The 144,179-nt window shown below is 35.0% G+C and overlaps 1 long non-coding RNA gene across 1 annotated transcript; it reads left to right on the top strand.

The window, feature by feature from the left end:
- The first annotated feature begins 36,774 nt into the window (after nt 1-36,774).
- Nucleotides 36,775-120,991, top strand: LOC130458417 (uncharacterized). The gene is made up of 3 exons (XR_008917737.1): nt 36,775-37,462; nt 57,665-57,788; nt 119,186-120,991. It is a non-coding gene; the product is annotated as an uncharacterized LOC130458417 (long non-coding RNA).
- The last annotated feature ends 23,188 nt before the right edge of the window (nt 120,992-144,179 follow it).

Here is a 144,179-nt window from a genome sequence, read left to right as displayed (position 1 = left end):
AGGAGAAAGAAAATGAGATTGACTTGAACTTGGTACTAGTCAAATGAAAAATAATGAGTGGTTCACAAGTCTTTCTAAATAAGATAGAAACTCCATATTATGTCATTCAACATTCTACATAAACTGACTTAAATTGTCTTCCCAATGTTAATTTATTACCCTTCTATACTTGTCTTGAATTCTGTTCAGACAAAACTTCTTGTGACTAGCCACATCTCCCTCATGTTAGTAGGATGGTTTAGAAGAAAGCTTTGGATTCATCCAATTTGATGTTTACTATATGTGACCTTGGGCAGTCATTTAACCTTATTGGACCTCAGTTTCCTCACCTACAAAATAGGCTTGACTATATTTTTCCTGAGGTCCTTTCTAGATCTAATCCTTGATCCTATGTTTTCCTTTCTCTCTGCCACTGGTAATATTTTCTCTTCCTGGAATGTACTTTTATCTCAGTTTATCAGTTGCCTTCAAGATTAAAATTTAAATATCTATTCTTCCAGAAGCCTCTTTTAATAACTCCCACCTCTATATTCCTATATAACTACATATGATGGTCATGACTCTTATTATAATATATCAAAAGCTACCTTGTTATTCAGTAATCTGTTCACATACACCACCTCGATTCAGTCTGTAAACCAAAAAGTTTTTGAAGACAGGAATTATGGCTTATGACCCTATGAATTCCTGAAAAATAACTAGCAGTGTGTCTAATACACTTAAAAAGTCTCTATCATTTGAATTGAAGTAGATAGATGATTCAGTGTATAGAGATTTGGGCTTGGAGTCAGAAGCACCTGAGTTCATATTTGGCCTCAGACACTTGCTATGTGCCCATGGACAAGCCTTTTAGCCTCTGTTTTCCTAAGAGGCAGCCGGGTGGTCAGTAGATAAGAGGAAGACCTGAGTTCAAATCTGGATTTAGAAACTTGCTAGCTATGTGACCCTGGGCAAATCACTTAGCCTGTGGTTGTCGTAAGCCAGTGGAGAAGAAAATGGCAAACCACTCCAGTGTCTTTGCCAAGAAAACTCTTTGGATAGTGCAGTCCATGATGTCATGAATGAACAGCAACAATCCTTTCAATTATTGAAACATAGAATCATAAAAATGAAACTGTAAAACAACCTCTGAACAAATTTCTCTAACAAGCAGTCATCCAGTAATGGATGGGAAACTCACTACTTGAATTTTTGTATTACATTTGTTGCTTATACAAAGGAAATGAAATTGGGAAAGATGCTTAATGTGTGGGATGTGAATATTGTGATTCAGAACTTCCAAGCTAAGCTGTATTAATGTTTTTACTATTCCTTGAATATCAGAGTTGGAAGAGAAATCTGAGATCACTTAGTCAAGTGGATACTTGAGCAGACATCCAGATATTCCCTTTACAACTTTCCTAATAATTGGACATCTACCCACTGCTTGAAGATTTTCTTATCACTAGTTCTGTCCCTGAGGCTAAGTAAAATAAGTTTAATTTCTCTTCCACGTGACAACCCTATTAATACTTAAAGCCAGCTATCATGGCTACCTCATTTCTTCCGTTGTGGAGGCCAAAAATATCTAATTTTCTTCCATTGATCCTTTTAGAGAAATTGTTTGTATCTCTTTACTCACCGTCTTACTCATTGACTACTCCCACCTTTTCTGAAAATGTTCCAATTTGGCAATGTCCTTTAGAACATAATGGGGTACAATATCCCCATTATTATCAGACTAAGGAAGAGTGTGATGATCAGCTACTTAATTCTGTTTATTATACATTTGTTAATGTAGGATTGGATCATATTGGATATTTTTATTACCATATATCATATGAATAAATGACAATATATTCTGGGGGAAAATGTACATACATTCAACTGCTTCTTTGTTAAGGAAAATGACATGTGCAGCAATGTATCAAATTCTTGAAGCATAAATAGGTTATTTGAGAATGCAATGGCAGATGCACTGTTTCATTTCAGAGTTAATCAAAATTTACACAGCACTCTTGATAGATGAAATAATTTAAATAGTAGACTACAGTATGATGACCCAGTTTGATATTTATACTTTTTTTCCACTCTTAAATCATGGAAGAAAATCTACCTAGTTTCCAGCAGGTAAATATGTCATTGAAGAGAATAAATTAGGTAGAAAGGGCCTATTGTTATCTACTCAAGTCCCCCAAGAGAATGTGGGATAGTTCTCTTTAGCAACTTTTAATTACTTTGTCCAGCCCATTTTTAAGTATTCCAAGTGATGGAATTTCAATTATTTCCAATGGAAAACTTTTCTGACTAATTTTTTCTAGTAGAATATAGTCTGAAATATATCTTTACTAGTACTCTTAAAGAATTAAAATCTTAAAAGTGGTTTCTGATAGACGTATTTATTTTTTAAAAACACATTTCATTTTTCTTAATTAAATACTTTATCATATTTTCAATAATTCTGGCCTTGATGCATTCTACAATTTTGTCAGTTACTGGAATGAGGACATAACTGACTTCTTCAAATTTATGGATGGGAGCAATCACTAATGTATTGAGTGAAAGAACTCAAATGCAAAAATTTCTGGATTGTTGAATAGGAATGTTAAGAAAAATTCTAAAAAGATAAATGTGCAGTTATTCACTATAGTTCAAATAATTTGACTACTAAAATATAAAATATAAGCCTGGGGAAAAGTGTTAATTTAAAAGTTTGTGTGAAAGTGGCTTTAGCTGATTTTATACACAATATGGTGATGAGGTATGGTGTGATGGTTAAAAATTTTCAATCAGCTTAAGGTTGCAATCATTAAAATAGTGTCCCAAAAAGGAGAAAGTAATAGTTTCATTGAACTCTGAACTGATCAGAGCATATTGGAATATTTAATTCTAGATATACAGTTTGTCTTAGGAGAGTAGGAGATAATCTGGGCTTCGTCCAGCTGAAAGTGTCTTCAGTTGTATGTAGAGACATAAAAAAAGGCCATTTGAGAACTGATACAAGGGACTGAAGTGTTTATCCAGACAATCAAACTTTTGAAGGGAAATGCTCCACAATGCTGGAAATATTGTGATATCATGTGAAAGAATAATTATGCTTGCTTCTTATGACTTTAGAAGGCAGAATGAGGAATAGGGGGTGAAAATACAAAAAAAGGAAAATTTTAGTTCAAAATAAATACATTTCTTGTACAGTAGTAATATGATCTAATGGAATTGAGGGTAGAATTTGGAGGCCACACAAAGTGAGAATTAAAGCAGAAGTGAAAATTATTATTAATTACCACTTCTTGTGGCTCCTATAGGGGGGATTCTTGATTTGGGTAGAATTTGGAGTAGATAATCACAAAGTTTTGCAATCCTGTGATTTTTTTTTCTTCTGTATATCATGAAATCATGATATCTATACCTTATAAAAATATCAACATGTCAATCAATATGTATAGATTTAACAATTACAATTCATCAGGCTCTATACTACATACTGCCCATACAAGTACAAAGAAAAAAACCCCTACATCCTAAATATAAAGTGAATAATTGTAAATTAATAGAAGGTAGGTAAATATCAAGTAATTTGAGAGAAAGGGCATTAGCACTTGGTGGTGGGGAAAGGAAAGGCTTCATGTAAAAGACAACATTTAAAGTATCCTAAATGAGATGGAGGTAAAGAGAGGGAGAATGAAATTGTTACCAAAGGGAAGGGCAAAGGGAAAAACCCCTAACTCCCAAGGCAACCCATTCCACTTTACAACAGTTCTAAATATTAGGAAGTGTTTCCTTATAAAAAAAGACCCATGTTTCCATCTAGTACTCTTACTTCTCCCTTCTAGGGTTAAGCAGAACAAGTGAAATCACTCTTCCCAGTGATGACTCTTCAAATAATTGAAGACACAGCTTTCTTCTCCTCCAGTCCAGCTTCTTCTCAATGGGGAGCACCTTAACCTTATTGCAGAGTATGCAGTCTACAAAAATCCTTTCCCTAACTTTCTCTTTGTCACATTCTTCCAGCCTCCAGCCTTTTGACACATGGTTGGCTTCTGTTAACTTTCCCCATTATTTTTCCTCTATAGTTTACTTCTGAAATGCTTCTTTTTGTTCTCCAAGGAATTCCACAATCTTCATGAGAATCTTAAGATTAGAAAAGGATTCAGTAAACTCTTGTACCTACATTTTGTGTTTAAGTAGACACTACTTGGTAGTGTCAGAAATGTCTTTATAGCAAACTTTCTTTTTCCTTCCATACTTGCTTGAAGCAAGGCTTTTGATATTTTGTGGTTCCTCTATATAACACTTGTGACTAGTTCTTTTAGCAAACTATTTGCCCCAATTTGTTTGCTGCAATGGAGGTGCTCAAGAATTGGAGGTTTCTAAGTAAGGTTTTTAAAAAATTAAAGCAGTTTACCTTACAATTTTCCTCACATAAAACATTTACTTGATCAATTGCTTTAGATTCAAAATAAACAAATTCTTGCCAAGACCAAATAATAATAAAAACTATCCCTTAGATGTAAATCTGCACAAGGTTTGGAAATGTAATTAACTAGTAAGGTTTTATTGATTTAATTTTATGATCTATCTATGCTCTCTTGATGTTTTTCTGTCTCTCCTAACTTCCTATAATGTTTTTACATTTTACAAAGGGCTTTTACATCTATGAAGGCATTTAGGTGGCAAAATGGATAAAACGCCAGACTCAGAGTCAGAAAGACCTGAGTTTAGATTTTGCTCCAAACACTTACTAGCTGTGTGACCTTGGGCAAGTCATTTAATCTATGTTTCAGTTTTCTCATCTGTAAAATGAACTGGAGAAATAAATGGCAAACTATTTTCCCAAGAAAAACACAAATGGAGTTGCAACTGAAACAACTGACAAACGACAAAAATTCACACATGTGGTCTCATTTGGTACTCATAACAGCTCTGTGAGTTTAGTAGGATTTTTAAAATTTCTATTATTTTATTGTTATTACTTTGTAATTTTTATTATTACTTTGTTATTGCGTTTGTTGTTATTATTATTACTCTGGAAATCCTTTACACATAAATACTGCTTACTTTTTTCAAGGTAATTTCATATACTTTATTTCATGCAGTCCTTAAAATAAGGTAAGCAGATTCCATTGCCTACAGTTATTTCATTGAAGATGAAATTGGAGATTTCTGAAGGACTAAATTTCTTGTCCAATGTAAAACAGCCAGCAAGTGGTAAAAACTGAGATGCAGGTGGTATGAATTCTAGCACAGGACTCTTTTTATGGTACTTCATTTCCTATTTCAACAAAATCATACCTTCCATTGTTAGTATTGTTTCATCTTCTGTCATGTTTGTTTCCCAAGCACCAGATTCTGTATATTGTGTTCCTAGAAATTTGTTTAGTTTATTTATCTCTTTCACATGTAGGATTGCTCTTTATTTTGCAATTGTTGTAGCAATATTCTGCAAAAAAAAAGTGGCTATGGGATAGGGAAATATTTTTTTTAATTAAAGGAAAGGAAAAGAAGAAAAAAGTATATTTGTAGTTAGGAACATATCTCAGAAATGTGATCAAAGAAAATCAAATTATAGAAATTTAATGCATCTTATTAAAATAGACTAAATAAAATGAAATTTATATAGCATAAAGAATTATATAATATATAGTTTATATTATATATGGATAAGCAGTTTTGAAATGAATTAATCACAATAAAATGTAGAAAAAGAAAATTAAAATTGGAAATATTGAGATGACTTAGGAGAATATATGTACAATAGTTTAGCAAGCATGCAAAATGTATTGGGCAGAAATAGCATAGTGCATGGTGGTTGGATAATAAGCTTACCTTAGAGTAAGGAAGCCTGGATTCAAGACCTATTTTCAATTCATACTGTGTAGCCCTGGGCAATTAAGTTAACCTCTCAGTTCACTTGGCAACCCCTTAAAAACACTGCAGAGCCCATGCTGATCTTTCACTGGTTAGGAGGTTTCCTCATGGAAATTTTGAAACCACAGATAGTTTCTCCTATAACAACAACAAAGAAACCAAGCAGTAATTCTATCAATTATACATTTGAGGGGATTAAAAGTACACACAAACATGTATGTATAAATATAATTAATATAATATGAAACAAATTATATGGGATATTCATAAAACAGTATATCAGCTCATTTCAAGTGATGAGAACTATTACTAAGTTTTGTTATTCCTTAAATTGCAGTTTTCTTTGATTATTTTATTTAACTTGTCTATTTCTTTATATTTAAAACTTAAAAGACTGCATCATAAGATTGGTAGGACTATAAGAAACACCAGATTTAACACACCTTCATTTACAGATGAGGAAGACTGTTGCCCAGAGAGCCAACATGGATTTCTCTTAAGTCACAATACAAGTTAGCTGCTGAGCTAGGACTTGACACTAAGCCTCCAAACTCCCAGTCCAGCATGATTTTCTATAAACCTTGCTATAACTCTCATTCTTTCATCAAGGGTAAGATCAAGAATGTGGAATAGCGTAGGCTTTGAAAAAAAATTTGTTTTAAAGGTAAGAGGAAAGAGAATTTTTAGGGAGCAAAAATAGTTGAAAATAGAGGGAAATGACCTCTCCTCTCTCTTTTTCCATAAATGAATAGATCCTAGAATCTCAGATAGAGTAGCAGAAGGCATCTTAGAGGCCATCTAGCCCACTCTCTTTCTTTTACAGATGAGGAAATTGAAGTTGGAAGGGGTTAAGTGACTTGCCCAGAATTATACTAATAAGTGTCAGAACCCACATCTTTATAACTGTAAGCCCAGTTACTCTTATCCACAAAAGAAATGATTTCTTCCAGATCCTAATTCTTTGACATCTCACACAGGAACGATCTTTGTTCTTCATCGTCTTTTTCATCCCTATCTTATTCCTAGGTCTTTTATGTTTTTGGTCTTGTATCTTTTCCACTTGAGGTCACATTATTATTTATACAGAAACACGAAGAGACTGTATGTGATCCCAAGTGAAAATTCTTCTGTAATAATTTTCTATGCCACAAAACAGAATTCATTGGAATTAGAGATGGAGCAGACATAACAGGGCATTGTCAACCATCAGTCTCTTTGTTTCTCTCCCCTTTCCCTTCCCCCCCAAATGAATGGTTATTCTCTATACCATATTCCCTATCATTTTCTATCATCTAATTCTAAATGGCTCAAACAATGGAGCATCTCCTATTTTCCTTGGGGAACCAATCTACCAAATAATAGATCTTGTCTTCAGAAAACCTTTTTATAATTCAGCTAAAATGTGCCATCCTTTAATTTTATCCAGATCTTTAGCTAGACTTTCTATCGTGACTTTAAACTTTACTTTCACTTAATTTTGTGGTTTTCTCTTGCTTTTTGAGGCTTATTTTACATGATTTCTTTCTGGATCCTAATTGTCTTTTACTTTGTCTTTTCAATCCCCCCGCCCCCCCCCCCATTAATTGAATTTGAAGAAGTAATTTGCTGGAAAACATAATCAGTTCTTCTGTAAAATTAAATATAAAGTGAATTGTTAATTGCTTGTGTATAATACATATAAAAACACTTGGCATAGATGCATATATTCAAACTGAACTGATTTTCACTAAAACCTCTAGTCCTCCAGATTGGGCAAATTGTGTATATGAGAAGAGTTCTTGACACCCTGAGAAGTAGTTTCTCATTCATAGGCATTTCTCATACCTTTAAAACAGTTTGTAGACCATATAAGCAAAAAGGGAAAGAGGAAGACATCTCAATAGGTTCTACATTAGCTCATTAAATAAAAAAAAATCTATTTTACATAATTTAACATGGCAAACTATAAAAAGGTGAAAACTGCAACCCCTAGGCATGCGTTTTAAAACATCCTCATTTAGATGCTAATTTTGATTCTAAGTGTATGACTGGCTTTAAAAAAGCCATTAACAAAGGGCCAGATTACTTAAAAGGCATTATTAGGCAAATATGTATGGGTTTTCTGATACCAAGTGTCCTTTTTATGACTGAATACAACTACACTAAGTAAAATAGAATGAAGATATTTGTTTTAAATGGAAAAAGAAAGTCATACAATAGATAAAAAAGAAAAATTGATAATAACCCTATAGAATTTGTCACACAATTGAATGCATATCTCTCTCTCTATATATATATACACCATTTTCACATATAGAGCTAAATATATATATATATATATAGAGAGAGAGAGAGAGAGACTATAGATATATATGATAACCATATATATTTGTATATGTGTGTGTGTTTAGTTTTTCATAAGATAGTGGCTACTTCTTGAATGCTTTGAAATAAGCAACCTAGTTTCAGCCAACCTCCCATAATAGTGAAGTCAGCTTCGAAATATTGCTGTTTAATAATAATTTCATACCCTGCCTTGTGTGTTAATAAAATTCACCATGACAGAAAAAGTGAAATAAGGAAAGTAACAGACATGAAGGAAAGTGTTATCTCCAGCTGAGATTGAACTCATGACCGGCAAAAATGATGCTATAATGATATTAAAATGAAAACTGTCAGACAGAAAAAGATATAAGTAAATGTATTATGCTGTATAAATTAAGTGAGTGATTGAGGATGGGCAGATGGTTTTATAAGCTTACAATGGGTGGAGGAATGCTGAGCTGGCCTTGAAAGAGGTTTTAGACAAACCTCATGCAAATTTCTCTGGAAAAGGTGCCACAGAACTGCCCACTGCTGCACAATTTCCCCTAGTAATTGACAATTAATTTCAATTGTGTAAGAGCAGCTACAATGATAATAATAACAATTGACATACACACACACACATATGTGCATATGTATCTCAATTTCAAGTTTAGAAAGCCCACTAAACATACTGTTTCATTTGAGCTTTTAACAACATTACAAAATAAAGACTATGGGTAATATTGTCTCCATTTTACAGAAGAGGAAGTGAAGGCTCAGATAAATTAAAAATTATTTGTCCATGGCCCTGCAAGAATTTTAGATTATTCTTTGAATATATTATTTTGAGGCGTTCTTGGGCTTTAGTAGATTGCCAAAGAAAGGGGACACAGGAAAAAAATGGCCCTTAGTCCATTCTGAGACATGCATAAAGGAAACATGAGCTATTGTCATGAAAGTCCAAATGTCTATTTGCCAATGAAGCTCTTGAAGTTTCCTACTATTGTAAAGCACTGTAGAGTGTAGCTAGTTAGTTGTCTGATATGGCCGAAGTTAGCTGACACTTTTGGCTTTGTCCCCAGCATAGGAAGAATTCCCAACAGCAAAGCTACACCACCCCAAGTCCCACCAACCTCACAAGTGAGTGAGAAGTATTATTACTCAATCACCAGCACAAATGGGAACTCTTTATAAAGACTACTGAAATTCTTCCCAGCTGCCAAGTTAGAGTTGAGAGAATGAGCAGCTCAGTATGAATATGAGGCGATGTATGTTCTTTATTAGGAGGATTCAAAAGACTATGGAAGTCATTCCAATGGAAGAGTATGGAAGAATAGTTACACGGCTGTAATCCCAAAGAGACAAGGCATGGAAGTCTGACAGACACGGACTACCTCATCTTTTTTTTTTTGCTGAGCCGACACAACTTGTCCATATGGAAGATACTAGAGAGCTTCCTTCCTGAAGAATCAGGATGATGTGTTAGGGAGCTACATCAAAGAGATAGATTGTGGAAAATGCAGAGACTTTGGGTAACTGGTTTTGTTTAGTGGATGATGTACTTAGCAAAAGGCTCTTGATTATCCTCAGAGACTCCTCAGAAGACTTGATAGCATCAGACATCTCTTTTTTGCCTCAGTCACTCTTGGAGAACCTCAGTGACTTTTTCAGATGAGGCACTATGTGGTAAAGGGCCTTCTCTACTCTGAGACCATATGACCCTGAGAAATAAGCTTCACTTCTTGGCCTCTTTTGGTTTTTTTTTTTTCTTACTATATGAAAGAAGTAAAATCTCTCACCGTGTGGAGAGCAAGGCACCAGAATCCAAGAATCTGAGTCCAGGGTGGGTTTTCTAGCCAGTGCAACATCCTCTTGAAGTGGTCTTGGGTGGGAGTGAGGGGAGGCGATTCAAGTGGTATCAGATTATAATTCACCTGGGAGTGGTGTTGCCTTTGGATACAAATTTGATGGGAATCATGAAGAAACTGAGCTAACATTTTAGCTTCAAAGAGAAATAGCAGGTGCCCTATAGGTATTAGGGAAAATTGTACATTTGTTCTTACTATACCTTCAAAGTAAATATTTCTTTGAAAAAGTTAATCAATTTTAAATGATTAAAGTGACCTGTGACTCCAGACTCCTAACAATGAGGAAAACAAAATTGGTGGGGGTTTATATCAGTGAGAGCAGAGAAAAGATATCTTGCCCCTCAGGGGCAAATATAGCAGCAACTTGGCTCTAGGAGAGAGAGTGGCAGCACATACTTGTTATATAATTGTATGTGACATTTGTCATAATCTTTCCAGGCTTATTGTTGTCTCTGGGAGGATAGAAAATATTTATGCCAATCCTATTAGAGTGGCACTTATGGGTACATGGCTGGAGGGGCACCACAGACCACTACCTGGACAGGGAGGCAAATACATATGTTCAAAGACTTTGTGAAAAGAGGGAGAGCATCAGGTTAATGAAGAAAGTGGTCAGTCAGTCAGTCAATAAACATTTGTTAAATCCTTCCTATGTGCCAGGCACCTGAAAGCACTGGACACACAAAGAAAGTTAAAAGACAGGTCTTGATTTCAAGGACTTCCCAGCCTAATAGGGAGACAACATGCAAACAACTATGTACAAAGTTTATACAGGATACATTTGAAATTGTGAAAGAGTAAGAAGCAGTTATACCTAAAATTAGTGTTGGAGACAGCTGTCATCATACCTTGAATGTCAGCTTAAATGTGTGCTAGGCTTGTCAACCTGTCATAAGTTTCATTTTCCAACCTCTTAGTTCCCAATGGGAATTATGAACATTATGCTCTACTCTTTCCAAATAGGCCACTAAATGATGCAATTGATAGAACACCAGGCTTGGAGTCAGGAAGATCTGAGTTCAATTTTGGCCTTAGATACTCACCAGCTGTGTGACCATGAGCAAATCACTTAACCCACTTTCCTTCCGTTTCCTCATCTATCAAAAGTTGGAGAAAGAAATGGCAAACTGCTCCAGTATCTTTACCACGAAAACTCCAAATCAAGAGTTGGGACACTATTGACATAACTGTACAACAATAACAACAATTCTTTCCACTGAGAACACTTATTATCACCATGTCATGTTGGAGACCAGTTGCTATTATTATATATAAATTGCCAGATAGGAAACTGAGGCACAAAAATTTAGTGTCTTTCATTGAGTGTTTCCAGAAATTAGTGGTGGAATAAAGATGAGGAATTAGACTTATCATGTATATCCTTGTTCTTTTATGTGGGTTTGGGTCTTTCTGTGTAAAGAAATTACTTTAATTTTAAGCCATATCGCTCTCCCATTCTTTCTGGCTCTCCAGCATGAGGTCTCTAGCTTTGTTTTAGGCTAATAATACCTGTACTACAAAGAGAGATTTCCAAAGCTCTCCTAAAAGCCATAGAGCCAGAGTCCTCCTGCAGGGCTGTGGTCCCCTTGTCTACCATTATTCATGGGCGGGCAGCTCTGAACCACCTCTACCATCTGACTCCAGCTGTGTTGGCATAACAGAGAGTCAAATTTGCTTCAACAAGCTCTAACCCTGAGTTTATCGTAAAAGCTACCATTTCTATTTCCTTTAGCTAAGTAAACAATCTCCTGCTACTGGGATGCTTAATTATAAATAACACTGTACCCTCTTTTTAATTGAAATCTCTGATTATTTAGGATATTTTTATAAGACTAGAATTAAGAAACAAAAAGCAATAGGGATGAATAGAAATGGACTATGAAGTTCCCATTAAAACAACAGCAACAATACTCATAAGCCATGTGATGGTGTGTTCTTTTGGAAATATTATTTTCTCCTTTTATACCATTTATCTTCTCTTTTCCCAAAAATATATTACACGGGGTTAAGCACTACACTCCCATTAAGACATAAAAATGATACTTAATTTAGTTTTAATAATAAAAATGAAAGAAGTGAGAGAAAGAGAATCAGCTGATAAGAATGTACAAAATATCTAAATTCAGAGTGTCTGGATTCAAGTGAGGTATTCACCTTTTTTTTTTAGTTTTTAAACATTATTTTATTTGGTCATTTTAATACATTATTCATTGGAAACAGATCATTTTCTTTTCCTCCCCCCCCCCCACACCCCTTCCCTAGCTGACGCACGATTCCTATGGGTATCTCATGTGTCCTTGCTCTGAACCCATTTCCTTGTTGTTGGTATTTGCATTAGAGTGCTCATTTAGCATCTCTCCTTGATCTCAACAACCTCTGTAGTCAAGCAGTTGCTTTTCTTTGGTGTTTTTACTCCCTCAGTTTGTCCTCTGCTTGAGGATAGTTTTTTTTTTTTTTTCTCATGGATCACTGCAGCTTGTTCAGGGACATTGTAAAGACATTACAGGAGAAGTCCATTATGTTCACTTGTACCACAGTGTGTCAGTCTCTGTGTACAATGTTCTCCTGGTTCTGCTCCTCTCACTCGGTATCACTTCCTGGAGGTTGTTCCAGTCTCCATGGAATTCCTCCACTTTATTATTCCTTTGAGCACAATAGTATTCCATCACCAACATATACCACAATTTGTTCAGCCATTCCCCAATTGAAGGGCATCCCATCATTTTCCAATTTTTGGTCACCACAAAGAGTGCAGCTATGAATATTCTTGTACAAGTCTTTTTCCTTATTATCTCTTCTGGTCAAGATGGTGGCTTAGAGGCAGCGAAAGTTCAGACCTCAGAAAACCCTTCCTTACCAATCACAAATTGAATGCTCTCAGGACACCGAAATTCAAACTGAACAACAGGACAGACCCGGGTAAGTGTCTAAGTCTGGACCTGAATCCAGCACCTCTCTTCTCTAGATCTGTCTCTCAATCCACTGAGCCACCTAGTTGCCCTTGTTGAGGACATTTGTGTTCATCCTGAGCACTAGGCTACTTCAATCATTTGCCACACCTTTTCAAAGGTCGTCAAATGGACTCATCAAGCCTCTATACTTGGAGTCTAGAAGACCCAAGTTCAAATCCAGCCTTGACATTTACTAGTTTATGTGCCTCTGGAAAAGTCATGCAATCTCTGTCTGCATCAGTTTCTATTATCAAGACACTAGTTCTTATCTCCTAGCATTGTAGTGATCAGAAAATGAGATCTTTAATCTTTCTGCAAACTTTAAGGTGCTATAAATGCTACTTTGTTGTTATTGTTGTTATTAACCACAGGATAACATTGATTTGGACCAGGCTACCTGAACTTAATGAAGATAGTAAAGGACTTTCTTAATATCTCCTCCTTTTACTTGAATTTCAATTCCTTGTTTACCATCTTTATTTCTCTTATTCCCAGGCTGAAGATTAAATTAATTTGGAAAGATTTTTCCTTCAATTTTTCTTTCCTTCCTTCCCTTCTTTCTTCACTCATTTGTTTATTTATTAATTCATTTATTTATTAAAATTATGCATTATTTAATCACTGAAAATCTGCCTTCTCTTCCTGACCCAGTCCCCAAATCCCATTAAAAATGAAGGGGAAAATGCCTTTGTTACAAACACGTAGAGTCAAGCAAAATAAAGTTCAGCATTGTCCATGTTCAAAATGATATATGTCTCTTTCTGTAGTCTGAGTCCTTCATCTTTCTATCAGGAGATAAACTATGTTTCATCATTAGTCTTCTGGAATCATTGGTTTTGAACAAATTCCTCTCTTGGTTTTGGTCCTTTCATTTTGCATCAATTCACATCACCTCAGGTTTCTCTGAAATCATTCACTAGTTCTTTTCTCATATCACTATAGTCTTCCCAGCATATATTTGTATACTATATCTTGTTTACTCATTTCCCAATTTATGCATACCCCTTCAGACTGTCTTACATTTCTACCTTGAAAAGCACTCTAGTCTGTGACAAGGAAATCACTTTAAAAGACTGATATATATTAATTTAAGGTCACCAAGGAATTCAGTTATGTAATTCCTAAATGAAAACTCAAGTCAGCAGTTAACCTTTTATGGAGTTTAATTACAAACAGGAGGAAGAAAGGTATTAGAGATAAAGAGAGAGAGGGAGAGAGAAAGGGGAGAGAAGGGAATAGGGCTTAAATACCCCCTCTGTTTAGGCTGGGCCAAAAGGCCCAAACTCTTAGATAGCTGAGGCAAAGGAAAGAGATCAGTCCCTATCACTCACGTGACCAAAATAGAGAAACAGTCTCAGGGGCCTCCACCTCCAGCTTCCTTCAGAGCAAGCTTCTCAGAGCACCTCTCCAACCAACACCTCCCTAGTCCTCAGACCCTGCTATCTTTAAGGAAACCATCCAAGTTCCCTCCCCTCAGTTCTCACATCTACCAATCACTGTCCATGTTTTCCCTGTGCCAATGGTGGCTCTAGCTTAACCCAGGACTGCCCAGAGGTCTGTGGCTTTGCACATGTCTGTTGGAGGTCATATTCTCAAATAATTAAATCTTGGTCCTTTGCTGTAGCCCTTCCTAAATCCTGTTACCCTGAGTAGGGTGGAGATTGGAATAATTAAATTTTGATCTATGCTGCAGCCCTTCCTCAATCCTGTTAGGACTGAGTAGGGTGGAGATTGTAATTTCCAAGACCTGGTTCTGTCATTCCAAGTATCTCTATTGTATCAATTCTAAAATCAATCATGACTCAAAGAACTTCCTGTTCTATGCTTAAGCATAGGTCAAAGCCTTTTCCATTGTTCAGCAAAAGGTTTCTGTCCTAAAGTAATCTTAAGAATGGAGGAGGAGGAACCTCCCTTGCCAATGGGGTTCACCTTCCAATGGTGAAATTTCCAACATTCACAAGTCTAAGAAATTTTAAAGTTTACAAGTCTTTTTCATCAGGAATGCTTAGAAGTCTTCATTTAATTAAAGGTCTATTTTCCCTCTATATAAGTATATAAATATAATAATGTTTTTTTTTTTAGTAAATAATTCTTGTCTGTAAGCCTATATCCTTTGCCTTTTTATAATGGTGGCTATTAAATCATGTAAAATCTTTATTGTGACTCCTCAGCACTCAAACTCTCTTTCTGGTTGCTTTTAGTATTTTTTTTTATATTTGACCTGGAAGCTCTAGATTCAGGATACAATATGCTGAGAAATTTTATTTTTAGGGTGTTTTTTGGTAGGTGATTAATGGATTCTTTCTTGGGTTTAATGAGTTCTGTGCAGTTCTCTTTTAATATTTTTTGATATATTATGTCTAGGCTCTTATTCTGATCTTGGAATTTGGGTAGTGTGCTGATTCTAAGAATACTTAAGAATTAAATTTTTTTCTCCCTAATCTGTTTTCCAGATTAATAGATTTTACTCTGGAACTTACATTTTTGTTCTATTTTTCATTCTTTTGACTTTGTTGTAATGTTTCTTTTCCAACATAGAATCATTAACTTCTCTTTGGTCCATTCTAATTTTAGGGGGTTTATTGCTTGGGCGTGATTTTCTATTTCTGTGACTAACTGTTAATGCTCTAGTTCTTTAATAACTCATTTCCCCTCATTTTTTTCTCTAGCATTCTTATGCCACTGACAAGAACACATAAACTTTCTTTTAAAAAAACAAACTTGTTTCATCTCTTCAAAGAATTATCTTTGTGTATATGCCTAAGCTTATTTTTTATTTAAGACTTTGCTTACAGATATTTTGGAATCATTCCCTTTTCTGGGCTTGTGTCTTGAGTTTTCTTTATCCAAAATACCCTTTTATGATGGTATTCGTTTTGTTTGCCTACACATTTTTTCAGCCTTCTTTATGACTTTGGACTTGATGTTATGTTGGGTTCTGTGACACTTCTAGATGGTAAAGATTGGATTTTTTCTTGTTACTGCTTTCTTAGGATTATTGCATGTTATATTGTTCCAGATCTCATGACCTGCTCAGGCTTGAGACCTGAAAGCTTTCAGTGCTCTCAAAATAGTCTTATTCAAGATGAATTGTGATTGCTCCTGATGTCCCCTTTCTGGGTTTGAGTTCTTCAAGTTCTATATGTGTCTGGCTGGATCTGAGCAACAGTAGACTGCTGCTGGATTCAGCCACTTCCAGCTAGCTGGAAAGTCCTTTGGTTTCAGTTGTATAAATTACAGGCTCTCTTCAGGTCTGACACTGCTCCCCTGAGTATCATTCCTCTATAAACTTCATATTGGGCTAGAAGTTGGAACTAAGATTCTGCTTTTCTCCTAGGGTCTAAGTCACATCATTGGAACATCCTTCTGAACATACTCCTCTCTTCCTATACCACCCAGGTCTTGAGATTACCAAAAGTGAGGGACATGTCCTCTTATCCATTAGTCCTTACTCTACTAATCCAAACCTGGTAGTGGACAACAAAGTTACTTGCCTATCCTTATTGTAATGCTCCAGTTTGTGTATGAGGGTGTCCTTGTATGGATTTGGGACCTCATTTGCACAGCCTATCCCTGTGTTTTTTTGTGCTTCACACTCTGTTATTCTTGGATCTAGATATTATCCCCACTATCCTTAGACCTCTTTCTCTCTTTGTTTCTGTCTCTCTCCTAACTATTGATGGAAAAAATAATGCATTGTGATTTTTTTCTTAGATTCTCTTATGAAGATTCTGTCTGGCATATTTTCTAAATCTGTTAAGAGGAGTTTTGGCTTCACTATTTCCTGCTATTACATTGTCTTGGCTCCACAAATTTGATCATGTAATGACAGAGATAGCATCCATTTGGGTGACACCTCCTTCTAAACTGCATCAATAGGTCTGCCTTTATCACTAAATATACCTACATTTTCTTATAAGATGCTTTATTTGCCTCTAGCTTTCTGCTGAAGCCCCTTGCCAGATATCATAGAGAAATGGAGCCTACCTTTCTGTGGCTGAGTTTCATAGTTATGTTAGGAGTTGAGGATGGTACTGCTGGCATCATTGGAAGCCAATGTGGTGTTATAGAAAGAACTGAAAATCTGTATCTCGCCTCCTCGGTTTAAGTTCTTGTATTCAATTAAATCCAATTGACAAGAGAAGAAGAATCTACAAGAAAAATAAAATATGTTTACTGAGCCAGACACATTGCTAGGTATTGGGAATTCAAAGAATAGAATGAAATGAAGTATGCCTTCAAGGAATTTGTATTTTATCCTTTACAAGCTCTATAAATTTGAGCAAGTCACATACGCTTTCTGGGCCTTAAGAATCTCAAATGCAAAATGAAAACCAGAATCAGGCAACCCATAAGGTCCTTTATACCTCTAAATACATGATGACAAGATGCACTTGATTTTGCTTATGCTATGAATGGATAGTGTGAAGTGTAATATTTATTGGGAAAGGAAACAGGATTTGGAAAACATGTGGGATAATGGGAGGTTTGTATGAGGGTAAGGGGGAGTTATGGGAAGAGAGGGAACACTGCTTGGTGAGGCAAGGGAGGGAGATGCCCCCTGCTGAGAGGAAACAGCAGGGGTCCAATAAGGACGGTTTGTCTTTGAATGACTGAAACTGAAGTTCAGCTCCCTCTATGACCAGAAAAGATAGTCCACTTATCTGACTGTGAATTCAAATAATATAAAGTTTAATAATCCAGTTGGAATTGGAGTTTTTCCTTAGCTACAGAGTATAGGGCCAGGCCCTAGAGGCTGGCGGAGGGTTTGTCTCACTCCCGTCTACTCTTATTGTTCTAATTCAGAATCTTAGCAATAGACAGAAAGCAAACAAGAACAATTCTAACCTTCAGAAGCGATTGGACTTGAATCTTCAGGCTGAACCAAGAAAGAGGCACACCACACCAGACTGGGCTGACAAGCTCCTTCCTCCTCCAATACCTGGCAGCAAGTCCCACCCGGCAGGAAGAAAGTGCTAGTCACAAGACCCAACTGCCACTCCCAGTTGGGCCCTTCCCCCACAAACTGTCAGTCTTGTTTCCTTTCCACAATCGTCCCCTTTTTTGTTGTGACCTTCCGAAGGTCACATATTTATATTATAGTTACCAATTTACTAAATCTACTCTAAGAAATTCTTAGCAGGAAAATTTGGGCAAGGGTAGTTTTGGGGTTTTATAATAAATTCAGTACAAAAAAAATGTTGAACAAAACTATTACAAGAAATTTGAATCTTAGTGCTAATACTACTTATTCTGTTAACTAAAACAAATACCTTATTTACAGAAATTATTTAAATATAATACAACAATATACATTGTTCCACATCATGATGTCAATCAAATAGAAATATCTATTGATCTTTCTATTTGCCTAAGACCTTATGGAACTAACTATATACATATTTACATTTTGCATAAATACAATTTCAGACATTTGTTTATAAAAACAAGGTTTCTCAATATATCAGTTTGTGATTTTGTGTTTTGTGTCTAATAGTGTTGTGTTGAATTAATACTTATCATTTTTATCTTACCAAGTTTTTTTTAACTTATCAAGTTTCTTCTGATTTCCACTTCTCATGTTGACTGATGGATCTCTTCTTTCTTCCATGTTATGTAGTGATGCATGCTATTTCCCTAATATGTGAAATTACTTTTGTTTTATTATTTCAACACACTCAGTCTTACATATAAATCTCATTTTTTATCTGTCCTCTTCTTATATAAACACATTTACAAAGTTCAAAGTCTTAGCTCTCCATTTCAGCTTTTCCTCTTTGTTTCTTGTATCTAGCATCTTTTCTTGATGCTTTTCCTCTGGGCTGGTTTAAAATCTTTTCCTCTGGGATGCTTTTCCTCTGGGTTGCTTTTCCTCTGGGCTGGAAAGTTGTCTCAAACATTATGTGTCACTATTATTTCTTTGTGTTGTACTTTTTATGTTAATCAGTTTTTGTTTTCATTTCTCAGCACTATCTGTTGTCTAATTATCTTCGATGTCTGTTACAGTGGTGTTGAACTTTTTCTGGTTTCACGTGGGAACAGTGAAACCATGAGTCTTTCCTTGCAACTTTTATAGCTGTTGGGGTAGTAAGCAATACTTCATGTGGTCCAGTCCATTTTATGTCTGTAGCCAATTTTCTATTGAAATTTTTTAAGTATACTATGTCTCCTGGTTTGTTGTTGTGCAAGTTGTAATCCAGGGGTACTCTTTGTTGTATCAAGCCCATTTCATGCAATTCTGCTATTCTTGTCTGTAAAGCTTGTATATATTTTGTTAATTGACAATCTCCACCTATCATGGCAATGTAAGCTGGTTTACAAGTCCTTCCTTGCCAAATTGTGTGTCCATATAGCATCTCAAATGGAGAGATGTGCAAATCTCCACTGGGTCGTGTTCTAAGATGGAACAGAACTAATGGCACAATGTTTGTCCATTTTTGGTGTGTTTCTGCACAAAATTTTCCTATCAATGTTTTAATGTCTTTATTTAATCTTTCCACTTGCCTTGAACTTTGGGGATGATATGGTGTGTGGTATGTTGCTTGTATTCCTAGATTTTTATAAATTTCATTTAATATTGACTGAGTAAAGTGACTTCCACGGTCTGAGTCTAATTTTGAGGGAATCCCAAATCTAGGTATGATTTCTTTTAATAGGATTTTGACCACAAATGCTGAGTTGTTCTTTTTGGAAGGAAAAACTTCTGGCCATCTAGTCAGTCTGTCTATGATGACAAGGCAATACTTAAACCCTTTGTCGTTTGGCAAATTGATAAAATCTATCTGTATGCATTCAAATGGAGTATATGCTAAGGGATGACCTCCTAAGCCTTTGGTCTTATAAACTCCTTGATTGAATTGCATACAAATTTTACATTTTTGACAAATTCTTATGGCATATGAGGATATTCCTGGTGCAGTCCAAAATCGTCTCATTGAATCGATCACAACTTGGGTTCCACATTGTCCTTGTGCATGTATTGCATTGCAAACGTGATAAAATAAATTTTTAGGCAGGATGGGCTTGCCTAGTTGCGAAAACCATATTCCTCTTATTTGTTTTGCTCCTAAGTTCTTTATCCATGATTGAATTTCCTGCTCATTATAGACATCAGTTAGATTGTCCTGTTCAACTATTGAGAAATTCAATACATGAAAAGATCCTTCTCTAGCTCCAAATTTTGCTGTAATGTCAGCTCTATGGTTTCCTAAAGACACACGATCATTAGCTCCTGTGTGTGATCTACAGTGGATTATTGCCACTTCCTTGGGAAGTTGTACAGCCTCAAGGAGGCAAATAGCTCAAGTTGTTGCATTATTAGTTTGGCATATGTGATCTCTTTACCTGCACTTGTCAAAAATCCTCTATGTTTCCAAATTTCTGCAGTGGCATGAATTACTGAAAATGCATACTGGGAATCGGTGTAAATATTGACCCGTTTATCTTTACCAATTTGCAAAGCATTTAATAAAGCAGCTAGCTCTGCCCCTTGAGCCCTCACGTGCTTTGGTAAGGACTCATACTATAATGTCTCTGTTAGTGTTACTACTGCTGCTCCAGTATACCTTTCTCTGTTAACTATCCTGCTCAAACCATCGGTATACATTTCAATGTCGGGTTGTTCCAGGGGAGTGTTTTTTAAATCATTTCTTGCCTTTTCTACTATTGATATTGTTTCTTGGCAATTATGTATGGGTTTCCCTTCTAACGGCAGATCTGGAATCAAGGATGCCGGATTCAATGGTTGGCAACGTTTTAAAGTGATGTTTTCATTGCTTAGCAACACAATTTCATATTAAGAAAGTCTTTGCTGTGTGAAAGCTTGTAAATGACATTTCTTCAATATGGATTCTAGTTGGTGTGCAGAGTAGACATTAAGTTTTGATCCTAATACCAAATCAGATGACTTTTGGATCATGGTTGCTGTGGCTGTGATTGCTCTCAAACAGGGAATCATTCTTTTCTCATTTATATCTAGCTGTGTACTATAATATGCCCCTGGCCTAAAATTGGGTCCTAAAGTTTGGACTAACACTCCAGAAGCTATGCCTCTTGCTTCATGTACAAAGAGATGGAATTCTTTGTTGTAGTCTGGAATACCTAAGGATGGAGCTGTTACGATTGCTTCTTTGAGCTGTGCCAAGGCTTGGAGATGTTCCTTCATTAGTTTCAAAGGTTCTGTGACAGTGTTTTTGGTTAAGGCCATAAGGCATTTTGTTATTTGGCTATAGCCTGGGATCCATTGTCTACAGAAACCTGTCACTCCTAAAAAGGCTCTCAGTTGTTTCTTAGTCTTTGGCACACTGAGCTTCAGTATGTCTTCTACTCTTTTCTTGGAAATTTTTCTTGTCCCCTTTTCCAAGATAAATCCTAGGTATTCCACTTTAGGCATGACCCATTGTAGTTTTGATTTGGAAACTTTGTGACCTTTCTTATATAGCTCTAGGAGGAGTTTTTTGCTGTCCTGGTAGCAAACTTTAGCAGATGGGGATGCAAGAAGAATGTCATCCACATAGTGCACAATTTTGCTTTCCTTGAATCGGATGTTCTGTAAATCTTATTGCAAGATTTGGCAAAATGTGGTTGGGCTATCACAGAATCCCACTGATAATCTTCCCCATGTCATCTGAGTCCCATTCCAAGTGAAAACAAAGATTTTTTGGCTTTCCTTTGCAATTGGAATGCTAAAATAAGCACTATACAGATCAACAACAGTATAATATCTAGAGTTACGTGGGATTTCTGAAATTATTTTAGATGGGCTTGGAATGACTGTATGGGACTTTTTCACAAAGTTATTTACTGCCCTCAAATCTTAGACCAGTCTCCACTGAACTTTTCCTTCAGAGTCACGTTTTGTTTTCTTTATAGATATTATTGGTGTATTATATTCTGAAATTGTTGGGATTAAAATTTTCTAATTGGGTTGATTCCATCGATGGCTTCTTTACTTAGTTTGTATTGTGGTATCCTTGGTGGTATCCCTTTTTTAACTTCTACTTTTACTGGTGTTGCTGACTTTAGAATCCCTTCATCTGAAGAATGTGTTGCCCAAAGTCCTTTGGGTATATCACTTGGTATTTCAAATATTGTACCTTCATTCTGAACTTTTTCATCATCCACTTGCCCCATGAACAGCAATGGATAATGTTTTAAAGAGTCTTTGGGTAGATGTAGAAAGATTTTCCCCGATTTATCACATTGAACAGTTGCTCCAATTTTACACAAAAACTATCTCCCAAGAAGGTTGATTGGGCATTCTGGGATTAACAAGAATGTGTGTTCTGTTGTTAGGGGTCCTAGTGTTACTATTTTTGATTTTAGTTTTGGTACTTTCTGTTTTTTCCCTGTAGCCCCCATTATTTGTACGTAACTTGTGATTTGGCTGTCGTAACTTATGATTTGGCTGTCTTCGGGAGATGTTTTTAAAACAGATTTAGTTGCTACTGTATCGATAAGAGCTGGTTAGATCTCATTACCCACTTTTATCATAACCCTTGGTTCTGTGTTCTCATTTTGTTGGCACACTTGGACCATAGGTGCCTCTATTTCTATTTTGTTCAAATCCCAGTTTTGTTCCTCATCTACAGACTTTTCTTGTTGCTCTGAACATTCATTTTGCAATCCATCATCAGTTTGCAATGAAATTGCATTATCATGGAGACTTAAGGATGGCATAAAGTTTGTGTTTGCTTTTTCTTGTGCATTTCCTATTGGTTGGAATTCTTCTGCATAAGGATTTAAAGTTGACTTTTCTATTATATCATTGGTATTTTCTTTTGTAATAATATCCCTGCTTTCCATGCCATTATCTCCAGGAGGTCTGCTAATTTGAATGTTTTCTGTTATTGCATTTTCCTCCTCATTGGACCCTTCTATTGTTACCTCATGTGCTTCACTTAATTCATTTACAGTTTGTGTATTACAGACTGTTGTCAGTTCTGTTTCTTCCTCTTTCTTTGTAGCTTGTTCCACTTTTCCAAAAACTTTCTCTTTAATCTCTGTTACATCATTATCTAATTGGATTTCTTCTTCTATTTGTTCTTTATTTTTATTTTGTGCTTTTGGCACCACACATTCTATCTGCATGCAGTCTCCTTCCTTTTCATTTTTCCCTTTTCCTTTTCCATTTTTCCTTTTTGATGTTACCCCACGCACCTGGATTCATAACTGACTTTGTTTTGCAGCACCTGAGACTACTTGCGAATAATGTGGTTTTGCTCCTTGTTGGATGTACCTCTCCATGGTTTCTAAATTTGGTGCTTGCAATGATTTCTTGCAATTACAATCACAACATTTTGTATTTGTTTGTGTATTATTGCTGCTATATTTTACATTGCTTTTCCAAAATCTTTGCTTGTTATTAGCTTGGAATAATTGTGCCTTTAAATAACAGTCTCAAACCATGTGACCCATTTTTCCACAGAGGAAACATCTGGGTAAATTTCTCCTTTGATTACTTTGTGTGTAATTTCTTGTGGGTTTGTATGATTGCAGAGTGGCTAGATTTTTTATTTCTTCAATTTCTTTATATTTACTTGAGCTATTTGCCTCTTTGAGCTTGGCTTTAAGGTCTTTTATTATTTCATCCTTTTCCTCTAGCGTTTCTTTATGACCTGAAAATATGTAAGTTGCAGTTTTTCTTAAATCTTCCAGACTTAGTGTTTCCCATTCTGGGCATTTAAGTTTAAGATATGATCTAATAGGTGTGTTACTGCCTTTCACGAATTGTCTCCTTATGTGTTGGAGATTTTGTTCAGTTAAATTTTCAAATCCAAGTACCTCCTCTGCTACATCAATAACTCTATCGAGGAACTTTGATGGATGTTCCCCACTTTCCTGTCTCAATTTCTCAAATTTTCCCTAAGTATCTGGTCTTTTTGAAAAACTTTTCATTGCCTCTTATAGATCTTCTCTGGCCTTTCTTAGATAATGTAGATTTTCATTATTAGATAATTCTAAGTCTGTTCCTTCCTCTGGCCATGATGTTAAATTTGGATTGTTTCTTGTTTCATCAATGAATTGTTGTTTTTCCCTTTTTGAAAATAATTCTGAGAGAAGAATTTCAGTGTCCTATAAATCTGGATCATAAAGCCTAATTGCTCTTTTAAATTCTTTTAAACATCTCATTGGTTCTAAAAACCAGGAAGCCATCCATCTTTTCAGACTTTCAAGGTCAGCTGTTGTAAATGGTTTATGTGTTTTAATATGAATTATGCCGCTATCTGGTTGTATGCTTGTTTGATCTCTTAGTGGCAATATTGGTATTCCACCTTCAGCCCCATCTGTATTTTCTTGCTGAACTACATTGTTATTTTTAGGTATGTCTTGTTGTGTGTTAATACCTTTGCCACATTGTATCTCTTCGCTCAGTTGCTTCATCATTTCCTTTAGCTGCATCATCTCCTCTTTTATAGCTAAAATCGTCACAGCCATTTCATTATCTTTTGCTTTTTTCCCAAAAATTAGATGCACACCTATTTTTATGGCATAGTATAATTTGGTTACAAAGAATAATGCTCCAGCATATGTGGGAATGAATGAAATCAAGTGATACATACTTATATTCAGCCATTGCAAAGTTTCATAGATGCTAAGCAGAAAATAAATATAATCCGGAATCGTGACAAAAAGTAGGTTGTAAAACATATACAAGAAATACACAATCCAAGCTAGATAACCCATGGCAAGTAATAGTTTCTTTGCCATCTTGTATCTTGAAAAGGTTTTTGTAACAGAAAAAATGTTTTTAAATCTGGCCCTTTAAGAGTTGCCTCCTCCTTTCAGGAGGAGTGGTTTCTTTTGGGCGTGGTATCACTAGGCAGATTAGTTGCACTCAACACTGCTCTCAAAATGGCTACTTTTCATAGTTACACAGGCTTTTGAAATGTATGCAGGCCTGACTTTTTCAAATTCTTGACAAAAATAGGTTGGAAAACCTAACTGGCTCTGCCAAAAACTGTAATATTTATTGGGAAAGGAAATAGGATTTGGAAAACAAGGAGGATAATGGGAGGTTTGTATGAGGGTAAGGGGGAGTTATGGGAAGAGAGGGAACACTGCTTGGTGAGGCAAGGGAGGGAGATGCCCCCTGCTGAGAGGAAACAGCAGGGGTCCAATAAGGACGGTTTGTCTTTGAATGACTGAAACTGAAGTTCAGCTTCCTCTATGACCAGAAAAGATAGTCCACTTATCTGACTGTGAATTCAAATAATATAAAGTTTAATAATCCAGTTGGAATTGGAGTTTTTCCTTAGCTACAGAGTATAGGGCCAGGCCCTAGAGGCTGGCGGAGGGTTTGTCTCACTCCCGTCTACTCTCGTTGTTCTAATTCAGAATCTTAGCAATAGACAGAAAGCAAACAAGAACAATTCTAACCTTCAGAAGCGATTAGACTTGAATCTTCAGGCTGAACCAAGAAAGAGGCACACCACACCAGACTGGGCTGACAAGCTCCTTCCTCCTCCAATACCTGGCAGCAAGTCCCACCCAGCAGGAAGGAAGTGCTAGTCACAAGACCCCACTGCCACTCCCAGCAGGAAGGAAGTGTTAGTCACAAGACCCCACTGCCACTCCCAGTTGGGCCCTTTCCCCACAAACTGTCAGTCTTGTTTCCTTTCCACAGAAGAAAGGATGTAAGAAGGACAAGGAAGCTATGCTTTCCTTGTGCATTGCCCTAGGGTAGCTCTGGACCTAGGAATAGATGGGAAATCAGCTTTAGCTGGTCTTATGAATGAATGACTAACAATTCAACCAAATCAGAATGATAAGAAAATCTTTCACAATTTCTGTGAAAGCAGAGCAGGTAGTATAGATGACCTATATTTCTCATCTTGTGTGAAAGGCCTACTTGCTCTATGAAGAAGGAAAGAAGAAAGGAAGGGAAGGAGGGAGGGAAAAAGAAAAAAGGAGGAAAGTTAAAAAGGAAGGGAGGGAAGAAGGAAGGCTGGAAGGAAGTATTGTTTTCTATGTGACAAACACTGTGGAAAATTATTTTTAAATAGCTCTTTTGAATTCTTATGACAACCTTGGTAAGTAGGTGTTATTATTTTTCTTTCATTGACAGTTGAAGATATTGAGGCAGACAGAGGTTAAATGACTTTCCAAGGGTCACATACCTAGGAAATATCTGAAGTCATCCAAACCCAGTGCTTTATCCATTGTGCCACTTAGTTGGTATTACTTTGACTCTGACTCTATGACAAACGAAAAAAGCTTGACCCCCAAACTAATGCTATTTCCTTCTCGATTTCACCATAAATATATACTTATCTTCTGTGCATACATGCACTAGCAAAATATAAGTCTCTTGAGGACAGAAACAGATTTTACTTTTTTTTCTACACAGACACCTGTCAAAATGAACATTCTGCATATATTTGTTTCTTAATAAATATTGGTGGTATTAGATGGTTGTATATTTATATATTCTCTCTCTCTATCTCTTTATCTTTCTATCTATCTAAACCACAGGAAAGAAAATAAAAGGGAAGTTCAAAAGGAAGCTGATAAAATGGTTGAAAGAAGAGCGGCAATTGTAGGGAGATTTGGAGGATAGTGCAACTCACTCCAAGGAGAAAATTTCAATTCAGAGCACACAGGGTAGATCGATTGCTTATAAGATTGAGCAAAAGGACAATTTCTAGTTCAGTTGAGAGGAACTGGGATTTACATTTGGATGTCAGAGAAGATATACCAGTTGGGAATTGTGAAGAATTTTAACTCTCTTACCCCAAAGGCTCAATAACAGAAAAGAAGAAAGAAAGGAATGAGAAAGAAAGAATAAAGGAAAAGCTCCTCTTTACCTGTGAGGGTAGGGACCAATGATAATTTCCCCCCTTTTAAGAAAGGGAATTAAGTGGCTAAAAGAGACATATATTTTCAGTTTGTGGAACATGATGGTATATTCCTATAAAATTAAAATTGAGTCAAGTCCAAAGGTAAAGGAAGTCTTGCCAGGTGGCTCTGGAAAAATAAAATGTTCAGGGATTAAGAAAGTAGCATTTCACAGACATTAGGGCTATATGATAATAGGGTCATAAAAATTATTTCATCCTTAAACATCTTTTACAGATGATATAAAATGAGATTTAAAGAAGGAACATGACTTTGTCTGTCACACAAGTTTTAATATATAGAAAAAAAAAATCAGTTCTAAAGCAAACTATCCCCCATCTGTCTCTTTCATCTTTGCCTGCTGAAATAGGACAAGATGAGAGAAGAATGGAAATTGGGACTCGCCAAAATAGAATTAACCAGCAGGCACTGCTTGATCAAGCCATAACATTTTGTATTTTATTTGTTTGTTTTTAATGTAGACAAAAATATCTGAGGCTACTTGTGAGGAAGGAGTTATCTATGATCTGTTTGGACATAGCTCAGGTTAATAAGGATTTTTCTTCCTGCTACAGCTCTGTATTAAATTTGTAGTGAATTCAAATAGAACATTCTTCTTTAAGAGAAATTTGATAGTTACCTCTCTGTAAACGTATATGAACAATGCCCAAGCCTTTACTTTAGAGCACTGGTGAGACCAGGAATGGTTATACCCACAAGTCACTTGGTTCTCAAACTACCGAAGAGTGAATGTAGTTTGAAAAATTACAAAGATCACAAAGAAATATTTTCTGGCTAGAGAGAATAAAATGTTTCCCACATAATGTGGAGCTTCCAATTGTGTTATTTCAGAAAGTATTAGAATCAACAAGTAATATCCTAAGGCTTTAGAATGAGAAATAGGTAGCATTGTTTGTTTCTCTTAGAGTTTAAATGTTTTAAATTTTGTTTCTCAACTACTAGAATTTGTTTAAGATATTTTCTTTTCTATTATCTCCTTTTCTGTCCAAACCTTTTACTTATTGGAGAAATGTATTAAAACATATCCAAACTTTAAAATAAGCCAAAGTTCATTTTTCTCTCTTATTCTAAGATTAGTCTCTTTAATGTAAATAAGGACCAGTTTCAGTCTTTGAAAATTTTTGCACAATCTTTCTTTTTTGAATCATGCTTCCATCCAAAAGTTCCTCTTAGAATCTTGGAGTTTGAATGATGACATTTGCCTCCGATCATATGCTAACACAAAGTAAGAAGGTATCAAATATAAAAGAGGTCTTATTTAATTCCAAGCATTCATAAAATAACCAATGAACAGATAATAATTGGTATTCTATTTTTTTGGGTGGATGAAAAGTCCATGAAAGAATTCCATTCTTTCCTAATGGACCTTACCAGCCTCTGTACAAACCTTCAATATCAACCCTAAAGTTGAAACTGCTGCTTCCTCCTTCCATCCACAGGGGGAATATTATTGAATCCCCCAGAGTACATCTATTTTATGATGCCATAAAAGCAAGGCACATATTTGGTGCTTACTTGGCATAGTAACTCCTCACTACTGCATCCTCTATTGGTTTCTCTCTTTTGCATTTATGTGGTTTTCTGAAGGCCATTCATAAGAGCACAGATTTGCCTTATAGAAAACTGAATCCAATTGTATATCTGCAACTCCTCTTTGTCCATCTCTCTCGTCCTTGTTTCTTTCCTACTGTGTGTTTGCTCCGCCTTTTTAATGGCCAAATCCAGTGGTATAACCTAGTTTTATTAACTGGATGTAAACCAAACATCACACTTTAATGTTGTATTAAAGAGTCAAAGGTAATAACTGAGGTCAAACAGTTTCACAGATTATAAAAGAATTACCCTAATTAAGGGATTAATACTGCATTAAGGAGAGAAAAGAGAATTTTTCAAGATCTTTACTAAGTCCATCCAGGAATAACAATCTATAAAACAGAGTATAGATTTATAAAGGAAGCATACACATATTGTGCATATGCATGTGTGTATGAGTGTATAAAATATGTGTGTGTACAAAAATATCCTGTGATTTTAGTGAGTGATTCAGTCTCTAAGAATTAAAATTAGGTTTGCCTCAATATGAGAGTTATAAAAGGGAGATTGTGGTTGCTGTTTATTAGCCCTTAAGTCAAAAGTGACTGTTAGCAGCTTTTATTTTACAGCAGGGTAGAAATATTGAAAATAGGAAATGTAGGAAGGAGGCTTGTCTAGTCTACTGCCCTAAGTGTTGCTCTTATGAAGTCTAGCTCAGCACCCCACCTTCCCACATCTTCAGCCAGGAGTCCACCAACACCAGCCTCTTCTTTTAGCTCTAGTCACCCACTGAGCAAGCCTCTCCAGAGCAGAAAGCTCCAGTCCAGAACAATTCCAGGAAAGGGTGACTGCCTCCAAGAATCTCACCATAGCTCATGCTGAAGAGAGTGTCCCATCAAAGCACCAACAGAGAGAGGATCTCCTAGCCAAAGAAGCAAGGAAGTCAAGAGTAAATCTTGGCCTTTGTTTTTGCCTTTTATAGTCCTTTTCCCACATCACTTCTTGTCTCTCTCCCACAATCACAGCGTCCCAATTTGCCTACCACTGACCCAGGGGCACAGTGCTTAAGGTCTTTAGAGGTGTGAGCTAGTAGTAAGTGACTTGTGAACTCTCCTACCTAGTGACCTACCAAGTGCTAAGTAGGGGCACTTCAAGTTCTTGATTTGATTAACTAAAAATAGACATAGGGAGAGTTAGTTCTATCTTCATGAATATTTATTAAGTACCTACTATGTGCCAAGTATTATACTAATGGCTGGAGAAACAAACCAGAAACAGTTTTTATTCTCTAGTTTATAGTCTATTTAGGAGATAAAACACCAGTCAAAAGAAATCTAAAAAGTGGGAAGAAAGGAAGATGATGCCTGGTGTGAGGGCATGGTGGTGTCTAGCATGAGGAATTCTGCAGCTGGGAAGTTAAGGGTTGGATGGTCTGTGAGCCTCCTTAAATGAAGGCTTTAGGAGGATTTCTTATTTTTCCAATCTTTCTCAGAGGCTGGCACTAAAGAAAAAGTGCCAGGCTGAAGAGTGTGTGAAACTGATCACCTCAATGTGGGAGGGGCCCCAAGGGATTGGAATCTGGAGGAGGAGAAGACTGGCTGGGAGAGGAGTTGGTTTTTCTGTCTTGAGAAACCAAAGAGAGAAGTTGGAAAAAGATTTTCTCCTGAGGGTTACCAATTTTTTTTCCTGCAGGCAACTGGAAATCTTTCCCCCAATATTTACCAATTGAAGGGACTTTTTAAAGAGAAAACTGAGCAGACTTTACCTCATCTCCTGTTGCCCAGGGGTGAGTCAACCTGACTTTCAGGGGACTTGGGCTGCCAAAGCGTGAGTTATCCCCAAACTCGAGGAAGGAGGAAAAAGGGTTTTATAGAAAGGGACCCTTTTTTCCCACTTTCCTTTTCCCATTCTTTACTGCCAGTTATCCCTTTGAATTATCCTGATTGAGTGGACATTAAAATAGTTATCTGTTCTCCAAGCTGTGGACAAGTGTGAGTGAACAGATCAAGGGGAGACCCTTTGATCTTGAGTAGTGGAAGGGGGACAAGAGGGGCAACAGTGAATTGGGGAGAGCAGCTTTAGCTAAGGAGGGAAGGCAGAAGAAGGAAAATCTTCAAGCCCCCTCTCCTCTCTCTGAGCTAACCCATTACATCAGCTGTCTCCCCTGAACCCCACTTTGAGAAGGAAGGTCTCGACTCTTTCTGTCTCTCAATACTGAAACGCCAAACCCCTCTAGTTACAAATAAACACTCCCCCTTTATAAAACAAATCAATGGGGCTGAAAGTGAGAAGGGTCCTGAAGAGGTATCAAAAGTGTTAAAGCTTATGTAATTTAACAAGAAGACGAGTTTATTGGTGGAGATATTTCATAGGCATGAAATGAAAATAGAATCCAAGTCCAAGGAATGCAGCTGACTGGCATAGGCGACATCTGCATGAAACAACATTCTACAACCTCTGCAACTTTTAGTCACAGAAGCATGACTTGTCTAGAGTATTGAGAGTCAGTTAAGAGTGTTCCTCAGCATCACCCAGTTATTATCTGTCAGATGAAGAGAATCCTTCCTGGTTTCAAGACCAGCTGCCTATTCATTAAGCTCCATAACCACTAGTGTATATAAAATAAATACAAAGTAGTTTAAGGGAGACATGAAATTCAGCAGAGATCAGGAAAAGCCTCTTGTGAAAGACAGCATTTTTGCCAAGTGTTAAAAGTAACTAGGAATTTGAAGAGGAAATAGTGAGCAGTACATTGCTAACAGAAGAGCCTATACAAAAGTTCAGAGACAAGAGATGAAAGGTCATGTGTGAGAAAGAGCAACAAGATCAATTTGGCTAGAACATGGAATGTATAAAGGCAGATAATTGTAATAAATTTGGAAAGGTAAATTAGGGATCCTATCTTCCCTTCTAGACAATTAATAATGTACTTGTATAGAGTTGAAATACTGTTTTGGTGTTATTTACAACACTGTGTCTGTCTATCTAGCATCTTATCTATTATCAATCTATCTGAAAAATGGTAAAAAGTTGAAAAAAGTGATGGATTCTGCTGTGCACAATGTATTAAAAATGCAATCCAAATGTTGTTTCCCAAGAATAAACTGCAGCATTCTATTCAATTATTTTTTATTGAGTTGTCTCCAATATAAAAAGGCATTGTGGCAGAAACTAGAAAACATCAGATTTTCAATGAACATAAGGAACTGTATTTCTGTTGTCACAGCTTTGTTAATGATCAAATGTAATTAACACAGAAGAGCTTACAAAAGTGCAGCAGGGCACGCAGCTGCACAACCATGTCCTCACAAGAGGGGCAGTACCGAATGACCCATAAAATGCAAAGCTTAAAGGCAATACAATGAGCAATTTGAGAGCCATGCTTTTCAGATGCAAGACCAATCTGCTGCAATCTGAGCTACTTAACTTGGCTCTCTGTGTTTCTGCTCATTCTATTCCCTGATGACTGGATCTTCCTGATATTTCAGTTGTCTGTCAACATTCCTCCTGGTCATCTCCGTTCTGGATCTGACATCACAAACTAGAAGCCATTTTCCCTTCCAATTTCACCTGATATTATCCACCATATTTCCTAAACTGCCAGAAGTTCCTCTGTCCAGAGCTCATTTTACCTTATTCAGGCTGGGTCAATAATGACCATCTACCTTTTCCTGACAGATTTCTAACTGACTGCAGTGGTTCTGGCAAAATTATATATAAAAAGCATATTTTATCGATATATACATATATATGTATATATACATAACACAATTCTAGTTTCTCTCAATATTCCTCCTTCTAAAGAGATATCCCATACAACAAACAGTATTTTTTAAGTTAAAAGAAAGAGGAAAAATCAGCACATCAAAACGAGTCTGAAAATAATGCGATTTACAACACATGTTGACCTCCTATTTGTGCAAAGGGGTGGGGAGAATCTTTTCATACCTCTTCATTTGAACAATGTTTGCTCTTTATAATTTTACAGTATTCATTTTTGCTGTGTATGTGGTTATCACAACCATTTATACTATTATGTATATTATTATCTTGCCTCTGCTTACTTAACTCAGTATCAGTTCACATAGAATTTTCCTTGCTTCTTATCATTCTTACAGCACATTAATATTTCATTGTATTCTTGTATCACAAGTTCTTTAACTATTCCTCCATCAATGGGCATCTACTTTGTTTCTGTATCATTGCTATCACAAAATTGTTGCTATAAATTTTTTGATGTATTTATGGACTTTCTTCTTATTGATAACAGTCTCCTTGGAGTAAAAACCTGGTAATGGAATCTCTGGGTCAAAGAATATGAACAGTTCAGTCACAAAAGAATGCTTTTTCAAGGAATATAACCTTTAAGTTTTCAACCAATTTTGTTGTCCCAGTAATAAAAGGCTCCAAAGTTGTCGAGGTCCCTTTTAATAAATAGCTTCTGTTTAAAACATATATAATATTTGCACATGTAGTTTGTATTATATATGTGTGTGTGTTTTTGGACATGTATACACATATACATATAGATGTAAATGTATTATATGAATTTTTAAATGGATTAAGAGGTGAAGATCTTTATGTTTCTTTCTCTGCCAGGTTTAATAAAATGTCCAGAGACTTTCACAAATTAATTTCAAATTATCTTAATGGACACATTTAATATGACAGATAAAAATGAAGTGATCCAATGAATGGATACCATTACAAAGAAAATTTAAAAATATTCTGTTGAATATAAATGGTTTAATAGCACTGCTATTCATGCTATGTGGGAAATTAATAATTTGGCTAATAACCTTAACATTTTTCATTTTCTCATATATATAACAAATTAAATAGTGTTATAGACACACCGCGGATTTATACAATATTTTAATGAATTAAATAAGACAGGCATGGTCAATTTAAACAGTCATATAGACAGCTGTTTTGTATATTTTCCTTTAGGCTAATTTTTAGAACAATAATAACAAGAATTACTGAAAAGGAAAGCACTTGCTAGAGCTCATCTTCAGACATATAAAAAAGATAGTAGTTCTGATATCCACCCAATTTGACCCATACATAAGAAAAGAGTGGGAAAGGAGGCTCCAGATGGTATCTTATCTTTACAATCACAAGTCATTCCTTTAACAGCATGAGTCCTGGAAATAATGGGCCAGATTCACATCCTATGGGAATCTTCCCATAGCTACATGATGCAGGACATGAATCTGATCCATTTTTAATAGGGCCATAGGTAGATTTATGCAAAATTCAGATGTTTCAGACCAAGTTTTCCTAGGCTTTTATTGTTCTTAGACAACCTATCAGTTAAGTCGTAAGAGCTTTAAAGTTTAGTTTGAATTTTGTGATGTTCCTGTTTAAAAACAAACAAACAAACAAACTAGTCAACTTTGGCATATTGTGTGTAAAAGAACCATAATTTAGGTTATATAGTAATGAACATACATATGTACCAATCTCTATAATTATATACATATATATCGTTTACATATAATTCATATTATATACATGCACATGTTTATGCATGTATACACACATATATATCCTATTTTGGTTTTGAACTTTGCTTTATTTTGATGTTTAGCTTTCAGCATTGCCAGGGAGGAACTCAAAACAGAAATATGTTGGCATCAACAGTTCTTCAGTTGACTAGTTTTACCCTGTGAACATTACCATCCACCTAAAGTTATCCTATTCATTATATGTTGAAATGAAATGACTAAAACCCTGATTTTTGCTATTGTTTCCTCTAAAAAAAAATCCTGAAAGCCTTCTTTGATTACTAATACAAAAATTATTATTTCTTTGTTTTGAATAATTAATTATCACGGTTAGAATTTATTTTTCATATACTGTCTTAATTCTTATATTAAATCCTGGAAATAAAAGGACCCAGTATCTAAATATTAGAGAGAATTACTGCTTCAAAGTCTTGTCTTGGACCTCAGACACCATTCAGTCTATAGACTTTTGCATTTTCTTTGTCCTTAGGAATATGTTTGTTTCATAAAGTTTGGCTAACAAGAATGTTTTACAATGATTCCTTTCCTGTGCACTTCATCACATGGGGATGAGAAAGTGTGAATAGTTTGATGAACCACCTCCTAATTAGCTATTTACCAACTAGAGATGTCTTTGAATGTTCAAGGAAGAATCTGAATAATGATCTCCTAAAATATATATAGGTAACTGATCCCAGGACCTTTGAGGTCTTTGGTCATTGAGTGGACCAATGATCTCTCCCTTTATTAGTTATGATTGGTTATAATCAATTAACTGATATTCTTTCCCCAAATCAGTTTCTCAACATAATTTTAGTTTTAAGAGACTGGCATGATAGAATAGACTAAATGTGTTTGTTCAATTTGTTGACAATCCTTTTGTGTATTAGTGCTACTATATATTTAATTTAGGTATGGCACACATACTTCAGTTTTTTTGAATGTATTTCCAGAAAACGACTCTGGAAATGACTTGATGTGACATCCCATAGATTTGGATGCAGCATTTTTAAGTGATAGAGCTTTCTCTAATTCAAAATCATCGTGATTTTGGGTCATTATTACTGTTAGTACTGAAATTTTAAAAATGGTATTTGGCAAAGGGTATAAAATGCTGTCTTTAGTAGGAGTATATTAATATGGAAATGGCTTCCAAAAACCCTGATTCAGACCTTAACTAGGACACTTAACAACTTTAGGGCTTAATATCAGTCACTTACCTTTTCTGAACTTGTTTGTTTATTGGCACCTCAAAATATTAAGATTTTATGATTTATTTTTTTTGGAAATTCCTCCCCTCTATCAACACAGATCACTACCTATTTTGAGATTAAAAAGCTGCCTGGTGCTTAGGGATGTTACGTTTCTTACTTATGGTAACAAAGCTAATAAATGCCCCAGACAGTATTGGAATTTATGTCTTCTTGACTTCTTGTCCAGTTTCCTTTTCACTACTCTAAGCTATTTTTCATTAGATTTTAAAAGGGAATCTTAAAACCTGTACCAATAATCTCATAAGGTTATTGTAAGAAAGTTATTATATATAAAACATAAAATTTTAATTTTCAGGACTAAAATATTATAAGATTCATATTTAAATGTTATTTGATAGTGCCAATTCTCTTTTTTAAATATACTAAAGTTTGCTGTTAAAGGATTCACTTTGATGTCCTTTAGCCCTTTTTGGTAGGGAGTGGGAAGGAAATTAATGTTCTCTCTTATTAGATTAGATAGGGTAAGTAGGTGGCACAGTATATAGAGTGCTGGACCTGGAGTCAGGAAGAATTGAATTCAAGTCTGACCTCAGCCACTTACTAGCTGTGTGACCCTTCGCAAGCAACTTAACCTCTGTTGTCTCAGTTTTAGCATCTCTAAAATGAGTTGGAGAAGGAATTAGCAAATCACTCCAATATCTTTGCCAAGAAAATCCCAAATGGAATCAGAAAGGGCCATATATAACTGAAATGACTGAACAGTCAATGTGATGAGAGATTCTTGACCTGGGCTCCAGGAACTTCCAAAAATAGATTTCAAAGGATCTGTATACTTGGATGAAAAAATGCATCTTTATTTCAATGTAATCAATGTCCTTCATATACTCATTTTTCTCATGCATTTAAAAACATAATTTTCAGACATCATCCATAGATTTTACCAGATTGCCAAAGAGTTCCATGACATACATAAATGTTATGAATCCTTGTGTGTTAGATAATCAAAACAAAAAGTGACCAAAGTTCCCATATTCATATTTCCATTTTTCCTACCCTCTTTTCTTCCTTCTTTCCTTTTGCTTGCTTCCTTCAATCCCTCCCTTTCTTTTGTACTTCCTTTGTCCTTACCTTCTTCCTTCCTTTCCTCCTTTCTTCCTTCCTTTCACTTTCATCCCTCCCTCCTTTACTTCCTTCTTCCTACCCTCTTTGCATCTTTCTGTTTTTTCACAGATTATACCATATACCTCCAAACCTAGAATGATTTTCATCATCATCATCCATAGTTGCCTTTAAGTCCCAGATCATTTTTTGCCTCCTCTGTGCTTTAGCAGCCTGGCTCACAGTAGGTGCTTAATAAATTCTAGTTGGCTAATTGACTGATTGATACCTAAACACATCTATTATAAGAGGCTTCTCTTGCTTGCCTCAGTTGCTTTCCTGCCTGATAAAATTATTTTGTGTATAATATCTGTTCATTTCTGTATGCCCTGTTTTCTCTAATAAAATGTAAGTTCCTTGTGAGGAACCACTGTTTCTTGTTACCTTTGAATATCTAGTTTCTGACAGAGTGCCTAGCACAACATAGACAATAAATGTTTGTTGAATCAAACGACTTGTGATTTGTCACAAGACTCAAGATTTTAAAATTTTGTTCAAGAAACATCTTCAAGGAAGAAGCTTGCTAACTCCTAAATCCAGAGAATGAACTGTTGCAGAAAGATGCCAGAAAACCTACATTACATCACGATCAAGAATGAACCTTGGAGTGTGATTGATTGAACTGAAGGTTGATTGAACATTTTGAATGTACACTCTTATGCCAAAAGGGGACTGCCCCCTAATTGGTTTTTGTCAATGTGCCCAGCAAACATTGGTTTTGCTGTATCTCTCTCTTCTATTCCCTTCTTCTCTCTAACTATTGTAGCTTCCTCTTAGAAGGGGAAATTTTGTACGTACCTGCAGTTAGAAAATTTAGAGGTGCAGGATGATTTATGTTTAGTGATCAATTGGGGAGACTAGTCCCCTAATCATCATGTGGGGGATTGTGAATTTTAGATTACTCTATTCTGCTTAGTCTGGCAATAAGGAATGTATACACCTCTACTTAAGAATTAAAAGTGTTGAAGATGATGGCCTATGATAGACATGTGCTAGCAAAATGACAAATCAGAAACAACTGACAGACCCCCTTGGCTGTCCAAAGTCAAGCTTAAGCTACCATTGGTACATGTGGGACACAGGAAGTGATGTAACAAAAGTCTATATATTCGCGTCACTTCCTCTTGCCATGCTCTTTTTGGCGATGGAGGAGTTGAGTTTGGGGTCTCTCTCTCAGAGATGCTGGGTTCGAATTGCAGTGTGGCTCGTTGGTGTCTTGGTGTCTGAGCATGGGTCAGGTGAGACATCTTCCCTGAGCTCTCTCAGAGTTTAGATTGATTCCTTTTTTTTCCTTTACTTTTCCTAAAATGCCATCCTCCTAGGAGGCCCCTCATCTTGAAGGAGGCCTCATGGCTAGAAGGTCTCTGAACTGCCCTTGGCTCAGGCTAGACCAGAGAAATCTTAAACCCTTTTCACTCTCTCTTCTTCTTAACTCCGTCACTCTATATTAATTAAACCCCCACAAAATTCCCAAAGTGACTTAAGTATTTTTATTGGGATTTAGAAATTAAATCCCTGGTGACCAACTAAATTTATATTCGGTCTCAACCCTAAATTTACCCCTTACAAACTGAACCAGTGCAACCAAGATTATTAGAAGGGAAGCAACAAACTTGGAAAAATGTATAACAAATCCCTCTGATAAAGGTTTCATTTTTCAAATATATAAAGAAATAAGTCAAATTTATAAGAATCTAAGTAATTCCCCAATTGATCAATGGTCAAAGGATATGAAGAAGCAGTTTTCAGATGAAGAAATCAAAGCTAACAATAAATCATATGAAAAAATATTCTAAATTCTTTGTTTAGGGAAATGCAAATTAAAATAATTCTGAAGTACTGCCTCAAATTTATCAGCTTGGCCAACATTACAGTAAATGAAAGAGATAAAAGTTGGAGGGGATGTGGCAAAATTGGGACACTAATGCATTGCTGCTGGAGTTGTGAACTGATACAACCATTATGGAGGGCAATTTGGAATTATGCACAAAGGGCTATAAAAGAAGGTATACCTTTTGATCCAGGAATAGCACTTCTGGGTCTATATCCCAAAAAGATTTTTTAAAATGGGAAAAAAACCTGTTTGTACAAAAATAATTATAGCTTTTCTTTTTGTGGTGGTAAAGAATTGGAAACTAAAGGGAGGTCCCTCATTTGAGGGATGGATCAACAAATAGTGGCATATGAGGGTGATAAAACACTACTGTGTTATAAGGAATGATGAACACAATTTCAGAAAGAGCTAGAAAGAACTATGTGAACTGTTTCAGAATGAAATAATCAGAACCAGGAAATCATTATACACAGTAACTGCAGTATTGTGGAATGATCAAATGAGATAGATTTTGCCACTAACAATAATACAGTGATCCAAGACAATTCTCATATCTTATGAAAAAGGATGCTTTCTACCTCCAGAGGAAAAAACTGTTGGAGTAGAAATACAGGTGAAAGCATATGATTTATCATTTGTTCATTTGGGTTTATGTTTTGAGGTTTTAGATCTCTAAGATTATTTGTTTAAAAGAACAAATAATAAAGAAATATGTTTTGCATGATAATACATGTATAACTCATATTAAATTGATTGTAAGCACTAGTAGTGGGGAGGGAGGAAGGGAAGGAGACAATATGAATCATATGACCTTGGAAAACTTTTATGGAAAAATTTTATTAAAATTTAAAAATTTAAATGTTGGAACTGACTATTTTTCTAGCTGTTAAAGTTTTGAGTTGGTCCATACTGATAGATTGAAAATGTTATTAGAAGCCAAGATGGCAGAGTTTAGGTTCTCAGAATATTCCCCTCAAATAAAAAAAGAACTTTAAAATAATGCCTTAAATAAAATTTTGAAGTGGCAGAGACAACTAAAGGTCAGAGGGAGATATTTTTCCAACCTAAGGCAATTTGGATAGTTCATGGGAAAGGTTTGTAACACTGGAGTGGATACAAGCCTAGAACAAGGCAGAACAACTACTGATGGCCATGCAGGCAGCAACAACAGTATAAGCAGAAGCAGTTTCTGTAGCTCTCAGCATAGAGATGCTAAGGGGGACAGACAACTGGCCAGCAAGAGATTAAAACAGACTCTTTCCTAGCTCTGGAGACCTGGTTTTGTTTGGCAATTGTATTGTCCTCACAAAGTTCCTGGGTTGCAGTTTTATGGAGAAGAAGAGTACTTGTGGTCCATTATAAGGGAATAGGGGCACTGTTTATGATTCAAATATTGAGGGGCAGTAGAACTTGTGACTGCCAGGAAACAGAGTAAAGACAAGAACATAGACAAGGAGAGCAGTGAACACACCTCTCCAAGGATTTTGGAAGCACTGAAAACTTGCAGAACCCCAGAACTAGCTCTGAAAATGGGAGTACAAAAAACCTAAAGCTTGACACAGTTCCTCCCTATCTCCAGGAGAGAAGAACCAACTTTAACATAAAGTTCAAAGTGAAATAATAAGCTGGTGAAATTAGAGAACAAAGAAAATAAAAAGCCATTATAATGGCTGGATAGACCAATAGAAACTTAAAAGACAAGAATATGAAAACAGCTACAAGGCCTCAAAGAAAATTGTTAATTGGATGCAAGGAAGCCAGTAAGAATTCCTAGAAGAGTTACAGAAAGAAATAAGAGTAGTAGAAAAAATACTAAAGAAAGTAACACCTTCAGAGACATAATTTATTTAATGGTAAAGGGGTACAGAACTATTGAAGAAAATAATTTTTAGAGGCAAAAAATCTAAATGGGAAGGAAAGTATAAAAATTCACGGAAGACAAGAACTACTTAAAAAGCAGAAATGGGCAAATAAAAAAAGAAGTATAAAAGCTTGCTGAAGAAAATAATATCCTAAAAACTAGAACAGGGTAAGTAGAAGCTAATGGCTTGACAAGTTGTCAAGAAAAATAAAAACAAAATTGAAAGAATGATAAAAATAGATGATGTAAAATATCTCATTGGAAAAATAAATCAGCTGAAAAATAAATCAAGAAGTGGGAATTTAAGAAGCACTAGACCACTTGAAATTCATGAAAATCAGTCATATTTTAAGAAATTATAAAGGAAAACTCTCCTAATAATTTCATATACAGAAAGTAAAATAGAAATTGAAAAAAATCTACTAATCATCTTATTTAAGAGGTCCCCAAATGAAACTTCCCAGGAATATTATAGCCAAATTCCAGAGCTACTGAAGCCCAAGAGAACATACTGTAATCAGCCTGAAAGAATTCAAATGTGGAGGAACTGCAGTCAAAATTACTCAAGATTTAGCAGTTTACATGTCAAAGGAATAGATGGGCATATGGAATTCCAGAAAGCAGAGGGGCTAAGATTACAACAAAGAAGAACCTACACAGCAAAGTTAAGTATAATCCTTCAGGGGAGAAGTGAATGTTTAATGAAATAGAGGATTTCCAGGCATTTCTCATGAAAAGAGTAAAGCTGCCTAGAAAATTCGATATTCAAACAGAATGTTCAAGAGAAGCATATAATGGTAAACATGAAAGAGAAAAGGGATTTGATAAACTTAAACTCTTTACTTGTACACATGTAACTCCAAAGAACTTTATAATTATTAGACCAGTTGGAAGTCTGTTTAGATTGGGGGAAGACTGTGAGTTTATTATGTTGGGTTGATTGAAAAAAATTAGTGAAAAAGTGGAATAAATTAGGAGAAGGGGTAAGGGAAAGATAGAATGGGGAAAATTTTCTCACATAAAAGAGGCATGAAAGAACTTTTTTAGTGGTGGAGAGAATGGGGGTGGGGTGGGATGGCAGGCAACGCTTGAATCTTACTTTCATCAGAATTATTCCAAAGACATATCCATATTTGTTTGGATATCGAAATATGAATGACCCAATATTAAAATAGGAGGAGGAAGGGGATAAGAGATATGGAAGAAGATTAATGAGAGAATGAATTGGGGAGACTGAGGCCATAAACAAGACAGGTTTTTGAGGAGGGAGAAGATAAAAAAAGAGAAGGATAAACAAAGAAAAAAAAATGGAATAGAAGGCAGTGCAGAGGTAATGATCATAATGGTGAATGTGAATGGGATAAGTTAACTCTCAGAGCAGAAATAGATAGGTGAATCGATTGGAAATTAGAATCCAATAAAATTTAGTATAAAAGAAACATATTTGGGAAAGATACAAATGAATGGATGCAGCATAATCTAATCATATTTTAAGTGAAGTGAAGGGATCAGAGGTGCAATCATGATCTCAGACAAAACAAAAGCAAAAATAGACCTAACAAAAAGAGATAATCAGGGAAAGTATATTTTGATAATAGTTATCATAGACAATAAAGTAATATAAAAATCTTATAGCAAATTTCTCTTATAAAGGCTTTGTTTCCCAAATACGTAGAGAATTGAATCAAATGACCCTCGCTACTCTAAATGTGACTGGTGAGTGGTAATGTTGTTGAAAAAGTTGACTAATAATAATCTTAGCATTCTTTCTATTACTGTAACTGGAATAAAGGAAATTGCAACTAATAGAAAGGTGGCTTATAGCTGCTTTTTGAAGAATCAAGAAAATAGCTGGTAGGACAATTTTACTTTACACTCCCAAAAGTATATGAAATACTCCTTCATGAGATATTTGATCATCACATTTTGTAATACTAATGATAAATATTTATAAGAAGATAATCATCAAAGTAACTGCAGCTTGCCCACAACTGAATGGTAGAGAAATTCTATAAAGAACTTGATAAAGCTCTCACCATCAAATCAACATGTACAATAATTATTTGGTGACTTTAATTCAAAGGTGATTATAATGAGGATAAGGGAAAAACATGAAAAAATATGGTTCAGGAAAAAGACATGAGTGACCAGTGACTTGTAAAATATAGAAATGCCTCAACCCTTTTTACCACGAATACTTAAAAAAAGGAATCGATTGATACTGGGAATGGTAGATCTCAAAGAACATCACAAAGAATGACATTGATTCCATATTTACGGGCAAGAAAATAATTATAGGGATATGTTATTCCGAGTTGATGAGACGTTCAGAGTGGATTCTGACTTCTTTGAGATTCTTCTTTTTGTAGATGACAGTGTCTTGATTGTATCAACCCTCCTCCTCCCCTCCCCCTGCAATACAATGCAGAGTCTCCTGATAGCCTCTTGTAATAAATCAATGTATTTTGGACTCTCAGTCCACGCAGGAAAGACAGAATGGATGAAGAATGTCTATTGCCCAGATTACACAACATGCATCTGAACTGACACTCTATGGAGCTAGTCCAAGACGATGGTGTGTGTGTGTGTGTGTGTGTGTGTGTGTGTGTGTGTGTGTGTGTGTGTATGCATAGAAAATTCAGATTCAGAATCAGCTGAGTCTACAGTTGGAAGGGAGAAGGAAAGTAGACTGAATTGCTTTCAGAATATTGTAAAGGTCTTTCACTGACTCCAGGATTTCATTACAACAAAGACTCATCTCCACATTAACATTTATCTGGTATTACTTTGTGGTATTGAGATTTGGAACACCATTGCCACCAAAGAACTAAAGCTGAGCATCAATCATTCAAAGGAAAGGCTGATATGGGGACATCCTCCAAAATATAAACTATTAGGAATTCTAAAGAAGAGGAGAAATGCATGTCCCCAAGGAACTGTGTGACAGAAAGAGAAGATGGGATAGTCATATAGTGAGAGAGAAGGAAGATAAACGGATTTCTGAACAGCTCCATTGATCTCCTCATTATCTCAGAGGACAGTGAAGAAGTCCTGCAGTATATTGCATGGGATTTCTATAACCAACTTTTGGTAAGAAAAGGATGAGAATGAGCAGGCTTCAATGGGTAGCAATATGCAACTCCCTAGCTGATGAGATCACAGATTCATTTTAATATTTGAAAGCATTTAAGAAATGCTCCTATCCCTTTAGAGGCAGTGTGATTTAGTCACTACCTCTAGACTTTGGGTTGAAGAGATCTGTGATTAAATCATACTTCTGACATAAATCAGACTTCTGACATACTTCTGTCTAGTTTTATAACACTAGATAAGTCATTTAACTTCTCTGTGCCTCAGGTCCCTCCCTATAACCTGAAAGTAATCTCTATTGCCATGGGATTCTTTTGTTAAAAATTTCTATGCAATCTTGACCTTATTTATCAAGGTTGATGTAAAAAATTTTTTGAAATAACAAAGTATTTGTTTTCCAGTTGTTGTTTTCATTGATGAAGAACCTTGTCTATAGCTCCAAATTTAGGAACAAATAAATAATTTGCATCTACATCATACTGCTAATTATTGAACTGAAAGTCATTAATAAAAGTATTCACATGTATATTGTATTAATTTATATAACTAGCACATGCATATGTTTGTGTGTATGTTAATGAGTACATAGAAAGTTTAATGCCAATAGTGTGTAGTTTTTTAAATAATCATTTAAAAATGAATAATAGAATTATAGTACTAGAATGGGCAGAATAGAGGGCTACTGCAAACTTAATTATGGACCACTAATTCTATTTAATCTCAAAATATTTACATAAAGAGATAGTAAGAATATTGGGAGAAAATTTGACAGATTTTCAGGGAAATGGAAATGATGCTGCCTAGGAGATAGTTCAAATCTAATCATTTACCCAGAAGTCTTTTTATTAGGGAGCTCAAATATCTTTTTTTTAAATTTCCAATTCCAACATCTTTCTCTCTATATTACCTTTCTTCTCTTAATTCAGTCTTATTTCAGGTCTCACTGAGTGTAACTTCGTGGTTCTTTGAGGGATGACCAGGAAATTCATTCATACAAGTACATTGTTTCTTTTCAGAGGGCCTAATTAGGGATAAAGGATTTAAAAGCAAATTGAACCTTAGCAATTATCTATCCTGACTCTTTCATTTTTTGTTTTAAACCCTTATCTTCTGTCTTAGAATCAATACTGTGTATTAGTTCCAAAGCAGAAGAATGGGAAGGGCTGGGCAATGGTGGGGTAGGGTTAAGTGACTTGCACAGAGTCATACCTCCTGTATATCTAGGCCTAGCTCTTGGTCTATTGAGCTTCCTAGCTGCTCTTACTACTTCATTTTTAATGAGGAGAAAATCAAGATATGAAATGCAGTTGTGATTTGTGGAAGATCAGGCAGATAGAAAGCAGAAGAGTCAGAATATGAAATCAGATCTTCTTACTGAATCCAGTGCTCTTATTGTACCACACCAATTCCTTGCACTTTACTTCTTCCCAGAATTTTCTTCATATCAAGTGAGATTACAAGAAGCACTTGTTTTCTCAGAATTAATATGGACAATCTGTGATGACATATTTTTCTTGAAGATTATCTCATCCTCTAAAGTAAGGCTTGTTTTCAACTGGACACTGAAGATTAATAATGAAATTCTTTTAAAAATGATGGCTTCCTAAGTACACTAGTCTCCTGGTTCTGCTCCCTTTATTTTGTATCAGTTCATATAAGTCTTTCCAGATTTTTCTGAAAGCATCTTGCTCACCATTTCTTATAGCACAATAGTGTACCATTACATTTGTATACCACAACTTGTTTAGCCATTCTCCAATTAATGGGCATCCTTGGAAAATATATTAATAAAAAAAAATAAAAGTGAAAGATGTGAAGCCCTTTACCTCCCTCCCCCAAGGACTTCAGGTTTTGGTGCTAACAATAAAAAATAGACATTGTACTATCTGAGAATCTTCTCAGACAACTCCCCTCCCAATAATGGAGACTATTTTCATCTCATTCATACTCAGAAGTAGGCTTTCTTTATTTTTGCCTCATTAATCTCTTTTAAACTAATTGTCAGAAAAGTCCTTTTCTCCCTCCCTGCTCTTTCCTCCCTTCCTCCCTTCCTTCCTCCCTTCCTTCCTCCCTCCTTCCCTCCCTCCCTCCCTCCCTCCCTCCCTCCCTCCTCCCTCCCTCACTCCATTCCTTCCTTCCTTCCTTCCTTCCTTCCTTCCTTCCTTCCTTCCTTCCTTCCTTCCTTCCTTCCTTCCTTCCTTCCTTCCTTCCTTCCTTCCTTCCTTCCTTCCTTCCTTCCTTCCTTCCTTCCTTCCTTCTCTCCTTCCTTCTCTCCTTCCTTCCTTCACACATTGATTTGGAACTAGGTCTCTCTTGACTCCCAGTTCATTCATCACTTTTCTCACTGTAACAATCCTGCCTCTTACAACAAGAATTCTACAATGACTAAAATCACAGCATACAATAACCTCTCTCTCTCCCACAAACATACATATATTTCATTACTTACACAGGTTACACTAGCTATTCCCTCAGTCTTATTCAGTCAACACAGATATTTTGAATGTTGTTAGTCTAGGGCAAAGATTTTGTGTGTGTGTGTGTGTGTGTGTGTGTGTGTGTGTGTGTGTGTGTGTGTGTGTGTGTGTGTGTGTGAAGAGTTGTTCTGAAGGGTAAAAATGTATTATTAGTTCATATTATTTGAACTTCTTTCTTTCCTCTAGTGCTTTCATCTAGACTCTGTTTTCAGATCCCTTTGCATCATTTTGCAAGGTTTTCTTAAAGTCATCTCTTTGTGAAAATGTACTGCTTTGTAGAATTTTTATTGCTTTTCTGCTCCCTCATCCTGGGACAAATTTTCAGTTACCTTGGTTGATATATTTTGTGCTTTGGCATTCCTTTATTCTTTGTTATATGTGTGCTTTTTGACGTTTCTATTTCTCCCATCTTCAATAGAAGTTTTTATTCTGATTTCTCAGTGTTGAGTCCCCAAAGTTCTTATGGTTGTTTTTATATGACATTATTATTGATAATTTTTTCTTTCCTTTATCATTACTATGGACTACAGGTTACAGAGTATACATTCATCATTTTTTATTTTTCTTTTATTAAGTGAAGTATCTGGATTTGTTCCCCTTTTCTGTGCTATGAACCAAATATTGGCTATTTATCTGTTGAAATGTAGCCCTTTCCATCACCCACACATCAAAAATAGGAAATAAAGATGCAAATCACAATGAAAAGTCAAGTTGTCTAAAATATCAAGTAGTTTAGTAAAACCCTAGTAGCTACTGGGAAAGAGAAGGAATAAAGCAAAAAAGGAAGGAAGAAGAAGAGTATAATTAGAGGAAAAATCTAGGAAAGGAATAGGTGTTCAGTTCTTGCTTATAGGCTATGATAATATATTCCATCATGGAAAATGAGAGATAGAAATTTTGAAAATTTTATTGTTATTTCGTTAAAAGGCATTAGCAATATGAAAATGGAAAGCATTATGAAGACAGTTGAAGGGCATGTAAATTAGAAGGTGGTATTTTATAATTTGTGGAACTTTCTATATATGACCAGTAGTTCAGAAAAGTAAACCTCAGTGAAACACTAAAATGTAGAATTCTATTTTTATTATGTGTTCATATTATTTCTAATTCAAACATGGATTTTCTTTTTAATATACGCGTGATGATGCAATGGGAGGGAACTAACAATCAGTGAATTTTCTTTACTATTCTCCATCTATATTGTATTTTATAGGCTTAAAGAGTTATTTGAGGAACTGAGGGATAAAGTGACTTTCTCAGGGTACTTAAGCACTATATAAGTATTAGTCATCATCCTCATCTCTTAAAACAATATGTGTTAGGGGCAGAATTTGAACCCAGCTCTGTGTGATAGTAAGGCCAGTTCTCAATCCATTACATGGTACTGCTTCTCTCAATAGATTTGTCATATATATATATGACAGCCTTTTGTGTAATACTTCAAAAAATTGAATTATCTGTTTAAGGTAATCTCTGAATTCTAATCTTTGACTGACAAGGAATCTCATTTGTAATACTATCAATAACTGTCAATAGCCCAGGCTCTGTTTGAAGACTTTCAGTGAGGGAGAACCCACTACTTCAGTAAGTTTCTTGTACTTTTGAGTAGCTCTAATGGTGTATGTATGTGTGTGTGTTTTAATTTTCCACATATAAAGCCTGGATTTGCCTCTCTATCACTTCCACCAATTTATCCTACTTGTCCAATTTGGGACCAAGCCAACAAGTTAAGTCATTCTTCCATGTGTCAATAGTTCATATCTTTTTAAATGCCTCTTTTTTCTATCCTAAATGGCCCCCATTCTTTCAACCAAATCGTGTGCAGATTATCCTCTCACTTTCTTGGCCATCCTTTTCAAAATATATTTCATTTTATTTTGTCCATCTTAAAATGGGGTGTTGCCATAAAATCCTTTTTTCTACACACATTTCAAAGATCATGGAAAGGAAACTGATGATTAAATATTTTCCTAGGTGTGAAAAAATAAGAGGGAAATGAAACAAGTATTTTTTAAAAGAAAAGTAAAGGAATAGTCAATGTGAAATTATAAATCTAATTTCAAACTTATTTAAAACAGGCAACCATTTGTTGAAGTGATAATTGAATAAAATAATAAGTAGATTTAAATCTTGAAAAAAATGAAATCATCCTCCTACAATATGCAAAAAGGACAAAATATCATAAATATTACAAATATTAGAAAGGGACATGGGATATGTGCTTCATTAATAAAGAGAACTCATGAGTGAAAAAGCTCCTTGGTGATATATGTCAGTATATTTGCCATTTCTATTCTTAGAGAGCAGCCCTAGAGCACTGAGAAGTTAAATGACTTACCCAGGATAAAACCTCAGATATTGGTCTGAGGCAAGACTTTAATGCATTTTTCCTGGTTTTGAAGCCAGCTCTCTATTATATCACACTGACTTAAATGAAATATATTTTTAAAATGTAATCTATGAATCAAATAGTTTATTTATAATTTATATAATTTAGGTGAATAAAATGGAGACATCTTGTTACCAAATAGTGTGATTCAAAGCCTAATTTTCCATGGAAATAGCATAGGGATTTGTGCTTTTTAAAGAGTTTCCATAGTCTTTCACAGTTTTTTTGCAACCCAAAATAAAGGGAAAAGATTTAGATAAAACTTAGGTGGATAGTTTATGTATTGCAAGATGAACACATATATCCCTATGTCCATATGATGCAAAGTTATTTTTCAAATCACATATCTGTACATATGCATGTATATTACTTAAATATTATGCTAGGATGAAAGTAGAACTGAAAACATTATGCTCATTTATAAAAGAGAAAAACTCTGATATCCCCAATCTACCAGTGATTACATAGTGACCAATGAAGCTAGAAGAAAAATTTCCAGCAACAAAATCTAACTCTGTTTTAATCAAACCAAGGGGAGACAATGACAGGGAAACTAATATCTCAAGAATGAGATACTTTCCTGGGGAGGAAGATTTTTTAAATTAATTAACTAGTACTTAGATTAGTTTGAAAAAAATATATAGCTCTTGTTTCCAGAATTCCATCTAGAATTATGATCAGTATTCAGAATATAATTAAAATATTTGAATTTTATAGAAATGTGACATGAATTGAAAACCAAATAATCTATGATCAGTTTATAGATGAGGAAACTCAGGTAATGCAACATATTTGGGCTAAATGAAGGGGGAAATATTTTCTAAAATTATAACTACCTACAATGGAAGGAGGCCACATTTTAGTAAAAAGAATGTGCAAGAACTTGTGGGCTATATTTGTATTATATTTTTATTCAGTTGAAGGTTAGATTATGACTTATGAGTTCCCTCCCATTTTTAAGATTCCGATAAATGCCTCATAAAATGCCTAGTTTCTAGTTTCCCTCAAAAGTTAAAGTTACCTTCTACAAGAAACCTTTCCTCATGACTCCACCATTAATATTGTTAGTTTCATCCATAAAATTGCCCATATATGTAGAATTATTATCTCAGTTAATACTGACTTGTAGAGACTGGAACCCTTAGGGAAATGGTTAAGTACATTTTAATGAGAAGAAGGGAAAAGAAAATTTAGGACACTGCTTGGGAGAGGGCAGGTTTAGGAGAGATGATTAGGAAAGAATTAAAAGGGTTGATGTAGATGGGAAAGTAAAAATAATATTATTAATAGATATGGGGGAGGTTGTACAGACAGGTATTAGGGCTTCACATGAAGTGGTATGGAATTAAAGGGATAGTTTCTTAGCTAACTAGATCAACACAGTTAACTGTGATAACTGCTATGGTTACATGTCACAACCAGAGCATTGCCATATCTCAATTCAGGACAAAAAGAAACCAATCAAAGCTAAGGAAACCAAGGATTGATGATATATGTATAATGGTTCCAGTTGCTGTTATTGTTCAGTCATTTTGAGGCACATGTGACTCTTATTGACCCTATTTGGGTTTTTCTTGACAAAGATACTGGAGTAGTTTGCCACTTCCTTTTCCAGCTTACTTTTTAGGTGAGGAGTCTAAGATAAACTAGGTTAAGTGGCTTGTTCAGGGCTCCACAGCTTGTAAGATAGATTTGAAATCAGGAATATGAGTCTTCTAAATTCCAGCTTCAGTACCCTATCTCCTGTGCCATCTAGGTGCCTAGAATGGTTCCTCAGTCATGAATAAAAACTAAAGAAAATATGTATGTGGGGAGGGAGGGAGAGAGAGAGAGAGAGAGAGAGAGAGAGAGAGAGAGAGAGAGAGAGAGAGAGAGAGAGAGAGAGAGAGAGAGAGAGAGAGAGAAAGAGAGAATCAGAGAGAGAGACAGAGGGAGAATGATAATATTTTTATTTATTTGTTTAGAGGAATGAGATTTTAAAATTTCACATTTTGATTTTGATGTGTTGTAGGCTAAATCTTAATTCTGAATTAAGACATTCTCTATAGATTCCTAAATTTCCTATATTTCCAAATACCTCAGTTTCTTGGTTCTTGCTGATATAGAATCTACTAACATCTCTCACCTCAAAACCTTGCCTTCCTGCTGCCTCTCCATTCCTGCTTAACTGTATGGTCTGGCTCTTTGCCCAGAGTTGAATAGTACCATATCACTATGACCTGACATTTCATTAAGATGATAGAGGTATCTTGGCTTTTGTCTCTGCTCCAGAAGTAGGCATCCTATTATTCAAATTCCATTTGACTACAGAAACTCTATTGAAGGCACCAATCATTTCAGGAAGACAAAAAGCAGATTAGCAACATTTGAAAAACATGTTATTTTTAAAAAATCAGCATTCCACAAACTTATTATTCATACTCATTTGACCTTATTTCATCTCTTAACTCTGGAAACTTTCATTTTCCATTTTTCTTGCCTAGAGTGCTCTATCTCCTCATTTCCACCTCCAGGCTTTCTTACCAGCCACAATTCTAGAAGAAGCCTTAAAAAACCCCTCTTAATTCTAGTGCTTTTTCTTTATGGTTTATTCCTTATTTATCCTGTGGATAGCTGGTTTGCATGTAATTGTTTTCATATTTCCTGTCCTATTAGGCTATGAGTTCCTCAAGGGTAGAGATTGTCTTTTGCTTTTCATTTTATCCCCGGAGGTTAGCACTGTGCCTTATATATAACAGCCACAATAAATTCTTATTAACTGACATATAACCGATTGACATTTAGTGTTCAAAAAAGCTGTATTATGCTCAAAAGTCAGTAGTTGAATCAGATGGCTAAATGAACAGGATGAACACATTGGGTTACAGTGTATTTTTCTTTAAACAGAATTTGTTGTATTCACATTAGCAAAACATTGTTAATGTTCACTCTCAGCTCAGATGTTAAAGTGACCTCATTAAATAGAACTGGAGGTCATGGCAGCATTTGTTAAGACAGTATTCTACCAATATTAAAAAAGAACAAGAAGATGGAGTATACAGTCATATATGTGAGAAGTTGGGAATTGATTGTTCATGGATAGAAATGAACCCAAATAACCATGTATTGCTACTGGGGATCTAAGGATTTATTGCCCATCTTAAGAGTTAAAGATTCTGAGGTACTTTTCATTTATAAAACATTTTGAGTTTTCCCCCTATTTTTCTGGTCTGTAGAAGAATAACAATGTACATGGATTTGTTTCTCCCTCTTACAAATAATATCAATACCTTATAACGGGATTTATTATGATACTTTGGAAATGTGAAGTTAGCATTTAGACTATTAGGTTTATGTATATGTATACATACAAAGGGATAGAAAAACAGAAACAAAGAAACATAAGGTGAAGAGAAGAATAAGAGACAAATACAGAGACAGAGATTGACACAGAGCAAGAGAGAGTAAGAAATAGATAGGCAGGCAGAGATAAAGAATGAGATAGAAACAGAGACGAAGAGACAAAAGACAGAGACAGATAGAGAGAGGGAGAGAGAGAGAGAGAGACAGACAGACAGACAGAGATAGGGACAGACAGACAGAGAGCAAGAGATAGAGACAGAGACAGGAAGATGAAGACAAAGACAGAATGGCAGACTAGTTCATTGAGTGAAGGAGGTCTAAATGTTAACCAATTATAATAAGTCTTTGACATTCATGCACACACCCACCCACACACACACACACACACACACACATACCCACACTCTCACCCACACCCACACAATTGGTCTAGATTTATGATTTCATTAACCTGAGGATCAAATTCTCCTGTGGACACTGTTTTCTACTGGTACTGATTGACAAATCACTTGCAATGTATACTTTTAGAGTTGGTGAAGACACTAAGACATTAAGTAACTGGCTCATAGCATAGCTACTTTATATCAGAGGCAAGATTTAAGTCAGTTTTTACTGACTCCAACACCCTCCCTCTAATATACTACTATTGAGATTATTTATTGCATAATACATGTATATGAATATAGAGATATATAAGTATAACTCTAGTTATATAGTGTGCTTTTATATCATGCTGTCACTCTATGATTTAGTTTGGCATGGTATAATATATATGACCAAATGATATAAATATGTTTATCAATATAGCCTGTATACTTAAAATAGCATCATATAACTTCATATATACTGTTGATGTTTGTTTTATATACACACATGTGCTTATGTATAATAATATAAATGTTTATATGTATATATTCATATAAATAGGTATCTATGAATAAGAATATTAGCTAGGTGGATATCTCTTTACTCTCACCATTCCATATAAGTGAGGTTTACTTCTTAATCAAAGGTCTGACAACCCTTTAAAAGCTCAAGTCTGTACACACATACATATACATAGATGCTCACGCAATAAATAATACAACAGACAATTATGTGTCTTATAAAATGTTTCATTATACATATGATTTTGGGTAATAAAGTATTCTAAGACAGAATAGAATAGAAATCAAAGTATCTTCTGTGGCCTAGAATTTGACAAAGGACAGTTGAATATGTCTGGCAGATTATTGTTTTAATTGTTGCATTTGTAACAAGATAATATTTTGCTTTGTAGAGTTGATATTCAAACAGAGTTCCAGTTCCTTTTCGCTCACATTATTCTGCTTTCCAGTGACAGTCCCTACCACATAGTCATGTTTTGATTAAGAGACTAATGCTTTATTAAATTTTGAATAGAGTCTGTTATCAGTGTGGTGTTATTCTTATTGAAATAGCAGCATAATATTCTTCAGCTGCTTTGTGAAAGGATGGGAAAATGTGATTTGTTATCCTTACCAAGTTTTTCATAGTTGTTTACAATGGTTTGAAAAATGCCTTTGCAAAAAGACTCTCAATTTCAGTTTGGGTTGATATTTGTCCATTTTGCTTCTTCCATTTTCATAAAATGCTTAAATTTGACATGTTGATTCTTTTTTCTCAATTTGTTTTTTGTTTTTTTTTAAACAATACATTTACATTAACCATGACTTTCATTTCAAAAATTCTCTTCATGATATCTGAGATTTTTGGATTAATTTAATCCAATCAACATTTATTGAACATTTTTTGAAGCTTTGTTGAAGTGGCTATTATATAATAACAGATTTGAATCATAAGACTATGGGTTCTCTTTTAATACTGAAAATGCCACATTTTATGCATGAATATTTGTCAGATGACTGTCACATTATTTTCAAACATGCAGAAAGGCTAAAATACTGCTGCTGGTGGTGATGGTGGGGAAGGTTTTCCACATTTGGTAAAATGAAAATCTGTTCATTTAGAGAAAAAAAGCTTCCTGACTATACAAATAGAAAATATAGTTTAGTGGGGAAACCATAGGGCTAGGGTCAAGGCTTGCCCCAGCCATTTGCTTTGGTTAATTATATAACTTTTGAGTCTCAGTTTTCTCATCTATGAAATTATAATAATAATAATAACTAAATATCTGTTCTGGTTTCTAGAAGGGAATTATTTAATTACATTAATGATACTGAATGTGAAGGCCCTTTTAAAATTATAAGCTATACTGAAAAATTATTATTTAAAATCTAACAAAAACTTCTTAAATATTTGTTATTTATAGCAAACAAATAGTAGAAACGGAGGGGGAAAAGTTTAGTTAATACATGCTATCATATTATAGCTTTCCTCTCTTTCCTTTCTTTTTCATTCTATAATGGGTAGTATGCCAGACTTTTATGCTTTCTGACTATGTGACCATTGGCAGATAATTTAGCTTCTAGGAGCCTAGGTTTTCTCATCTTTTTAAACTAGGAGGAAAATACTTAATTTAAAATATTTTGAATCAAATGAGAACTTGTAGGCAAATCACCCCACCAACCTTAAAGCACTATATAAGTGATATGGTGATTATATGAGGTAGGATTATAAAAGCATATGACTATATTTTTTAAGCAAATAAACCAGAATTTTTCAGAAAGCACATCTTTTCCCTTTCAGCCAGATTTCAGTGAACTAGAACTATGGAAGACAGTGAGCTTTCAGGGTAGTCAAGTGGAGAGTAAGGGTCTCTCAACCCTTAACTTCCTTGTAGTTCAAGTTGGGCATTCAGAAATATTTAAACGGTTTCTATGACATAAATATATTCAATAACTATACATGCAAATATATCTTGTTACCTGTGCATGAAGACATATAGCTATACCTTTGCACATTATTTGTTTTAGAGACATAATTGTATTCTACAAAATCATATATTTTTATCTAATGGCCTTACCTTTAATCAGATATAATCCTTATGGAGAAAATTATTCATTCTTTAAAATATGAGGTGAAGGACAATATATGGACTCATTCTAAAATTAAAATAACACTCTAAGTGGTGTTCTTTTTATTTTTAACTATATAATCATCACTACATGTATACAATATAAAATGTGAATTTGGTTTAAGAATAAATACTATCTCTAAAATACATATCAGACTCAGGTAAAAGTGTAACTATGCATGTATGTACATGTATACATATATAGGACTTATATGATAGAAAAAATATAAAATATTCCATTAATTTAAGAATATCTAATGAAAGATAAAAATAAATTCTAAATGATTACTAACTTGACTAAAGAACAATAGAAAACTCATTACCTTAATAGTAATTGGTTACTTATTATATGAACTTCCATTGCAGAATATTCATCCTATGGGTTGTAGACAAGTGGTACTGAATAAGAGAATCAGTCAATACTGCAGAGTGCTTATCTAGTAAAATTTAGAAATAATCAGAGTCCATTTCAAGATTCTGAATTTATATTATTTCTGCTTGCTTTTTCAGGTTATTAATTTGCCCTTGTTTCATTTTCCTATACATTAATTCAAAATAATGTTTAAATTTTTATTTCACGTTATATATATATCTCTTTATCCTCCCAAGAGTTAATTTAATCAGATAAATAATGGCTGCCACATAAAAGATTCATTTTTCAATGTTCAATAATGAAAAGGAAAAGAGTAAAAGAATGAGGTATTTCAAGCCCAATTCTTTGAAAGGTACTTTGTTTCAAGCATAGATACTAAATGATAACAAAAAAAAATACTCAAAGACTACTGTCAGATAAAGAATGACACACTTACATTATCAACTAGGACAAAAAAAAAATTAGTTAGGGACCAAAATTCTTTATTTTTTTTTCTAAGAAAAGAACTGCAGCTTTTACATTTAAATTTGCTTAATAAAGTTTCATTGTATGGACCAAACATGTGTTGTGCCTAGCCATTAACGTTTTAAGACTGAACTCACATCTAATATTAGAATACTTTGAACCATCCTTAGCAGCAGTTTTCCCAAAGAGCAAGACAATTATTTTGACATTATTTGAGGAGAATGACCACATTAATATAGTTGCTTCAGCAGTAAGTTTCCCAATCAAACAGCTGTTTACAAAGACATTGCAAAACTCCATCAGATGCTTTACTTATAGCATAGGTTAAATGAAACATCTGGTCATACCTGATAGCAAAGTTACAAAACCAACATCAAAATTGATCTGATTATATAATTAAATAAGGGGATTGGTGGCAGGAAATGGGATGGTAGAAAGGTAATGATACCCCAGATCTTTTTTCCCCCTTTTAACTAGTTCCTCCAGTCATGATATCTGCATCAGAAGAAAGACCTTAACTTAACTCAAATTTTTAAAAAATCAAAGTATTTCAGAACAATGTTCAAAATGCAGAAGTCATATTTAAGAAGTTGAACCATGTGAATTGTTAAAAATATTAATTTCACACAATCTCCTTTCAACATCCAGATTAACTAACTTGCTAGACAAATATTTTTCCCTGTGGATTTACTATTTTGAAATGCATCATAAGTACAAAATATATTAATAATGTATCAAAATTGTTACATAAAGCTTATGAAAATTTAATTAATCTCATATACTCAAATCGATCTCTGACTCATTGATTTAAGTGATTTAATATATTTAAAAGTGTTATAACAATAGTGTCATCCTCGTCTTCATCTTCTGGCTCTTTCTACTGATAATGACCCATATACATCTGTTGCCATGCCCATGAAACTACCATAAGTTAGCCCCTGGGTGTTTGCTAAAAGTTCCTTCCTTAATTTTCACTTGATATTTCTAGATAATTCCATATTTCTTTGCACTGCACAAGTAGTCAGTCTATCTTATCTTTATATCCTATATTCCTTGGTAAAATATTTTGTTCTTGTTCTTTAAGTCCTCCATTGATTATAGATATCAAGCTACTCACAGGTTACTGTTCATCTATATATTGACTTTTGTGTCATATTAATTTTCATTTCCTCAGAGATGACTGTGTGACATATCTTACAGGCCTAAAAACAAGACTAATAAAATTTAGAAGATGACATTTTTTCCCTGAAGAAAGTTTGGGATCATATAAAGGAATTTTGCAATTTCCTGATTTGCTTCTTAAAAATATAGGACAAAAATTTACTATACATTTGTAGTGTTCTTCCCATATAAATTTATCTACAACTTTTACAGGTTTGTTTGAAATCCAATTGCATGTCCTAATCTGGTCAATAGACATTCTACATCCCCTTGCTTTTCCTCTATGGAAAGTCAAGCCAAATTTTTTCGAGTACTTATAGATCTCTTCTAGACATTTATGTAATGTTATGGGTCTTGATGTAACTAATGTCATTCAAAGATAAGAGCATTTGGATTACTGCACAAACAGGTAATTTCCTTTCAGCTTGAACTTTGTTATGGATCTCTTCCATCAAAGTGGAAAATATATTTTATAAACAAAGTCTCCCTGCTTTATGCTTCACTTGAAGTTGAATTCATTGAGGAAGATTCTTTCTGTTGAATCTTTCAAGGAATCTTGAATAATTTTGATATATGAATAGGGAATATCTTTTTGGAAGAGAGCATATGAGATAGTGTTTGGATCTATAAAATCATGTTTTATTTCATAATCACAAACAGTAAAGATAGTGAGATCTTGTACTCTATAAACTCTTGAGTTGATTATGAGATAGGCAATATATTGTCCATTGTAGAATATAGACTTTGAAAACCTAAGCATTATCTTCATGAACATGGCCTTGATTTGTATATAAATAAATCTCATAAAATTTTTATAAAAATGGGAATATTAGAGTATAAGTGAGTAGTTATTATGTCTTCTTTGTTTCATTTTTCAATATTAATAATGTACAAGATTTTTTCGTGACTTTAGTATCTTATCCTCTTTTGAATACTCTGTAAAACAATACTTAGGAATTTCACAGTTATATCATATCTAACACACATCTCTATTTATCTTTGGTCCAATATATCTACTATATATATATGTGTGTGTGTGTATGTGTATGTATACACACATATATATTTAATCATTTCTCCTACCTCCATAACCACATGTAGAAGTATGATTTTTAGATTACAATTGTAGTGCTTCTACTCTTGATGTTTGAAAAAAAAAACTTCTATAAAAATATTTGCAGTTCCTTTTCATTTTTCTTAGTTTTGTTATTCTTCCATTTACATATTAAACTTTCTTCTAAATTATTTTCATTAGTTATATTCATTACAATACTTAATTTAAATTTGTTTTTGCCTCTATTGTTTCTTTGTTTAATGATACAATACTGTCATAATACTCTTCTCTAATGCAGCACTCTTTTTCTTTCTGGGAGGTCCTCTTTTAGGTTGTATTCGTGGCCTTCTGATATATATATAAAATGTATAAAAAATATATATTTTTTATTACTGACAGATATACTGACAGACAGAGAAAATGGAGGAATTGGAATAGGATATCACTTCAAAATAAAACTTAACTAGAAAAAATACGCATTACTAAAATTTTCAAACAAACAAAGGAAATTTACAACTTTTTTGTGAGTATTTTATTACATTTTTCTTTCCATACTCATTAATGGCATTGTTCTATAATTTTTATTTTTTACTTTATCCTTCCCTGTGTAAAATTTAATATTAAATCTCAAATAAAAAAGTATTATATTTTAGGAGGTTTGTTTGTGGAAAGAAAAACCAAAGAAAGTTTTGGATTTTCTGCCACTCAGGTGGAACAAACAGCAGTTGGAATGTTAGAGAGAAGATATTGATAAGAATGACAATTGGTGGGGGGAAGGGAACTCTCACTCCTGGCCCTCAGACTAGAAGGAGCCTCTCTCCCTGTCTCTGGATAGAACTACCTCTATTCTTGGATATTTCCTAACCTTGTTTCTATCTGGATTCCTGTGATCATGCCATTGAAGAAAAGGATTTAAGGGGAGTGGTTTGAACTTTAAGGCCAGTCCTAAGGGGCATCAGCCTGAAGAGACAGGCCCAACCAGCTCTGAAAGTCAGAACCTTTCCCTCCTCTTGCCGTTTACTATTAAAGACTTTTAACTTAAGAAAACTAGCACAGATTAGCATAGACAGGAATAAAAGAAACCCTCTAACAGCCTGCGAGGCCTGGCCTCAGCTCGAAAGCTGAGAGAGACTCAAACTCCATCTGGGGAAAGTATAGGGAAATCCTTATTCCCACTACTCTGATACCTCCCAATCTAAACTTGTTATTAAAATTCATCTTTATTTAAATAAACCACAGTCAGATAATAGGACTATCATTTCGGGGGGACATAGAGGTAGCAAAACCCAAGGACAGCCATTTCAATCATAGACAATCCTTATTAGACCCCTGCCAGACATCTTTGGTCTGGAGGGAGGCTTGTCCCTCAAGAGGGTCCGTGCTTACCTGCTCTGGGGTATCTTCAACATCAATCAATAGAGAAGACATTCCATCAGGCTATCATAGGTGGCCCATTCATTTATTGGGAAATCCAATTTTCAAAGATAGCATCTCAAAAGGGGTATCTCTCTCCTTTTACCTCACTGGCAGCAATATTCCCTCTCTCCTTTCAACCCCTCCATTCCCTATCACAAAACCTTCCTTATCCACTGTACCTCTTTAATCTCTTCTGTCCTCTACAATCCCTTTAACTATTATATATTAAATGATCATTAGAAATCAAGGAATAAAGAAGATACAAAATAAAAACCATGTGCCCATTTTCAAAATCTCCACCTTACCACCATTACTACTGGATGCATGCCAAAAGAGAAGGAGCAGGACTACCCCCTGGATATTTATTCCCTGTCTACAGGAAGTACGTAATGACAGGAAGTCAGTGGGCTCTCTGGAAATGTAGTTCCCCTTTAGGGTAACAGATTTTCAATTATACACCTGGTCTCTGTCATTTAAATGAAATTGAGAATTTTCTTTCTCAATTTTTGCAAATAACTTGTATAGTAGAGTATTATCATTATTCCTTGAAAGGTTGATAGAATTCTTTAAATTAATCTGGGCTAGGGTTCTTCTAGAGGCTGTCATTCCTTTTTTGTAGTTGAGTTCTTTGAAATTTCTACTGGATATTCTGTAAATTTGGATTGTTTACATATTATACAATAATCTATAAATACTTTTGAAGTTTTAGATTTTCATAAAGAATTGCATATAGTTTTCTACTTCTTTTCATTTCTTATTTGTTATGATTTCACTTCATCCATTTTTTATTTTGTTAATTTGACTTTTCTCCATTTCCTTTTTGATGAGATTGGCTAAAGAGTTACCAATTTTCTTTGTTTCTGAGGAAAAAATATCTTTTAGGATTAAAAATCAGTTCTTTAGGGTTTTTTTCCAATTTATTTCTTTTATCACTAATCTTCAAGATTTCCAATTCTATGTTTCTTTTGTCTTTGTTGTATTTCTAAAGTTTAAATTACATATAGAGTTAATTATATGCTTTTCTATTTTCTTAAAGCATATCTTAAGGATGTAATTTGCCCTTTGAAAACTGCTTTAGTAACATCTAAGAAATTTTGTTTGCTGTCTCAGTACTGTCACTTCTTTAATACTGTCTTTCATGTCATTTTGCTATTTCAAAAATTTGTTGTTTTATCCTCCCATTGTTCAATATTTTGTAATTAAGTTTCCATTTCTATGTCTTTGATGGTATGGATTACTATTTCATTGCATTATGTTCTATAGAGAATATATTTTACACTTTTTATTTTTTTTGACATTTATTTGTAATTACTTTGTGCTCTTCTATTTTTGTTAAGGGAGAATCCATCAAGAAACACTGAACCTGCTTTAATTCTTGTTGGTTAGATATATTGTCTATTAATGATTAATTTTTAATGTATCTCTTTTCTTTATATCCCTACTTGTTCTGGAGTCTGACCAAGAGATTTTAGAATAGTATTTGCATATGCAGAATTCCTATTGTATCTGCTTCATTGGTTTATGAATGGTTGAAGACACTGTGCTATTAATAAGATAATAGATTCATTGTTCAAAAGAAACACAGATACAGTTTCTTTAAATAAAAGTTTTAAAGTTAGAAATGTTTAATTTATTGTTATTAAAGTGACAAACTTTCAAATTAATGCCTAAATATTCAGAAGTCTTCCAAACTTTTCAATCCTAGTCCTCTAAGGAAATCTCTTTTAAGGAAGAAAGATTTTTTTTTTTCCTCATGAAAAGGACTACAGTAAGTGTAAGTGGGTTTCCACTCTAAAAATGAATTTCTAATTCATTCCCACAATTATTTATTGAGCTGTAAGTGATACTGTTTCCTGGATTATGTTACCTATTCTACACCCCAGATAAACATAGATTATCTAGGGCTACTATTGATTCTTTGAGCTTCATCAGATTGGTTCATATAATCACTTTCATAATTATAAGGCTTACAACGTGTTTTGTTTGTATGATTTCATTTGATCCTCAAAATAGTTCTATTAAGGAAGTGCTATAGAATGCAAATGTTATTATCTCCATTTTACAGGTCAGGAAACCAGGGATGAAATAGATTGAGTAAATTCCCAGGGATGCAGAGTCTGGTTTAAATTTATAAACAAAAAGCATTCTGGTTGAGGGCAGACATAGAACATTATTTGCCTAGCAGAATGAAGTCTTCAAATTGTCCCAGACTTCACCTTCCCCTGTATTCCCCTATCCTTTAGACTTCTAGAAAGCTTTAGAAATAAATATCATAAGAGATAATTCAATGCATTTTTAAATTTTAGTTTTTTGAATATTAACTCCTAGAGAGAAATATTTTTTCTCCACATTTTGTGACATTCTGTAAAGTTCCCAACTAAGTGGGGAGGGAGATGCTAAAGAAAGAATAAAAGGAGCAACTTAAAAGACAGATAAGTGCTCTCAAAGTCAATAAGGGTTGGTTTTGAGTTTTACCTCAAAATATGGCATGGTGTAGCCCTAACTTTTTAGTGCCATGGCAAGCATTCTAGGAGTTTAAAGTGAAGAACTTTAGACATCTGCATGTCTAAAGGGCATTCTTGATGCAAGTAAAATCACAGGTCTGGAAATAAGTAGAAAGTGCTGTGCCTAATAAAGTCTATTCACTTCTTTTTGTTTGTTGCTAGAGATATAAAAAAGGGGGAAATGGATTATCTCTTCAGAACTGTAAAATTAAATGCTAGTTGTGGTTACAAACTATGATTTCCTGTGGAGGATTCAATCATCATCATCATCCAAAGATGATGACTTCCTTTAGACGCTTCTGTCTAAAGGTGTCATTTCACAAATTATATCAAGACCCTGAAGGTTGCAAAACTTCATGAATGAGATCTCTAATCTCAAAGAACTCATCCTAATCATTCACATGGGAAATAAAAATCCATGGTTTTGGAAAATGCCTATTATCTGAACTATGCTATGTAGTTCAAAAATTCATATATTTCTAGCCTGAAGTATCATAGGATCATATATTTCAGATGGAAGGGATCTTAAAGGCCACCATGTCCAACCTATCTTTTTCTATTCGGAAAACTGAGAAATATAGAGATAAAGTGACTTTCTCAGGGTTACTGATAGTGAATTCCTGAAGTGGGTTTGGAACTCCCTTCTTATCGTTCTATTTCTTTACAATACCATACTCTATTGTAAAGTCTACTCATTGTAATGCCCTCTTTCTCTAGATTAGAATATTGTTTCAGAGGTTAAAGTACTTTTCCAAGCCCACTTATGGAATAAGAATTACTTATGAAGTAAGAAGACTAAGAATTCAAATTGAAGTCTGATTATTAGAAATCTAGGTGTCTCTTATTTTTCATAAATTCCTCTTCTATCTATAAATCGGATAAGTAATATGCTCCCTGTTCTTCCAATTTGCTTATGAGATCAATCTTTATGACTTTGTCATGAATCCATTTTGATCATATTTTGTTATATTGTATAAGATATTCAGCATATGATTATGATGGAATAGTACTGCATCATAAGAAATGTCAAGCAGCTTAATTTAAAAAAAAGACTCATGAAATTATGAAAAATGAAATAAGCATACCAAGAGAAGATCATATATAGCAACAGATACATTTTATAGAGCAACTAGTAACAGAACTATCATTTGAATAATGTCTTATGTCCACTTCCAGAGAAAGAACTGACAAATAGAAATAAGTAAGGCATAATTTTATGTATACATATATCTTTTTGTCAAATGAGATCTTTTCTAGAGCAGGGAGAGGTGGAAGGGTGGGAGATATCTGAGAATTTTAATGTAACTAACAAATAAAAAGCAAAAAGAATCTCTCCATTGGTGAATATATCTTGAACAGATAATGCAACTTGACTTCAAACTGAATATGTGGGAAAAAGCAAACTAGATTGTTTTGGGGCAACTGCATGTTTTTAAGGTCCGGAATCTTCTCCCGGAGACAAAGGTTTATCTCTTTTTAGTATTAGTATTCATCTCTTGGTGCTTCTGGCTTCAAATCATATAACAGCACTCTCCAAAGAGTTCATATTGGGGGTCATCCACAAAACAATGGAAAAGCAGAGGGTGAGGGTTGATGGGTAATAGAATAGTGTCATAGAAAAATTATATGCTAGAAGCAGTATGAAAAATAGTAGCAGAAATATGTACCAGTAGCAAGAGATGCTGACTAATTCTATAATGAGAGTGAAGAATAAAGAATAGTAGCCTGTGTATCTACTAGTACCTACATGACATATCAAAAGAGGAAAAGAAAATCCCTGGCATATTGGGTGGATTCTTTGTGATGGAGAAAAGGAAGTGGAAAAGATTTCATGGGCTGAAAATATATAGATGGGTTGCAATCTAAACTTGTGTTTAGCTCAATGTGAAAAACCAATAGAATTTATGTAATTTATTATGATCTTACTCAAACTTCTCTATCTGGAGACAGGTCCCTGGCTGGTGAGGTTTCCTCTGAAATATTCAAGATATCAATCTTATTGAAAGTTAAGTCCATGCCACTCTTAATTGACTTCATTCTTAGGGTAATCAAATTAAGAATAGGGGGTTACCATTAGCTCTTCAAATGCCCAACTTATTCCAAATTTGTTAGCTATGCTCCACAGCTCTCAGGGCAGATTGAAGCTCTAATTAGCAGTCTAGCTTCCCTTTGATGTTCACTACAACTCTTATTAGTATTAATGTATATGGAAGAGAGAATAGATCTTTAAATAATTAAAAAAAAGCTTTGTGTATTATGAATTCAGGCATATAAAAGATTTAATGATGTGACTTTTACATATTTATACTATGTGCACATAAACACATACAGCATGTATTGTATATAACTATGTCCTGGGCACTAAATGAAGCTCATAAAATCTTGTCATTAATTATATTGACAGAGGGAAGCTCCTATTGTATTTATTCATTCATTCCTGGCCATGGCTGCTTTTTCATTTAACAATGATGTCCCTAATTTTTAAACCTCAGTGCCTAGGAACAGGCTCCTCATGGAGAATTAAATGATTAACTTTAGGTACATTTTTTTTCTCTGTCCTGGCCATTTAAATGGAACTTTCCATCTCTGCATGCCAGGCATTTAATAGTGTAAATTTCTAAATAAAGGCATTTCAGAATAGTTGAGATGTTCTGGGTGATTTTTTTGCCCCTGTATTTCCTTCACAAATATTATGAGCTACAACCATAATCCTTACATGAGCACAATTGACCTACAATATGATTGTACTGTATTGTGTTTACAAGACTTAAGTGGTGCTTGACATCATAGGAAGAATAGCTTGTCTTTGACTTCCCCGTGAGATGCTGAATTCATTATTTGAGTAACTTTGCAACCAAGCTAACAGGGTTTCCATTGGACAGAAGATGATGCATTTTCCACCTTTTCAAAATGCTTTCTGCATTTGAATGGTCCAGTTGCTTTGAATGAATTTAACCTCTAAACCTCCTCTTTGAACTTAACTCCTATTTTTTTTTTGCAAGAAGCAAATAAACTGATCATATTAGAAAAAAAAATTGTTATAACTGTTTACTTTTAAGCCAGTGCTGAAACAAAGAGATTAATAAAATTCTTGATGCATTCCCTCTATTTGTTACAGCAGACAGACAAGTAAAAAGGCAGAGCTTTTCAAATTTCCTATATGCATAAATCATTTCTCTTTTTCAAAGCCCAGTCACCCAAATGCAGCCCAGAAATGGTTGCAGTAAAATCCTTTTTGAAGGACTCTGTGCACAGGTCAAGGAATAAACAATGCTAAAGTGCAAGGTCTTTGTTATGCATGAGGCCTGCTGGCCATTTCAGAACAGCCCTTGGTGTCAGAGAACCCAGTTGATGACAGATGGCTTGACTGTCCTTGCAAATTTTTCACCTTAAAATGACAGCCTATGTGGAGAAAGCCTTATAATCAGTGGGGATAGATCCTCCAAAAAACCTTTGGATAATTACAGTAAGAGAAAAACCTTTCATTTCAGGTACTGGATAAGGGTTTGCTAATCTTTTGATATTTAAGGCAGTGTTTGCACATTTGCAGTAGAAAAAGAACTAAAAGTACAGCCTTCCTTTCAAAAAGTGATGCTTACTTATAAACAAAGAGAACTATAAAGAAAAGGGATTATTCATTGGCTTACAGAAAATGCCCTTTAAATCTATGCATTATATATTGCACTCTGATCCAGTAAGTAATCCTTGGTGACTGGTAAGATTTTCTCCCCCCTCCCCTTTTATTACCTTAAATTATGTTAAGGCACTTCCCTACAGAATGGTGAGGTAGGCCCATCCCATGGAGATGTCTAGGAACATAACCTAAAATTAAATAATAAAAACTGATAATCAGCTTGATTCTACAAAATGCTGTCAATACGTGATTAGAAGATTAAAAACATATAATCTCCCCTCTTGTGTTTATATTCTACCTATAGAGGCATAGGAAGGTAGTGGGAGAAGTGCAGTGAGATTGTGTTCAAACTTAAATAAGCATTTTGTAGTTTTCCATGAAGCTGGGTTGTCAAGGCATGTAGTTATATTGTGAGTAGTATTAGGAAATTCATGATGTTAAATATTTTCTTTAATTAAAATTAAAATGTTAAAGAATAGGAGACGCCTTTCAGTTTATAATCACAAGATATCCAGTTGCAGTAAACTTTATTTTGGAGATGGATGAAGGGACAGGATGAGCCCGTCACTTCTTCAGTGTTTGGACTTCATAGTATTAAAGCTCCTTCCACTGGTGCTGTGCACATCTGTAAACCTTCTCCAGATTAGAACCTGGGGGCAATTTGAGGCTAAGTGTCTTGCACATGGTCCCACAGTTGAAATACAGAACTCAGAGTTAAGGCATATTAAAAACAAACAATCAAAATCATTGGCTATTTCTGAATGCAAATATTTTTATAGATTGGTTTTAATGAAAAAATCACAGCCACAATTTTTTCCTTCATTTACAAGATTATGTATTATAATTTACACATTGTGTGCCAAAGTACATGTCAATTAAACATAAGTTCATAATAATCAATAGCTCATTTTTTTGTACTTGGAACTGTCTGCTTGTTCTTTTAGCAATTTCATTAAATTTAGGAGATTGTTTGAAAATTAAACCAATATTTGGACCAGGGTATTAAATTATGAGATTTTGCTTTGAGCTTCACGTAAGAATATTAATTCCCCCCCCCTTTTTTTCAAAATATATAGAGAAATAGACTGGAACAGTTGACTAATAGATGTAACTTATAGTTGGGGATGAATAACTGCAAGATTTTACTACATTAACACATTTTAGAAATTATTTTCTGCCAGTGTCAATTAGCTCTTTCTAATATATTTCTCTGCAAGAACAAAAACTTTTTGTGGTTCACTATGTAATTATGTTTGTTATGATATACATATTTTTGAGTTGTTAGTTTTTTTGCATTTTGACTTTCTTTTAGGAAGTTGTAAATGTTGCTGCATAAATAAAATAAATTTTAGCAAGATATCTTGCATAGAAATTAATTCTTTAATTCTACTTCAAGGCTTTAAGCAATCAAATAGATGTTTGAAAAATTTTCTACTGCAACCATTGGGCTTGGAAAATAGGGACATTTTCTATAGTAGATTATGATAAAGCTTTAAGTTCCATAAAATATAATTAATCACAAAGCATGCTAGAGAGTAGTATAATAGAGATTCCCAAAAGTACTGGAAGAAATTGTTATCCCATTGCTTTCTATGCTAAGAATTATGTTTCCTTATTTGGTAATGTAGCATAAAGGGAGGTCAGAATGAGGGCCAAATTCCATTATGTCTACTCTTCTTTCATCCTTGACCATTAGCATGTTTGGTTTATACTATTTTCCCCAATAGCCATCCATTGATTTTTCATTTATTTTATTACCTCCTATCTCCAAAATTATCTAGTTTGTTTGTGCCCCTTGAGGTACTTTATTAAATAGCAGTAGAGATATGGGGCTCAATTGATATGAATATTCTTGAATGGAAAGATGATGATAGTGAGGTTAACAAGAATTTATTAAACTCCTGTTATGTATCAGGCATTGTGCTAAGTTCTGAGGATACAACCCCCCCAAAAAAACAACAACAACAACAACAAACAATCCTCTCTTCAAGGAGCTTACAAATTAAAATGTATGTATGTATATGTATGTATAACTACATATTAGATAAAATTGAGTACAGTCTCTGAGGACTTGAACAGACTTATTGTAAAAGATGGAATTTTAGCTGAAATTTGTAGGAAAGTAAGGAGACAGAGACTAAGAGGGAGAACATTTTAGGCATGGGGATCACCTACTGTTGGGAGATTGAATGTCCAGTGCAAGAAACAGCAAGGTAGTCAGAATCAATGGATCTTAGAATACAGAGAAATAAAATATGAGCAGGGCAATTTTGTGGCACAGTAGATAGAGGAACAGACATGGAGTTGGGAAGATGAGTTCAAATCCAGTTTCAGACAAAGTTGTGTGGCCCTTGTTAAGTCATTTGACCCTGTTTGCCTCAGTTTCTTTAGATAGAAATGAGCTAGAGATAAGGAAATGACAAACTGTTCCAGTATTTTTGCCAAGAAAACCCCAAATGGGGGGTCATAAAGAATTGGATATGACTGAAAGGATTGACAAAAACAACAAAAAAGAGCTAGGTTATGAAGAGCTTTGAAATTCAAATAGAAAATGTTATGTTTATTCCTAAAGGTAATAAAGAACCATTAGAATTTGCTGAATAGCAGAATGACATAATCAGACCTTCATTTCAGGAAGATAAGTTTAATGCACAAGTGCAGAGTATATTGGAGTAGAGAGAGGCTTGGGCAGGGAGAGAAACAAGTTAACTATTGCAATAGTCCATACTTGAGGTAATAGAGGTCTTCATGAGGGTGGTAACAGTGGCAGATGAGAGAAGGGGGGGTTGTATGAGTGTAATAAATAAAATCTAATCATGGAAACTTTATACTAAATTCACACGTATTTATTAGTAAAGAGAAAGAAATAGGAAAGAAGTCTAATTACCCAGTCTCTGGCTGCCATTGAAAATCTTAGTTCCAGGATCCCTAGCCCAGTGGACCTGCTGGCCAATTGCTGCACCTGGTGAATACTGCTATTTTCTAGAGATGGCTTACATAGAGAAACACCAGGAAGTCCAGTGAGAAATTCTCCTCGACAAGCCAAAAAATGGCAGAGAAACCCTCCGCTTCATGGGCTGGCTTATTAAGCTTAGTCTAAACTCTTTCCCTGAGATTTTTTAAGTGGTCAGGGTTTCACTTCAGTCCATACACATCGCATCCCTTGACTTCAACCGATTAGGAATTGCACCTGCCATACTGGCAAATTAAAGCACATGACCCAGTGATGCCCCCCTTAGGTGAGTCTTCCAGGATGGGAGGGGGATGATCCTCCTAAATATTTAATTCATACAGAGAGATAATTAGAAGATATAATTGAGAAGATTTTGTAACAGATCAGATAGAATTCATGATAGTAAATGAGGAGTTGAAAATGATGTCTTGGTTATAAACCTGTGTGAGAGGAAGGAAAATGCTGATTTCAGCAGTAATAAGGAAGTTAGGAGGTGTGAGAGGGTTTGAGGAGGAACATAATGAGATCAGTTTTAGATATGTTAAGTTTAAGATGTCTATGAGACATTTACTAGGAAATGTTCCATAAGCAGTTATAGATATAATACTACAATCAAAAGATAGATTAGGCCTAACACAAAAAGATATGAGAATCAATGATAATTTAAGTCCATGGAAACTGATGAGATCACAAAAAAAAGCAGTATAAAAAGAAAAGAAGAAGGCCTAGGAAAAAGACTTGAGGGGAGAAGAAGCCAGTATCATTCAAACTGCAATTTGAATGATGATGTAGGAATAAAGCCTGAGAAAGAGTAGTAGGAAATAGATAAGAGGAGAACCTGGAGAAAATAGTTTTATTAAATCTAGAATATAAAGATAAAGAGTTTAATTGATAGTGTTAAAGGCTTACTTGTCAAGAATGATAATTGATAAAAGGATATTAGATTTAGAATTACAAGATCTTGTAGACTAAGTACAGAGAATAGATTTGAGCTTGGAGTTCCAAAAGATTTTGATTTTGCATGACTGAACTATTCTTAGTTACATTACATTTGCCGGTATAGAAGTATTTTCAGAGAATCTCAAACTAGCAGGAGATCTCTTGCACCATCAACTTCAGTTCATATATGATAAGGATTTCCTCTACAATATGGCTGAGAAATAGTCTCCTAGATTTGGCTGTAAGACCTTTAGTGATAGGGAAATCACTACCTCCTTTTATAGCCAATTCCATTTTTTGATTATGTGAAATTCACTGTGTTTCACTTTTGAATTTTTAAGCATCTCATTTTGGGGTTCCTAATATTAAGGAAGTTAATCCTTAATCTCAAGCTTAAATTCTTTTTTGCAAGTTCCATGAATTATTCCCACTTCTCACTTCTGAGGTCAAATCAAAGTCTAGTCCCCTTTACATAAAAGTTATTTTGCCATATTGTTTTTATCAAGATCATTTTTCATTGTCCAGTCTCATATTCTCAGTTTCTCTAAATAAGATCTTTTCTTGAGTCTTTTGTTTGTATTTGAATAAGCTATTCAGCTTTGGTCTTTTCATCAACAATGTTTATAAGTCCTCTATTTCATTAAAGTCTATGTTTTTCAGGTTAGGTTATTCATAGTTATAAATCTAGGTCATTTGCTTTCTGGAAAGTCATATTCCTAGCTCTCTGGTTCTTTATAGTGATGGCTACTGAATCTAATGAGATCCTGACTGTGGCTTCCAGTACTTGAAATCTTTGAATGTTTTTAGAATTTTTCTCTTGACTTAGGAATTATGGAGTTTGGTTATAAAATGCTGGGAATTTTCATTTTGCAGTTTATTAAGGAGATGATCAGAGAATTCTTTCAATTTCTACTTTACTTTCTGATTCTAAGATATCTGGAGAGTTTCCTTTCATAATTTCTTGAAATATGAGAGCTAGGTTCTTTTTCTTGTTAATGATTTTCAGGTAGTTCAGTGATTCTCAAATTCTGTTTCAATGATTCATTATCTAGTTCAGCTTCCATAAGATAATTTCAATTTTGTTTTTTTAGTCTTTTGACTTCATTTTATATTTTTATGTCATCTGGAGTCATTGGCTTCCATTTGGCCAATTCTAATTTTCAAATAGTTATTTTCTTCAGTAAAGCTTTGTACCTCTTTTGCTGAGCTGTTAATTTTTTTCTTATACATTTCTTTCCTAGCTCTTGCTTCTCTTCCCATTTTTCCTCTATTGCTCTCAAACTTTTAAAAATAATTTTCAGCTCTTTTGAAATTCTTTTAAAAATTAATTAAAATCCTTACCTATACTGTAGAATCAATGATATGTATTGGTTCTACATTAGAAGAGCATTAAAGGGTAGGCAATGCTGGTTAAGTGACTTGCCCAGTGTCATACAGCTAGGAAGTATTTCAGGAAAGATTTGAATCCAGGACCTCTGATCTCTAGATTTTGCTCTCAAGCCACTGAATCACCTAACTGCCACCCCCCTTTTTTGAAAATTTTATTTAATTAGAAGATTTAGAATATTTTTTCCATTTTTTCCATGGTTACAAGACTCATGTTCTTTCCCTCCCCTTCCCCACTTCCTCCCATATCTGATGTGCAATTCCACTGGGTTTCCTCTTCTTTTTAAACTCTTGCTTTAATTCTTCTAGAATTTCTTGTTTGGTCTGTGCCCAAGATGTACTTTTCTCTGAAGTTTTGCTGGGATATTTTTAAGTCATTCTCCTCTATGTTTATGTCTAGAGCTTCCATGTTACTATGATAGTTCTCTATGAGGAATTTTTGGGAGATCAGTCTCCCCAATTGATCATTTTATTTTATTTTATTTTTTTTAAAAAACCCTTAACTTATTCCCAATAAGATCAGGAGTGAAACAAGGATGCCCATTATCACCTCTATTATTTGACATTGTATTAGAAACACTAGCAGTAGCAAATAGAGAAGAAAAAGAAATTAAAGGCATCAAAATAGGCAAGGAGGAGACCAAATTATCGCTCTTTGCAGATGACATGATGGTCTACTTAAAGAATCCTAGAGATTCAACCAAAAAGCTAATTGAAATAATCAACAACTTTAGCAAAGTTGCAGGATACAAAATAAACCCACATAAGTCATCAGCATTTCTATATAATTCCAACACAGCTCAGCAGCAAGAACTACAAAGAGAAATCCCATTCAAAATTACCCTAGACAAAATAAAATACTTAGGAATCTATCTCCCGAGACAAACACAGGATCTATATGAACACAACTACAAAACACTTTCCACACAACTAAAACTAGATTTGAACAATTGGAAGAACATTAACTGCTCATGGGTAGGACGAGCCAATATAATAAAAATGACCATCCTACCCAAACTCATCTATCTATTTAGTGCCATACCCATGGAACTTCCAAAAAAATTTTTTTACTGATTTAGAAAAAACCATAACAAAGTTCATTTGGAAGAACAAAAGATCAAGGATATCCAGGGAAATAATGAAAACAATACAAAGGAAGGGGATCTTGCAGTCCCAGATCTCAGACTATATTACAAAGCAGTGGTCATCAAAACAATTTGGTACTGGCTAAGAGACAGAAAGGAGGATCAGTGGAATAGACTGGGGGAAAGCAACCTCAGCAATACAGTATATGACAAACCCAAAGATCCCAGCTTTTGGGACAAAAATCCACTATTTCATAAAAACTGCTGGGAAAATTGGAGGACAGTGTGGGAAAGATTAGGCTTAGATCAACACCTCACACCCTACACCAAGATAAATTCAAAATAAGTGAATGACTTGAACATAAAGAAGGAAACTATAAGAAAATTAGGCGAACACAGAATAGTATACATGTCAGACCTTTGGGAAGGGAAAGACTTCAAAACCAAGCAAGAATTAGAAAGAGTTACAAAATGCAAAATAAATAATCTGGATTACATCAAATTAAAAAGTTTTTGTACAAACAAAACCAATGTAACTAAAATCAGAAGGGAAGCAACAAATTGGGAAACAATCTTCGTAAAAACCTCTGACAAAGGTTTAATTACTCAAATTTACAAAGAGCTACATCAATTGTACAAAAAATCAAACCATTCTCCAATTGATAAATGGGCAAGGGACATGAACAGGCAGTTCTCAGCCAAAGAAATCAAAACTATTAATAAGCACATGAAAAAGTGCTCTACATCTCTTATAATGAGAGATATGCAAATCAAAACAACTCTGAGGTATCACCTCACACCTAGCAGATTGGCTAACATAACAGCAAAGGAAAGTAATGAATGCTGGAGGGGATGTGGCAAAGTGGGGACATTAATTCATTGCTGGTGGAGTTGTGAATTGATCCAACCATTCTGGAGGGCAATTTGGAACTATGTCCAAAGGGCGATAAAAGACTGTCTGCCCTTTGATCCAGCCATAGCACTGCTGGGCTTGTACCCCAAAGAGATAATGGACAAAAAGACTTGTACAAGAATATTCATAGCTGCGCTCTTTGTGGTGGCCAAAAATTGGAAAATGAGGGGATGCCCTTCAATTGGAGAATGGCTGAGCAAATTGTGGTATATGTTGGTGATGGAATACTATTGTGCTAAAAGGAATAATAAAGTGGAGGAATTCCATGGAGACTGGAACAACCTCCAGGAAGTGATGCAGAGCGAGAGGAGCAGAACCAGGAAAACATTTATACACAGAGACTGATACATTGTGGTACAATCGAAGGTGATAGAATTATCCATTAGTGTCAATGCAATGTCCCTGAACAATCTGCAGGGATCTAAAAAAAAATACTACCCACAAGCAGAGGATAAACTGTGGGAGTAAAAACACCAATGAAAAGCAACTGCTTGACTACAGGGTTGGAGGAGATAAGACTGAGGAGAGACTCTAAATGAACACTATAATGCAAATTCCAACAACAGGGAAATGGGTTCGAGTCAAGAACACATGTGATAACCAGTGGAATCTTGCATCGGCTATGGGAGAGGGAAAGGCAGGGGGGGGGAGGGGAGGAAAAGAAAATGATCTTTGTTTCCAGTGAATAATGTATGAAAACGACCAAATAAAATAATGTTTAAAAAAAAGAATAAATAAAAGGAAGACAAGAAAAAAAAAACCCTTAACTTCTGTCTTGGAATCAATACTGTGTATTGGTTCCAAGGAAGAAGAGCAGTAAGGGCTAGGCAATTGGGGTTAAGTGACTTGCTTAGGGTCACACAGCTGGGAAGTGTCTGAGGACTTCCCATCTCTAGGCCTAGCTTTCAATACACTGAGCTACCCAACTGTCCCCCAATGGATCATTTTAAACATAACCAATTTATAACTCCAAAGACCTTCAACTAAAGGTACATACAGTATTGCAGTTTCTAAGGGGAAATTACAATAATTTGGGGATGAGAGGGAAAGAAAGAGAAAAACAGCAAAACTAATTAAGTGGTGGTCCTCTTTGGCATAAAAGTTTACATTCAATACAAATGCATTTAACATGCCAAAGTTCAATTCAGCACATCCAAAAGTTTATCTCAGGATCTTTTGGACAGTGTGTGATCTCTGCAGGCATCTTTTTTTTTTTTAGTGATTTTTTAAATTTATATTTTGTTAGTCAATTTAGAACATTATTCCTTGGTTATAAGAATCACATTTTTTCCCTCCCTCCCCAGTCTCCATGCTTCCTATAGCCAACACACAATTCGACTGGATATTACATGTGTCCTTGATCAGAACCCATTTCCATGTTGTTGATGTCTGCACTAGGATGTTCCTTTAATGTCTACATCCCCAATCATATCCCCCTCGACCCATGTAATCAAGCAGTTGTTTTTCTTCAGTGTTTTTACTCCCACAGTTTTTCCTCTGAATATGAATAGTATTCTCTCTCATAGATCCCTCTGGGTTTTTCAGGATCACTGAATTGCCACTAATGGAGAAGTCTATTACATTTGATTGTACCACAGTGTATCAGTCTCTGTGTATAAAGTTCTAGTTCTGCTCCTCTCACTCTGTATCAGTTAGTGGAGGTTGTTCCCATCCCCATGGAATTCCTCCACTTTATTATTCCTTTTAGCACAATAGTATTCCATCACCAACATATACCACAATTTGTTCAGCCATTCCCCAATTGAAGGACATCCCCTCGTTTTCCAATTTTTGGCCACCACAAAGAGTGCAGCTATGAATATTCTTGTACAAGTCTTTTTCCTTATTATCTCTTTGGGGGTACAAACCCATCAGTGCTATGGCTGGATCAAAGGGTAGACAGTTTTTTAGCGCCCTTTGGGCATAGTTCCAAATTGCCCTCTAGAATGGTTGGATCAATTTGCAAGTCCACCAGCAATACATTAATGTTTCAATGTTGCCATATTCCCTCCAGCATTCATTAATTTCCATTGCTGTTATGTTAGCCAATCAGCCAGGTGTGAGGTAATGAGTGAGAGTTGTTTTGATTTGCATTTCTCTGATTATAAGAGATTTAGAACACTTTTTCATGTGTTTATTAATAGTTTTGGTTTCTTTAACTAAAAATTGCCTATTCATGTCCCTTGCTCATTGATCAACTGGAGAATGGCTTAATTTTTTGTACAATTGGTTAACTCTTTATAAATTTGAGGAATTAGACCTTTGACAGAGGTTTTTGTTATGATGATTGTTTCCCAATTTGTTGCTTCCCATCTAAATTTGGTTACATTGGTTTTGTTTGTACAAAAACTTTTTAATTTGGTGTAATCAAAATTATTTATTTTACATTTTGTGATTTTTTCCAACTCTTGCTTGGTTTTAAAATCTTTCCTTTCCCAAAGATCTAAAATGTATACTAATCTGTGTTCACGTAATTTACTTATAACTTCCTTCTTTATATTGAAGTCATTCACCCATTCTGAGCTTATCTTAGTGTAGGGTGTGAGATGCTGATCCAAACCTAATCTCTCCCATACTGTATTCCAATTTCCAATTTTCCTAGCATTTTTTATTAAATAGTGGATTTCAGTCCCCAAAGCTGGGACCTTTGGGCTTATAATAGACTATCTTGCTGAGGTCATTTACTCCAAGTCTATTCCACTGATCCTCCTTCGTGCCTGTCAGCCAGTACCATATTGTTTTGATGACCACTGTTTGAACTCTGGGACTTGTAATATTGAAATCACTTTAAAAGACTAATATATATATATATATATATATATATATATAATTAATATATATAAATTTATTTATTTATTTATATATATATATATGTACATATATATATATATATATATGTATGTATAAATTAATAAATTTAAGGTCGCCAAAGAATTCACTTGTGTAATTCCTAAATGAAACACTCAAGTTAGCTGCCAAATTTTTATGGTATTTTAATTACAACAAGAGCAAAAAAGTATTAGAGGGAGAGAGAGAGATTGATTGAGAGAGAGAGAGAGAGAGAGAGAGAGAGAGAGAGAGAGAGAGAGAGAGAGAAGGAAAGAAGTTTAACTCAGAACCACTCTGGCTCAGGCTGAGTCAAATAGGGCATTAAGGCCTTAGATAGCCAAGACAGGGAAAGGGATCAATCCTTATAACTCACATGACCAATCTGAAGTAAAGCAGTCTATGGGGCTCCCCCAACCTCAAGCACTAGCCTCCAACTGAACTCTAGCCCTCCTCACATGAAATCCCGAGAACTCCAGAGACTGTTCTCTACCTCACTTCCTGTATCTCACATATGTAAATGGTGGCTCAAGCTTGACCTAGGACCACCCAGAGATTTGTCCTTTTATTTGCACATGTCTGTTGAAGGCCATATTCTCAAATAATTAAATCTTGAGTTTGCTGCAGCCCTTCCTAATCTTGTTACACTGAGTAGGGTGGGGAATGTAGTTTCTAAGACCTGATTCTGTTATTCCAAGTATCTCTATTGTTATTGATCAGGAAATAGCTAAATCTGATCTTCTAAAGAATGTTCTGAATAGGGTGGAGTAGTTTTGAAATTCACAGATGGCAAGGCCTCCTTTCTTCACATTTTTTTTTCATTATTTCCCTGGATATCCTTGATCTTTAGTTCTTCCAAATGAAGTTTGTTATGGTTTTTTCTAATTCAGTAAAAAAGTTTTTTGATAGTTCAATGGGTATGGCACTAAATAAGGAAATTAATTTGGGTAGGAATGTCATTTTATTATGTTAGCTCATCCTATCTGTGAGCAATCAATGTTTTTTCAAATGTTAAGATCTAGTTTTAATTGTGTGGAGAGTGTTTTATAGTTGTGTTCATATAGTTCCTGTGTTTGTCTCGGCAGTTAGATTCTTAAGTATTTTATATTCTCTAGGGTGATTTTAAATGGAATTTCTCTTTCTAATTCTTGCTGCTGAGATTTTTTGGAAATATAAAAAATGCTGATGACTTATGTGGGTTTATTTTATATCCTGCAACTTTGCTAAATTGGTTGATTATTTTGACTAGCTTTTTAGTTGATTCTCTAGGATTCTTTAAGTAGATCATCACAACATCTGCAAACAGTGATAGCTTGGTCTCCTCATTGTCAATTTTCATACCTTCAATTTCTTTTACTTCACTAATTGCTACTGCTATTGTTTCTAGGACAATGTTAAATAATAGAAGTGATAATGGGCATCCTTGTTTCACTCTTTATCATAATGGGAAGGCTTCTAGTTTATCTCCATTGCAGATGATGTTTGCTGATGTTTTTATATGTATATTGTTTATTATTTTTAGGAAAGGCCCTTCTATTTCTATAGTTTCTAGTTTTTTCAATAGGCTTTTTTTTTGGTCAAAGGCTTTTTCTGCATCTATTGAGGTAATCATGTGATTTTGTCAGTTTGATTGTCAATATGGTACATTATGTGTATGGTTTTCCTAATATTGAACCATTCTTGCATTCCTGATTTAAATCCTATCTGGTCAAAATGAATAAAACTTGTGATCACTTGCTGGAGTCTTTTTGCTAGTATTCAATTTAAGATTTTTGCATCTATGTTCATTAAGAAGATTGGTTTATAGTTTTCTTTCTCTGTTTTTGAGTTGCCTGACTTTGTAATCAGTACCATGTTTGTATCATAAAAGGAATTTGGTTGAACTTCTTCTTTGCTTATTCTATCAAATAGTTTGTATAATATTGGGATTAGTTGTTCTTTGAATGTTTGACAGAATTCATTGGTGAATCCATTTAGTCCTTGGTTTTTTTTTAGGGAGTTCTTTCTTGGCTTGTTAAATGTCTTTTTCTGATATGGGATTGTTTAGGTATTCTATTTCTTCCTCTGTTAGTCTAGACAATTTATATTATTGATAATATTCATTGCATTGTGATCTGAGAAGGTTGCATTTATTATTTCTGCTCTTTTGCACTTTTTTGCAATGTTTTTATGCCCTAGTACATAGTCACTCTTTGTGAATGTCCCATTTGCTGCTGAAAAGGTGTATTTCTTTTTGTCCCTATTTATTTTTCTCCACATATCTACTAACTAATTTTTCTAAGATTTCATTTACTTCTCTTACATCTTTCTTATTTATTTTTTGATTTGATTTATCTAGTTCTGATAGAGGAAGGTTCAGGTCTCCCACTAGTATAGTTTTTCTATCTATTTCATCCTTGAGCTCCACTAGTTTCTCCTTTAGAAATTTGGATGCTATGCCATTTGGTGCATACATGTTGAGTGCTGATATTTCCTCATTGTCTATACTGCCTTTTATCAGTATGTAATTACCTTCCCTATCTCTTTTGACTAGATCTATTTTTACTTTGGCTTTGTCAGATATCATGATTTCAACTCTTGCCTTCTTTTTATCAATTGATGCCCAATACATTTTGCTCCATCCTCTTACTTTTACCCTTTCTGCGTCTACCTTCCTCATGTGTGTTTCTTATAGACAGCATATGGTAGGGTTCTGGATTCTAACCCACTCTGCTATTCACTTGTGTTTTATGGGTGAGTTCATTCCATTCACATTCACACTATTTTTTGTTTCCAGATGACTTATCTTGCCTTTTAAGTTCTTTTTTCCCAGTTGTCTTCAGCTTCTCTTAACTGTGTTTTTAATTGTATTTTGAGTCCTTCCAAAGTCTGTGTCCAATTTCTTGGAGTTTCTGTGTTTTTGCTTGGTATTCCTTGATCCTCCTCTGTTACATTTGCTCTTTTTTCTTTGCCTCGATAGAAGCTATCAATTATAATTTTTTTTTCTTTTTCAGTTGTTTGCTCATATTTGTCCCTTCTTTCCCCCCTGTAGTTGCCTGCACTTTTGCTCCTCTCATTATGTGTTGGATCTGTTGGTTTGGGCTTCTCTGTCAACCTTCACCCTTAGAGGTTAGCAAGGCTTTCAGAGCAGACTGTGAGGGAGGGGTTTTGGAGGTTGAGCTTCCCTGCCATTTGAAGGCTTGATAAGATTAATCCCAGCTGAGTTGAACTTGCAGAGCTGGATATGTCCTGAGACCAAACTTTGGGAAGTGGCATGCAATGTGGATTGTCTATGCTGTGACTAGCCTGTCTACTCTGTGTTTCTTCTCCAACTGCTTCCCCACCACCTCTATTCAAAGCCCTGAGTCTGGCACAGCTTTGCCTGTAAGGTACTCCCTCTAGACTAGCACCTTTGCTCTCTTATAGGTTCCATCCACCCTTAGAGGCTCAACACTCTAGTTCAGGGAGGGGTCCTGGGACCTTCCTTCCTCCTCCCCCTTAAATCTGAGTGCTCTCTAATTCAGGCTTTTGGGGGGAATACTTTTTAAGTTGAGTTCAGCAGGAGAGTTCCTTTGCTCTGTCCTGTTGTTAGATTTTGTTCTCAGTCCCCTAGGAGCATTTGGTTTTTAATCGGTAAGCAAGGGTTTTCAGAAGTCCGAACTTTTGCTGCCTCTATGCTGCCATCTTGACTCCACCTCCTCTAGACAACCCTTTTCTGGCATCTTCATGGCACTTTCTGTAAGCAGTTTACTTTTCTAAATTCTGGGAGTTAGAAAGTCTCTTATTCTAAAATTACTTTCAAAAGATATTAAAGTTTGCAAATTAGTATAATACCACATTCCCTCCTGAGGAGGATATTGACAAACACAGAAATCACATAGGGATACTTGGTGGGGGTATAATTATATGCATCATTGCCAAAGAAAAATATCAAAACATCACAAAAATCTAAATAAAAGAGAAAAAAGTAAGTACTGGGCAAAATATAAAATATCTAAGTCATATGTAAAAATCTTAAGGAAAAATAAAATTATAACAGGTTCTTGAATCAGGGACCAATTAAGGTGATTTATGTCTGATGTAATGGAGAAAGGTTTGTAGATGGAAAAAGAAACAAGATCTAGGAGAGACAGATGATGTTTAGGGTTGACTCAGAGAGAGGAGAAGGGGTTTGAAGATTTTCCTCCTTCTGCCTTCCCTCCTTAGCTATGGTTGCTCTCCCAGATTTGCTCTTGTCCCTCTTGTCCCCCCTCCACTACTAGAGACTAAAATATTTCTTCTAAAGAAGATGTCTCTCCCCCTTGGAGATGTTCATTCACACGATTCAAATTTGGGGAAAGGATAACTACTTTAATGTCAATTAACTCAATTGGGATAATACAAAGAAATGGCTGGCAAGGAAAATATTGGGAAAGGAAAGTGGGGAAAAGGGGAGGTCCATTCTCTAACTAATTGCTTTTCCCTCCCTCTTCTATTTTTGGGGGAACTCAAAGGCCTTGGCAGTCTGAGTGCCCTAAGAGGTAGTCAGGTTGACTGACCCTGGGTTTGACCCCTTGGCCTCAGTTCAGACCCAGGGCAATGGGAACTGAGGTGAAGTCTGACAGACATTCAAAAATGTATTTCTCAGGTTCCTCTTCAGTAGTCTTTTCAAATGGGAAATGTTGGTGGGGGGAAGGACATCCAGTTAGTAGCAGAAAAAATGTAGGTAACCCTCAGGAGTAAATCTTAATCACCCCCTCTCTCTTCAGCTTCTCAAAACTGAGAGACCAACTGAAATCCCATTCAGAATCTTCTGGTTTCTCTCAACATTCCAGACCTCCTGGGACACCTCCCCCATTGAGGTGATCAGATCCACACTCTTCAGCCTGGCACTTTTTCTTTAGTGCCAATATCTGTCACACTGATAAGTCTATAATAGTAATCATGTACTTACCCACTGAGAAGCCAGGATTACAGAACATTGCCACAGTCTGAAAGACAGAAAAAGGACTAGATTTTTGAAGCAGATGGGAAATGTCATTCGCTGGTCTGATCTTTTCTTGACTCTCATTGATAGGGGAGCCAGAACAATCAAAGTTAGTTCCTTGATAGAAAGTGTGGTACAAGGATTGTGGTATAAGAAGTCCTGTGTCAAAGTTATGTCAAACAGCTGCAACCTTGAGTCTTACACAAGGTTCAAGTCCTCTTGTATTGGAGCAGAATCTCATCAATCCTACCAGGATTGGTTTGTCTCTTTGACCTGTGTACTCATTTGGCATTATGCAGGTTAGGTCTATGCTTCCTTGGCACTGTGCTGGTGAAGTCTATGCCCCTTTTTTATCCCTTCTCGTGGAATCAGACACATTTAGCAAGCAAAATTCCATAATATTTAAACAACCAGTGGCAGGTTTCCATAGACTAACGTTTTGGGTTATGCATTTACATTTAGGGCTAATGGACATTTTAAACTTACACAAATACAAAATAAAAAAAACTCATTAATACTGGTGACATATACTTCAAATACAAAAAATGGGAGAAAGAAAAAAAAAGAAAAATTCAAATACTATATTGTACATGCAATGAAAAACAAGAATAAAAATGTTTTAAAAATCAAATATATATATATATATATATATATATATATATATATATATATCTATATATATCTTACAATCAGTGACACATTGTGTCAGCTGAGGAGAGGTAGAATTCAAAGTTTTCTCACCCTTTAAGATCCATTTTCTTTTATGATTTTTTACAAAATAACAGCTTCATAAAACAGTAGTACAACAGGTACTGCACATTCAAACAAAGTACCAAAATTCTTAAAATTCAAAATTAGCACATCAACTTATTTAAAAGTTACTAATACCAGTTTTCCTCTAACTAGTTTATGGGCTTTAATAAAGGTATTTTCCCAGGTTCTAGTATAGGATGATACAAATAAAGATAGTGCAACAGAATATACATCCAATAGCAAAATTATATAGCTGAAAATGACATAATGTAACAAAATATTATAGATTAACCAACATATATATAAACCTAAAAACAAAATTAAATCTCAAAGCAAACAATCAGTAAAAATGGTAGGATATAGTTATTCATCATCTATAGAAGGTATTCTTTTTACATTGGAGCAATGCATCTAAGAGCACTTTTCTCCAATTTAATAGCTGTTGGAGTAGTTAACAGGACTTGTTGAGTTGCCCCAATATGCCAAAAGTTCTTTATGTAAACTTTATTACCTGGGTGCAAGTAATGGAGGGAAAAGACTATAGGCACTGCTTGTACAGCAGCTCCAGATTCATGGAGCTCTTCCAGGGCATACTTTCTTCATAACACATAGTAGATATCTGACATGAGCTTCTATCCTCAGATATTTCTGTGTTTTTCACAGCTCAGGCTAGTAGTTTGCATACTTTTAGTGCTAACAGTGTCATAAAAACCAGAGTGAAGTGCTTTTTGTGAAAAAGTTGAAAAGTGAAAAAGTGAAAAAAGTGAAAAAGTTCACTGCTTTTTTGGTCTTAACTCTCTAAATTCCTGAACCAAGTTTGCTTCTGTTAGTTTGTCTTTATTTTGTAGTTTCAGTAGATAGACTGCTGTAGGACTCTGTCACTATTAGCCTGTGAGATGGCTCTTCAGAATTCAAGCATCTGAATTTTTGGCTCTCTTTTGGTCTGAAAATCCTTCCCTGATTTTGCCATTAAACATGACATTAAAGACCAGAACTTAGTAGTCTTTCTGTACCTTTAATCAAAACTATATAGCTAATGTTTCTTTCAAGAAGTTACTCCTTGCTCAGGATACAGATAGGCTCAATTATATCATTCACTCCTCTTTTCCCTATGTCTGTGACTAGGAAATAGGTAGTAGGCAACAGAGCTTCTAGATACCAGTTTAGTTCTTGCACCCACTGTGAATTTAAGGATCTCTTTCTGTTCTGTTCAGTACTTCCTGACTTGATGTCTTATTTCATCCCTACTTCCAGGTATACTTCTGACTCTACTCTGACCTCTGAATTCTCTGTCTTACTAAAGCCACCCTGTGACTTTTTCTTGGCTGTTGTAAAGGTTAAATTTAGGGTCGAGACTGAATGTGTTAAGTATTTGGTCACCAAGGATTTTATTTATAAAATCCTAAATGAAACACTCAAGTCAGAATGGAGTTTTATGGTGATTTAATTACAACAGGAGGAAGAAATTAAGAGAGAGAAAGAGAGAGGGATAGAAGGAAAGGTGTTAACTCAAAACTGCTCTGGATCAGGCTGAGCCAGGTGGGAATTTAAGGCCTTGGAGAGCCAAGGGGAAGAAGGGAGTCAGTCCTTTTCACTCACGTGACATATCTGAAGCGAAGCTGTCTGCGGGGTCCTCCGAGCTCGAGCTCCAGGATCGAACTGGTGCTTAGCCCTGTCCACGGAAATGACAGGAACTCCAGAGGCAGTTCTCTACATCACTTCCTGCATCTTACATGTGCCAAAGGTGACTCAAGCTTGACTTTGGACAGCCCAGGGGACAGTCAGTAGTTTCTGATTTGTCATTTGCTAGCACATACCTGTGTAGTGTGGGTGTGCACATTCCTAGGTGCTAGACTAAGCAAGTTGGAGAAAATCTAAAAATCACACTGTCCTGATCCAAATTTAGTTTAGTGTATTTTCTGTATCATTGTTGAATAGCTTTGCTGGGTGAACTAGAACAAAATTATTCCTCTTCATTTTCTCTACCTAATCTCTATATGACCTAAATCCATGGTCTTTCCTAAACTGAGTGGCTTTAAGCATCCAACTTATCAAGAGTTCTAACATATGGTATACATAAACAAAATTAATAGTCTAGAAGATTTCTGGTGATAGCAGAGTAAACTGAAACTTCCATATTCTTGACCACTTTAATTTTCTTTTTTTTAGTCCAAGATAATATGAACTTCTTTTGGCTCCATAACATAATGCTGAAAGAAACTGAGCTCTATTCAACTTCAATCACAACTTTCTTTTGAATGAACTGATGTCTAGCTACTTTCTCTTCTTCTGATTTTGAAGTCAATTTCTTAACCCAAGTATATGAATTTAATTTCCTCCCAATTAAATTTCATCTTATTAAATCCAAACTAACATGCCAAGCTGTCAGGATCTTTTTTTTCCTGACCTTCATGCAACATGTTAGTTGACCTTCACAAATTTGTATAATTTGCTGCATTGCATCTGTATCTTCTTCCAAGTTATTGATAAAAATGTCAAATGCCACAGGGTCAAAAAAATATCTTTCAATCACTCTAGTTTCTTCCAAGTTCAGGTAAATCCATTGACTCTTCTTTCATTCCATACATTCAATCACTTCTTAATTCTCCTACTTGTAGTATGATCTAGCCCACTTTTCCCCATCTTGTCTGATAGGATTATATAAGAGGTATGACAAAATTCTTTGCCAAGATAAAGACAAACCATAGGTTCAATACTCTTCTATCAGTCTAGTAACTGTCAAAAATGTGAAGAGGTAGTGGGTTCTGATTCATCACCTACTTTCCCACACATGGGTCACAGACCTCCCCATATTTAAGGATAAGTGGAGTTTATAAGCTTCTGGTGACTTAAATATAAAAATGGGTAGGGAAGAATTAGTCCCATTTTCAGAGTTGGCATAGTTTGCTCTTTTTCAGCTTCATTTTATTGGCATGTTTTGATATTTACCACATTAATTCTTTAAAATAAAATTTTCTCAACTTCTACTCTGACCCTTGCTTATTATCATCATATAATTTTCAGTATGCTTTTATTCTTTTGGTTTCTATTTTCATAGTTGGGTAGATAGTTTTCATGGTTCTGATTACTTCATTCTATATCTATCCATTTGAGTCTTCCCATGTTTTTTTTTTCCTGAGAACCTCATATTCATGGATTATTGTCATAACTTTATTCCATTATATTTATGTGATATAGTTTGTTTAGAAATTATCTTCTACCTGAGTACCTACTTTGCTTCCTTCCAAAAATGTATTGCTTAAATAATTTGGTATAGATGGGTCATTGCTTTCCGTCTTTATCTTCTTTTAGGCATTTGGATTTATTTATAACCATGTTGATACTTTGTGATTTCTTTGTGATCATTCACTATGTATGCCTTTATGTAAGATTCTACAATTTTATCAGGAATAAAAGTGAAGTTCATTTCCCCCTGATTTTCAGACTCCACCACAAAACTTTTGTAAAAATCATAAAACCTCTTCTTTGTAAATTTTGTGATATTCCTCTTTTTCTAGTTCAAGGGAAAAGGTCCTGGTGATTTACTCAGATGATTATCTTTCCTTCATCCAATACTGTCAAAAACTCTTAACTTTGGTGGTTTGGAACTGTGGCTTCTCCAAGAATGAGTAATGTGACCTCAAGCTGATTTTTGCTCATTTCTTCCATGCTTACAGACCTTCCATCCAAGTTAATTTCTTAGTTATATTTATTTGAACAGTTAGAAAAAAAGGAGTGAAAGTAGAAAATTGATAATTTGAGAAGGAAGAGCATATCTGTTTCCACTGAAGTGACTTACAAAAGGAAAATAGGGATATAAATATCATATCACAAAGGAGAATCACAAGAATAGCCCTTGGTTCTTTCTAAACCTATTTTAAAAAATTGAGGTTAAAAATGCCCACTGTTTCTTAGAGATTCTAATCCTTTACAATTATATGAAAACTAAAGTATATTCCACTTTTATACATTTTAAATGATTTTTGCTAGATGACAATCCAAATCCCAATGTAAGATTGATAAATATAACTTAAATGGATCAACTGTCTTTATGCAATATTTTATATTACATGTCTTTATATTTTTATTATGCAATTCATTGAATAACCTTATGGCAAAACGGAGTGCAGTTTTCATTAACAATACTTGTTAGAATATTGGTAAGAAATAACTTTCTGCCTTTATTAAACAAGGGCCAGATTCATATCTTTCTCCACACTCCAGAAGTGTGGAAGATGTGAATTTGGCCTCAAGTCACATAAAACACACATAGAGTCTAAAAATACATTAGAAATTGAAGAAAATATTGAAGTCATATTTCTTGGGAATTTTTTTTTCTAAATTCATGCTGTATAGTTATACAAAACTTGCAATTTAAAGACTTTTAGAACAGTTCCACAAGGCCATCCAGTGTAATGTACTTTAGCTGAACTCAATTAAACAACACATTCTGTTCAAAACACATTCTGGAAGTTAGAATTTAGGAAAGAACATCATAAAATGGTGAGCCTCAGAAAAGGGCAGCTAGGTGGTATCATGGATAGGGAAGTGGTGCTGGAGTTAGAAAAACCCAAGTTCAAATTACTCACTGTATGTCTCTCTATAGAAGTCATTTAACTTTTGCCCCCACTCTCTTCACTCTGTTAAATGCAAATAATGTGCCTGTTTCTCAGAACTGTTTGAGAAAACTTCACAATCATAAATTTTAAAGCACTCTATGATTGCTATTAATTTAAAGCACTATCTAATTACCATATGATCAAAAGCCTATGTGCATATTTCATGTGGTAGAGATGATTGTAATGGTGAGGATGATGATAATGACAGATAACATAGACTACTATAATGGTTGCCAAAATATTTTCACATATTATCTCTTTTTATTTAAAAAATGAACCTATGAGGTAGATACTATTATTACCCCCATTCTCCTGATTAAGAAAATTGTTAGAGTTTCCTGATTAGAGGTTGTTGCTTACCTATAGTCACTGAGAAAGTAACTTTTAGAGGCAGGATTTTAATTGAAGTCTTCCTGACTTTAAGTCTAGTATTCTACACACCAAGCCTTAGTGCTTAACTGCTTAGTCCAAGTCATACTGAAACAAGAATCTTCTTTACAACATATTTGACAAATGCTACAAACCAATAGGATGCATAGTTGGAGGAACTAGGTGTTTTTGGTCTGAATAAGAAAAGACTGATAAAACTATTTAATTATTCAATGGGTTATCCTTTGGAAGGATGATTTGACTTGTTTATTTGACCCCAGAGAGAAGAACTAGAATGAATGGGTAGAAACTTCAGAGAGATAGATAAATGCTTAATACAAGGAAAAGAAGAACCAAGCAGCAACTTGAGCTTTGCAAGGTATAAAGGATTACCTTTGGAAGTAGTGGATTCCTCCTCACTTCAAATTTTCATAAAAAAGGCTTGATTAGCATTTTTGAAGTATACTGTAAAGTGGCTTTTTCAGATATGGATTGGATTAGGTGATCTTTGAGATCTCAGTTTTTAGATTCTATGAAATATTATATACCTACTTTGTGAAAAAAACTGTGCTAGGTGCAAGGGATTACAAAGATAAGAAAGATATATTTCTTACTCTCAAGAGGCTTATCATATCTAATAAAGGAGGTATTAGAGAATACAAGTAGCTACAGTACATCAGAATATGTTAAGTGCCATTACAAATGATAATGATGATGATGATGATGATATCAAAAGTTATCATTTATATAGTGCTTTAAAGTTTGCAAAGTTCTATAGTCATTGTTTCAACAAACATCTATCAAGAGCATACTTTGTGTTGGGCACTGTGCTAATTGATGAGAACACAGATATGGAAAAGGAAGGCAATTCCTGTCATTAAGGAGTTTGTAATATAAAGAAAGATAACACAGAAAAGGAAGTTATAAAGATGGATGAGAGAAGGAATATATCTATTAGGGGAACATGATGGAGAAGGTCAGAGGAGTACAATTATGTGGGAAATGAAGAGATAATTGACTTATGCTCCCTCCTTAAGTTGAATTCTGGGAGAAGCTTGCTTCACCTTCATCATAGGAAGAGGACAGAGGGTACTGATGAGAAGTGAGTTCTAGTACTGATGTGATTATTTTTGAAATTTATTTATATATTTGTTTGTTAAATTAAAATACTCAATTAATTCCCTCCTTCCCTGCCCCTCATTAGAAGGAATCATTTCACATACACATATGTATTCATATATAATAACCAATTTCTTTACTTATTTCTACTTATCTGTTCTTTCTTTGGAGGTGGACATACACAAGTCATTCTTCAGACAATATATCTGTTGCTGTATATAATGTTCTCTTGGTTCTGCTTGTTTCCATTTTTTTCCCCAAAATTGACCTGATTCTCATTTCTTATAGCACAATAGTATTCCTTCAAAATCATCTACTCTTTGAATATAATTCCAGATTGATCTCCAAAATGTTTGGATTAGTTCATAGTTCCACAACCTATTATTATTATTAGTGTCTCCTTTTTTCCCACATCCCCTCCAACATTTGTCATTTTGCCCTTTTATCATTTTAACCAATCCTTGGGTGTTAACAGATATCTCTGAGCTATTTATATTTTCATTTCTTTAATAAATAATGATTTAAGACATTTTTTCATATAGTTATTTGTAGCTTTGAATTCTTCATCCAAAAACTGTGTGCTTATATTTTGACCACTTATTAATTGAGGAATGGTTTATATTCTTATACATTTGACAAATTTCTCTGTATACTTTAGATATGAGACCTCTGTTTAAGTAATTATTGTCTATAAATTTTCCCAACTTTTACTGCCTTCTGTCTTATCTTGCCTATATTAGATTTATTTGTACAAAAGCCTTTTAGTTTAATGTATTCAAAATTATCCATTTTGTATTTCATAGTTCTTTCTATATCATGTTTATTCATAAATTATTTTCCTATCCATAAATCTGATAGGTAATATCTTCTTTAATGATCAAGAGGTCTCTAGGACTTAATGGAGAAGTCCATAACAGTGCAATAATAAAATAATTTTAATTTTATTTTTTCCTAATTACATATTAAAATTGTTTAATATATTCACTTTTAAAATTCAGGGTTATTAATTTTTTCCTCCTTCCTCTCCCCTCTATTTCAGAAGGTAAGAAATCCATTATAGATTTTATATATACAGCCACGTAAAACATTTGCAATGATTAAATACTAATGATGAATTGCAAGTAAGAATGATAGTCACAACTGGAAAAACCTCCAGGAATTGATATAGAACAAATGGAGTGGAAACAGGAGAACATTGTACACAGAAACTGATATATTATGGCACAATCGAATGTAATAGACTTTTCTACTAGCAGCAATGCAATGACCCAGGACAATCCAGAGGAACTTAAGAGAAAGAACACTCTCCACACTCAGAGAAAGAACTGTGGGAACAGAAATGCAGAAGAAAAATATATGATCGATCATGTAGTTTGATATGGATATGATTAGGGTTTTGATGTTAAAAGATCACTGTATTATAAATGTGAATAACATGGAAATAGGTTTTGAACAGTCATACAAGTATAACCCATTAAAATTGCTTGTCAGCTCTGAGAGGGGAGGGAAGAGTGGGGTGGGAAATCATGAATCATGTAACCATGGAAAAATATTCTAAATAAAAAAGGGGAAAAAAGAATGATAGTCATAGATACTCCCCCAAAACTAGATGATTAGAAAAGTAGGTGGTCTGGTCATGTAGGAAGAAGACTCCAGAGAGACAAGCTCAGTGCTACATTGATAGACACCACTTTTTTTAAATCCTAGAATAAAATCTCTAGTGTGATATACATACCCCTTTTGTCACCTGTAAGTGACAAAAGGAACAAGAATCATACATCCACTCTCTTATGGAGTTGACTTTTAAAAACTCTAAATGTAGGCCTTCATATCAAACCTATTTTTGTCTCCTTAAATATGATCAATTATTTTGGCATGTCATAATCTTTCGATTCTGACTTTGTCATGAAAAAAAATTTGCTGTACTTCTTATCTATGAGTAAAATGGAAATTTAAATACTCATGGCATATCAATCCAAGTCACTGAGAAAAAAGTATTGAACAGCACAGGGCCAAAGACAGAACCTTGGGATATTCTACTTGATGCCTTAATCTCCATGGATGCTAATTTATTATGTGATATCCCTTGGATAGATGGCAAAGACAGCTGTCAGGGATGATAGATCAGAGGAAGTATGGACAAGTAGGAACATTGGCAAAGAGGAATAACAGCAGTTATGTGAATGCATATAGTTGGGAGGACCTTCCAAAACTGAGAACATCCAGTACAGCTTGTAAAAGACATAAGCCATTATACATTTGCTACTGGTGACCTGATACTGATCATACCTTAACCTGTTGCTGTGGCAAGTCCAAAATTTGTTAAGAAAAATTCATGGAAGGTTAACAATCCTGGGGGAAATCTCTGCCTGCAATAATTTTAATGTTCCTTCTCTCCTGATCTGCAAATTTGTGTCTCTTCCCTGACCTCTGTTTCTATAAATTCAGTTTTAGCAAGTTAAGCCTTGTCTGTATTCTCAAGGAAGATGTAAGAACTCCAATTGGTTCTATTCTTTTGGTCTCTACTTAGATATGTGGGTAGTAAGCATGTATAGGAGTCATTTATATCAATCAGGTACCAAAGAGGGAAAATTAATTTGGGGGGGGTTAGAGGAGCGGTGTGGCCTGAAGGATCCTCATGTCTTTTTTCAAGGGAAATTCTCAAAATGGAAGAATAAGAGGATTTAAATTGCCTAGGTCTGCCTAGAGTTAAAATAAATCTTGTCATAATTCCACTTTTTAGCTGAAAATTATCGATTGGATCTAATTTGAATTTAGCATTTACTAAGGGCTATCTCTGAGAGAGTGGTTACTACACTCAAAAGTTCTTATGTGTACTCTGTGGAACTCCTACTGGTATTCTTACCCTTGACAGTAAACCGACTGATACAATTAGGTTTTTTTTTTTAAACCCTCCAATACTATATATTGGTTCCAAGGCAGAGGAGTGGCATTGGCTAGGAAATGGGGGTTAAATGATTTGTTTAGGGTCACACATCTAGGAAGGGTTTGAGGCCAGATTTGAACCCAGGACTTCCCATCTCTAAATCTTGTTTACAATCTACCAACCCATTTAGTTACACCCCATATAATTACGCATTAACAAAAACATGAACTAAACTGTTTCAGTAAAAAGACCAGTTATAAAACATTTTCTATTAACCTACAACACATTCTTCCACAAACAAACATAATATTTGTAAAAGAAAATGGGCACAACCTGAGAAGACAACTGTTGTGAAGCACACAAATAAGGAATGCCTATGGACAAGTCAATTTACTACTCAGAGATCTTTCATAGGAATGTCCTCATATATCTTAATTATTGTTATTGTTATACATTTCACGAACCTATTCCTAACTTTCTTCTCTGATACTGCATGATAGTCCTTGAAAATTATTTCAGTTTCAAGTGATTGCCTTACTCTATCAGTACCTTTATGAAGTTAGTGTGTGACTCTGCACCTTCAACTGGGCCCAAAAGTATATAATTCTTCAACTTCTGGGTGAAGTGTCTCTTTCTGGGAGAGCAACTTCAGAGTCAAACACCCTGAGAAATCCTCTCCTACTCCTCTGTCAGGTTCTTTTTCACAGTTAATTCTTGCCCTGTATTCCCTGGAAATGACAAAGTCATCCAGAGATGAGCCATTGTGAATATGTGGACGATTTAGATTATTCAATGAGATTGCCCCTTTCTTTTGGTATTCTCCTCAATTTCAAATCCCTTGACAAATGATCACTCAGTACTCTGATGTGACATGTTTTCTATTACTGTTTCATCAAAAAAATTTCTATAATGTTGGATTAATTGTACATAGTTACTGGGTGTCTATTTCATTGAAATTATAGTCAGTTACTAAAAGTTTCCATGGATACTAAGGGGTACATGACATCAGACACCTCACCCTTTTACAAGACCACAATAGACTGTAATCTGAACCAGTTGAGAAGGTAGCAATACTATCAAGATTACAAACATTTGGAATATTGAAAGGAGTTTCAGTTCATCATTGCTAGGAATTCCATGATGTAGATCAGTAATAGCCTTGTAAATTCTAGGGTAATTGTTACCTGGGTCACCGGCATGTCCATTGTCTTAGAGCCAGTACATAAAATTTAAACTTAGGTCCTTTCAGATTCCAAGTTCGACAAGCCATCTATTAGTCCATACTGCTGCCTGCTCATGTATGTATATATGTATGTATTCATACATGTATACACTAGTTTATTTGTATTATATATTTACATATATTATATATGCATACATATATAGATGGATGAATGAGTGGAGGGATGGATGGATGGATAGATAGATGAATTGATGGATGAATGGAGGGATGGATGGATGATACTGTGAAGTCAAGAAGATCGGGGTTCAAGCCCTACCTCTGATATTTACTCTTTCTATGATCATTAGTTAATCTTTTAAAACCTCTCAAGGTCACTACATGATTGTAAAGGATGATAGAATTTTAGTAATTTAGAAGTTCAAAGCTTAAAGGACCATTAGAGATCATTTATTCCAACCATTCATTTTGCAGCAAAGGTTCAAGGAAGATTTAGTGACCTGTCCAAGGCCAAAATCAAAGCCAAGATTTTAGCCCAAGTCGAGACGACTGATTTTTTTTTTTCGCTATGATTTAGGGAGGTAGGCCAAAAGTTAGCCTGAGAATATGAAGACATTGATTTTGAGCCTTACTTCTGACAAATATTATCTGTGTGATCCTGGGAAAATCATTTAAACTCTCAGTTTCACAGGCAACTATTTTTGGAGATGGGTTGCAAAAGAGTTACAAATCTATATTTGTAGGGAGAATTTCTTCACGGTAGTTTTCTACATAAAACAAATCACAACTAGATACATAAATGACAGAAGATATATAACCATATGCATATTGTCTATTAATCATATCTTTGTTAATATGTATTTATGAATTTGCAATGTACATACATATATATGTACATACATACATATGAATATGTGTATGTAGATATATTTGTATATATTATAGGAAAATATCTCATTAGCAATCTGGATTCATATATTTCTCTTTCTAGCTATACCTATGAATCTAGCTAGCCAGCTATTATGGCTTATAAGTAACAGCATATTTAAATCATCTTATAGAATTAGCCATCTTTTTGCAGTTCTTTGTCATCTACACATGATGTATATATGTACACATTCATGTATAAATATCACACACATATATACACATCCCCAACAAACCTAAATTCATTCAGAATTTAGGACAAATTTTCATTTTCTGTGAGCTAACATCCTAGTCCTAATCATTCATTATGGTTTTTCCTCCCATATCTAAATACATAACATATTTGATTTATTAATAATGAGAAAGAGATATGTAAAGAAAGCAGAGGTCAAGCAGTCTTGATATAAATGACGCTGCCTCTTCTCTGTTTGGATATTTTATAATAAATCAAGTGTATCTTATATAATGAGGAAAGCTTTTATTATCCTATCATTGCTGTCTTGGAGAGGAAATAGGGCGTGTTTGAGATCATTTGTAATTACAGAAAGATATGCGTCAAAGTCATGTCCTCCTTACATGGCTTTAAAATCCTTTCATTTGGTTTTTCTGCACGTCCTTCTTATTTTATAAAGAAAGTGTTAGAAAGACGTGTTTTTATTGCCCTGATGGCTTTAATAGTGCACACTGGGAAGCTAAGCTGGATACCTGATTGATGCCATTCCTACCTGTCTAGAAAGATAATGATCAAACATCTAGGGGTCTGTTTTCCAGGTGATGTGTTCATGGTACTTCCATTAATGTTAATGGGAATCATGCAGCTAAGCACAGCGACTAGAGAAAAGAGGCTGAAGGTGTGGTAGTTGCATTAATGCTTATTTCTTTCTTGTCAGTTCCTTGGAATATATAGGGGAGACAAGTCTTTTTAAAGGCAACAGCCATCCATGTTGGAGAAGTGCCCCTTCTGTACTCTATGCAGATGCATTGGCAATACATCTATGCTTGAGACATTGCTCTTGTTCTATTGTACTAGGTAAACAGAATTAAAAATGGCTGACTACTTTTTACCAACAATCCATATTTCTGGCATATAGAAAAGCAACTGATGCCAAATCTTCCAGAAATCCTGATAATTTATGGTCAAATGGAAATAAATATGACATGATATTTCTTTACCAAAAAGTGTTTTTCCTGAAAAGATGATACAAGTTGATTAAAATTAAACCTAACCAAGGAAGTATATACATATATAAAAATGATAAACATTTTCTGCTTGGGTAAAATGATTGCATGTAAATATATACTCAGTCATGGGTGAGGGGGAGGAACCTGTAGGAAATCTGTCATAAATGAAGTCAATGATGCATGTTTCTTTTGTGAAATCAGAAAGCATTAAGAAATAATATTTAGCCTCTTGCATAATTTTATAGCTCCCAAGATATTAAGAGCAATAATTTCTATTTTCATCAATTCTTTCTTAGTTTTGTTATTTAATTTCAGTGTTTTAGAAGTCTGGCCTCTGACAAATACTGCCTGGTCAAGTCTCAACCTCTCAATGATTAGAGCAATTCTCTAGGACTCTTAAGTTGCAGAGGAGATGCTTAATTGTGTTGGTAAAGGGACCGATCTTCAATTTAACAACAAAAGCACAAGTTCAGACCTTATTCTTACTCGCTTCTTCAGTAGCAAAATCAGTATCCTTTTTCAAAAGTTTCAAAAACCAAGCATATTTTCTCATTCCCAATATCTTATGTAGAGTGTGGACAGTTCCAATGTACTGTGTGTGAATGTTAGAGAATGTTAAAGACTATATTGAAGACACACCAGATTCTTGATAAGGGTAGCATTCCTGGGTATGCAATAAAGCAGAGAGTGGTACTACCTTCATATTGGTCAGCCATACTAGGGAAGTACCTGGATTGGATCTTCCACTTCCTCACCTACAATATGATCCATTATATCACAGTGCATCCCTGCTACAAATAGTATGTTTCTCAATAAAGCAGCTTCAGACATCTTGGCAAAAGCTGGATTAGCCAGAACCCTCAATAAACCAGAAACTTGGAAGGAATGAACAGAAGCAAGAATTTATTTCTAGCAGAAAGTACAAGCAAAATTAAAAGAAAGGATGCTGATATCAATAATGCCAATAAAAAATAGAACCTACAAACCAGCAAAATAAATGCCCCAGAAAATCCTTTTCAGGGTCTGAGTACATATTTAGTTGATATGTGTCTTCCTGCTGACTTCATGACTTCTCTTTGTACTTTTCTACCTAGCTAGAGGGCATGTAAGTACTGCCATAGTGCATAAAGTATTGAGCTTGGTATCAGGAAGAATTGAATTCAAATGTGCCTTCAGACACTTACTAGCTATATGAATCTAGAAAAGTCATTTAACATTTGCCTGCTTCACTTTCCTCTTTTGTAAAAATGCAAATAATAACAACAACCACCTCATGGGCTATTGTGAGGATCAAATGAGATAATATTTGTAAAAATACTTAGCATTGTGCCTGACACATAGTAGGAACTTTAAGATGTTATTGTTGTTGATGCTGATTTCCATCATCTTTAAAAATGAGGATAATTTAATACCTATCTTGATTTACTTACAGGGTTAATTTGCCAATTGAATGAGATGATATTCTCATGAAAGCACCTTGAAAATTTTAAAGTAGTATACATTTTATTTGTCCTTTGAGGTCCTAATGCAATGTTTTATCATGCTTTGATTATTGAAAGCAACACCAGCCATCCACATTTTGATCACTGCAATCAAGAAAGAAGAATATTTGAATACTGGTTCAGCACTGATTTTACATTTATTAACTGAAGTCCAACCTGGCTAAATATAGAGAGGTTCATTATCAAATGACTGGGCACCAAGTAATGCAACTTCTTGGCCATGACAACTTGTTAAACCATCTACTGAGACATTTAAGTGGAGAGGTAGCAGTATAGGTCCTTGAAGAATTAAAGTATTTTCACTATTATTCTACATTTCCAATATTGCATAAAGAAAATTAGGTTTGGAAAAATTGATACTGGAACTCTTAGAAAACTTTATGTCATCTGGTGTGAATTCAGTGGGGGTAAAAAGGAAACTGATTCTTTTTTCACCCTGATAGAAGAACTTTTCTGTAGTGACCTTTTAAGTACTGTTGTCTTCTACTGATCTTAGGAAGTATTCCCCTCTGAGGTCAACACTCTAGAGATGGGGAACAAATGAAGAAGTAAACATACCCCTCTAAATATGCCCTCATATGCCAGTGCCCTGTATGAAATCCCAATAGCCCTAGGTTAGATATGGTTTTAGGCATCTATAGAGTAGTGGGAGGAGCACTGGAGCCAAAGATATAAAATAAAATCCCTTTCCTTCTACTCCCTAGACATTACTTTGTGTACCTCTCTATTCCATTTGTCCAGTCTGGTTCACAAGGTTGTTAAAGGATTCCAATAAGATCATTATGTGAACATCAGTAGTATAGACACAAAGTGTTGAAAAATATAATCTATGTGATCCATATAAATCTATTTTCATTATGATATATTCATAGGAAGGAAAATAGGTGTAATACGAAATAATTCACCTAGAAAGTCTGAAACACAAAGTCTTTGTTTGTGACCTTGAACTTGGTAGGTGCTTAATAAATGTTTGTTCAACTAACTTTTTGGGTTTATCCTAAAATGTCCAGAAAATTAAAGTAATTAGAACCCCTATTATCCAAGAATCTAGATAAATGTGGTTTTCCTAATTTAACACTTTTCTACATAACATGTTTGGTTATACATACTAAAGAGACCATGGGTAAATACAAGTACATGTTTACATTGACTAATATTTTGACCTAGTTATAGATTTGCATCTAAAGATGCTGTTCTAAATCAATGTTGTAGAAGAGAATTCCTTGTGAAAGAAAACTAGGTAGGTCTTTCTTTGGTCCCATGTGTATTACTGTTACCTCAAAAAGCAAGTTTTTCTTTTGTTTCTTGTCTTTTTTCCAGATGCAAATTTTATCTTGAATTTGCAGCTTTTAGTACTCTTAGGATTTAGATTTCTCTTTCAGAAAAACCCTTTTTTTACAGTAGGTTATAGCAAAGGTCCTGAGCATTTTAGGAGCAGTTCAAAATTTATTTCAGCTTCTCAAGATTTTTTCTTGTCTTGCAGACTTCTGACTCTATCTTAAGAAATGGAATGAAATGAAGTAATAACTGGACCACTTTCTTAATTCATGTCATAGGTAGAAGGAGCTTGCTAATCATGTTAAAGTGAAAAATGTATGGTTTGCACAATAGAAATGCTAGATTATGCTTATTTTAACTTGTATTTGCCTCAAACTCGGTTTTTTGTAACTCAGTTCCTATATGTAAAATATAAATTGCTTTCATCAAAGAATAAAGATGAATATAAATGAGGACGTACATTTGAAAACAAGAAGCAAAAAAAGTAAAAAAGTATTATTTGGGGCCAATTAGGTGATGCAGTGAACAAAGTACTAGAGTTGAAATCAAGACAACTCATTCATGAATTTTCATTCATCTGTAAAATAAACTAAAGAAGGAAATGGCAAACTACTCCATTATCTTTGCCAAGAAAAGTCCAAATGAAGTCACAAAGAATGAAACAAGACACAGCAACAAAGTTAATATTTAGGAAGATCATAAAATCACATCAACTCAAAGGATTATGAGCTCCCTAGGAGAAGGGGACATGTTATAATGCTAGGTACATGGCTTTTGTTATTTGTTTTATTTTGATGAACTCCATTTTCAACTTTGTAAAGAATACCTACTATGGTAACAACTGCTTAGTTAAATGATGTGACTGGTTATGCTGCCAAGAAAGGAAGTCAATCTGGTACTGAAAAACTCACAGGCTCTATAGTCAAAGGATACAGATTTGAATTCTGCCTGTAATATTTAATACTTAAGTGACCTTGGGTAAGTCATCACTTAACTTCCCTTAGTCTGAGGTCCCCATTTACACAATTTTGGCATTGGAGTAGTTAACTTCTGGGGTCCCTTCTAGTTCTAAATCTGCAATCTCCTATATCATACGCTCAATCTACAATGCCAGGCTACTTTTTGGGACATTCACAATAATTAATCAAACTTCATTCACTTATAATATCCAACCCACAAAAAGCTATGAAGTAATTTATTATTATTATTATGAATTGATATATTAGTTAAATATGAAATGTAATGGTTTTAAATTTGCAAAGCATTTTATAAGTGTTAACTCATTTGATTTTCATAACAACTGTGAGGTAGGTGTTATTATTATGCCTTTTTATAGATGAGGAAATCAAAATGAGAGAGATTGTGATTTACCTAGGGTGGTACAATTAGTAAACATGTAAGGAAGTTCTTGAACTCAAATTTCTGACACCAAGTTCAACAACACTCTATCCATTGTATCACCTAGGTGTCCAATAACTCTATTATTTGGGTTATATATTTTTAAAATTCTACAGCACATTTTAATATCTAGGAGTCATGAAATCTTGCCTTGTCACAAGCTATAAGTTATGGTGGCATGGTTATATTCTTTACTGTCCAAATAGGAAAGGAAATTACTAACTAAATCCTTGCCTGCTGATGCAGTTAGCTGCCTGAGGTTTCAGAAGCTTCACTTCATTTAACACGGAGAAATATAAAAGTGACACATAAAATTTCCTGGAGGGACTATTCATAATTGTTTAAAAATATTTTTCTAAGTTTTCTGACCTGTTCAAATTCTATGCTTCCACACATATAGCCTCTTCTATCTAGATAAGTAGAAGGAACATGCATTCTTTATTGAAAGAAGACCTTTCCTGGTGAGGGTGGTTGAGGTTATTTTTGTGTGGGGCTGTGAGCTGAATTCAGACACTTCACCTTTCTTATTGACAATATAATCAAATATTGTCTTTAGTGTGATGAGCGTGGTACATCTTTTCTCGTGTATCCATGCATTTCAACATAGGACAAGAATGCCTATATTTTTTTTTGTCTTTTGAATTTTTTTTCAAATAACAATCATTTGCTTATTTGTTTGTTTGTTTGAGAGTAGGTCTCTCTATAACACTTGGTCTGGAAATGCAGCCAACATTTTTGGGCTTGATCACACTGCTGATGAGAATGAAAACGTTGACCTGCTCCATTTCTGACCTGGGCCAGTTGATTCCTTCTTAGGCAGCCTGGTCTTCCCTCTTTCTCAGATGCTCATCATATTAGTTCCATCTGAACTATGTCCTATTGAAGCTTGAATCCCTGAATTCCTTTAAACTATTAGCCTCAGGTCAAAGAGTTTGCAGGTGTGTTCCACAATGCTTGGTTATTTAAAGTATTCATTTTCTCTACATTCCCCAGCCCTACCACGAACTAGAAAATTTAAAAAACAAATAAGAAAACACGATCTTATTAGCATTATGTATGCATGTGCATAGACACTATACTAATATATTATACTATACACTAATATACACTAATACTAATATATACTAATATACTAATACATTTGTATTATGCATGTATGCATACACATATCACCTAGTAACATAGCCTAGTATTCTGTGTGATACTATGTTCTGTGTATGTATGTATGTATAAGTAAACATTGTTTCAATGTGTACTTATCGTTAAGCAAATTTCCTCATTACCTATATCCAAAAGTGTATGTCTAAATTTGCCTGTTGCATACAATCCTTTTCCTCCTTTGGTATCTTCTCTACCCTAATACATGCCCATATTAACTCATGCCAAGACTTTTGCAGTAATTTTTGATTGCTTTAACTACATCAGCTCATTTCTTATCTATGCTTCACTCAACTATCAAAGTGATCTTCCTAAAGACTAGGTCTGACCATGACATTTTCCTATTCAAGAAATGATTTTGGTGTTGTACTATTGGCTTGGTTATTATTTTGTAGATGTAGAATTCATGGACAATGTAGGAAATCTAACTAGAAAGTACACAGAGAAATTTTAATTATTTAAATTTCTTTATTATTATTATTATATTATATATAATGTAAATATATAATATATATTTCATATTTATTTTATGTGTTATCTATTTATAATTACAATTATATATTTATAATTGTAATATTAAATAATATTTATATTTATAATATAAAACATAATAATATATAATATAATATAAATATAAAAATTTAGGTTTTTATGCTAATATGAAAGTTCTAAAGTAATTTTGTGGTAACTGACTTAAAAATATTGTACCTTAAGTAAAAATGACTTTTAGTAGCTTTATTTACAAAGAGGTATAAAGAGTCAAAGTGGAAAAATGTAAGAAGGTAGAGAACTGCCTAACCTATTCCCTTAAGTATTGCTCCAGTGTCTAGCTGAGCCCTGGCAGGCATCAATAATCTTTAGCCTGAGGACCCAGTAGGGTCTTCGGCAAGGGTTCCACCAATGCAACCTTCTCCAGGAAAGGAAGGCCTCTCCAGAACAAATCTCTCCAGAAGCCAGGAAAAGAATGTCATCTACTAACTCAGCAAGTCAATGCAGGATCAAGGGAAAGAGTATCTTCCTTCAGTCCAGCTCACCAACACAGAGTTCAAAGGTGAAGTCCTCAAAAGTCAAAGTCCAAAGGAAAAGTCTAAAAGGCAACATCTTCCAAAGAATACCCTTGGATAGGAAGCCCAGGACTTTTTATAGTCCTTTTTCCATATCACTTCCTGTCCATTCCCCACTTTACAGGAACCAGTCATAGGCTTTCAATTTGCCTAGCACTGCCCAGTGTAATAATTAAAATGGTTGAGGTCATAAACTGTAGTGATTAAAATAGTGGAAGACTTAAATTGTGATAGATATAAGAGTAGATGAGTAAATTGTGACCGCAGAAAATATGTTTTCACTACAGTGTTTTGTTTTTAAATCAAATATAAGGTGGTCACCAGGGAAATATTCCCAATTATGAATATACCCAAGTCAACTGGGTTTTATAGAGAATTTAATTAATAATACAATCAGGAATTAAAGAAAGAGAGAAAAAGAGGGAATAATGAGAAAGGAATAAGTCGGCCCTGGCCAGTCCTGGCCAACCCAGGCCTAAGCCCTAAGAGAAAAGATCAGTCAGTTCTTAATCACTCACCACAAGATCTGTCCAAGCAAGAATTCTAGTGACACCAGGCCAGCTCCATCTCAGCTGACTTCCACCAGCTCAATGCCTCCCTCTGAATGTATCTGAGCTCCTATTTAAAGGGCATTTTCTCCTATGTCACCTCCCCTAAGTTCTTCCATCTACCAATCACAGTAGATGTTTTCCAAAGGACAGCCCATTCACACCAGAGTAGACTAAACTTTTGAGTAATCCACTCCTGAGTAGACTAAAATCTCTGAGTAAGTTCTCACCTCTTTGTTCCTTGTAAATTCACAAGTTGCCTGACCTTTATAGGTACTTAGCACCCCTTTCTATTAGTTCTAAAAATAGGCATGGCTTAAGTATGGGTTTAAGTATTTTTCATTTTTCAGCAAGGAGTTTTCTCCCCTAAAGCAAGCTTAAGTACGGGTAGAGTAGAGGGCTTCACATTTTTTATCTAAGTAGAGTTCACTGCCCAAATGGGGAATGGTCTTAATCCAATCTTATGAAGTAGGGTCTGGGAAATTTTAAGGTACACACCAGGGGGTGGTCAGTGGCCTTTGGAATTGTCACCCACTCTGGCAAGTGACTTGTGAACTCTCACACATAGTGTTAAGTAGGGGTACTTAAGTTTTTGATTAATTTAAAAGTTGCTTGTTGATAGGCAATGAAAGTTTGATTCACTCTTCACAACCTCCCTGTGATTCTTTGGGAGACTAGCCCCCAAAGAATCATTTACTATAACCTGCTTAAACCTCTAAAGATATTCTAGCTACAGGTGCACACAATATTGCACTTTTCTAAGAGGAAACTATAATATTTGGAGATAAGAGGGAGATAATGGAATGAGATAGCAAAACCAATGTTTGCTAGGTGCTTTGACAAAAATCCAATTAGTGGTCAGTCCTTTTTGGCATAAGAGTTTACATTCAGAATAAATGTGTTTGACCCTCTTCAGTTCAATCAATTACATCCCAAAGTTCATTCTGGATCTTGGTGTAGTTTCTTTATGTCAGTTTCTCCAAACAGTTTACTTTCTTGATTTGAGGAATTAGCAAGCTACTTTTCCTGAAATTTCTCTCAAATTTTTTTTAATCTTTGACTTTATGAAAATTATATAATTGCTCCTGAGGAGGGTATTGACTGACACCCAGAACAATTCACTATACATGGTTGAATTATGGGGTATATGAGTCAAGTGTCAAAAGAAAAATCAAAAACATAAAAAAAAGAAAAACTAATAGAAGAAAAAAAATAAACTTTTGGAGAAAAGAAAATCAAAATCAAAACCAAAATATCAAAATTTATGTATATAAAATTTTGAGTAAGAAAGAAAAAAATCTATAACAAGTTCTTAAATCAGGGTCAGATTAAAGTGATTTCTGTTCCACACTTCTGTAGGATAAATGCAGTAATATAGCACTTACCCATTGGCAGCCAGGACTACAGAAAGTTGCCATTCTGTAGCAGAGAAAAAAGAACTATATTTTGATTTCAAAGGGAAATATCATTCCCTGGTTTGATTTTACCTTCACTCTAAAGGATAGGGGAGCCAAAATGGCAGCCAAACTTAGGTACTTGTCAGAATGTGTCACAGGGAAGATCTGCATCTGACATATGTCAAATGGCTGCTACTTCAAACCTCAAAAAAGTCCTCTATCTTGGTGCAGATCTCATTAATCCCAGAAGGGTTGTTGGTCTTCTTGACCTTGTGCTTCTTTGCACTCTAAAATTACTCTTTTGTGATCCCTTCTCCTGGAATTGGACATAATTATTAATCACAGTCCCACGATATTTATCAATCAATGGTATGTTTCCATAATCTAAAGCTTTTGTGTATGTGTTGATATTAGGGCAAATGGATATTTTAAATGTATTCTATCAAAAATTAATATTGACTATATGTACTTTAAGTACAAGAAATAAGAAAGAAAAAAAACAAATATTCTATTGTAAAGAAAAAGAAAAACAATAAAATTTTTAAAAAATCAAGAATTCAATGTGTCAGCCAAAAGAGTGTCCACTTGTCTATGGACTTTTATATCCAGTGCATGTGACAGGATATAGTCAATCAGTGTCTATAGAAGGTACTCTCTTTATATGTGAGCAATGAATCTGAGAGTCCTTTTGTCCAATTTTGATAGCTGCTGGAGTGGTTAACAGTACATGAAGTGGATCTTCCCAGGCATGCTCAGGTGCTCCATTGTGTTGGAAGTTCTTTATGTACACCTTGTCTCCTGAGTTTAGGTCCTAAAGTGAGAAGTCTATAGGTCTTGCTTATACTGTAGCTCTGGATTCATGGAGTTCTCACAATCTGTAATTCATATATATATATATATATTATATATATATATATATATATATATATATATATATATATATATATATGTATATGTATATAAAGCAACAGAAATGTCCCCCCCTCCAATAGTGATGCATATGCAGGAGAAAAAGGCTTAGCTTATATAGGGGATGTCCAAAAAGCATCTCAAATGGTGAGATGTGTACATCTCCCCTGGGGCTGCTTTGGAGATAAAATATAGTTAGATGAAGAACTTCAGACCATTTTAAATAAGTCTCAGTGCAGTTCTCTGTTCATTCTTTCAACTTGACTTGAACTCTGGGAATAATATGGTACATGGAATTTAGAAGTTATCCCCAAACAGGAATAAATTTGGGACAGGACTGAATTGGTAAAATGACTTCCCCATCTGAATCAATTCATGCTGGCAGGCCAAAAGGAGTAATAATCTCTTTTAAGAGTATGTTGACAACAAAAGCCACTGTGGCTCAATGGTAGGAAAAACTTCCAGCCATCTGGTTAAGCATTGTAATAAAATCAATTTGCAGATACTCAAAAGGTGTGTAAGCTAGAGGATACCCACCAAATGCTTTGCTGCAAAAGGTGTGTTGGCCATATGCTTGACAGGTTGAGTAGGCAGGACACACCTTAGAGACTATGGTAGTTATGCCAGAGGATATCCATACTATTTTAACAGAGCCTACAATTTCCTGTGTGCCAAAGTGATCATTTTTATGAAAGGATTGACATTTTTGGTAATAAAAACTTCTAGGGAGCAAGGGTTTTCCTTCAAATGACACCCATACTCCATTGATTTGTTTTGCTTTTTAATTTTTGTTCCCATATTTTGACATCCTTTTCATTATAGGAAAGGAATAAATTTGATTTGTTACTTGTTGCCAAAGTTAAAATTATCCAGGCTCTTCTAAGGATGCAAATTTTATGGCAGTATCTGCCTGGTGGTTCCCTCTAGAAACAGGGTCAGTTCCACCAGAGTGGGTGACAACTCTAGAGGCCGCTGACCACCTCCTGGACAACGGTAAGCAAATTGAAAGACAGAGAATGGTTCCTGTAAAGTAGGGAAGGGACAGGAAGTAATGCAGAAAAAGGACTAAAGAAGGTCCTGAACTTCCTGTTCAAGGAGGTTCTTTGGAAGATTTCACCTTTTGTACTTCTCCTTTGGACTTTGTTTTTGGAGGACTTTGCCCTGTAACTATGTGTTGGTGAGCTAGATTGAAGGAAGATACTCTTTCCCTGGATCCTGCATTGGCTTGCTGGGTGAGTAACTGACCTCCCTTTCCTGGCTTCTGGAGAGATTTGTTCTGGAGAGGACTTCCTTTCCTAGAGAAGGCTGCATTGGTGGAACCCTTGCTGGAGACCCCACTGGGTCCTCTGGTTAAAGATTATCAAGGCCTGATGGGGCTGAGCAAGAAACTGGAGCAATACTTAATGTGATAGACTAGACATTTCTTTACCTTCTTACATTTTTCCACTTTCACTCTTTATACCTCTTTGTAAATGAAGCTACTAAAAGTCATTTTTACTTAAGCTATAATATTTTTTAAATTAGTCATCACTATATTACTTTAGAACTATTAGCATAAAAATCTACATTTTTATATTCTTACATAATTGGCAACCACAAAGGGAAGTGACTTGTGAATTCTCATAGTTAGTGTTAAGTAGGTGTGCTTAAGTTTTTGATTGATTAATTTAAACATTGCTAATTTATGGACAAAGCAGGTTTGATTCACTCTTCACAATATTTAGTTTTTAATTTGTTATTTGCCTTTTCCATAAAATCAGGGCATGGTTTTGCTAGCATCAAACAAATAGTTGGAAGTATGAGAAATATAAAATATCTAAATGCACATGTATGTGTATCCACACATATATAAACACATATACTGATATGTATATGCATGTATTTGTTTAACTATGTGTATGTATTATATTCATGTGTGTGCATATGCCCATAAATTTATATGTATATACACATATACATACAGTCTATGCCATCATAGAACTTGTAATTTAGATAAAGAACTTCATCAAGTGTGTACAAGGAAAAGAAATGAAGCAATAAAGTTGAAAGATAAACAATAAATTCTGTCTGTGATCATGATAGGGAGAGGTGATTCTATTGGCTTACATTCTCACAGGATGTAAAATAGAATTTTAAAATTGTGCATTACTGTGGATTTGGGGTAGACTGTGACTGTTAAAGTCCTTACTCTATTCTGTTCTCACAAATAAATATTTAGTATATATGTGTAAGGCAACATGAAATTTCTAGGGAAGATGAAAAATAGATAAGAAAGAGGACTCTCTGCCTTTGAGAATCTATAATCTAGAAATCTGGACAGTATGATTAGAGATGAATGAGAGATATGAATTGGATAATATAAACCTCTTTAAACTTTTTTTGTGTATGTGTTTTTTCCCCTTTTTCTTGCAACATATAATATCTTTGGGGTATTTTCCCAGATATGAAATCTCTTAGAGGACATAGACAATTTACTAAATTTTATCCTGGATAATTCTATATTATTTTCCAGACTATTTAAACCAATTCACAGAATACAAACCATGAAATCATTTGACTACTCTTCCAAGTAGCTTTCTCATAGATTAGCATTTACATTTGGTAGTTTGATGAGTATGAAGTGATGTTTCATGGTGATTTTAATTTAATTTAGCTATTACTAGTGATTTTTATGTAACATTTTTTTCTCTTTTGTATTTCTTCTAAAATTGTTCCTATTCTATTCAGAATATATTCAGTTTTATTGATTTAATTTAATAAACACTTATAAAATTCCTACCATGTATCAGGTTCTGTGCTAAGCACTAGGGAAAAAAGGAGCATGTTATCACAACCCTTAGTACATTTACATTCACTATATTGATTGGAGGAGGGAAAAATAACATTTTATTATTTTATTATTAATATCATATTGTGTTATTAAAATATGAAATGTATCCAAAATAATTTCCAAGGGACAGCACTGGCAACTAAGGGTATCAAATTAGGTATTGTAGGAGAAATGGCATTTGGCCAGAGCTTTTGAGGAAAACAATATTCCATGAGTTTACCGAGAAATACATTGTAGATATGCTAAATAGCTTGGGTTTTCAGGGAGATAGGAAATGAAAGACAGAAAAAGGAGAAGAATAAGTAGATAATTTTAGTTGTACCATCAAAAAGCAAAAGCAAATAATGTAAAATAAACCTGGAGACAGACTGTGAAGAGTTAAAAAATCTAAATGGAGAAGTTGGTTATATCCAAGTTTGAAGAGGGATCTATTACAGCTTTATGAGCTGAGGAGTAAAATGTTCTGACTTTGGCAATAAGCAAGTAAACCTGGCAGTTTGAAGGTGGATGAATTGGAAAGAGGATAGGCTAGAGAAAGGATACTAAATTAAGAAGTGATTATGATAGTCCAAGACAGAAATCATAAGGATCTGAAATAGTTTCATGGTCATGTAAATGAAGAGAAAGAAATGGATCCAGAGATCGATCTTGGAGGTTGAATTGACAAGGCTTAGGAACTGGTTGAATGTGAGGGTTAGAGAGCAGTGAAAAGTCGAGGCAAAAAGCACTTCTTAAATGTTTACTATATGCCAAGCACTGTGCTAAATCCTGGTGACAAAAGCAAGCAAAAAGATTGTCTTTGTCCTCAAGATGCTTAAAATTTAATCCACTCTGCTATCCACTTCAGTTTTATGGGTGAGTTCATTCCATTTACATTCATAGCTATGATTACCAGCTGTGTATTCCCCTCCATCTGATTTTCCTTTTTTAATCCTACACTTTCTCCTTTTACTCTTTCTCTCCATACCAATGTTTTGCTTTTAATCAATCCCCCATTTCCTCAACTTATATTTTTCCCCTTCCAACCACCACCTTATTCCTTCCTACTTCTCTACAGGATATTTTAATCATCCTCACAACTTCTCCCTACCTTATATTACTGTCCTTTCCACCACCCCTTTCTTATTATCCTTCTACTTCTCTATAGGTTAAGATGGGATTCTATACTCTAATGAATATGGCTGTTCTTTCCTATCTGAGCCAATTCCAATGAGAGTAAGGTTTAAGTATTACTCATCAATACCCTCATACTACCCTTCACTGTAATAGTTTCCCAGTCCCATGCCCCTTTAGGTGAAATAATTTACCTCATTTAATTTCTCTTTTCCTGTTTCTTTTAGTGCAATTCTCTTTTTCACCCTTAGTTTTTTATTTGTATATCATCCTAAACAGCTTACTACCACACCCTCTGTCTATGTATACTTCTTCTATTATAATAATGATAAAATTGTTACAGATATTCTCTTTCCTTATAGAAATATAAACAATCTGACTTTACTGAGGCAATTAATTTTTCCCCTTATTCACATTTTTATGCTTTTCTTGAATTTTTTATTTGGATGTCAAATTTTCTGTTCAAGTCTGATCTTTTCTTCAAGAATGCTTGGAAATCTTCTATTTTATTAAACGATCTTATTTTCACCTGAAATATAGTCATTTTTGATGGATAGGTGATTCTGATTCATTATAAACCCAATTCCTTTACTTTCTGGAATATAATATTCCAAGCTTTCTAATGCTTCAATGTGGAAGTGGCTAGATCTTTTGTAAGCTTGACTGGGGCTCCATGATATTTGAATTGTTTCTTTCTGGCTGTTTGCAGTATTTTCTCCTTGGCCTGGGAGCTCTTGAACTTGGCTATAAGATTTTTATGATTTGTCATTTGGGGATTTATTGTAGAAGGTTATCTGTGAGTTCTTTTAATTTATATTTTAAAGTCTTATTCAAGAATATCTGGGCAGTTTTCTTTGATAATTTCTTGCAAAATGATGTCTAGCCTTTTTGGGGGGGATGAAGTCATGATTTTCAGGACATCCAATAATTCTTAAATTTCCTCTCCTTGATCTATTTTCCATGTCAGTTGTTTTATTAATATTGGTTTTTTCATATTTTTCATGCTTTAGATTTTGTTTTATTGCTTTTTGATATCTTGTGAAGTCATTAGCTTCTCTTTGCCTAATTTTTATTTTAAAGAATGAATCTCTTTCATGATGTTTTGATCCTACTTTTCCTTTTGGTCCATTCTAATTTTCATGGAACTCTTCTCTTCACTGGATATTTTTGCCACATTTTCTAATAGGTCAATTCTATTTTTCTTTTTAAATAACTATTTTCTTTATTGGATTTTTGTGCCTCTTTTTCCACTTGACTAATTTTGCTTTTTTAAGCTGTCATCTTTTCATTACTTTAATTTCTTTCCCACGTTTTTCTTAGACCTGTCTTATTTAACTTTTTAATTTCTTTTCAGGCCTTCCAGTGCCTGAGACCAATTCACATTTTTCTTTGAAGTTTTGCATGTGTTGTTTGGCTTTCACAGTCACCTATTGACTCTGTTCCTTGTTATTTGTCTCCATAGAAAATTTTCTATGGTTGTGTTATTTTTGCTATTTGCATACTTTCCCAGACTTTTTTTGCCTGTCAACTGGGAGTTCTGAAAGTAGATGATTTTGTCTCCTCTGTTATTGGCTTGTCATACTCAGCCCTCTGAGCTCTTTTGCCCTGGGGCTAAGTGCTTCACCATAGTGCAAGCTTGATAGAACCAAGCACTACACATATCAGAGCATTACTGTGGGCTGATGTTAGGGCCTAGGACTTCAAGGAGTGAGTGTGGGCCATGGGGTGCTCTGTTATTGGGGTAGGCAGGTCCCAGGATCCCAAAGTTATCCTATGTTCAGGTTCAGAACCTGGCAGAGTAGATGGGGGGGTGGTCATCTAGAACTACTCTATGTGCAGTTTTGCTTCTGTTTCCCCCTATCCCATGAAAATCAACTCTTTCTGCCTACCTTTCAAGCTGTGTTCAGCAGAAGAACCCCCTCACTCCATCTTGATACTGATTTTTGACTCCTATCATTTTGAGGTGCTTTTTAAAGATTGGTTTGGAAAGATTTTCAAAGCAGTTTCAGCTTTTTTTGCTACTAAGCTGCAATCTTGGCTCAGCCCCAAGATGCTCATAATTTTAAAATAAAAACATACACACACACATACACACACACCACCACCACCACCACCAACAACAACAACAATAACTAAAAAACTCCAATGGAGGAAGTAGGAGAAGCCAGAGGGTAGAGAAGGGATACCTCACAAGGGCATTATATGAAAATCTAAAAAGTCAGAAACAGAATCAGGAGGGAACTACTGGTTGGCTGGCTCAAGGACTCTTCTCAAAATGGAGCCACAAGGTGGAAGTTGTTAATGGAAAAACCAAAAATAACAGTGTTGAAAATTCAGAAAGGAGAGTATTTAGTAAAAAAGAATGGGAAAAAGTTGTTAAATGATGCAGGGGTTCAAAGAGGACATACTAAGAAAAAGTCATTTTATTTGACTAATAATAGTTATAATTTTATATTTAAGTATGTTTGGTAACCTAATGGAGAATATTTCTTCTTATTATATAGTTGGAACAAATATTTATAGATCTGAGATGTCAGAATTTTATTTGGGATGCTTATAAATATTCTTACCAATTTGTAGTTTTTTCCTTTTTTATTATTTGTTTATTTGTTACATTAAAATTCCCAGGCATCTTCCTTCTTCCTTTCCTTCCTCATACTAGAAGATGCATCACTGGGCAAAAATTGTGTGTGTGTGTGTGTGTGTGTGTGTGTGTGTGTGTGTGTGTGTGTGTATGTGTGTGTGTGTGTGTGTGTGTGTGTGTGTGTGTGTGTGTGTGTACTTTCATGATCTATTAGTTCTTTTTCTGATGGTGGACATTCCCTCGTTATTCAAATGTCAATTCAGGAGCTATGTATATTTTTTTATTCTGTTTTGCTTTTCAAAATCTGATATTGGTTTCTCCATATTATTTCAATGAACTTGCTTCAGTTTTGTAGTTTTTTGTTTTAGTTATGGTTCTATTGATTTTAATCTGTGTAAAAACTTTTTAAAAAATTTTCAGTAATCAAGATTAGCTATATGATCTTTTATGTATTCTCCTATCAGTTATGTGGTTATAGAATCATAGAGGAGGAAAGAAATTTAGAGGCCATTTATTCCAATTCCATCATATTACTTTTGAGGAACTAAGGCCCAGAAAGATTAAGGGATTTGTCTAATGTCATAAAGAAAATAAATATCAGAGGTCAGGTTTGAACTTCAGTTCTCTGACTTCAAATTAGTCAGTGCTCTTGCTACTGAATTTCACTACTTTTTTATATCAAACTAGGAAGGCCATGTTTTTCAGTTAACTTTTTAAAAATTATTTTAAAGCTGTGATTTAAAAAAATCAATTCTTTATTGTAGATATGTTATGGTATATGGTTTAAGAATATTAGTTACACACACATATATATATGTACATATATATATATATATATGTATATTTATGAGGCTACTTTCTAGTTTTCTCATTAGTTCTTATTAAATAAGTTCTCCTTCCTCAATAGTTTGGCTCCCTGCTTTTCCTGAGTATAAGACTACTGTGCAGAGTATGTGAAGGCTAGTTAAGTGTTAAAAACCACTGGAATGGTAGGAAGGGGCTAGATTTTGAAGGCTTTAAAAGCCAAATGGGATTTTATATTTGTTTCTGGAGGTAATAGGGAGTCACAGGAGGTTATTAAGTTGGCTATTAATGTCATTTCACCTGGACTTTAGAAAGATCATGTTGGAGAAATAGTTAAACCTGTGATTTAAAAAGCTTACTTTGGTACCTGCCTGGATGATGCACTGGAATGAAAAATGATTTGAGGGAGGGAGTTAAAGCTGGAGGAATGAGGGAGAATCTGTAAAATGTCCATTTTTCTGAAAGGGAGAAAATGATGAATTGAAAATAAGACAAAAGACAACCATCTTAAATTAAAACAGATTCTTGAATTCTCTAGAAAAAAGTATAGCTGACATTATACTTTTGGTACTTTCACTTAGCATTTATGATTATTTTAAAATTTAATAGAAAAATAGGGAAAACAATCAGGATGATGACAGTAAACAAAACCAGAGAACATGAGAAACTATTTAAGTAACTGTAGATACTTAGCCTAGAGAAGAGATGACTAATGGACATTTAAAACTGGACATGGTGGCATATGCATGCATTTCTTTATGCTAGATTGGCTGAGGTTGGCAGATCACTTAAACAGAAATTCTAGACTGAAATAAAGAACTATAAAACTGCCCAAAGAAAGGCAAAATTGTTTAGGGCAGAAAAGCAGAGCAAGATAAATGTCATCCGATGAGTATTGACTGGGGAGAACAAAATAGGGAGACCAATTAAAAGTGTTTTTTTTTTCAATAGTCTAGAAACAACTTGATGTCCTTCCTTCAATAGAGGAAGTCCAAAAAGCCATTAAACAAATGAGTGCAGGCAAGGCACCCAGTAAAGATGGGATCCCAACCGAGGTGTACAAGGCCTTAAATGGAAAGGCGCTCCAGGCATTCCACATAGTGCTGACCAGCATATGGGAAGAGGAAGACATGCCCCCAGAACTCAGAGATGCCTCCATCGTAGCCCTATACAAGAACAAAGGCTCACGAGCAGCCTGTGACAACTACAGAGGCATCTCACTACTCTCCACTGCTGGAAAGATCCTCACCCGTGTTATACTCAACAGACTCCTGTCATCTGTTTCAGAGCAGAACCTGCCTGAATCACAATGTGGCTTCCGACCAGATCTCAGCACCATCGACATGGTCTTCACGGTGAGGCAAATGCAGGAAAAATGCCTTGAGCAAAACCTGAGTCTCTACATTGTCTTCATAGACCTGACGAAGGCGTTAGACACAGTGAACAGGGATGCATTGTGGGTAATCCTCAGCAAGCTCGGTTGCCCAGCAAAATTTGTCAAACTAATCCAGCTCTTTCATGTCGACATGACAGGGGAAGTCCTATCTGGTGGAGAGATTTCCAACCGCTTCAAAATCTCCAATGGCGTGAAACAAGGCTGTGTCCTCTCTCCGGTACTATTCAACCTATACTTCACCCAAGTATTACGACATGCTGTGATGGATCTAGACCTGGGTGTCTACATCAAATACCGACTGGATGGCTCACTATTCGACCTTCACCGCCTGACTGCAGAAACAGACAACAGAGAGACTCATCCTGGAAGCTCTCTTCGCAGATGACTGTGCTCTCATGGCCCACCAAGAAAATCATCTCCAAACCATTGTAGACAGGTTCTCCACTGCAACAAAACTGTTTGGCCTGACTATCAGCCTCAGCAAAACAGAGGTGCTGTTCCAACCTGCACCAGGGAGGCCAACCAACCAGCCGTGCATTACAATCGATGGCACGCAGCTTTCTAACGTCAACACTTTCAAGTACCTGGGCAGCACCATCGCCAACGACGGGTCCCTAGACCACGAGATCAATGCCAGGATCCAAAAGGCCAGCCAGGCACTCGGGCGGCTGCACTGCAAAGTCCTCCAACACAGAGGTGTAAGCACTGCAACGAAGCTCAAAGTGTACAACGCAGTGGTCCTCAGCTCGCTCCTGTACGGTTGTGAGACATGGACACTGTACCAGAAGCACTTGAAACAGCTGGAACAATTTCACCAACGCTCCCTCCGGTCAATCATGAGGATCCGATGGCAGGACCGAATCACCAACCAGGAAGTCCTCGACAGAGCCAACTCCACCAGCATCGAAGTCCTGGTCCTCAGAACCCAGCTACGATGGTCTGGACACGTCATCCGCATGGACCCCCAGCGAATACCAAGACAGGCATTCTATGGTGAACTGTTAGCTGGACTCAGGAAACAAGGCTGACCAAAGAAAAGATTCAAGGATCAGCTAAAGTCCAACTTGAAGTGGGCTGGCATTACACCAAAGCAACTAGAACTCACTGCCTCTGACAGAAGCAGCTGGCGAACCCACATTAACCATGCCGCCACCACCTTTGAAGATGAGCGACGTCGACGTCTTGCCGCTGCGCGTGAACGCCGACACCAGGCCACAACCGCACGTCCCGTAAGAACGGGCGTCCCATGCCCCATGTGCCACAAACTGTGCGTCTCAGCCTTTGGACTCCAAAGCCACATGAGGGTACACCGTAGATGAAAACGCACAAAGACAATAGTCATTCTCAGTCACTGAGAGACTACCACTACTAGTCTAGAAAATGATGAGAACCTGAACAAAAATTATACTTAGAAGAAAAAGTTGGGGGCTGAGAAAATCTGGGCATGCAGAAACATTTGACAGTTGATTAATTATGTGAGGTGACAGATAGTAAAAAGTCAAAGATAATTTGAGGCTACCTACCTAGGAGGCAAAATGGGTAGTGAGACCCTTTACAGAAATTGGGAAATAAGGGTACATTTGAGAGTCAGGGAGATGAGTTACTGCTATGGACATGTGAATTTGAGATGTTTATGGAACACCCAGAATTAATTTCTATTAGGCTTTAATTATTTATTCTCTTTATCTGTCTGTCTGTGTGTCTGTGTATCTATCTATTTATCTATCTATCTATCTATCTATCTATCTATCTATCTATCTATCTACCTACTTACTACCTACTTATTGTGACAAGGAAATCACTTTAAAAGACTGATATATATTAATTTAGGTCACCAAGGAATTCAGCTATGTAATTCCTAAATGAAAACTCAAGTCAGCAGTCAACCTTTTATGGAGTTTAATTACAAACAGGAGGAAGAAAGGTATTAGAGAGAGAGAGAGAGAGAGAGAGAGAGAGAGAGAGAGAGAGAGAGAGAGAGAGAGAGAGAGAGAGAGAAAGGGGAGAGAAGGGAATAGGGCTTAAATACCCCCTCTGTTTAGGCTGGGCCAAAAGATCCAAGCCCTTAGATAGCTGGGGCAAAGAAAAGAGATCAGTCCCTATCACTCATGTGACCAAAATGGAGAAACAGTCTCAGGGTCCTCCACCTCCAGCTTCCTTCAGAGCAAGCTTCTCTGAGCACAACCTCTCAGAGCAAAACCTCTCCAACTCCCTAGTCCTCAGACCCCACTATCTTTAAGGAAACCATCTAAGTTCCCTCCCCTCAGTTCTCACATCTACCAATCACTGTCCATGTCTTCTCTGTGCCAATGGTGGCTCTAGCTTAACCCAGGACTGCCCAGAGGTCTGTGGCTTTGCACATGTCTGTTGAAGGTCATATTCTCAAATAATTAAATCTTGATCCTTTGCTGCAGCCCTTCCTAAATCCTGTTACCCTGAGTAGGGTGGAGATTGGAAGTTCCAAGACCTGGTTCTGTCATTCCAAGTATCTCTATTGTATCAATTCTAAAATCAATCATGACTCAAAGAACTTCCTGTTCTATGTTTAAGCATAGGTCAAAGCCCTTTCCATTGTTTAGCAAAAGGTTTCTGTCCTAAAGTAGTCTTAGGTAGGGAGGAGAAGGACCCTCCCTACCTAATGTTGGAAATGGGGAAATTTCCAACATTCATAAGTCTAAGAAATTTTAAGGTTTACACTATCTAGCTGGCTAGCTAGCTATTCATTTGTTTATTTTGAGAGTGCTTCCCACCAACTATTTTAATCCAGACTTGAGAATTTTGAGAGATCAAAGTTTTTAAGGTAACATATAGTTCACAAGAAGTCAGCAAGGCAAGCCAGCTTTGTTGAGGGAAGATATTAATAAAATGAAGTATAGTGAGGAAAAATGGAAACAGTTCCATTGAGCACTTAGATGCATTTGAGCACCCATCTAGGAGTCTGGAAGGAATTCATAGTCATTTTCCTTTGAATCAATAATCTGGGTATAGTACAGGCATATACTTAGAAATATTTGTCAATGATTCTCTAAGGAAATTAAATTAAATATATAAAATTTAAATTTTTCCATCACATTATTCAGTCTAGAAAATAAAAAGAAAACAATAAATCAAGCCTTGATTTGTAGTTTGCTGATTTCTAATATATTATTGATCAAAATTAAAATTTAATATTTGGTTCTTGTGAACCAGCAAGAGCTGATTTAAGCACATTCCAAACCTGTGGGGACAATGTAATCATGGAAGGAATCAAGGAAGCTATAATTGCAGATTAGAGCTAACTCATACTAGTGGGATGAGAGGAGATTCCTCGAGAACTGGTATGATATTCAAACTTCCTACAGGTGGGAAAAAGTGTTTTGGACTGTTCCTTCTGTTCCTTCTCTGACAACTTGATTCAGCTTCCTTGTTTAGAGATTTCTGAGTTGCTGCAGGGATCTTTTGTTTGGTAGATCAGAGATACAACCTTACACTATCTCCCTATAGAAATGCATTGGCTACATGGTACTAAGAGTCTAGTCCCTGTATCCTTTAATGCTCTACACAAAGTTACCCTAAAATATATTTTCAGCTTTATTATACATGACTTTCTTTCCTACCTCCTTTTTGCTGTTCAGCATCCACAACATTCTCTCTTTCATTATCAATGCCATTACTCTATGATTTTCTTATGGCAAGAATGCATTCTTATTCATTACTCATCTTGAGCTACTAATACCTTCCTTTTTAAAATTATTTTTAAAAATTTTGCCCTTTACATATTATATATGCCTATATATGCATGTGTGTATATATGTAAATAGTTATTTTTCTGTCTCTCCTTCAGGGACCAATTCTTTAATTCCCACTCACTTTGTCAGGTGAGTTCTGAGAATGTAATTGACTGCTCACTAGTCTCTTCTCCTTGGGATTCTAGGAGTTATTTTTAGGCTCTATAGCCTGAATAGGTCAAGGTGATCTACTCATTCTCAGGTAAAAGTTGGCTATGATACTGAGATATATTTGGTAAAGAACAGACACTAAATCTTGATAAAGAATCAAAATAGGATCTACCTAGAAGTATACATCTAAGGAATACTTCTACAGCCAAAGAGATAATTTTACATGTTTGGCACTGGAAATTCTCTGCCTCTACCCCACTTTGTAAAATCTTTGTGATGATCCATTTATGTGTAACTCTCTAATGGAATCCAAGAATTGATGTCTATCTAAAGTCTGGAGTCTAGTCAATATTTCTCTTTTAATTAAAGACTCTCACTCCCTGGAATTATGACCATTGTTGGTAATCTTTCCACATTCATCCAAAGGTACTTCCTGTGTTATCAGTCACTACTGCTCTAGCAGCTACTGATAAAATATATTTCCTTTATTATATTTCTCTTGATGTGTTTTCATTTCAAATTTCTACTGGTCTTTTCTTTTTGTGTGCTTGATAGTTCTCTATTCTCTATTCCATTTTTTCTCCTCATAAGATGATAATTTTTCAAGATGTTATTCTTTGTTAGCATACATTACCTTTTTTTGCCTTTTGGGAATTTTGTATTCCAAGATGTTCTTTTCTTTAAGGCAATTGCAACATAATCTTGTTTCATGTGACTTTATAATATATAATTGATTAAAAAAGCTCTGGATTTTGATTGTGACATTCTTTTTTGTTTTTAAATTGGGGTTAGTTTAACAGATAATTATTGGATTCTTTTTATTTTCATGTTTCCTTCTGATGATTCTAATAAGTTTAATAGTTTTCTTTAATAATTTCATTTCAAATAATAGACTCTATTTTTGTAATATTCAATAAATCATAGTATTATTTAATTATTTCTCCTTGATTAATTTTTCAGGTCAGCTATTCTTTAATAGTAGAGATACTTTACATATTCATTTTTCAGTATTTTTACTTGATCCAAATATCTTTGGGAGTCCCATGAAACTACTTAATTCTCTTTGATCCATTCTATTTTTATTGGTGTTGACTACTTTTTGCAAGCTTTCCATGCTCTCCTTAATGATAATTATCGACCTACCTCATGAATTGCTTTATTTTTTATTTGTCATCTTAACAGCTAAGATATTCTTTTCTCAGAGCCTCTAATTTGTACTTGATGTGAAGTTATTTTCTTCTGGGTTGGCATCTTTTCTTTTTTTGGTTAATAACATGTATTCATTGTATTTATTATTTTCTTCTGTTTACCTTTATGTATTGCTTCATTTTCTGAATTAGGGACTTTTTCTAGATCCAATCTTTCTTCTTTCCCATATAACTGGATGAAGGGCAGACTCTATTTGGTTTTCTGCCCTCTATAATTAAGAGGTTACCTCTACAATTATGTGTTGAGCATTTGGGGCCAGATTCTCTACCACATTCCCTCACTTTTATTGCCTTTGTGTATAACTGAAGGTATTGACTTGACTTTTCCTTGTCTTCTGATACAATCTCCAATGGAAACTTGTTCAGTTCCCTACTTTTGACCTCATATGCTACATTCAGATTACGGAAATCCTGTCAGTCTAAAGCTTTTTGCAGAAATCCTGTGGCATGTGAACTTGGTTAGTGAGCTAACCCTGTGTCCATCTGTGCCTCTGAATTATGCTATATTTTATCTTGTCTCCCAAAGCAGTGATCTCAGAAACTGAGCTTTAGACTCCCAATTATCATAAATTTTATTGGCTTATTCCTGTCTTTGTATATCCCAAATCCAAGCATCCCTAGGTTTCAGATCCTGTGAAATTAAGGTAGGAACAAGTTCTCTAGTATGTCAATGGTCAGAGGTCCTATAAACTTCTAGCCTTGTGAGAGTAAATTTATTTCAAACTTCTGCCTTTCCTTCTTTCTCTGAAAACTCATGGGTTCTAGCCATGATCTTGCATAGCTCTAGACTAGATGAAAAAGCTAATTTTTATTTACCTCTGGTGTTCTTGCTCAGTATATCTTTCTGTCTATCAATCTCTCTCTCTCTCTCTCTCTCTCTCTCTCTCTCTCTCTCTCTCTCTCTCTCTCTCTCTCTCTCTCTTTCTCTCTCTCTCAACATTTTAATAGAGTGTATATAGGAGAACTAGTCTCCTTTATGCCCTTTTGTGTTTTTGTCTTCCTGAGAATTCTTGATATAAATATAAATTAATAAGGTAGTACTCTTTTTTCTTTGTTTCATGAAGTAGCTCTGAAAGGAAATTCAGAAGTTCAACTCTAGAAATGTTTTCAGAAGTGGTATTAGAATTGGAAAAAGTGCTCATAGTCTTTTTAAAGAAATTACTTTGAAATGGATGATTCATTTTGTTACATAAGTTCTGAAATATTTATCAGTTATGTTTTGTTAAAAATATCTTACAGTGTCTTATATTCCAGAATCACTTTGAGTCACTTTTAATGTGCTTTTAACACTATTAGAAATGACTATTTTTTGTGATCAGTAGTAATTGATAATGACATTTCAAAAGTAATGATTTTTATCTGCATATATAGTATAAGATCTCAAAGTATTTTCAAGTTATTTCCTATTCGGTGGAGTTGGATATAGATTTCAAATGTCTTAATATTTCTGTAAGAAAATGGTGTTTAACTCCATCAAAATTAAAGTAAAAATGAAGAATAGTTTTGGAGAGATGGTCTGGGCATTACCATAGTATTTTCAATAGACCGTAATCAATCAGTGCTGAAGCTATTAACATATACCTCAGGTTAAAGCCAATTCCTTTCTAGCCAAACTTCCACCTTAACAAGAGGTTCTGAAGGTCAGTTAGGCTCCTCTCATGTGGAAAAATGCCTGTTGCTTTAACCATTCCAGCAGGAATTGACTAGGCAAATTGTGTTGGCCATTATCAAATACTTAAATAGATTGATACTGATGCCTTGGTGGCCAATATGTTGTGCCTAATTTATAAATAAAGGAATGACAATTTCAAGGAAATTTTGTTTAACTTATCACAATTTGTATTATGTCATTTAACATTTATCTTCCTTTTCTTAGGCTGTTTTTCAACCCTACAAATATTACATGATTATACTTTGTGTTTTATAAGAAGGGTAGAAGATCCAAGAAGATCATATACTTATCTTGGAATAAATAATGCAGTTATAGATTCAATGAGTACTTAAACAATTCATTTTCTTATATTGTTTCATAACCTTTTATAGTTGTAATATAACATGTGAATAATTTTAGCTTATTTATTATATTTATATTCTATAATAGCACTAAGAACTTCCTACTTCTTACATGAAGGATCTTAAGAAAAACTACCTCAAATTGAATGTACTTTTTGGGTCTGTATTTACTCAAGAATCATAGAGCAGGGGTCCCTATCAAAGTATTTATTTTTATTAGTCAACCATAGAAAAGTACTCTTTCAGATCCAAAACAATCTAGTGAAATAATATAGGAATAAAAATAGCAATACCACATTTTCTCTCAAGATTTGGGTCATATTGTCCCACAAATGCACACAATATCATTAGGATGTACTTACCAACTATGTAGTCAGTACATATAAGAAATGAATGCTTATGGCCAATGTATACAACTATATATATATATATATATATATATATATATATATATATATATATATAGATAGATAGATAGATAGATAGATATAGATATAGATATAGATATAGATATAGATATAGATGGAGAAATAGATATATAGATGGAGAAATAAGTGACCAAAGTAAACATGAACAAATATACATATAATGAACATTTGTGCCTAAAGTATAAACATGGAAAAATAACTCATGTTTTCAAAGCTACAAAGTTGATATATCCTGGTGGGGCCATTGCATCTCCACCATGTTTCATGGTGGTCTCACATAGAAAATATCTGAATTTTGGCATGAAATCTCTGCCAAGTGGTACTCTACTGGTGTCATGATAGTTTTGGGGGTGATATTCTGCTAATTTGGTAATTTCTGTAATTTTTTTCCCTAGTGGGAAAATAATTTTTCTTTGCTTCTAGTCTGGTTTCAGTTATTATCCCCCACTGAGATAGTGCCTCTTTCCTATAGGGAGATTACTGGTATCTGGCTCTTTTCTTTTAGCTTAGATCTAAACAGCTTAAATTCCTTCTTATTTACGGAGAAAGGCTCATTATTCACTCAGTATCAAACTATGGAAAACCTTTAGCTGTTTTCGTTCCTCATTAGAAGAAAAACCTTTATTTTCTCAGTTATCTATGGAAGAATTTTGTTTCCATAAAAAGTCTTCATCTTCAGAAATGAAAAACCTTTTAGAACACAGAGAACAGTCAGGTAGAGAGTTAAATAAAGCATACATTATTCAATACATTTTTTTACTTTCCTTTTCCCCAGGAGTGTTCATATCTTGTACCAAGCTTATACCTAATTTACAGGTAAGAAAGTCTCTGTAATGTCCTCATTGTTAATATACATCCCTACAAAATCATTCTTAGCCTTCCATTTTAACAAAACTGATGGGGACTGTCTGCATTTTGGGTACCTATTTTTCCCCTACCTTTCTCTTCAAGTTTCTCATGCAAATGAAAGGCAGAGAAGAAAGAAACTAAAGAAACAGTGAAGTAGTAGGAGAAATCACCTTCTAACCCTTTTTCATTGTTTCTGTTGCTATCTTTATAATGTACATGTAGCCAGCAGTGAGCCTTCCAGGCTTTTAACCACATTTTTATGGAATATTTGGATATATTAGTATAAAATGTAATTTTCAGAACAGGAACTATCACCTACCATATATTGGACACATCAAAGGAAACATCCATTCATTCCAAAGTCCCCAGAATTCCATCAGAAATGTATAAATATAAAGGCCTTTTAATAAAAGCCATTTTTTATTATAGAAATTGTTTAAATTTTTTCATTACCAAATCTAATCTAGTCAAAATAGAATGAAAAAGGTAAATATGAAAAAATTTATTATACATTTTTCTGATGGAGATGTTATGTATACCATATGAATCAATGCATCAATATATATCAATGACCATAAATAAAAATGTTCTAAATTGAAAAATGCATATTAAAACAATTTTGAAGTTCTCCCTCATATCTATTATACTGGCAAATAATAATAAAAAAGTAAAATAACAAATTTTGGAGGGATTGTGGGAAAACAGATATACTTGTACACTACTGATGGATCTATGATTTGGTCTAGCCATTCTGGAAGATGATTTGGAACTATGTCCCAAAAGTAACTAAACTGTAGATATAGCCCGATTTATATATACCACTAATAAGCTTATATCTTAGAGAGGTCAACAATTTTATCAGGGCAAGCAGCTATGTCCAAAATAATATTTATAGAAGCTTGGTTCATAGTTCCCAAAATTTGGAATCTAAGGGGGTTGACTGCCCTCCATGGGTAATTGTTAAACAAGTTATAGAATATTAATGTAATTGAAAAGGGTTACAAAATAAAAATGGCAAAATGAAGCATTTCAGAGGAAATTACGAAGACTTTTCTGAACTGTGAATTTTAGTTTTACTCCACCCTGCTTAGTCTTTAGAATTCTAGCAACCAAAAATGTATACACTCCCACTTAAGGATTAAGTGTGAGAGAGGAAGGCCTATGACCCACATGTGCTAGCAAATGACAAATCAGAAACAACTGACAGTCCCCTGGGCTGTCCTAAGCCAAGCTTAAGCCACCATTGGCACATGTGAGACACAGGAAGTGATGTAAGGAACTGCCTTTATATTTCATGTCACTTCCTGTGAGGGGAGAGCTTTGGCGGAGTTGGCCTTGGAACTCGAGCCTGGAGGAACTCCTCAGACTGCTTCCTTTAGATGGTCACATTGTGTGTGATAAGACTGACTACCCTTTCCCTTGGCGTTCCTGAGAGGTCCCTTGGCTGAGGCCTCTGAACTCCTGCTTGGCTCAGACTAGGCAGAGTAGTTTTTATTCTCATTCCTCTGTCTTTCATTCTTAATTTCTTCCTTCTGTTGTAAATAAACCACCATAAAATTCCATTCTGACTTGAGTATTTCATTGGGATTTAGAATTTAAATTCCTGGTGACCAACAAAAATTTATATTCAGTCTCAACCCTAAATTTACCCTTACCAGGTCATCACATTCTTTTAAAAGATATTTGCTACTAAGTGCCTTTTTACTTTTATATTAGAGATCATGTCTCATGACGTGTCATGTGGGCCTTGGCATGTCACGCTCCCCATCCATGAAACTCGTGTCTTCCTTGAAATGCACACCACCTTGACATGTGTGTCTTCCTGACATGCATGTCCTTTCTTGCACGCGTGCCAGTCCTGACACTACGACAGGAAAGACACGTGCACCCCTTTTGCCATATGTGTCATCCCCGACATGTGTGTCACCCCTGACATGTGTGCTCCTTCTAACAAGCGTGTGGTTCCTGAGACACGACATGAGATATGATGAGCCCATTCAATCACAGATATCTTCAGACATAGAAATTTTTCAATACCTTGTAAAGGTTTGTTGAATTAATTACTGTAGGGTGGAATGCAAGGCATAGCCAGGTCATCACATTCTTTTAAAAAGATACTTGCTACTAAGTGCCTTTTTACTTTTATATTAGGGATCATGTCTCAAGAAGTGTCACATTGGCCGTGTCATGTCACGTGCCCCGTCTCCTACACATGTGTCGTCCTTGACGTGCACTCCCTTCCTGACACATGTGCCCTTTCTGACATGTGTGCTGTTCCTCACACGTGTGATGGGGACAGCACATATGCTGTTCCTGAAAGTTTGCCACTTCTGACATGCTTGTTGTTCCTTACACACATGACAGGAACGACACGGGTGACATGTGGCATAAAACGATGCATGTGACATGACATGAGGCATGTCATGCACCATTTCCCTGACAAATGTGTTGTCCTTGACATGTATACCCTTCCTGACACTCACGTTCCTGACACGTGTGTACTTTCTGATGTGTGCTGTACCTGACACCCGTGATGGAACGACACACATGCCATTTCTTACATGTGTCCCTTCTGACACACATGACAGGAACGACACGGGTGACACATGGTGAGACACAACACATGTGACACGACTTGAGACATGATGAGCCCATTCAACCACAGATATATTCAGACATAGAAACTGTTCCCTACCTTGTTAAGGTTTATTGAATTAATGTAACAAATTACTGTAGGGTGGAATACAAGGCATAGCCAGGTCATTACATTCTTTTAAAAGATACCTGCTACGAAGTTCCTTTTTACTTTTATATTAGGGCCGTGTCATGTCACATGCCCCATCTGTGACACACGTGCCACTCTTGACATGTGAGCCCTTCCTGACACGCCACATGTGTTGATGGGAAGTTCCTGACAATGTGCCAGGAATGACATGTGTGCCAGAAGGGACACCCATGTCAGGAACAACACACATGCTAGCACTGGCATGCGTGCTGGGAAGGGTGAACATGCCAGGATTGACACATGCGCCTGGACCATCATGCACACGTGCCAGGAAAGGCATACATGTCAAGTATGTCACATGTGTCTTTCCCCGTTATGTGTGTCGGAAAGGACACATGTGTTGGGAATTGCATGTGTGTCGTTCCTGGCACGCAAACAATTTATAAAGGCTTTAGAAATCATCAGTTCAGATAGGGTAGATAAGAAACCTACAGAGGGCAGGGAAGCTCAATCTCCAACACCCTTGCCCCACAGATTGGGCTGAGAGCTGATTCAAGAATCCTGCTGACTTGGATCCCAGGGAGAATGCTGCAACCCTGTCAGAGTATCTTAATAACAGGGTGGGAACACAGCTCCCTTCAGACTCTATACCTTCACCTACACCTTCACTTTCTCCTGCCAGCAGGGGAAGATCTGATCTCAGGGCATATTAATATACATCATCACAATCTAGTCAATCAGCAGAGCAAAGAGGAAGCCCATTCAGGAAAGAATAGCCCAAACCCACAGATCCAGCAAATAATCAGAGGAGTAAGATTATAGCCAATGATGGGGGAAAAAAGGAAAAAATATGATTAAACAACAGATAAAGAAAAAAAATCACAATAGACAGCTTCCATCCAGGTAATGAACAAAGAACAAATGGAACAGAGGAGGACCAAGGAACATCAATCAAAAGTGCCAGAAACTCCAGCTAATTGGACGCAGGCTTTGAAAGAACCCAAGACAATTTAAAAAATCATTATGAGAGACTGATGACAATTGTGGGAAAAAACTCAAAAAACAAAATCAGTCATCTGGAAACAGAGGCATATCATCTAAAACAAGAAAATAGGGTTTTGAAAGCCAGAATTGACCAGTTTGAAAATGAGGCAAAGAAAGTACAAGATGACCTATGAAGTAAATCAGACCAGTAGGAGAAGGATGGCCAAAAAGCCAGGAATGAAATTCAGTCATTAAAAATTAGAATCCAACAACTAGAAGCAAATGACTTCACAAGGCACCAAGTCTATAAAACAAAATCAAAAGAATGAAAAAAATTGAGGAAACTATGAAACACCTCATGGATAAAACTACAGATGTAGAAAATATATCCAGAAGACAATTTAAGAATTATTAGACTACCAGAAAATCAAGACAAAAGAAAAAGACTGGTCATCATTTTAAAGGAAATTATCTAAGAAAATTGCCCCAACATTCTTCAACCAGAGGGAAAAGTAGAGATTGAAAGAATCCACAGATCACCTCCTACATTTAAACCCCAATTGACAATACCCAGGAATGTTATAGCCAAATTCGAAAACTACCATTCCTTCCAAATTCATTGAAATTGTCTATTTTATTTCTAAATTATCAGGGACCTCCAAATGAGTTCTTTCCCCATTTTCCATCCTTCTTTATAGCTATCACATTTGTTACTACTGATCACCTTTTTCTCTTGGATACTCTTTATTCCTTGAGTATTTCTGACATCTTGTTCCCTTTTTTTTTCTTGCTTTATCTCCCCGATTGCCCTTCTGTCTCATCATCTATATTATATTCTCTATCTGTATAATCTAAGCCTCTGCCCTTGAATCACTTCATTTTTATCTCTGTATTCACTTGGTTGGTGACTTCCTCAAATACCATATGTTAAATAATATATTTTTTAAATGACTTCCAAATTTTAAAATACAGCCTTAATCTTTGTCTATATCACTAGACTTCTATTGGACATTTCAGAGTCTATGCCCCAGAGGCATATAAAATTCTACTTGATAAAAATATTAATATTATTTCTCCCATCAAAACACACCCCTATACTTAACTTTTAAAAATGTCTTTTGCAGGTACCACCATTCTTTCAGGATTCCAATTTTATAAACTTAGTGTTATCATTGACTCCCATTCTCCCTCACATTATGTATATAATTAGTTGTCAAATCTTAATATTTCTGTATCTTTAAAAGCCACTCTTACTGTTCAATTCTAGAGTCAGCCCATTTTCCATCTGCAGTGTTTGTCCAAGGTATTTACAAACATGTATAGGTGTGGAGGGGTATGCATATATGCACTCATTTATACATATACATATACACATCCTAATTGTAATAATTATTGGGAAAGGAAAGGGGATTAGAAAAATGGGGGATAATGGGAGGTTTGTATGGGATAATGAGGAGTTAAGGGAAGAGAGGGTATATAGCTTGGTGAGGCAAGGTAGGGAGATGTCCCCTGCTAAGAGGAAACAGCAGGGGTCCAATGAGGTCTGTTTGTCTTTGAATGACTGAAACTAAAGTTCAGCTCCCTCTATGACCAGAAATGATAGTCTACTTATCTGACTGCGAATTCAAATAATATAAAATTTAATAGCCCATTGGAATTGGAGTTTTTTCTCAGCTTCAGACCTGAGGCCAGGCCCCAGAGGCTGGCGGAGAGTTCTCCCACTCCTGTCTACTCTATATCAGTCCAGTTTTGTCTTTTTTAGAATCTTAGCAGTAGACAGAAATCAAACAAGAACAGATCTGACCTTCAGAAGCGACTGGGCCTGAATCTTCCAGCTGAACCAAGAAGAGCATGCCACTTCAGACTGGGCTGAACAAGCTCCTCTCTCCTCCAACACCCGGAAGCCCATTCCACACTGTAGGAAGGAAGTGCTAGTCACAAGACCCAACTGCCACTCCCAGTTGGGCCCTTCCCCCACAAACTGTCAGTCTTGTTTCCTTTCCACATAATGGACTAGCTCCATGGGCTTTCCATTTATCTATATCTCATAATCTAGGCAGTCAACAACATAGATACATTTTATATATTTGAATATTCTAGAATGGGATATTAGGATAATTTCTTACAAATAGGCTATGAATTTCAAGCTTTACACTATCATTTGTAAATTGAGGTATATAGAGATTATAGAATGTATTTTTAAAATAAATGAATAATTTTTATTTCATTCAAATATAAGCAGCAATTTGACCCAATGCTAAAAGTTGTGGGTTTTTTTCTGAGTTCTACTTTACCAAAAATATTATTTTTAAAGACTAGTAAAAAACCTAGCCATTATTGTTCTTTATATTTCAGGGTAGGTTTGAGTCCATGAAAATAAGAAAATGCATTCTAACTAAATTCTCTGAAGAATTATATGTCACTCCCAGGGAAAAACTGACGTTTGTTCAAGATGTTTGACTGACCATCATCTCAATTAAAATAGAGTCTTCTTTTGATAAGAGCTCTGAGCATGTCATTGACCACATCATTGACCACACAAGAAGGTTAGATTATGATAATGAACTGTTGAAATAAAGAAAGCTGCTAATGCCAGGAGAGGAATCTAATAATAACTATTCAAAAAATGATTACTATCCAGCTTAAGGTATAAAATCACCCCCTTTCCCCCCTACCTTTCCTCTTTTACGTTTGGCAGTATTTCAAAAGCAATGAGATTCTGTTCCATTTGATCCAAGAGGCTGAGAGGGACTATGGGGATTGATTAGGATTATGGAACCAAGACATTCTCATGCTCAGGCCTGCTTGAAAAAGGTTATTGTATGGATTGTCTTTTAGGTAAGATATCCATCTGGTAAGAACATGTTCCAAAATGGAAGGATTCAAGAGACCTCTAAGGGTCTAATTCACATGAAATTCCTCTATAAATTAGACAAAAAGACAGAAATTGAATCAACAAAAAGTAATCAAATGCTTAATCTATGCCAGGCAATATGTGAAATTTGAGGGATAAAAATAAAGATAAAACACTATTCCTGCCCTTAGCTCACATTCTAATGCAGAAGACCACATGCAAAAACAAACAAACTAACTCCCCACAGAGGAGGTATATACAGTATGAAGATGAGGTTATTTCAGAGAGATAGGAGTAGCATTAGAGGGAAGCAAGAAAGATTCTTGGAAAAAAGTGGGATTTTAGCTGAGATTTGAAAGAAGCCAGGCGGTAGAGACAAAGTGAATGGGAGGACAATATAGAATAGCCACTGAAGATACATGGAGCTGGGTGATGAAATGCTTTGTTCAAGAAACAGCAAGAAGGCTATATCAAGTGTACCATACAACATATGGCAAAGAATAAAAAATAATAATATTTGAAAGGCAGGATGGGCTTGGTTATGAAGGGCTTTAAAAACCACACAGAAGATTTTCTATTTGATCTTTAAAGTAATAAGGAGCCAAGAATAGTTGAGTGGCATGATTAGATGTATCCTTTAGAGAGATAACTTTCACAGCTAAGTAAAGGGTGAACTGGAATAGAAAAATATGTGAAGCACAGAGAGAAACCAGAAGGATAATGCAATAATTTGGACATGAGGCAGTGAGGGTCAGTACCAGAATGGTGACAGTATCAGAGGAGAGAAAGCATTGAGTGTGGTATGGAAAGGCAGAATTTATACACCTTGGAAGCAGATTGGATATGAGGAGTAAAGAATGAGGAGTCAAGGATAACATAACAGAAGAATCTCTTGGTTACTTAATTCTATTCTCTTGAGAAGAGCCCTAATTTTGTCCATTTTGACTAAGGGAGGTTGCTATAAAACACACTGTGATGTAAGTGAGGAAGTAGTTTGCTCTCCTCAAGACTTACTATTTGACCTTGGCTAAGTCATGTCATTTATCTGTGACTGGCTACCTTTAAAATAAGAATAATAGAATAATATTTTCCTTCACTGGAGGGATATTAGGATCACTTTTGAAAGAATTCTTTAAAGGAGTTTTGGGAACATGGATCAAAGATCCTTACACTAAATATGACTATTCCATATTACCAGTGCAAATAATACGTAGTCTAAATGGTTATGCATTTTCTTTTATGTGTTCTAAACCTGATGAATGAGCTTTGCTAAATTTAAATCTATTCACCACACTATAACAAATAGATACATAAGCCATGGAAAATAAAATCTTAATTGCTCCACTCTACTAACAGAATATTAGTACAAACAAAGAATGTTCCAATGTTTTGGGGGTGGGTGGGGATAGGGGGGTTGGGGAGATTGCTTTTCTCTTTACAGATTTCTTTTTAAACATCAATGATTAAATATATCTAATTGTAAAAAGCTGATAGATTTTTAACACTTTCTTTGCTACTCTGACCATGATTTCTCCATGGAAGAGCAAGAATGAATGAATATTCTCACTTAACTTTTAGCTCCAGGCTAAAATGTATTATGCACAGTATTTTGGTTTTTAAAAATAATCACCTTGTCATAGTTCAATGGCAAAGTGAAGTCAACTCTGTCAATAGAGACAATTGGAAGAAACCACCCCTCATCTTCTTGAGGATCATTTCATTTGAGTATTCCTGATTTTTATCTGTTTTCAGGGTTGGGAGAGAGGGAGGGAAAGATGCTCTGTGGGACAATATAATGAAGTCTAAAATACCATGCTGAAAACTCAGCCTTACTGACAGCATATAGCTGACAAGTACTAATATTTTCAGTGCATTGTCCCTATTTGAATGCTCTGTATTAGGTACATAAAATGCATGTCTAGAAGTTCTTTGAACATTCAAGCACATGAAGAAACCTGGATAGCCCATATGTCTGACAATGTATCGCATAAATACACCAACGCCAACTGCTTTCATTGTTTTCTGTAAATGGATACTCTATCAGAATATATAAAGCTCTACTAAATCTGAATTCCCAAACATGAGGAAAAACAAAACTTTTTTTGCAATATTACTTAGAGAAAATAGAAAAAGAAACTATACATTTTTTATGCAGAAGACACCCTTGATATTTCAAATGTACCTGACTTTTATTTTTTTTTCTACTCCAGATAACAGTTAGGCATTTATATTAAAAGAAAAAAAATCCTCAACAAAGGCTAAAAGCTTTAGATAAAGCAGTATTGGCATTTCATTTGCCAAGCATATTCAAGTTTACTTTCACAAAGAACAGATTTAGAGAAAACTAAAATGACTGTCTATTGTGAGCATACTTAACATGAATGTTTTTGGATTTTCCATTGCTCCCTGAGAAAATCTCTTAATCTCAGGTTTAAGATTATTTTTAAAAAATGACAACAACAACAATAATGCTATCCTTTAGCTTTCCTTACAGAGAGATGTTCTGAAATTGGATAAGATTTGCAAGTTCTTTGAGTCTTTCAGAAAAAAAGATTCAGTGGAAATTCCAGGTGAAAGTTATGAACAAGACATATGTCCAGAACTATGACCCTATTGGCCCTACTACCTCAACTTTAGGAAATTCATTGCATGCCATATACCACAAGAAGTTAAATTTGATTTGAGATATTTGATCTATTTGAATAACTATAAGAGATAGTAGAAAATCAACAGAAGTAGAATAAATTCAGGAGATTTTACAAAAGTTAAAACATCCCTTTTGTAGTCAAGATTACTTCTAATGCCTAATCATGGATGTGGAAATTATCCTGAGTTCTCAAATGTGTGCAACTAAAGGATAAGGATAAGTAGATTCAACAAACTAGGAAAGGATTTGGAATCAGCCTGGAAACAGACACCTTTTTGTTGTTTGGTTGCTTTGATCATGTCCATTTATTTGTGACTCCATTTGAGGTTTTCTTGACAAAGATATTAATGATTTGCCATTTCCTTCTCCAGCTCATTGTACAGATGAGGAACTGAGGCAAACAGGGTGAAATGATTTGCTCAGGGTCATATAGCCAATAAGTGCCTGAGGCCATATCCAAACTCAGGAAGATGAGTCTTTCAGATTCTAAGCCCAGAACTCTATCTGCTATGTCACCTAATTGCTCTCATTCCACACCCAGCCTAAAACAGTTTGGAGATATTCATCACTAGAACACTGATTCACCAAGTGATGATTTTGTTTTTAATTTTGGCAGTAGTGATTCATAAAAGTGATCTGCCAAATTATTGAGAAGCCATGATCTGTTTGGTGCAGCTCTTTAAAAGTAATCATCCATGAAAACCATAATTCAAAAAAATGCATATTACAGAAAACAAAAATTGATGTTAAGCTTAAACTGATAAAGGTCCTTAGGAGTTGATAGTGTAATTAATACTAACATCATTGGTGAGGACAAGTAGAGAAAAATGATAAACAGCACACACAGATATTAAGCACATACAAAAATAAGAGAAATGGATACAGTTGTGATGAATTTTTGGTCTTTAGAAGTACACAAGCAATAGAAAAACCCATCCTATATAATTTATTGTGGCCATAGGGAAAATATTAAAAATATTGTGAAAGCATAAATTGTGAGAGATTTCTATATTATTTCTAATGTAAGCAAAACGTTTTCCCCATATTTTCATTTTTTTTTTTAAAACTTGAATGTTGGCTATAATTAGTGAGTGTGTGTGTGTGTGTGTGTGTGTGTGTGTGTGTGTGTGTGTGTTTTCAAAGAGATTTCATTGTAGGGCTGTGATCTATATATCAGGTTCTCTTAGAACCAATATGATAAATTAATCAAAATTTTACTCACAATGAGATATTTGTAAAAAGGGTTTAAAACAGTGCCTGGCACATAGTAGATACTATAGAAATGTTTATGCTCATACCCTTCTTATTTAATGTATAGTTCATGCAAATTTTATTCATTTTTTAAGGAAGCTGACTAAAAATAAGTTGAAAATTAATGGTTTCAGAGCAGCTAGATGTCTCAGTAGATGGAGAGCTATGCCTAAGGATAGGAAGTTCCTGGGTTCATATTTGGCCTCAGTTACTTCCTAGCTATGTGACACTGGTCAAATCACTTAATCCCAGTTGTCTAGCCCTTGCCATTCTTCTACTTTGAACTATTAGTTAGTATTGATTCTGAGAAGATGGTAAAGTTTTAAAAAAATAAATTGACAACTATACATTAAATGTGAATACACTAGATGCTTAATCAAAAATTGTATAATGAATAAAGTGATTAATGGTTCTTATGAATTAAATAAGATATTTATGAAGATTATCATTTTTGATGTTGGTATGAGGCATTGATTCATAAGTCCAATATTATTTGGGGAAAGAGAACATGATAATGGATAGAATCCCTTTTGCAAGACAAGATTTGGGTTTCCCTTTTGATCTCAAGGAGATAGATCTAAAATGATCCACTTAAGACATAGAGTTTATGAAACTTAAAATAAACTACTACTACATTTAGTCACAGCATTAGAGCATTGGCAAGTTGACAATGTTTCCCCTTCTCCAAGTAAAACAGTCTAGACAGGGACTTAGAATAATAGTTAATACTTCAATTGTCATTTTCTTCAATACGAGGCAAAATGCTAGGAAAGTACATTAGTTACAGCACTCTTAAACTCCCCAGACATATGTTGAATCTCAAACTAAACTTAAATCAAAACCTTCTTCTACCCCACCAATCTTCCCTCCTTTTTATCAGCTATCTACATCTGCTGCTCTACCTGGATCAGCTCTATAGAACAAGTTTCCCCCTTCTCAGGTGAAACTTATTTCTAATTTCAACAACACAAAGCTAACTCAAGCTTTGACTGACACTACCTTCTTCAGTCTCCTCTCTCCTCAAATTGGAGGGCTGGAGGATGGAATATCAACATCCTCCCAATGCCTTCCTTCATAGAAAGCAGAAACTGGACTTTTTGGCCCACTGTACTCTGCATCTGCTGCTCTGCCTTTTTTCAGTTCCAGGGAACAAGATGCTCCTCAGATTCTGTATCTTTTCCAACCTTTTCTGACTCCTTTTGTGTATTATCTATCCTGCTTTCCAATATATCATAAGCTTTTTGAGGACAGGGACTATCTTTTCTTTATTAATTACATCTCCAGCACTTAGCGCAGTATCTTGAACATAGAAGGCATTGAATGTTTATTGGATGGGATTGGCCACAGCCATTGAGGGACAAAAGCCTGCTAGAGGATTGAAACCAAGAAGCATCAGAGCTATAAAATTTTGAACTACTTGTGCCAGGGAAAACAGGTTCTGAACTGTTGGTGCTAGACCAAAGAACTAAGGAGTAGAGGAAATGGGAAGGTCACCAGGAAAGGACACAGTGCCTTTGAATGGTTAGACATCTCTCCACCAAGCCTGAGGTAAAGGACCCAGCATCCAAGTGGTACCAATTCTGATCTTACAAAAATCAATTGGGGAAAAGAGCTAGGCTTTTATTTTTTTTTTTTAATTTGCTCAATTTAAAACATTATTCCTTGGTTACAAAAATCGTATTCTATTCCTCCCTCTTGTCCCCCTGCCCTTCCTGTAGCCTACACAAAATTCCACTGAGTATAACATGTGTGCTTGATCAGAACCTATTTCCATGCAGTTGATGTTTGCACTGGGATGTTCATTTAGGGTCTATATTCCCAATCATATCCCCTTGACCCCTATAATAAAGCAGTTGTTTTTCTTCTGTTTCTTTCCCCACAGTTTTCCTCTGAATGGTGATAGTGTTCTTTCTCATAGATCCCTCTGGGTTGTTCAGGGTCACTGCATTGCCACTAATGGAGAAGACCATTACATTCAATTGTACCACAGTGTATCAGTCTCTGTGTACGATGTTCTCCTGGTTCTGCTCCTTTCACTCTGCATCAATTCCTGGAGGTCTTTTCAGTTCCCATGGAATTCTTCTGGTTCATTATTCCTTTTAGCACAATAGTATTCCATCACCAACATATACCACAATTTGTTCAGCCATTCCCCAATCAAAGGGCATCCCCTCATTATCCACTTTTTTGGCCACCACAAAGAGCGCAGCTATGAATATTCTTGTACAAGTCTTTTTCTCCATTATCTCTTTGGGGTACAAACCCAGCAGTGCTATGGCAGGATCAAAGGGCAGACTTTCTTTTGTCACCCTTTGGGCATAGTTCCAAATTGCTCTCCAGAATGGTTGGATCAGTTCACAATTCCACCAGCAATGAATTAATGTCCCTACTTTGCCACATCCCCTCCAGCATTCATTACTTTCCTTTGCTGTTATGTTAGCCAATCTGCTAGGTGTGGGGTGATATGTTGTATTTCATGAGGGAAACTTGGTTTTAAGGGGTAAAGAAGTTAAACATGGTAATCTGTGTGTGTTTATGCTGTAACATTCTTTTTGTATCACCGGAATTATTTCTTGTTGGAAAAAATAGGCTAATTTGTTTACCCATGATTTAGAGCAGGGGTCCCCAAACTTTTTACACAGGGGGCCAGTTCACTGTCCCTCAGACCATTGGGGGGCTGGACTATCAAAACAAAACTATGAACAAATCTGTATACCATTGTCTGGTATAGCGGAGGCTGCAGCACTGGCTGTGATGGGCCTGCCACACTTTGCACAGGCCCATCACCGCCACCACTCTACCGGGTAGCAGTATACACAGTATATCTCCTCTTAGAGGGGGTGAGATTGCTGCTCACCATACTGATGTCTTCCATTGCAAGGTGCCACGCAAAGGATAATGTCACTGGAAGTAGTACTGTATGTGAGCGAAGCAGCACTTTATGGTGCCACCACATACAGGGATCTTCTCTCTGACCACTAGTAAAAGAGATGCCCTTTCTGGAAGTGTGGCAGGGGCCAGATAAATGGCCTCAGGAGTCTGCATGTGCCCTACAGGCAGTAATTTGGGGACCCCTGATTTAGAAGGTGGTGATCTGTCAACTTCTGGAGAGAATCTTAACATTAGTTTGAAGAAGAGAATAGACTTTTTTTCTTTACTTCTTTTCCTAACCTTCTTTCATCAGTACTTCTCTTCTTCCAAATCTTTGAAGATTATGGTGTACAGCTTTTATTTTTCCTTTTAAACATTATTTTATTTGGTCATTTTCAAACATTATTCATTAGAAACAAAGATCATTTTCTTTTCCTCCCCCCATCCCACCACCCCTCTCATAGCTGACGTGCAATTCCACTGGGTATCACATGTGTCCTTGATTCGAACCCATTTCCATGTTGTTGGTAGTTACATTAGGGTGTTCATTTAGTCTCTCCTCAATCGTATTCCCTCAACCCCTATAGTCAAACAGTTGCGTTTCATCAGTGTTTTTACTCCCACAGTTTATCCTCTGCTTGTGGATAGTGTTTTTTCTCCTAGATCCCTGCAGATTGTTCAGGGACATTGCATTGACACTAATGGAGAAGTACATTATGTTCGATTGTACCACAGTGTATCAGTCTCTGTGAACAATGTTTTCCTGGTTCTGCTCCTTTCACTCTGCATCACTTCCTGGAGGTTGTTCCAGTCTCCATGGAATTCCTCCACTTTATTATTCCTTTGAGCACAATAGTATTCCATCACCAACATATACCACAATTTGTTCAGCCATTCCCCAATTGAAGGGCATCCCCTCATTTTCCAATTTTTGTTCCAATTTTTGGCCACCACAAAGAGCGCAGCTATGAATATTCTTGTACAAGTCTTTTTCCTTATTATCTCTTTGGGGTACAAACCCAGCAGTGCTACGGCTGGATCGAAGGGCAGACAGTCTTTTATCACCTTTTGGGCATAGTTCCAAATTGCCCTCCAGAATGGTTGGATCAATTCACAACCCCACCAGCAATGAATTAATGTCCCTACTTTGCCACATCCCCTCCAGCATTCATTACGTTCCATAGCTGTCATGTTAGCCAATCTGCTAGGTGTGAGGTGATACCTTGGAGTTGTTTTGATTTGCATCTCTCTGATTATAAGAGATTCAGAACACTTTTTCATGTGCTTATTAATAGTTTTGATTTCTTTATCTAAAAATTGCCTATTCATGTCCCTTGCCCATTATCAATTGGAGAATGGCTTGATTTTTTGTACAATTGATTTAGATCTTTGTAAATTTGAGTAATTAAACCTTTGTCAGAGGTTTTTATGAAGATTGTTTCCCAGTTTGTTGTTTCCCTTCTGATTTTAGTTACATTGGTTTTGTTTGTCAAAAACTTTTTAATTTGATGTAGTTAAAATTATTGATTTTACATTTTGTGACTTTTTCTAAATCTTGCTTGGTTTTAAAATCTTTCCTTTCCCAAATGTTTGACAAGTATACTATTCTGTGTTCACCTAATTTACTTAAAGTTTTCTTCTTTATGTTCAAGTTATTCATCCATTCTGAGTTTATCTTGGTATAAGATGTGAGGTGTTGATCCAAAGCTAATCTTTCCCTCACTGTCTTTTATCTTTTGGGACAAAAATCCACTGTTTCCCAGCAGTTTTATCAAACAGTGGATTTTTGTCCCAAAAGCTGGGATCTTTGGGTTTATCATAGATTGTCTTGCTGAGGTCACTTACCCCAAGTCTATTCCACTGATCCTCCTTTCTGTCTCTTAGCTAGTACCATATTGTTTTGATGACCACTGCTTTATAGTATAGTTTGAGATCTGCAAGGCCACCTTCCTTCACATTTTTAAAATAATTTCCCTGGATATCCTTGATTCTTTGTTCTTCCAAATGTTTTTTTTTCCTAATTCAGTTATTTTGTACTTAATGTTTTTCAAATTGTAGTTGTGTTCATATAGTTCCTGAGTTTGTCTTGGCAGATAGTTTTGTCTCCTCATTGCCAATTTTAATACCTTCAATTTCTTTTTTTTTCTCTAATTGCTACTGCTAGTGTTTCTAGTACAATGTTAAATAACAGCAGTGATAATGGACATCTTTGTTTCACTCCTGATCTTATTGGGAATGCATCTAGTTTATCACCATTGAAGATGATGTTGGCTGATGGTTTTAAATAAATACTATTTATTATTCTAAAGAAAGAACCTTCTATTCCTATACTTTATAGTGTTTTCAATAGGAATGAGTTTTGTATTTTGTGAAAGGCTTTTTCTTCCTCTATTGAGATAGTCATGTGATTTTTGTTGATTTGCTTGTTGAAATGATCAATTATGTGGATGGTTTTCCTAATTTTGAGCTATAAATCCCACCTGATCACATAGTGAATAACCCTCCTGATGACTTGCTGGAGTCTTTTTGCTAGTATCCTATTTAATATTTTTGCATCTATGTTCATTAAGGAGATTGATCTGTACTTTTCTGTCTCTCTTTTTGACCTGCCTGGCTTTGAAATCAGTACCATATTTGTGTCATAAAAGTAATTTGGTAGAACTCCCTCTTTGCTTATTATATCAAATAGTTTGAATAGTATTGGGATTAACTTTTCTTTGAATATTTGATATAATTTACTTGTGAATCCATTAGGCCCTGGGGATTTTTCTTAGGGAGTTCTTTGATGGCTTGTTTAATTTCTTTTTCTGATATGGGATTATTTAAGAATTCTATTTCTTCTTCTGTTATCCTAGGAAATTTATATTTTTGTAAATATTCATCCATATCACCTAGATTACCATATTTGTTGCCATATAATTGGGCAAAATAGTTCTTAAGTATTGCCTTAATTTCCTCTTCACTGGGCGTGAGGTCTCCTTTTCATCTATGATACTGTTAATTTGGTTTTCTTCTTTCCTTTTTTATTAGATTGACCAGTACTTTGTCTATTTTGTTTGTTTTTTCAAAATGCCAGCTGATAGTCTAATTTATTAGTTCAATAGTTTTTTCACTTTCAATTTTATTCATTTCTCCCTTAATTTTTAGGATCTCTAATTTCATTTTCTTCTGGGAATTTTTAATTTGTTCGCTTTCAAGTTTTTTTGATTTGCATGTCCAATTCATTGACTTCCGCTCCTTAATTTGTTAACATATGAACTCAAGAATATAAATTTCCCCTTGAGTACTTCTTTGGCTGCATCGCATAGATTTTGAAAGGATGTCTCATCATTGTCATTTTCTTCAATGAAATTATTGTTTCTCTGATTTGTTCTCTAACCAATTTCAGAGAATCATATTATTTAATCTTCAATTAATTTTTGATTTGGCTCTCCATGTCCCCTTACTGATCATTATTATTATTGCATTATGATCTGAAAAGGTTGCATTTATTATTTCTGCTTTCTGCATTTGTTTGCCATGTTTTTATGACCTAGTACATGGTCAGTCTTTGTGAATGTACCATGTGCTATTGAAAAGAAGGTGTATTCCTTTTTGTCCCTATTTATTTTTCTCCATATATCTAATTTTTCTCTAATTTTTCTAAGATTTAATTCGCATCTTTTACCTCTTTCTTATTTATTTTTTTTTTGATTTATCTAAATTTGTTAGTGGTAGGTTCAAGTCTCCCACTAGTATAGTTTTACTATTTCCTCCTTCAATTCCACTAGTTTCTTTTTTTAGAAATTTGGATGCTATACCATTTGGTGGATACATCTTGATTAGTGATATTTCCTCATTGTCTATGCTTCCTTTTATCAGGATATATTTACCTTCCCTATCCCTTTTAATCAGATCTATTTTTACTCTGGCTTTGTCAGATATCATGATTACAACTTCTGCCTTCTTTCTATCAGTTGAGGTCCAATAGGTCTTGCTCCAGGCTTTAATTCTGATCCTGTGAGTATCTACCTGCCTCAGATGTGTTTCTTGTAGACAACATATGGTAGGATTTTGGATTCTAATCCACTCTCCTATTTGTTTTCATTTTATGAGTGAGTTCCTCCCATTCATGTTCAAAGTTATGATTGTCACTTGTGTATTCCCCAGCATTTTGATATCCTCTCCTAGTTCTATCCTTTCTTCTTTTCCTATGTCCTTTTAAACCAGTGTTTTGCTTTTAATCAGTCCCCCTAATTCCCTCCCTTAATATGCTTCCCTTTCTGGCCCCTCCCTTTTTGTTCCCTTCTTATTTTTTAGGGTCTGTTAAGTTCCCTCCCCCTCTCTTTTCCCCTCCCTTTTGTACTCCACTCTACCCCCCTTAGTTTTCCCTTCTCACTTTCCCTGTAGGATAAAATAGAATTCAAGACTCCAATGGATCTAGATGCTCCTCCCTCTCAGAACTGATTTCACTGAGAGTAAGGTTTAAGTATTATCTATTAGCACTCTCTTCCTCTCCTTCTTTTAAGAGTATTCTTCCCCTCCCCTTCCCATGCGGATCTTCGTGTGATAAAGATTATCCTATTTATTTTGTTTCTTCAAGTATTTCTTGGTGCCATCTTCAATTCCCCCCTTCCTTTTTCTTTTTTTTTTGCATATCATTTTATAGTACTTATTACCCCAAACTCTTCCTGTGAATGATTCTTCTAATATTTACTATATTCGTGAATATAATTTTTGAAAGTTACAAATAACATTTCCCCATATATTAATAAACATATAATTCGATCTAATTGTAGCCCTTAAAGAAGTAAGTTTTAATAAAAAAAAACATTTTTCCCCTTTTCTCTCTCTTTCTTATTTACCTTTTCATGTTTCTCTTGATCTTTTTGGTGGGATATAAAACTTTCCACTTAGTTCTGGTCTTTTCTTTACAACTTCTGAAGTTGATTTTTGTATTCATAAACAGGCAGTTTTCAGGTATCTATTGTCACATGAAAAATACTCTAAATTACTCTTGGTTAGAGAAATGCAAATTAAAATTACTCTGAGATACCACCCTCACCCCTATTGGATAGCCTAATATGATAGAAAACCAAAATAACACATGATGGAGGAAATGTGGAAAAATAAACCTCTAATAAACTGTTGGTGAGGTTGTGATCTGATCCAGCCATTCTGGGACTTAATTTGAAACTGTGATTCAAGGACTATAAAACTGCATGATACCCTTCACTCCACAATACTCCATATACTTGAAGAGATTAAATAAAAAAAGTAAAAGGACCTATAGGTACAAAAATATTTGTAGCAGATCTTTTTATGTTGGCAAAAAATTAGAAATTGAGAAGATTTTTATTAACTGGAGAATGGTTGAATATATTTTGGCATCTGATTGTGATGGAATGGTATTGTTCTATAAGAAATAGCATGCAGGATGGTTTTGGAAAAAACTAAGAAGATTTACATTAACTGTTGCAAAGTGAAATGATCAGAACCAGGGGGACATTTTAACCAGTAATAGTAATGTTGTTAGGATGATTAACTATGAATGACTTAGCTATTAGCAACATAAAGACCCAAGATAATTCTGAAGGATTTATTTAAAATCATATATTAAATTATTTATTTTAAAATGCTATTCCACTCTAGAGAAAGAACTGGCATGTAGAAGCATTTTTTGGACTTTATTATTTTTGTCTGCATTTTCTTTCATGACAAATCCAATATGGAAATATTTTGCATGACTGCATATGCATGAACTATATCAAATATCTTACTTTCTCAAGGAGAAGGGGGTAGTTAGAGAGAATTTGGAACTCAAATATTTTTAAAGAATATTAATTTTTATTTACATGTAATTGAAAAAATATAGAATTAAAATTAAATGTAAAAAAAGTAATCTAATCAAGGGGATGCTAAAGAACCAACTCTCCCCTACATATCTGCCTCTGAAGTCTGTTCTTTCCTAAAGAGAGACTGAAACCCTATGTGGGCTGTCTTGATTCATGAAAGAAGAATCTCTTACTTTCTAAATCCTTTCCAACCACTCATCATAGAGCCAAGGGGTCAGGGCTGTGGCTTGTACTCCCCATTAACTAGAAGAATTTTCTATTTAAACTCTATACTTGATGCCCCAGTTACATAGCTAAGTGATATCTTGATGTTTCTCCCCCGCCCATTAGAATAATAGTACATACTTTAACAAAAGTTTTGCTACATTTTGTCCAGACAGTAATCATATCATTCCCCTCATCTACTCATTCTCTTTGGATTGGATTGGAAGGATATGTATATATACATACACACACACACACACACACACACACACACACACACACACACATATATATATATATATATATATACTTTTATTAATTAAAACAATTTGTGAAAAATGGTTCTTAGACTATTTCCAAAAGGATTTTATATATCAGCAACAACTAAATTTCTCATTTCTATAGATTTCTTATTTCATAAAATATATTAGTCACCAGTTTTGGTATAATAATATCTTCTAGATTTTATTCTTTATTTTGGAGTATACTTTCTTTAAAATTCATTGAAAATTGACCCCCAGATTTCCGCAAGATTGTGTATACATTCTGTGTATACCTGATCAGGTTGATTATTGCCTTGACAATAGGGAATTTTTTCATTTATTAACTTTTTATCCTCAGTACTTAATACAGTGCCTGGCACACAGATTAACAAATACTAGTTGATCAATTCCTGATTTCACCTTCTTTAATTCTATTTAAGTTACTAATGTAGTAGAGTTACTAGAGTAGAATGATGGTCTTGCCTGTCATTGGTAATGAGGGCAGATTACTATAAAATAATAAAAATAAATAATATTATATTTTATACTGGCTTATTTTCCAAATTATTTTTTTTTAATATTATCTCATTCAATCACTGCAATAGCCCAGTGAGATAGGTACTATTGTGATTCCCATTTTACAGATGATGTTTGGGAGAAGATGAATGACTTGTCCAGGATCAAATACCTCTTAGAAGCACAATTTTAAATCGTGTTACTCACTTCCAGTCTAACATTCTCTACATTATTCTTTTTAGAAGTATGAAGCAAATTTCTTCTATATTGAATCTATTTGTTATTCTCCCTGAGATTGCATCTATAATGTTCTTGGAATAACATGAGTTGAATTTCATACCAAGCTTTTACTGCTTTGGTTCTTTCCTCTTTTACTTTGTACTCTTTTCCATCAATATTGCCCATATTCTTCAACAATCTCCTTAACAATGTTCAGTAACAGAGATTGTACTATGAAATGGCTTTTCTTGTCTACCTTCTCTCTGTTTGGCAAGAAGGTCAAGGTCTGGACCTTCTTCTTTTGACCTCAGAATTACTGTCATAATGTGGAGGGCTTTAAATGTAATTTATTATGGAACCAATAGGGAGTCATTGCTAATTTTTGATAAGAGTAGTGACATGGCAGGTCTGTGTTGTAGGAACCTCAATCAGGCAGATGTGTGGAATATAGACTAGAGAGGAGGTAGATGAAAAGAAAGGCCATACCGTTAAGAGTTTATTGCATGGGAGCAGCTAGATGGCTTCAGTTGATTAAGAGTCAAGCCTATATAGTCAGAAGGCCTGGGTTCAAATCTGACCTTAGAGACATCCTAGTTGTGTGACTCTGAGCAAGTCACCTAACTCCCATTGTCTAGTCCTTATCACTCTGCTACCTTGGAACTGTGATAGTGAAATCACTTTTAAAGACTGGTATATATATTAATTTAAGGTCGCCAAGGAATTCAGCTATGTAATTCCTAAATGAAATATTCGTCAGCTGCAAACTTTTTTTTTATGATGTTTTAATTACAAACAGGAAGAAAAAAGTATTAGAGGGAAAGAGAGAGGGAGAGAGAGAAGAAAAGGAGAGAGAAGGACAGAGGTTTAAATACCCACTCTGCTCAGGCTGAGCCAAAGTGGGCTTTAAGACCCTGGATAGCCAAGGCAAGGAAAGAGATCAGTCCTTATCACTCACGTGACCAATCTGGAGAAAAACAGTCCACAGGCTCCTCAACTCCAAGCACCAGGTTCCAACTACCTCTAGCTCTCCTCACAGGAAGTCCTGAGAATTCCAGAGGCTGTTCTCTACCTCACTTCCTGCATCTCACATGTGCCAATGGTGGCTCTAGATTGACCTAGGACCGCCCAGAGGTCTGTCCTTTTTTGCACATGTCTGTTGAAGGCCATATTCTCAAATAATTAAATCTTGAGTTTTGCTGCAGTCCTTCCTAATCTTGTTACCCTGAGTAGGGTGGAGATTGTAGTTTGCAAGACCTGATTCTGTTATTCCAAATATCTCTATTGTTATTGATCAGGAAATAGCTAAATGCCATCTTTTAAAGAATGGTCAGAATAGGGTGGAGTAGTTTTGAAATTCACAGAACCAATACACAGTATTAATTCTAAGATGGAAAGTAAGGTTAAAAAAAGAGTTTACTGCACTATTGCAGACAAGGAGTTGATTAAGTTCCAAAACTTGGAACACTGTGTGTAAAAGAAGAGAAGGGAATGAACTGAGAGATATAGGCAGATACATAGAATGGTTGGGTAAAAAAATGCAAAAACAAGAGGAAGTGAGAGAATCTCTTCCTTTAAGATACTGAAATTCTAATCAAAGAAGATGACAAATAAAGGTAAGCTGGAAGAAGAGGGAAATTTACAGTACTTACACATTGTGGTATGGAAGGGGGAGTGTTGTCCTAATGACCTAGGCTCTTATGAAATTCTGAGAAATATAGTTGAAATTCACATGACTTATAAATGTATTAAATGTTGGTAGTGAAGAAGGGGATTGAGAAAACAATGAATTAACAAAATAGCATTTATAAAGTACATACTACATACCAAGTACTATACTATGAAATCAGATAAAAATATACAAAATAAAGATAATTCATGTTCTCAAGGAGAAAGAGCAAACACAAACAGGAGTGTGTGTGTTGCAGAGGGTCAAGGAAGAGCTCCTTGGTACAGAAAACTACAAGAATTATGGCTAAGGTCATCAATGAATAGATTGATGGTATTTTTTCCAGGAACAATGTTAGAGTTGATTTTCTTAACTTTCATTAACTGGAGAGATAGTAGAAGGAGGGAAAAAGAGAAGTGATGATATCAGGGGAGGCTACAATTATTTATGAGACAAAGTTGGAAAGGTGTTAGGGACTGTCATGAAGCATGAATAAGGTCAGTTTGAATTAGCTGGTTAGATAAGGAAGTCACCAATCATGACAGAGAAGTCTGTGGGCAGATCTCTAGGTTTAAAATCTCCAGGACATAATTTTGTGTGGTGAGAAAAATAGGATAGCCTGTGGTTGAAGCCAGAAGATGTATAAGGGATGAAAAGGTAATCTCAGTGTTAAGATGCGGGGAGAATAGTAAAATGGACCTATCTTCAATAGAAATTGAAAAGGTTGAAGTACAAGTTTTCTGTAATAGTCCAATTAATGAATATTTCATTTTTAAATTTACAAATCAAAAACCAAAAACTTTGATTAACTGTGTTTCAGTTTTTGAACTTAGAAAATATGGTTACTAGAGCTTTGGAATGGGTTGCATAATTGCAATAACATTGAACCCTCTGCATCCCCATTTTCTGTTCTACCTGTGTGCTCATTTCCTATTTCAAACTGAGGTCCTGGCAATGATACTGCCCTAAAACTCAGGGCAGCAGTTTTCATATCTGAGGATTATGTGTGGTGCTTTCACGAAGTGCTTTCAACTAAATATTGAAGAATATATTATCAATATTTTTAAAAGTCTTTTGCAGTTTAAAATCATCTTAAGTTTGTGCCAACCAATACACTCACTTCTGTATCTAATTGAACCTAAAAGATCCATTTTACTTATTATTCTAATTTTCAAAAGTGCATTCATCTCTTAAATCTCATGTAACATTGCGTGATTCATTTAAGTAAGGTCATCTAGACTCATTTAAAAGGACTGAAGGGGTCAATAAGCTTGAAATTATTTGGGCATGAAATATATCTTATAATTACTTTTTATTTTTAAAATTCCTGACATTATTGCCAATGCATTACAATCATAGTTGTGATGTCTAATTCCTAGTCCTTTACTCAGGGTTTACAATTGTATTTTGTCTTCTGGTTAGCATCAGAATCCCCAACCTCTCATCTTACTTTCTCTTCCCATACAAGGGTTCATAACGCACATGCTCTCAAATTTAAAACCCTGTTTAATTGCTGCTGGTCAAGATGGTCTATTTGATTGCAAAATATTTATGTTTCTGAAGTATCTCCTGAAGAGCTCCCAATCCATTATGAATATGATTACATTTTATATAGCTCCATAAAATCTATAGGAAATAAATTGTAAATATAGTAATACTACTCCCACCCCACTAAATGATTAAAGGTATGCAAAGTATTTTTCATGTTTTCTCATTTGAATCTCAAAACAACCCAATGAGGGAAATTTATTACTGTCCCCTTATTACAGATAAAGAAACTGAGATAAAGAGAGGTTAAGTCCAGGGTCATGTACCTAGTAAGTGACTGAGTCAGGATTTGTGCTCCAATTTTCTCTGGGTAAATAGTTTCTCTCTCTGTCTCTGTCTCTGTCTCTGTCTCTCTCTCTCTCTCTCTCACACACACACACACACACACACACACACGCGTACAGCATTTCTCATTTCGATATGGAAAACAAGTGTTAACCTTGTCCCCTAAAAAACATCATTCTATAAAAACTGCTTTACTTGTTAAGGAAAAATCAATATCAGTACTTAATATGTTTGTGACTTATCAAAGGCTATACAGTTTCAGGGTCTGAAAATTATTTTTCTAATTTCAAGTGCAATACACTGTCAGGAGACCCTATTTCTAAGTTTTGTTTAGTTATTTATTACCTTCCAGGTCCAAATTTTTTCATTTTTTAAATATTGCTTTGGTAAATGGTAAATACAATCTTATATACAGAAAGAACTTTTGGGTGACATCCATAGGTTGACATTGGAAAGGTTTGACAGGGAGAGAGAGGGGGGGAGAGAGAGAGAGAGAGAGAGAGAAGAGAGAGAGAGAGAGAGAGAGAGAGAGAGAGAGAGAGAGAGACAGAGAGAGAGAGAGAGAGAGAGAGAGAGAGAGAGAGAGAGAGAGAGAGAGAGAGAGAGAGAAAGAGAGAGAGAGAACAAATTATTTTAAGTATAAAACATAATCAAAGGAATAAATGAAAAATGCTAGTGACTTTCATCTTCAAAAGGAAAAAAAAAAGATAATTACTTTTGAGGCATGATGTTGGCTGATGTGTAGGTTGAATGTTGTTTAAAATGCCTACAACAATAATACATTTTCACTGACAGAAGACCCCCAAATTCAATGATGTCAAGAGCTGAATTAGGTTGCAAAACAAATTTCATTGTATTTCATCAGTATGAAACAGAACAACTCGTATGACAAAATTATTAGAAAAATAAAATTTAAAAATCAGATTTATCTTCTGTGAATACCCATTTCTCATGGGAATTTTACCTAGAATTATTTGTTATTTTTTAAAGTTTTTTTCTGCATTTTGAGGAAGTGGCATAGATGACACTATTGTTTGGGTCTGTTAAGGTGAT

This window comes from Monodelphis domestica, chromosome 3 (genome assembly GCF_027887165.1).
Source record: "Monodelphis domestica isolate mMonDom1 chromosome 3, mMonDom1.pri, whole genome shotgun sequence".
NCBI lineage: Eukaryota > Metazoa > Chordata > Mammalia > Didelphimorphia > Didelphidae > Monodelphis > Monodelphis domestica.
This window is presented reverse-complemented; position numbering and strand designations above follow the sequence as displayed.